The 144,179-nt window shown below is 40.1% G+C and overlaps 1 protein-coding gene across 1 annotated transcript; it reads right to left on the reverse strand.

Moving 5' to 3' along the window:
* Positions 1 to 24,137: 24,137 nt before the first annotated feature.
* On the reverse strand, positions 24,138 to 89,335 carry GRXCR1 (glutaredoxin and cysteine rich domain containing 1). Its single transcript, XM_034772289.1, has 4 exons — positions 88,817 to 89,335; positions 42,943 to 43,182; positions 28,922 to 28,987; positions 24,138 to 24,402 (listed from the first exon to the last, which is right to left on the reverse strand). The coding sequence occupies exons 1-4, from the start codon at positions 89,210 to 89,212 to the stop codon at positions 24,223 to 24,225; spliced, it is 882 nt and encodes a 293-aa protein (XP_034628180.1). The 5' UTR covers positions 89,213 to 89,335; the 3' UTR covers positions 24,138 to 24,222.
* Positions 89,336 to 144,179: the final 54,844 nt, after the last annotated feature.

Raw genomic sequence — 144,179 nt, forward strand, 5'->3', positions numbered from 1 at the left:
GAAATGCTGTGCCTAGTCAGTGCTGGGTCTAGGGAATGGAGGAGGAATGAGAGGGAAAGCAAAAGATGACTTAATCTAGAAAAAAAAGAAGAAAGGATTGAAGTACCTTTTTTCTGCATTTAACCCACATCTAGTTATTCTAAACTTTCTCGGTTGACTGATTGCAATTAAATCATTTATTCAACAAAGAATAACACCTTCATTGCCAAAAGGAAACTGAAAAAGCAGGGTAGGTATTGATGAACAAATATATTAAACACTATAAAATTTTGTTCTCTCAGCTTTTTAATTGGATATACTTGTGTTTTGTTTTGCTTATTCCTTTTGTTTTCAGTTCACCAAATCATCTCTCACAATCTCAAGGAAATACTTGGGCTTTTTTTTATTATTATTATTTTGCTTTCTCTGTATACCTAGAGTTAGTTGTTTGGGTATACTCCACTTCACTCTCTTCCTAGTTGTATTCATTGAAAGTTTTCTATCCCAGCACTGATATCAACCATCTCTTGTAGGATGAAAGAAAATGCCATGTAGGATGAGACCAGTGGGCCATATGCTCTTCCTTGTTAACTCAGGATCTCATGACCTTGAGCCTGTTGCAGGTGGTTACAGGCTCAGTGCATGAGGATGGCTACATTTTGGTTCTTGTTGTTTGGATGGGGGAAGAGATTTATTATAATTTTATCAAGTCTGATTATCTCCATCACCTTTGAAGTCAGACCTCCTTTCTGAGCAAAAACCCTGTCACTCATCTGCCTTGCTGAAGGAAACTGATAGACCCAAGTCAGTTTCAGATGTCTTCTAAAGATAATGCTGTCAAGAACCTGTAAAAAGGTTATAATCTTTTGTCATCCTCAGCCATTGATAAAATGGCTCCCAAATATCATCTTCTCCTATATCATGCCTAATACAAGCCTCTTCAATAAGTTAAATGCATCGTGGAGGGCAGATTAGAGTTGCAGCAGAAACAGTTTGAAATATTCTCTACTACATCTGTCAGGGCGGCAAAGGAGATTTAATTCTCCGCAAAGACAGAATCTCCTCAAAGATAGAACCCAAAAAAATCCCATTAAACCTTGTTTCTGGTCATGGACAGCATGGCAAATTCAGTCAATGACCATCCTGAAACAAAAAGAAACTGCTCATACAGAAGAAAGTTTCAATCTTCTTCACAGGTACAACTGCTCAGTTTCTGACTGGAGTGATGACAGAGTCCAGATATGGAGGATAAAAATGTCCTACCATCTCTTACTCAGGTCTGACCAATCTTGCTTACTCTGAGAAGTCCTGGGAGAACTTCAAATTACCATGAAGTTGTTAATAAGAAGAAATGTTATAATTATTCTTTAAATGGTCACAAGTGTGCAAGGTTCTGCACAGAAAACATACAACAGGTTTGTGTCCTAAAGAACTTACAATCTAAATAATGGATATGACAAACAATTGAGGTAGTAACATGAAAGAGCAAAGGTGAGGAAGGACATATTTCAAGTACAAAATTACATGGCTACTCAACTTAAGGGGGGGAGCCCCGCACACACACACCTATAGATCTAGAGAGAGATATTGATGGCTCAAAATTATTTGGCACAGATATATATGTAATATTAACATACTGATTTTAGGGTGTACAGAAGCATGTAATTATTTTTTTTAAAGTTCACCAGAATACATTCCAAAAAGGATTTGTGTTAACTCATATCTTTCCAAACCTGGTTCTTGAATCCATAGTAAGCACCTTGTAAAGGAGACACTTTCACTAGCCTATGTGAAATAAGTTGGCTCTTTTTCAGCACAGCTCCCTCTATCTCCCCGCCACTTCAACTGATTGCCAATAAGCAATCCTGTTGGCAGTTTCACCAGTGAGATCAAAGATTGAATAGCTATGGAGAACAAACCAACACCTCACTTTTACAGATGGTCCCCCTAGAGTATGGTTGGACATATGGGTGAAGCAGTGTAGCGTAGTTTGCACTGGCTCTGCTCATCCTGTAACCATCTTGTGAAAAAAACTTGGAGACAGAAGTCCTATCAATCTGGGCACTGGCACCTTTCCTCCAAAGAGATTCAATTAAGACCTTTTTAACAATTACTACCCCTCGCCAGACAGCTCTCTGTCTAGCATGAGCAAGGGTTGAGAAGCCTCTTTGCACCCTCTGGTGCATTCCTTGCTATCAATATCAATCCTTTTCTGAAGGAAACCTAAATATTCCTGAAATAATGCAATCTCATTGTCCCAAACTGGAAAGTCTTGAATAGGTTTGCCATTGATCTTTAGCCATACCTATTTTGAAGAATATTGGCTTTCATAGCCTATTATATCTATACTCTCCCCCTCTACCCACCCTCCAATAGAAATGGGTTCCCTACCATTGCTATGCCTTCTTGTAATAGTGTGGCTTGCCCTGTGGGCTGGAGAGCCTTGGCCTAAGCCAGCCTGATTATAGGATGAGCCACACCTGGGTTGAATCAGGTTCTCACTGTTTAAAAAGAGCAGGAACCTGAGTAGAGTAGGCAGAGACTGTAAAGGTGAGCTGGGATAAAGACTGTATGAGTTTTTGATGTTATTTTGGATTAATCAGGAGAGAGAGACTGGGCTTGAGGCCTAGAGGGCCAGTATGTACCAGAGAGCTAAATAAAAGGGACAACTTGTGAGGGGTGTTTGAACCACCCCTTGACCTGTGAGTTCTTAAATAGCCCTGATGGGAAGGGGGCAGAAGCAGGGTGCTGTTGAGTGACCTCTGGCCATGAGGGGGTGTTGGGGAAGCAGCCACACTGTTACATTCATACTTACACATTATTGATCAAGGTAAGCATGAGGGGGAGAATTGTGGATTTTACTATTGAGGTATGGACAGTCAAGCAAATAGCAAGAGAGCTTTCTATAATACAGGAACATAGTGGACTAGTTTCTGAGCCTGAAAGAAGGGGCTGCACTTATTTGTAAGTGGATTACAGCATCCACACTTCTGCTGTAATGACAAAGCAGAATCATAGTCAGCAGCTGCAATGCACAGTATGGCAGCCAACTGCTCCAAATTGGATACAGTATTTTCTTAAAATGTGCTCTGCTCAGAATACCCAAAAGCAGCTGGAATGTTTAGCCAATGTCTGGAATGTTTCACATGATCTCATGTGGCTTCTTTGTAGATAAAGGTAGCAATATGACAGAAACAGCCAGGGATTCTGGGATCACTTTCATTCACTTTCACCAATTGTCTTAATGTGACTGTACAGGGTTAGCTTGACATAAGAACAACATGACTGTTAAGATACTCTTCCACCACCTTGAGCGCTAACTGGTAACTTGGCAGACTCTGGACTAAATCAAGAACATTAAAACACTTTCAGTATAAAAGTTCATTGATAGAATTCCATCTGGTATTTACTATATATTATCTACTATATGATTGAATGTATTTTCAATTAGGAAAAATACCACTCATTCAGTCCCTCATGCATGATGTCATTAGGGAGAGCATTGTTCTCCATTTTGCCTAAGGCACGTATTTTCATCAGTGTTATGACATCACCATTTTCTAATATATCACTCTGCTTGGTTATATTTCCTCTATTTTCTACAGGCTCCAAAGAGCATGTAGTTCATTACCAACCCTAAGAACAATATAATTTGTACTCCTGGAAACAAAAGTCAGCTTGAAGTGAAAATTCTGTGCAGTGCTAATATATGGAACGCACCAAATGGAATTTCATCTACTGCAAGAACGAAGGAATTCCTGACTGAAAGTACCAGTCACTCATACACACTTGTCACTAAGGAGGGCTCCCTTGTTCTCCATCTTGTCCAAGACACACACCCTATTTATCAGGTGTTTAGTGCAGTGCTATAAAGCAAATAAATAAACCAACACCCAGCAACCTCACCTCTTTTTGGTGCGCTTAATTTCTCCATTGGGGTCTGAGTACATAAAGCCCCTCATTTCCCAACAGGTGTGTGGCACCTCATTGATTTGTCAAACAGAGCTAGAGCAGTTAGGAGGACACAGCAGCATCTTGGCTCTCCAAACACATCAGTGGTGTCTCATTTCAGAGCTATTATACAGACAGCTGCAATGCATTAGTTTAAACTTCAGAATGAAATGTGACCTATTGGCGCAGATGTCCTGCCACTAATGAAAATGTTTCCTCCCTGTGGCGCATCTCAGAATTCAGGAGGCAGGAATGTCCTGCTTTGGAATCATGCTACTGGTGCTACCAAGGAACATAGTCTCCAGTATGACACTAAAGTACAATATGCTTCTGATACTTAGTGACAGAATCAAAGTTCAGGGAGGGAGCTAAAGCCCCTGGCAACTCCAGTACAGTCCTGAACATTTCTTCTGTCCTTGAACTGATTTCCCAAAGTCCTTTAGGTGGGTTCTATCCCTAAAACCACCATCTAAAATTCAGAAGACGTTGTCCATTACATACTCAATATCCTTAACACTTACATTCAATCACACAAAGTGAATTTCTGGCACCTCTGGATTATACAGGATGTTTCCTATCAACTTTGAGAGGATCAGGATTTCATTCACAAATACTGACAAACTCCTGACAAGACAATGAAAAATTCCTTGTGTGAGGACTCCTACAGTAATTTTTAATGCATTTTATTGAGCTAAAAAAACTTCCAGCACTGATGATTTTATTGGGTATTCAAGATTCAGTTCAACTTACAGAAACACTGAAAGGTTCATTCAAACTTGCTGGCTTTCTTTTCTGTTCTCCAAACCCAGCTAGATACTTCTTCTGTTCCTTAACTCCCTGGGTCTCTCCCCTTCTACTCCCCACCCCCTCCCAACTCCTCTTCCTGTCTCCAAGGGATCCGGTTACACCCTTCGGGAAGACAAGCAGAAATGCCAATTGGCTGGCAAGGAAAGTTCAAAACAATGCTGAAAAAAGCAAGAAACATGTTATTCGGGTATTTCCTCAAGAAACTGAGCAGCAAGAAACTGCAAACAGGTCAGCACCTCCTGCATTTATCAGACAAGAGAACAAGAGAGATTCTGCATGTGCTGGTAACTTTCTCTGTCACTTGGTGATCATGGTGCTTTAATTATTGCTGCAGATTTCTGAAATGAAACTGATAACTCATTTTTATGGGATGTTTAACTAAAGTATTTCACAGATGGCATTATCCTTTCCCTTTCTGGAGTTAATATTATACTGCCATCATTTGAATAGAATAATATTGTAAATCTCCCTTCTGGCTTATGTCTTTGTTTGAGATAAATTCCGGAAAGGAATGACACCTGGGAGATCTTTAAAGATCTCATTCATAGTTTACTGGAATTAATGAAGCCACAACAGACACAGTCTGGTAACATACTGATACTAAGGATATTTTTATCTATAAATTGTACCTCTCAGGCTCAATATACAACTGCATCCACAAAATTATCCCAAATTACTTAAACTTTGAACAATTTGCTACTTTACAGTAATATAAATTGTATTGTTACAATGAAGGTGTCATTTTTTAATCAATTATTAATTTGATCTAATCCAGATAAATACACTTTGTCATAGTTCTATGCCATTTGGATTGCTGAATTATAAACATAAATCCTACTTGTAAAGCCTTTCCATTTTCCTATTAGAACACTACCATGAACAATTTCTAGGGAAACTTGGCGAGATTACCATAACATGTTTCATTTTCTTTCATGATTTTCTGCATATGTCTTGAAATTTAAAAATATATATATTTTAATGTAGGTTACAATTTCTTGTTAGGTCACTAAATGGAACGTAATAAAAGTTGTAAGGAAGTTAAGTGAGGGAAGCTCTAGCCAGAGTAAATACAGATGAGAAGCCTTTGGGTATGTCTACACTACAAGTAAAACCCCACAGCTGCCCTGTGCCTGTGACTAAGGCTGCGGGGCTGTTTAATTGCAGTGTAGACATCCGCACTCAGGCTGGACTCCAGGACTCTGTGAAGTAGGAGGGGCCCAGAGCACAGGCTGCAGTGCAAACCCAAAAGTCTACACTGCAATTAAACAGCAACCTGAGCCCCTTGAGTCAACTGGCACAGGCCAGCTGTATGTGTCCAATTGCAGTGTAGACGTACCCTCAAAGGCTGCATGGCAATGAAGAAGTGCTAGAGTTAATCTAGAGCAGAGAAATGGTGAATCAGGCATTATACTTCTGCTTTGTGTAAATTACCAGTAATCAATAGTTTTGACATCTGGACTTTCACTGTTTGGTTGGAACAGTGTTTCTCAAACTGTGGTCCTGGCTACCTGGAAAATCCTTCTGGGGTAGACTTTAAATGGGCAAACTTTACCTCAGCTAAATTAAGAGAAGAAGAATAATTTTCTTCTCAATGAAAATGATGTAGCAAAAGATGTAGTAGTTCTTCTCCAGCAAATAGAAGGGATTCTGATGTGGCGTAACTGGATAGGGTGGAAGGTGAAGAGTACCTCCTTCCTGATATTATCCTGTTCTCCAGGAGCCACACAGATGCTCTGCAGATGTAAGGCTGTGCGAGTTGCAAGATGGCTGCCTAAGAACAGTAATGAGTGGGCTTGCAGGTTGAACATTCTCCCTAGCACTGTATCTTCTCCTGCGTTTGGTATGCTGCATGGACATTATCTGCTTTTCCCATAGAGTGAAACATTCACTAGAGGTGAGGTGAGGAAGGTTCCACACCCAGTGTGGGAGCCTGGCTCTTGCAGACAATCCATTTCTAATTTTATAAATGGTATTGACGTCATGGGTGTTATGCTGCTGTATGCCAATTGAAAATCTGGCCCCTTGTTTCCAGCCCTAATGGGTCATGAGATATTGGACCTTAGGCATGCCACCCTTCCAGGGTTAAATATTGTCTGTCGTGCACCTGTGGGAGAGAACTTTGGAAGGAAAATTCCCGTCTGAAGCAAAAAAGTAAACGTTTTTTGATCTAGTGTGTTTGTTTTGAATGGTGTCTGTTTGTTGTTACCCAGAGGTTTGGAAGGTGAGAAGTATTTCACAGACAAAATGTGATAAACTTCAATTTGAAGGGACAGTGATGACGAGCACTGGGGTGTTGGTGCAGGGAAGGCCCACATTTATCACATGGTAGTGTCTGAGATTGAATAGGAAATAAATGTGGTTACACCGATATTACTGTGTGTACAGTAAATGGTGACTAACAGTGACCACCAGTCCATTAAGTTTAGCGAAATATACCTGAGTCCAGTTGCTACCAGCTGAGTATCTAAAGGGATTATCTTCTTATCCCCGTACGAGAGGGAATCTTCACATCTTTTCCTCTAAAAAGAATGTGACATCCTTTTCCCTTGCACTGAGGCCCTGTTTTGTGGTCGAGTCTCTACTCTTTACCCTGAAGCACATTGAGTTGAGCACCAAAGAGGAAATTTGAGCACCAAAGAGGGAAGGGAAAAGAGAAACTCTCAGCAGGGGACTCTTCATTCCCTCCCTTGGGGGAGGCGGGAAGAGAGATAAGCTGGTAGAATCTGCTGCATTGGCATTGCCACACTGCAGATGAGCAGAAGCTGAGCACACACATGTTCAGGAGGCAACACTCAGCTCTTGCTTAAACAAGCAGGGGAGGAGTTGGGGTTTCAGGGATTAGACTCTGGAGAAAACTCTAATCATTATCCGAACCCCTTTGCCAGACCCACCTGGATTGACGATGATTAAATGGCAGGGTCCAAGAGGGATTTTATATTTGTCATATATCATATATGGGTAAGGAAATGGGGATCTTGCTTCTGCCCAAGAGAAGTTTGAGTTTCTGCTTGCTAAAGAACTCTTTTTAAAACAAAGCACTGAGGCTCAGCAGAGAGACACGTAACTCATGATTTGCATATAACACTGGTCTACAATTTTTGAGAAGTCGTCTGTTTCAGAGATAAAATGTGCTATTTATTATGTATTTTGATGGGCTGAATTCAAATATGACAATTAAAACAACTGTTTGGCTACTGTTTCTAAGATATTTAAGTTTTTACATTTTATATCTATGTATATTGTGTAGATAGTAGTGTTTTAATCATGAATTGTAAACCTAGGTCTTTTCATGTGTTTATGGTTGCTTTACATGATAATATTTCACCTGTCCTGTTTATGTAACACTTTAAAAATCAGCAAAAGGGTTATATAAATAAAATGTATTATGAAACAAAAGGCAAAAAACTATTATGTACATAGTTTAGTCCTATTCAGTGTCTGCTCGTCGCTTCTTGGCTTGTCTCTTGTATTCATTAAATGGAGCATCTCTTGTCACTGTCCAGCAATAGTCTGCAAGCATTGATGGGCTCCATTTGCCCTGATAGCGTTTCTCCATTGTTGCAATGTCCTGGTTGAAATCACTCGCCGTGCTCGTCGCTCACTGCTCCGCAGTTCGGTGGAAAAATATCTAGATGAGAGTGCAAAAAATGTATCTTTAGTGACATGTTGCAACCAAGGCTTTTGTATGCCTTGAGGAGGTTTTCCACCAACAACCTGTAGTTGTCTGCCTTGTTGTTTCTGAGAAAATTTATTGCCACTAACTGGAAGGCTTTCCATGCCGTCTTTTCCTTGCCACGCAGTGCATGGTCAAATGCATCATCTCAAAGAAGTTCACGAATCTGAGAACCAAGAAAGACACCTTCCTTTATCTTAGCTTCACTTAACCTTGGAATTTTTCCACGGAGGTACTTGAAAGCTGCTTGTGTTTTGTCAATGGCCTTGACAAAGTTCTTCATCAGACCCAGCTTGATGTGTAAGGGTGGTAACAAAATCGTCCTTGATTCAACAAGTGGTGGATGCTGAACACTTTTCCTCCCAGGCTCCAATGACTGTTGGAGTGGCCAATCTTTCTTGATATAGTGGGAATCTCTTGCATGACTATCCCATTCGCAGAGAAAACAGCAGTACTTTGTGTATCCAGTCTACAGACCAAGCAAGAGAGCAACAACCTTCAAATCGCCACAAAGCTGCCACTCATGTTGGTCATAGTTTATGCACCTCAAAAGTTGATTCATGTTGTCATAGGTTTCCTTCATATGGACTGCATGACCCACTGGAATTGATGGCAAAACATTGCCATTATGCAGTAAAACAGCTTTAAGACTGTCTCCACTCATCTGGATCGTGAACGATGTTGAGGACTGCCATCACACCATCGATGTTGTTGCAGGCTACAAGATCACCTTCCATGAAGAAGAATTGGACAAGATCCTTTTGACGGTCACGGAACATGGAAACCCTAACGTCACCTGCCAGGAGATTCCACTGATGTAGTCTGGAGCCCAACAGCTCTGCCTTACTCTTGGGTAGTTCCAAATCCCTGACAAGGTCATTCAGTTCACCTTGTGTTATGAGGTGTGGTTCAGAGGAGGAGGATGGGAGAAAATGTGGGTCCTGTGACACTGATGGTTCAGGACCAGAAGTTTCATCCTCTTCCTCTTCCTCGTCTGACTCAAGTGAGAATGATTCTGGTGCATCAGGAACCGGCAGTCCTTCTCTGTGGAGTACTGGGCATATAGCTGATGGAATGTTTGGATAATACACAGTCCACTTTTTCTTCTTTGACACACCTTTCCCAACTGGAGGCACCATGCAGAAGTAACAATTGCTGGTATGATCTGTTGGCTCTCTCCAAATCATTGGCACTGCAAAAGGCATAGATTTCCTTTTCCTGTTCAACCACTGGCGAAGATTTGTTGCACAAGTGTTGCAGCATATGTGTGGGGCCCACCTCTTGTCCTGATCTCCAATTTTGCAGCCAAAAGAAAGGTGATAGCTTTCTTAACCATAGAGGTAATACTGCGTTTTTGTGATGCAAAAGTTACTTCACCACAAACATAGCAGACGTTATCTGCACTGTTCACACAAGTACGAGGCATCTCTGCTCACTTTGGCTAACCAGAAATGTGTCCCTTTGCAAAATCAAACACTGACAAATAAGAGAGCACGACACTGTATGATTTCTAGAGCTGATATAGGGCAATTTGTTCAGCAGAGTGATGTAAGCTTTGTTATGATTGCATCATCCATGACTTCTAGGAATAACATGATGCAATTCATATCATGTATGACGCAATACCAGTTTCAGATTGCATCATTCATTGTTTTGCCTAAAAAGCAAGTACTGTCCAAACCCAGTCATAGGATGTATTTTAGTCATTTCTGGTTTAAATTGAGATCCCTTCCCTTTATAACTCACTTATCCTCCGCCATTCCCAAGTCAAGGGTCGTATATACTGACCCAATAGCATATCTTGAAAACTAGAGCCAATCAACAATTTTAAGCATCATTTTCGTTCTCAGTGACCCAGAATTAGTAAAGTTTGACTACATTTATTTCAGAAGCATTTTGGCTGTAGAGCAGTGTAACCTTATTAACCATTTCTACACTGCCTCACTAGGCAGAAAGCACTGATTGCACTTATAAAATCCTATCCCCACACACCAAGCTCAGAGAAAAATTGGAGGCAATTCTTTTCTTCAGCTGCTCCAAAGTCCTTTCCAGGGATGTTGAAGGGCAATCCCCAGGACATCACAGAGGGAATGATCTTTTCTATTGCCTTGCTAATAAGGGCTTGGCTGTCTACTATTCTCCCTGAGGAATGGATGGGAAGGAGTGGACTTCTTCTTTTTTTTTCAAAAGGATATAGCAATAGAAGGATTAATTAACCGCATAGACTGATTGGTACCATATTGTCTCTGGAGACACTGAGCCAGCCCAATATCTGATACAGTCTGAAATGCTTCTTTATACTAGATGTGTGCCAACACTGACAAGACACCTTCCTGATAGCTTGTGAACAGTTCCAGTGCTCTAGCTTCTACTCCCTCCCCCATTTTTGTTTTCCCCTGCCAGTCAATACTTCATCCATTTCCCAGACAGAGCATCACTTTGAGCTGTAAGTTCCAGGGTGTCATATTGCATATTACTTGAGCTACTTATTTTTCATCTTGCACCATTCCCATATGTCACATTTCAAGCTCATATACTGTGTAACATAATAGGCGATTGCCAACTGTAAGTGCAGATACTATGATGTAATGTGGCATTAGGTGTTAAAAATGTAAATAGAAAGTGCTTTCTTCCAGGTCAGGTATCAATTACTAATTGGGGCCAATCCTGTTAACATATATGTGTCTAACTTTATTCATGTGAGTAGTTTCATTAGCATTGATGGGATTTCTCCACAGAGTTAAGTGATGTGCATGAGTAGTGGCAGAATTAGACACTTGGTTAACAATGGTCCATGAGATTTTTGGCAGGAAATTAAATATGTACAAATCCAGAAGAAACTGTTGTCTTGAAAGAAACAGCAATGATTCCACTGCCTGCTCATCTCTGTTAAGCATAGTTCCTGTTTACAACAATATTCATCTTACTTACATCATCTAAGCATGTGTATCATTTAGTAACTCTAGAGGGACGCAATGTGACTTCTTCCTGGCTGCTTTGTGTTTCTTAAAGGCGGTATGCTCTCTCTTTGATTAAATAACAAGTCTGCTGCCCTAGGTCCTTCACATAGGGATATTAGCTGCAATTTTTCTGACAGTTCCAAAAGCACTTTCCCACTTATTTCACTGATTTTAACTTGTTTATTTTCATCTCCAGTATATGTTCCCTTTGCATGTCACTTATTTCCACATATATAGGTATGGCAATCTGCCATTTTCCAGTAACATTTGTCAGGGTTCTATGACCTTTCCCAGGGCAGCAAAAATAGAACTGCAACTAACTACCTCCAGATCAAATAACTTTGGAGTCATCAAACTGTCCACTACTTGGTTTTAATCATCAGAAACTGCTCTATGTGCAGTGTCAATTCATTTCTCAAAGGAAGAGATCAGATCCAGCCTAAAGACTACATTAGAAGTACAACGACATGTTCCCTTCTTTACAGACACTGTGGTAAGGGACTCAGAAGTCCCAATCTTACAGCATTTATTCATGTAAGTAAAAGTTCGCTTGCAGGAGCAGAGACTATAAAAGCAAAGGATATGTGTGCTGCCATACTGCACCCCAACCCTGCTCCCTTTGAGGCCAATGGGAGTTTTTCCTTTCACTTCAATGATAGAATTGGATGCCTTTTTTATACTATTTTCTGGACTGAAAAGCTTACAGAAGTTGACAAAGCATTTTTGTTCTGCTCTGTCATGGATGGGATCTCTGCTCTCAACACAAAATAATAAACTTACAGGACTACATTTATATATCCTATAAAACGGAAGTGTTCACTTGGTTTATTCAATGGCTATAAGCTAGTGAGGAATAACATGATTTAGACTGGTTTTACTGTGCAATGTTATGTAGGGATTTAGAAAGGGAAAATAAAGAAGCATGAAATACTTGGTCAAGTTTCTAAGCAAGTTTCTTTGCAAAGGGAGCGTGGGTGTTTATCTGTCACTATGGATGAGATCATACCATCATTTTAATTTTTTTTAATGTGAAATAGCCATTGACTTCATTCAGATCTCCTTGCATGGAATGATGGCTGATATGGCTCCACTATTGTATGGGGAAAATATTCAAAGCCAGCGTGTGCCTCCCAGATTCATGAAATAAGGCACTACTCAACTTGAATAACCACATTCATTTCAATGGAACTTCTTGATGAATGTGGTACTACAGGCAGAGGAAGGATATCCGAATCTGTGAGTTCCTTGCCTGACCATACTGTATATACACTTTTTCACAGATACTATGTGCTGCTTACACTGAGACTCTGGAACTTGCTTCTGCACTTGATCTAAAATAACCCAAATTTGGTAACCAGGAAACCAACCTGCAAGGCTCTGAAATCTCCTATTGCTTGGCAGATGGACAATAACAATATACCTAGGTGAATTCCACTTTCCTGCTTTTCACCAGACCCTACCATTCTCTTTCCTTGCTAGATACAAAACACAAGCCTTAAATATTCTGTAAGAAAAAGGGCATAAGGGACATGATTTTTGGTGGTGTTAACTATGAATTTCCTTGCATTGGATGGAAATTGGTTCAAAACAGGATGTAATCTGGAAACTAGGAATGACCCCTTCCCAACAAAATTGAGGAAATTCACATCAATGCTAGAAATATTAGTTCACTGTTTATGGAGGGGGTTTTGGTTGTTTGTTTAAACAGCAATTTCAGGGCCAAAGTTAATGATGCAGCCCTGGAATGGCAGAGACCTGAGTCTCTAACCCTTCCCTCACGCTGCTCTTTAACCCCGGGCGCAAACAGCCGGATGCAGCCCTAACCCAGTGGCTGTGGGGTGAGGAGGGTTGGGTCGAGGCACGCTACGGAGGGCTGGGCACTCAGTGAATAGTATTGGTTCACTGTTCTGGCTCCATTAAACCACTGACCAAAGTATCAGCATAGGTTGGTCTGATTTGTGTGGCTGAAGTTACATGTCAGCACTCTTTAAATGCCACTTTTGTGGTTGTTATTACTTTCAATGAAAGTTTGATGTGATTATTGGCCTTGGGTTGAAATAGACATTTCCAGTAGTTTAAAGGCTCCAGTAGGTTCACCTGGGATAATTAATGTCTTATTATTGAAATTAAACATCTTAATTCAGACAGTCAGCACATTTATTTCCCTCATTTTCACTAGAAAACAGTGAATGATAGATGTCTTGTATCAAAGGCCTTTTTCACAATTCTGATCGTTTGAGAGCTTTGCTCTTCTATAAAATTTTGTTTGGGACACAGAACATATGTTTAACTATCTCAGATGGATTGCAACCACAGCAGAAATCAGAGGAATTACACAAGTATATAAAGAACAGGACAAAAATCAGTGGAATGAGATTTAAATTCAGATAATGCAGTTTGAAGGGAAGTAGCAAAGAGTAACAAAATGGGAGATCACTGGTTAGAAACCAGTAATTGAAGAGACTAATTTGTGGATTCATAGATCCCAAGGCCAGAAGGGACCACTGTAACCATCTGCTCTGACCTTCTGCATAACATAGGCCACAGAACTTCCCCAAAATAATTCCTAGAGCAGATCTTTATACATCCCAGGTTCACATTAGCTCTTTTGGCCACAGCATCATATGGGGAACTCATGTTCAGCTGACTAGCAACCATGACTCCCAATATTTTTCAGTCACTGCTTCCCAGGATACAGTGCCCTGTCCTGTAAGTATGGCCTATGTTCATTGTTCTTAGATAATAGTGGACATAATCAAATTACTGTGTTTATGGAAAAGTAAAGGGTTTATGTAAGGATATTCCTTCCTGGTTTGGAGTGCGGGGGGTATTTTATCAAACTTATATAAAAAGTAACACTTAGATCTGTGTGTACAGTTTGAGGCTCTTTGCCGTACAAGACAATGTTCAATTAAAGGAATCCAAAGAACTAGGGAGTCTGATTCATGAAGACAGGATAAGAAAACTTGTTTAGAGAACAGAGAGAGGGGCTAGACTGCTCCAGTCCTCATGGCTGAATAGGGGAATATGTAGGAATAAGGCTCCACCTCCTACTTGGCTGTGTAGAACTATAATCCAGGTGGGCTCTAAGCATACAGGGGAGGTGGGAAAACAGTTTCTGCATTCTGTAGATTCCTCCAAGTATGTGTGGAGGAGGTGAAGATGGGCAGAAGAGGAGGGAAGTTGGTAAAGCCATGGGTCTGCCCTCTATCCACTGACCAGAGACCTCGCTGGGTGTATAATAGTTGAAGCAGTATGTTCCCTCCCCCAGAAAAATAGGTGGTTCAGATAGAATTATACTTTAGAGAGGTGTCTTTGGGGCACAGTTCCTTCCAGGTGCTCTTCCGTTAGTGGCACAGCTACCCGCTGCTTCATACTCAGCGCTGTGTCTAAAGGCACTATCTAGTGCTAGCTGACATTGGTGCAAAGGTTGTTCCCTGAAAAGTACGTGTTCTCATATAATAGGACAACTTGGCTGTATTGAAAGATTTTTACTCAAGGAAGTCCCAAAACTCTCAAATAGCAGGAGGCTATATGTTAGGATCCAAGGGCAATAATGTATTATTGAGCAATAACGTATTATCATGTCTCAGTTTGTCCCAGCTCTAGCCTGGCATTAATATTAGACTAGCATAAATGGTAACATATAATTTATCAGTTGAGGGATTATTATTTTTAAAATATTTTAAAATAGTGGGGATCACAGTCATGCTTTTCTTCCATACCAGCCGAGTGCATAGGGGAAAGGATACAACATCCATGGACAGGTAGCATTATCAAGTAAAGATTGGGGTAAACAAAATACATGTCTAATTTGGTACTTACCTGGTGGAACTGGCATGAAAGTAGGGTTTCCAGTTCAGCTTCACCGTTGCACTAACTGGCTTTTCAAGATAAAAAGTTAATCCGTTTTCATTCAAGCTGTTACGACAACTGCATTCTTGTTCTCTTTCTAGATTTCAGACTTCTTCCTAAATAGGACTTAAAAGAAATGGAGTTAATAGGACTCATGTTAGTGTTCAGAGTTTAGTTGTTATGAGATGGGGGCACTCTCACTTGCCAGCTAATTTTGGTCCCACTCTCCGTAGCTCTCTTCCAGGTGTTTCAGCTTCAGGTAGCTATGTGTTAAATAGAACAGGGCCATTTTATAGAGTTTTTAATGAGCAGCATGGTGGTGGTTCTGAGCAAAGCTGATGTGAGCCAATGAGAATATGACCCCTGCTTCTAGCAAAGATTGAAATCTCTAGCCAGAATAAAAGTTGTGTCGCTTTTCATCATCAAATGAAAACTCAAGGCATCATCTTTGTGAATTCTTGCAACATTTTCTCTGGAAAATTACACCATATGTGAAAAATATTGTATGCCATATTAGCTTATGCAAAACATCTTGGGACATATATTGAACACTGCTGGTTTAGCTCTGGTCTGCAAGCTGCTTTCCATATGCCCCTCTTGCAGTGTATCCTTTGACCAAATTTGTACAACTCTATGTTCTTTCCACCAGCACACTTGCAAAAGTGTCCATTCTGCAGTTAGAACAGAATCTTTATGAAAAGCTTCTCCGTGTTCCTTTATTGTTCTATTCTTGTTTGTAGTTCATGGTTACATTCTGGGGTGTCAATCAGACCAGTGAGTGGTTGTCCCTATTTGCCCTGTAACCCCAAGTTCTTTAAATGCTCTGTGGATGCAGCTCTGTGCCTGGAATGTGCACAGTTAGCAACAAGCGTGCACTCTGCACAGCACATGGACATGACGCTGAGCCTATACTCTGACATCAGCAGTTTGTCTCTTGTAGCAACATAGTCACTCCCTGTTTTCCACCAGCTTTGGTTACACCTGGCAAGATGACCCCAACACCACACCCCACCATCTCCCTCACCATCCTGAATTTTCCCAAAACCATGTGCTCTGAAATGTCCAGCCCTTTCCTGGACCACTCAGAGGAATAATAAGGTTTGTTTGCTCCTCTAAAGAGACAAGTTGCATAGTGTATCACTATATCTTGAGTGAACTATCACTTCAGTTCAAACAGAGCACTGAGTTGGTTTAGATTTAAAGTAAAATAAGTTTATTAACAAAAGAATATAGGACTTTAAGTGAGATCAAGTATAAGGAATAAAGTTAGAAAGGCTTGTGAACAAAAGTAAAAATATGCTTTCTAGTGACTAAGACTTAACAAAACTAGTCTTGGTTCAAGGTAAGAGTTTCACCACACTACCTTACAGATCACCTTGGTAACAACACTACCTTAAACTCTAAGGGTCTTTCACAATAAGCTTTTGGTAGCTTTTTCACTTTCCATATAGTTTTTAGATTTTACCCTATAGCTCTGTCATTCAACTATAGCACTGTATTATTGTATTAAACATAACATGATGGTTGTGTGTCTATAAAGAACTTCTAGGCACAAAGCATATCATAAGGATAAAAGAGGACGTTACTTTACAGCTAGCAAGGTTTGATTGTTAGCTTACTTTACTAGCTGTTACAGTTACTTAAGTCTCGTCTGCGAAATACATAAGCAGCATCTTCTGTCTGATGTGTTTTTAAAGGCCTAGATCTGAATTAAGCCAAAATCCTTGGCCTACGTGTGGATGTGCATTTTATTATTAAGCGCCATATATTCTGTCATTGTAAGCTCCCCTTATGTGTTGGGGGGGTGGGGGGCTCAAGGGGGCACTATGGTATGTGAAGTATTATGCCTCCCAGTACTCCTGCTGAAATGAGCAACTCCACACGATCCCTAATGGAGGTCTGCATCTAAAAGCCATAACACAGGATATAAATTAAAGTGACTAGTAAAGCCTAGAGGAAGTCAAAGTATATGGGCAGTGGAACAGTTGCTGTGAATGCAACTTGAGCCTGATTCATGAGACTCTGGCTATTCCAGATGTGGGTTTTCCCTGTCAAGATGGTGTCAGCCATGATGAATTATAAGGAAACTGGGATGTGTGATCTTATTATTATTACCTTCATGAGGAGGGAGAGAGTGGAATTATTACTTTTTGTGTTTTTTTATTTGCAGACCATTATTAATTTCACTTCTAATATCTTTTTCATAGATGACACTCTCAACTGAATGGGGGGGAAAGCCCATAATATGCTCCCAAATGAATTTTTGAGGCTTACAGGGAAAATTATATTGGGCCAATAAATTAAATCAGTCAAATTAATAACAACAAAATGCATAAAACCATGAAGGGTGGTTATTTTCCCCCAGTCACATGAAAGATCCAAATAACTCATGTGTCGTCATTAAAATTTTTCTCCTGTAATTAAAGCAGAGAACAGTGGTCCTTCATGGATGAGGCGTTCTACAATAGTCAATAGAAATGGCTTTTAAAAAAAATCTCCTTAAATCATTGCATGTAAAGGCAAGTTATTTGCAATCAATCAATGGCTGCTTACAACACAGATGTATGTTTCTGAGCATGTGTGCTGAATGATAAGCAATAAAGTATTCCCATCAGCTTATTTTACTGCTGTTAGTATAGAACTTGAGCGCTTGCTTTCATGGACATGGCATGTTCTTTTGTGATGTTATGTACAGCAAATGTAATGATTACTGAAAATTATTAATAATGCACAATAAAACAGAATCAAACATTGCTAGTGTTAAATAAAATATCATCAGACTTGTTACCAGTCTCCTCCTGAGAATAGCATTTGCAGTCCATTTATATTTGGTGTATAGTTATGACATGATAAACATAAGTTTGGTAAATAACACCAAGTGACAAGAAAAGTTTTTGGTTTATTTTCAACTCATTGTTATAAAACATACATCCAGGACCAGATATTCAAAGGTGAAAAACTCTTACAAAAACATTTTGTATGGAGGCATGTACCAGTGCATCCTGATCCATCTGGGTAGACCCTGGCAGTCAACTGCAGCCCTGTTGATGATCAATGGGTATCTGTGCTGGCTAGCATGACATTATGTTCCATTTTGACCGGGACAGTCCCCTTTTTAAGCTCTGTCTAAGACGTCATGACTCTTTTGGCAAAACTGAGCATTTTTCCCATTTGTTCTTGCCCTATTGGGGTCCTGAGGAATGTTAGAGCAAGAGCAAATGGGACAAATGTCCAGTTTTGCCAAAAAAGTTGTGAGGTTCATTAGGGTTACCATATTTCAACAATCAAAAAAGAGGATGGGAGGAGCCCCACCCCTGTCCTGCCCTAGCCCTGCCCCTGCCCCTTCCACTCCCTCCCACTTCCTGCCCCCTCAGAACCTCCAACCCTCCCCCCACACACCTTGTCCCCTGACTGCCCCCTCCTGGGACCCCTGCCCCTAACTGCCCCCCAGGACTCCACCCCCTACCTAAGCCTCCCTGCTCCTTGTCCCCTGACTGCCCCCTCCTGAGTCCTTCCCCACATCCTAACTGGCCCCCTAGGACTCTACCCCTTACCTGTCCCCTGACTGCCCCAACCCTTATCCACACCCCCACCCCCAGACAGACCCCTGGGACTCCCACGCCCCATCCAACCACTCCCCACCCCCTGACAGCCCCCCCCAAAACTCCCGACCCATCTAAACCCCTCTGCTCCCTGTCCCCTGACTGCTCTGATCCCTCTCCCCACTCCTGCCCCCTGACAGCTCCCCCCAGAACTCCCAAACCCCCCCCCGCTCCTTGTCCCCTGACTGCCCCCTCCTGGGAACCCTGCTCCTAACTGTCCTCTAGAACCCCACCCCCTACCTAAGCCTCCCTGTGCCTTGTCCCCTAACTGCCCCCTCCTGAGACCCCCCCCACCTGTACTCTGCCCAAAACCTTACACCCCCAACCCCCAGACAGCCCCCCCCGAACTCCTGACCCATCCAACCCTCCCCATGCTCCCTGTCTCTTGACTACCCCCCCGAACCTCCCTGCCGCTTCTCTGACCCCCGACCCCCTTACTGTGCTGCAGAGCAGCGCGCTCGACAGCGGGGGAGGAGAGCAGGGTCGGCGCTCCAGACTGCCGGAGGCCGAGGCGACGGCCAGCGATCTGTGAATGCAGGGCGGGGGGAGGGAGGGAGAGGAGGGGAGTGGTGGAAAGGCTTTGGCTGCCGGAGCCCCATGCCAGTGGCACCATCCGGCCGGCTGCCCTGTAAGCCCTGCACGCTCTGTATGTGAGGGGGGAAGTCCGGACATTGACAAATTCCCCCCGGACGCTATTTTTAACTGAAAAAAGCCGGACATGGCCGGGGGAATCCGGACGAATGGTAACCCTAGGTTAATGATGTCAAGAGGCCAGCAGCAATGGCAGGCAGCTCATATTTTCTCAATGCAGCTAGGTGCGGAGGGGGCAGGGAAGGAGGGAAGGAGGGAAATCGGAGCAGAGTGGGTCAAGAAGAGGTACAGTGCGGAGGGGATAGGGAAAAATAGGAGAGAGAAGAACTGGGGCAGAGGGTTTATAGCCACTCTCAGTGTTCTGTTTTCACTTTAGGGAAATATGGTCACCCAAGTGCTGGCACAAGATTCAGCTGAGTAGATCAGAGCCTTTTTGTTACTGGTGGCCTAGTTAGCACTACAAAAGTAATTTTTCCTCTCTTGATATTCACCCCTTCTTGTCAACTGTTCAGAATAGGCCACTTCCACCTTAATTGAATGGGCCTCGTTAGCACTGACTCCCCCTCCCCCCAACTTGGTAAGGCAACTCCCATCTTTTCATGTGTTGTGTATATCTATATACTGCTTACTGTATTTTTCACTCCATGCATCTGATGAAGTGGGTTTTAGCCCACGAAAGCTTATGTCCAAATAAATGTGTTAGTCTCTAAGGTGCCACAAGGACTCCTCGTTGTTTTTGCTGATACAGACTAACACAGCTATCCCTCTGAAACTTGGTAAATGTTGGTTTTTAATGGTAAGGTGTTTTTTTTTTTTTTTTAATCACTCATCTGTGTTTTTTTTTTTTTAAGGAATTAATAGCAATGTACCATGTAGGAGCTTTGTTTCTGGGTTCAAAGTATATCCACTGACAATTTGCTGGAGCATTTCACCCTGAAGAATTTACACATATGCATTCAAACCTCAAGTCATTAGAGCTACATGCAGCAAAATGCATTTTTGTTGCTAATTGGCTTTTAAAGTTCTTCATTTTCAGGGAGATGGGTTGTCTTTTAGTCAAGACAAAATATGGTGTCTAGAATCGTGAAACAAAGCAAGCAGTGAAAGTCCTACTGAAACACTACAACATGGCTTTACTTTAGTGAGAACTTATTGTATTTCATCAATCTTTTAACTCATTTGAAAGCAATTTTGTAAAGTAGCACTGATAAACCCTAAGCACTAGTGTCTGAGTCTGTTCATAAAGCTTTTCTTCTAACAAAATTACTTCCTGATTCATCACCAAGGAGTAAAAGAATGCAGGAAGAAAGAAAAAAATAGAGTTAAACAAAAAATATTTCTTATAATTTTTACTGTTCAAATTGTGGCTGGATTACAATGTCCTTTACTATCATCTCTAAATAATTTAAAGTAAGCTGAGCAATCTAAATTCTTTCTGCCTAAATTATTTAGGGTATAAATGTTTCCCGTTGAATGCTTTTGTGGTCACATTATGTGTCGCGGTCTTAGTGAATAAAACTATCTTTAATGCAATAATACAAAGGCAGTGGATAGAAATAATACATGAAGTGCATACTGTTATTTTGCTTCTCATGAAAATGATAAAGCACATTTCTGAAACAAAATTAATTTCTTATTTTCTTTAATAAAACCCAGAGCCTCTGGAAAAACTTGTAGGCCTTTTTGTTTTTGTTTTTTTATTTTTGCACCATATGAAGTCAAAGGAAAAAATATTGTATTTGACACTACTTATGGCAAAACTAGCTTTTGCTCTCATGTTTCAAGATTTATCCAGACTTTTTTAATGTAAACAATAGCCACTGTACAGGTTGACAAATTACCTCCCTCAGGGAAAGCATACCGTTTGCAGCAAGAAATACAGCTTGATTTATATTGGTTTATTTATTCCTTCCGATTATTTATTTACATACTCCCATTTCTCTGAAACCCTATTACCCAAACCTCCATATTATCTGAATTCCCTTCCTCATCCCCCAGCATGGATATACATGCTCTCCATGGGGGACAAGGAAGGGATTTGGATAATGTGACATAATAGAGCAGAGACCTGCCCAAGACTGCATGAAAAGACCCCCCTGCAGCTGACTGGCTCCTGCCCTCTCAATTGTCCGAATTCCCAATTATCCAAACAAAATCCTTGTCTCCCATGCTATTCAGATAATGAGGAGTATACTGTAAACACATCTGGTAGTAAAACTTTCCTTTCCAGCTGCACAAAGAACCAGTCAGGAGGGTCTGACCTGTGATCTAGCCTGGTGTAAAAGAGGACTGTAACTCCTTTGAAGTCAGTGGTGTTATATTGGTGCAAAACTTGGGCAAGTCAGAATAGAATCATGTCCTTTGTCTAGTTGTAGAAAAATATTGCTTAAAACGTGGATTACAAGCTCCAGGGCTCAGGGACTGTCTTCTATGTCTGTAAAACACCATGCATATTTATGTTAGTACCACCAAATCTTTAGCTGGTATAAATTAGCATTGGTCCATTGGCTTCAGTGGTGTTACACTGCTTCACACTACCTGAGGATCTGGCCCAATACCTATAACAAGTAATACACAGTATATTTTTACTTATTATCAAAATTACTCCTTCCTTCACAAATTATTTCTCTTGGTATTTCTCAGGTGGGCTGACTACAAGGAAAATCTATTTGGATTGAACGGACTGGTAATTCATGGGAAGACTGGAAACGCAAACATTGGCTTGCACAGTAATGACATTTTATTGTAGGCATTTAAAACATTTAGAACTTTGTTTAATTTTTGTATCTCTATTTCTCATGTTTTTATTATGTTCTTTATCCTCTCAAACTATTTTACAAGTTTTAAAGCTTATTTTTCTACCAACACATCCCCTTTTGCTTTCCTCGTTCAGTCTTTGCAAACAAAATCTAGTGAAACTTGCCTTTCACAAACATGCAAGGGAGCTACAAAAATGGGATGCTTTGCACAGACAATCACTTATTAAAAGTGTAGCAGAACTATATTCAATAAGTTTGAGGAAACTTATGGAGAGTTTCTTAATACAGGAGATTATCAGGGAGCAGATCCTTACCTGGTGTAAATGGTCACCACCTCACTAAAGTCAATAAGATACGACAGTTTATAATAGCTGAAGATTGGCCTCTGTAATTTATTTTGGGCAAAGCAAGGCCCATTTTTTTTTAGTTCCTGAGTATCTTTTATAATAGCTACACCAGGGCTGGAGGGAAAACCGTTCTGGTTTACAAAATAATATGAGGCTTCCAAATTTGTTTTTCTTCCTATAAAGAACAAAGCCAAGATATTTTAAAGGCTTTCAAAAACCGAGGAAAGACTTCCTTTAGCATGATGGTTTGGATACTAACTTGCGTGTAAAAAAACCTAGGTTTAAGTCCCTTCTCCCTATCAGAAGAACATTTCAAGTCGAATAAAACAGCTTTCTGTGATGAGGTAATACCTTATCCAGCTCTACTTCACATGTGCTATTTCTGTGGAAGGATGGATCATCAATATAAAGTGCAGAGTAAGATCTTTTCATCTGTGAGAGACTTTAGGATTTTAGTGCTATAAACCAACTTGAAATATTTTTTGCTTTTTTTTAGTAGAAATTCCCTTTTGGAAGGAGTTTGATTATCCAATACACATCCTGATAATCACCGTCCAGAGTGTGCTCATAGTCTATATCCAGTGCTAATTAACAATTTGACAAAGGATGTAAAGAAGCAGGATTTCATTCATCAGAATTCGCAGGATAATGAGTATCAGCATATTCTTTAATATCATTCCATTTCCCATTAATCCAACCAGTTCTTGTGCATTAGCCACTAAGAGAGGCTGCCTCTTTGTGGCAGCATAACATACAGATAGGACATAGACTGTATAAGGGGAAATAATATGCAAAAAAGTTTGCGCATTTGCCGTTCACTCTCTAATAACTCCAGGCCACATTGCATTTTGACTACTCCTTGGAGCAAATCCATCTGTCCTGCCATACAGATGATCCATGAGAAGGAAGAGATTCTTTGTTACTAAGCCACAAAAGCAGAACTCTCATTCTAATTTCTTATACACCCTGTAGTTTGTAAGGCTTTCGTGTGACCCCAAGTTATCACTACAGTATGCAGCAGATCAATACTTCTTTGTGATGGTTTAGAGATGATTACAAGCAGAAGCTACAACACCAAATATTTATATAACTTTTTTAAATGAAACTAATTTGGCATTTATAGTAGCAGGCTAAGGGGAGTTAATGGTTCAAGAGAATGTTATGGGGTATTTTACATATATGTTAAATTTTAGCCCAAGTGAGTTGTGACCAAACATTGACAGTTCAGTGAAATGCTATGCGGAAAGAATTGTGGTCTAGGGCTAGTCCACATCACAAAATCACTATCATCATTGGCAGTCTGTGCAGAAACTATCAAACAGATATGAAGTCTAAACTTCCTTCTGATGGTTTCTCCAGGTCAGGAATGAGGTCCTTGGGTGGGGCAATGTGAGGAAACGTGTGCTCCTGCTGCTAAATCTCCTATGTGAATAAAGATTTCAGATCCAATGGCTGTCAATCTAGTACCTTTAGTGAGCGCTATGTTCCCTTAAGTAGCCTATACTCTCCCTTTATTTAAGACTCAGTGCAAATGACAGCCAGTGGCCTGAGCTAATGGCTTCAGCAACTGAATCAGAAAAAGTTTATTACAAATAAATTTTATTGATTGCATCAGAAACATGGTCGCTTTTAAAAAGTATATAACAAACTGCTGTGGGAACATCATAAAAGGAGGTTCTACATGGGAAGATGCCATTCTTAACTTGCACAGCTCTTGCAGCGCTGTAACCCGTTCTCGTTGCATGAGGTACACTTGAGGGCTTTGAAAGAGTCTGTAAAACAGTTCCGAAATACTGACATCTTGCTCCCGTGGCACGCTGAGCATGGAAGGAAGCCAAAACCACCACAGGAAGGGCATTCGTGGGGATGCTGCACTCTCTGCACAAAGAAAAAGAAAGCAAGAGAGGAAAAACGTTACTCTATTAATGACTGTAAGCTCTAGCATAATGAGGATTCCAAGTCGGAATTCACTTTGCAATATCTATTCTAGGAAACAGCAAAATCTGAACACTGAAATCTGGTTTTTGTTGTCCTACTGCCATAGAATCTTGCTTTATCTGTCTTTTCAGGTGGTAAGAGCAGCATTCAGTGATCAGCCAAGTTTATTACAAGTTGGTATATCTAACGTAATGCTTAATAGTTTGTGTTTTCATTTGCCAAAAGAGTTAGCCAGGTTCTAAATATTTTATTGTCTAGTTATGATCTATTAGGTAACTTAACTGGCCTGTTCTAAATTCTGGGGTAAGAAACAGGGGTTTTTGTGTTTATATTATGTATGGTGCATATCATTATAGCATGACTTGTATAATTTCTCATGTTTATGTTTGAATTGTGTGATTCAGCATTTGACAGTCGCTCATATCTTAAAATGATTCATACCATCTAAGCAAGGCAGAACTCTTTGGAAAACAGGTATATTCAAATCTAAGTATTGAGGAGATTATCGTAGGCTTTAATTGTAAAAGATATATACCAGCCATGGGTCTGATTCTTCTCACATTTGTACAAATCAGGAATAAATGCCTTTTAAATCAATCGTTACACTGGGAAAACTGGTCTGAGCAGGGAGAGAATAAGACTCAAATCTCTCAGTTGTTCCAGAATTGTTTTAATAATTCTGTCTTTATTTTCTTTTTCTTTATGATGCATTAAAGAGATTTAAGATGCAGACTTAAATCTCTTTTGATGAAAACATCACCAGTTAATTTAATGATCATCCTGGAGTTTTACATGAGAGTAATGAAATATAGCAAGTACTTACAGTAGCACAGGTGTATGGGCTTTTTAGAGCTGCTGTGTTGAGTGAAGGCTTTTAGGGCTCATTTATAAAAGAAAGCCAGTTATACAAACAATCCCTGTTATTATTTCCCAGAGGTATCATACATAAATAATTAGCAAATTATGCTAAAACGTACAATGAATATGCCACTTTTTTGTAATATTATCAAACAACGCAACAGAAGTGATGCAAAACTGTCCAGAAAAATAGTTGTCTACTAGTAATGCAGATCAATGTGCATATCCACATAAAAAGTGAAAGGATGAGGAAAGGCAGATCCCTAGCTCGTATAAATTAGTACAGTTCCCTTGAAGTCAATGTCAGTTCATTTCAGTTGAGGATCTGGCCCAAGAATCAGTAGCGTAGCTAGGGAGGCAGCGGGAGAGCGGCCGCTCCCCACTGAGCACATTCCCCCCAAATGGCGCCTTTTTAATTTTTACACTCACCCCAGCAGTTTGGGTCTTCGGCGGCGGGTCCTTCAGCCACTCCGGGTCTTCGACTGCAAGTCCTTCAGTCTTCGGCGGCAAGGCTTGGGTTTTTCTTTCTTTTTTCTTCTTCACTGCTTCGGCAAGAATCTCTTAAATTCTTGTATCCTAATGTGTCTGATATGCTGCATGAAGCAGCACGTGATGTGCCCCTGAAGCTGGGTGAGGGCAAGGGGGTGGCCCAGAACAATGACAGCGCAAGCTTCCCCCATGTTGCACTGATAACATGGCAAGGTTATAGAGCGGCATGATTAGTGTTATCTTGGGGCTCAACCTTCTAACGCTTGGAAAAGACTTGGGTAAAGCTTCTGTGCTTAAAATGTTTGCCATATGTTTGATAGAAGTGTTACATAAGTATACATAGAAAACTAGATAAAGAAATCAGTGGTATGTAAAATGCCTACCTGATCCTGGGATATATAATCTCTACACAAAGCTGCAGAAAAAGATCCCAGCCAAAATGCTGTGGGAAAACATAACTTCCTGACCCCAATTTGGCTATTAGATCATCCCTGTGTATGTGTGGAAGAATTATCATGCTGAAGAAGCTGATCCAATATATATCAATGTTAGCCAAAGGCAAAGCCAGCTTTTGAATTTCTTGTCGGAGTATAGAAAGTCAAACTTAGAGGTCACATGAATTCCCTCTCATTTTTCCCTACATCCCACAAAAATGGCTGTTACCACTGTCTCATTCAGCAGGCAATTCCTATTTTTGACTAACCTCTGTGGGGAACTGTTTATAGCAAAATTCATTTTTCATATCCAGCAATGCCCACATTTTCTGTGGCTGTTTATGATACTAACCTTTTTTACTTATATGGATATTTTTGCAACTAACTCCAAAATTATAAGAGAACCACAATCTTATAATTAAATTCCTTAAATTTCGATTGCTGGCATCATGTGAAAAAGCAATGGTGTGCTACCTAGCAACACTTAGTGAAGCGATGTAACTAGGGCTGTTGATTAATCACAATTAACTCATGTGATTAACTAAAAATAAGTAATCACAATAAAAAAAAATAATCATGATTAATCTCAGTATTAATCGCACTGTTAAACAATAGAATACCAATTGATATTTATTAAATATTTTGGATGTTCTTTTACATTTTCAAATATATTGATTTCAATTATAATACAGAATGCAAAGTGTACAGTGCTCACTTTATATTATTTTTATTACAAATATTTGCACTGTAAGAATGATAAACAAAAGAAATAGTATTTTTCAATTCACCTCATAAAAGTATTGTAGTGCAATATCATGAAAGTTGAACTTACAAATGTAGAATTATGTACAACAAATAACTGCATTCAAAAATAAAATAATGTAAAACTTTAGAACCTACTAGTCCACTCAATCCAACTTCTTGTGCAGCCAATCGCTAGGAAAAACAAGTTACATTTATCGGAGATAATGCTGCCCTCTTCTTATTTACAATGTCACCAGAAAGTGAGAACAGGCATTTGCATGGCACTTTTGTAGCCGACATTGCAAGGTATTTATGTGCCAGATATGCTAACATTTGTATATCTCTTCATGCTTCGGCCACCATTCCAGAGGTCATGCTTCCATACTGATGATGCTCGTTAAAAAAATAATGTGTTAATTAAATTTGTGACTGAACTCCTTGGGGAAGAATTGCATGTCCCCTGCTCTGTTTTATATATTTCATGTTACATTGTTTTATTTTTGAATGCAGTTATTTTTTGTACCTAATTCTACATTTGTAAGTTCAACTTTCATGATAAAGATGTTACACTACAGTCCTTGTATTAAGTGAATTGAAAAATACTATTTCTTTTGTTTTTACAGTGCAAATATTTATAATAAAAATAAATATAAAGTGAGCACTGAAAACTTTATATACTCTGTGTTGTAACTGAAATCAATATATTTGAAAATGTGGAAAACACCCCAAAATATTTATACAAATGGTATTCCTTTATTGTTTAAAAGCACGATTAATCACAAATTTTTTAATCACTTGACAGCCCTAAATGTAACCCTTTGAAAAAGTTGGATTTTGGGAGGGAAGGTCTAGTTTTGCCTTAAAAGAACTGAACTGAACTTGTTGAAAGACTTGACTGCATACAGTGAATTCCTGGGTTCTGGATCTTTGGTGAAAATGAGTCACAACTGAACCTTATAGCTAATTTCAGGCAAAGCCATCTCTGTAAATCAGTGGATGTACTCTGTGTACCGTTATGATCATAGTCTGCTCTAGCCTGCTATTTATACTTTAGTGGCACTTAATGGCCCCTGCAAAGATCAGGACACCCATTGTGCTAAATGCTGTACATACACATAGTAAGAGACTGAGGTAACGTTCTAAGCAGATAGGACAAGCAAAGAGCGGGAGAAAAGAAGTGTGTCTGTTTTACTGATGGGGAAAGGAGACCCCACCAAGCTTGACTTGCAAGAAATCACACATGAACTCTGTGATAGAGCTGGGAATTGAACCCTCATCTTGTTAGTCCCAGACCAGGGCTTTAACCACCCATCCTTCTGGAGAAGGATGCTAGAGGCCCTGTCAACAAACACAGCTTATGTACATGTAAAGCTGTCTCACTGGCCAGTCCTTTTGAGCCCAGAGGTGGCCAGTGGATGGAGGAGTGAGGGGTATTCTGCTACCCTCACTGCTACTACTGCTAAATTCCCTCAGGAACACCCATTTGTTGAGTGGAGATGGTTTGGTCTCGTTCAGTTGTACTATGCTGGATATTGCTTTTTGTTGTATTCACCATTGTGTTTCTCTTCTATCAGGATCAAACAATTTGCTGTCTGATTAAATATCAGACTCTTTATGCTGGATTTGTTCCAGCTCAAATTGTGGAGATTGCATAAATAGTTCTTACAGAGGATAAATGTCTTGGGTCTTCTCCCTATCAAATTCAGGAACAGTGGATGTGGACTGTTGAGTTTGGCATAGTGGCAACCCCAACCTTCTGATGGGGCTGGAATCTTTGCTGGTTTGTAACACTAAGTAGTTGTTCGTTTTAAAAAACAGGATTTGTTATCATCAGTTTAAAACAGAAAGAAAGGAAATACCCAGCAAATAATTTAATTTTAACAGCACAACTTCTATTTGTAGTTTCTCCACAGAGTTTGTAAAAATACAATTACCTCAATTTTGGTTAAGAGATCCTGCAGCTCCCCTGATTCATTCATTGACAGAATTTTCTCAGCTCCCTATTAGCAAAAAGAAAAAACACAGCAGATTTAGCACTGGGGGAACTGGAATTACCTGAGGGTTTACTCTTGGAAACTTAACTAGGTTGAAGAAATGATTGAACATTGTTCACGTGAAGTATTTTTGTTATGAGATGAACCTTAGGCTCTTGGCTAAAGGTGAAAATAACCTAACCCAAGTTCCTGAAAAGCTGTCCAAGATTGGTTATTGAACTCTATATTGCATTTTTCTTGTGAATTCACCACAACTTAATTATAGAGACTGTTTTTGCCTTATTTTACATTATGCACTTCCTGGCAGAATAGAAAATGTCTTATATGTCAAAAATACAATTATATAAATATACAATGCATCAGAGAATGTAGCTAAATGATATAGGGGAAACGGTATTTCAACTATTCCGGCAGGTGAGTATTGAATTCAGACATAACATTCCTAATAAGTGTGAGTAAGGGCAATGAAAATTCTGTAACAACATTGAAGTCAAAACTCTGTAGTGAATAATAATAATGTAGGCCTAGTACATTAGGCCTTTGGGGATTTCTGTGATCTGAACCAGAGCAGTAATGAAATGGAGTCTCATTTTTCTTTCTGAAAGTAAATGTTCAGAGATTACTACAAACAAAATGAACATGCCAAAGAAGATGTAAAACTTTTTTTTTTTCTGTTTTTTTCTTTTTGCAAATAATTAAGGGTCCAATTTGAATGTTTTGCATTTAACTTATGTAGCTATGAGTGTCTTGAATAATAATACCTGGCTCTTACATAGCACTTAATCTGTAGTGCTCAAGGTGCTTTACGAAGTAGCTAAACTTAACTATACCCATTTCACAGATGGGGAAACTGAAGCACAAGGCAGTCAAGCGACTTTCCGAGGGTCACCCAGAAGACAACTGGTGGCAGAGCCAGGAATAGAATCCAGCACTTCTGAGTCCCAGTCCAATTCTCTAGCTATTAGGCAACTCTGTCTCTCCTGTAGCTCAGTAGTTACTGTCACTGCACCAAATACAGTACTCTGGATAAGAGGCTTCTGAACACACACTTAGTTCAACTGACAATATGTTGGAGTGTCACATACTGGTATCCTGTTCTCCATGGTCAAATGCTGCTTCTCCCCTATCTGCACCCCTCCCCTCCCCGTTACCCTTGGGGGCTTGGAAGGCCCTGAATGCAGACAAATTTATGTTGTTCTACTGAGCAGGGAGGCAGGCCATGTAGAGGCCAAACAGAGGGACTCAGTGCACACACCATGGGGCTCTACTCCATGATACTGTTTCTATGGCAGCTGGGATGGGAGTGTGGTGAAAAATCAGCCCAGAGGAGGAGTCAGTGACTGGCTGGTGGTTATGCCACTAGGTGGAAACACAGAACTGAAACCCTTGTGCATGGGAGTATACAGGTCCCCAATTACTTCTACAACTTATTAGTTGACTGGGGCAGCAGCGTGGAGGCACAGGTGTTCTACAGATCCTCAGATGGTATAAACTGTCATAGTTCCATTAAAGTCAATGGCGCTATGACAATTCTTACACGAGTGGAGGATCTGCTTGTATCTAGCATTGGGGAAGATTCCTCATGCCTGCCCACCCAACTTAGATCCCCAGCACAAAGCTGTTTTGCTTTAACTTTTGCCGAGGAATGGCATTATTTTTCTCTCTGAGGCAGTCACAACAGATGCTGTGGATAATTTCTCTGCTATAGCTATTGGCTGCTATTCAGAGACACAGTTTATAATTATAGTATTTCATCTCTTCAAATGACAACATATGAATATTTTAGCCAACACTTATTTAACAACTGATTGCTATTCCATTATTTCACATTTACAGGAATTGAAAAGGAGAGGCAATATATATCTGGCTATGATTAGTTACAGAAGCAAAGCTGACTGCGCACTCAGCTCTGCCACCTTTGTTCATGTTCAGTAGTGCCTTCCTCCATGAGTTGTCCTATTGAAATCTACTATAGATTATGGGCTGATGGGACAGCTGCTTCAAAGACTGTTCCATGGCCCTCTGTGACACCTACACAGGGGCTTCTGAAGCTCTACCAGCCTCTAGCTTGAACACACCACACCTTCAGTTCAGTGAGATGACTAGCGGGAGGGTGCTACTTAGGGCTTGTCTTCACTATGCGCCTGGATCGGCGGGTAGAAATCGATCTCTCAGGGATCGAATTATCGCGTCTCGTCGGGACGCAACAACTGATCCCCGAATCGACGTGCATACTCCACCAGCCCAGGTAGGAGTAAGCACCGTCAACGGGGGAGCCGCGGCGGTCGATTTGCCTCCGTCCTCACAGCGGGGTAAGTCGGATCAGATATGTCGAATTCAGTTACGCTATTGGCATAGCTGAATTTGCGTATCTTAAATTGATTCCCCTCCCCCCCCAGTGTAGACCTAGCCTTAGTGTGAGTAAGACTGGCAGAATCTGGCACATGAATATCCCAGTCACACAACGTGACTGTTGCTACAAAGCAGTCATTTGCCAACAAACAATAGTGTTTGCTGAGGCCTATCTATGTGAGGTGGGAGGAGCTAAGCTCGAGCTACACCAGTGCAAACCTCTGGTATAGATGCACTGCACTGGTATAAGACACAGGTTGCACTGCTGTGATTTATCATGTGATGTAGCAACATTTAGGGATTTACAATTCCACTGATATAGATACATCAGTGCAAATTTCCCTAAATCTAGACAAGCCCTGAGATTATTACAGTTTATTTCTATTTAGAATAGAAATATCTATTGTAACTATGTAGTAACAGTTGGTAAAAACCATTTCTGTGGTTCCTGCTTTATGCTATTTTGATATTGGATTGTAGTGTAAAGCTACTGTCACAACAGTATAATTCAAAATTTGACATGCTTTCCATTATGAACTCAGATTTTAAAGGGTTTATATTTCAGTTTCAGCCAAAACTTTATCATCCCAGCTGCAAACCAGAAATTCACATTGCTGCACCTTTTTTTAATGGTACAGTAGTTAGCAACAATTTTAAAGTATTTAATATAACTCAAAATAAATCAATCACCATTAAAAAAATTATCACTCTTAATCACAGTTTTAATCGCACTGTTAAACAATAGAATAACAAGTGAAAATTATTAAATATTTTGGATGTTTTTCTACATTTTCAAATACATTCATTTCAATTGCAACACAGAATACAGTGTACAGTGCTCACTTTATATCATTTTGATTACAAATATTTGCACTGTAAAAATGACAAATAAAAGAAATAGTATTTTTCAATTCACCTCATAAAAGTACCATAGTGCAATCTCTTTATCATGAAAGTGCAATTTACAAATGTAGAATTTTTTTGTTACATAACTGCACTCAAAAACAAAACAATGTCCATAAGTCCACACAGTCCTACTTCTTGTTCAGTCAATCGCTAAGAGAAACAAGTTTGTTTACATTTACGGGAGATAATGCTGTCCGCTTCTTATTTATAATGTCACCTGAAAGTGAGAAAAGGCGTTCGCATGGCACTTTTGTAGCCGACATTGCAAGTTATTAACGTGCCAGATATGATAGACATTTGTATGCCCCTTCATGCTTTGGCCACCATTCCAGAGGACATGCTTCTATGCTGATGATGCTCGTTAAAAAAAATGCATTAATTAAATTTGTGACTGAACTCCTTGAGGGAGAATTGTATGTCTCCTGCTCTGTGTTTTACCCGCATTCTGCCATATATTTCATGTTATAGCAGTTTCAGATAATGACCCAGCATGTTGTTCGTTTTAAGAACAGTTTCACTGCAGATTTGACAAAACACACATAAGGTACCAATGTGAGATTTCTAAAGATAGCTACAGCACTCGACTGAAGATTTAAGAATATGAAGTGACATCCGCAATCTGAGAGGGATGCTTTCAGAAGTCTTAAAAGAACAACACTCCTATGCGGAAGCTACAGAACCCGAACCACCAAAAAAGAAAATCAACCTTCAGCAAGTGGCATCTGACTCCAATGATGAAAATGAACATGTGTTGGGCTGCATTCCTTTGATGATTATCAAGCAGAACCCATCATCAGCATGGACACATATCCTCTAGAATGGTGGTTGAAGCACGAAGGGACATATGAATCATTAGCCCATCTAGCATGTAAATATCTTCCAATGCCGGCTACAACAGTGCCATGCAAACACCTGTTCTCACCTTCAGGTGACATTGTAAACAAGAAGTGGGCAGCATTATCTCCTGCAAATGTAAACAAACTTGTTTGTCTGAGCGATTGGATGAACAAGAAGTAGGACTGAGTGGAATAGTAGGCTCTAAAGTTTTACGTTGTTTTATTTTTGAATGCAGTTATTTATTATACATAATTCTACATTGTAAGTTCAACTTTCACGATAAAGAGATTGCACTACAGTACTTGTATTAAGTGAACTGAAAAATACTATCTCTTTTGTTTTTACAGTACAAATATTTATAATAAAAATAAATATAAAGTGAGTCCTGTACACTTTGTAGTCTGTGTTGTAATTGAAATCAATATATTTTAAAATGTGGAAAACACCCCAAAATATTTATATAAATGGTATTCTATTATTGTTTAACAGCACAATTAATCATGATTAATTTTTTTAATCGCTCGACAGCCCTAGTCTGAACTAGAAATGAAATGTAAGAATATTTTACAGGGAACTAATCTATATTGTGGACCTGTGATGCTAAAAATAATAATTAAGGCTCCATTGTTTAGGTCAGAAAGAAGCTATTGTGTTAGCATGATAGCTGCTTTTCATAACATCTGTATCGATGACACAGGCTATGGGCTAGATAATGCCCTGCACTTATGCAGCTGCACTGGGGTGGTAAGAAGTAAGTATTCTGCCCCTTCTGAGGCCAACATAAGGGCCATCCATAATTACAGCCCAGTCCTCTGGGGGTAGTACATCCCTAACACCCCCTTAGCATGAGCTCCATGCTAAAAGCATGATCTAGCCCAGCAGTTCTCAAACTGTGGGACGGGACCCCATTTTAATGGGGTTGCCAAGGCAGGTTTAGACTTACTGGGGCCCAGGGCCAAAGCCCAAGCCCCACAGCTCAGGGCAGCAGGGCTCAGATTATAGGCCCTGCCTGGAGCTGAAGCCCTCGGGCTTCAGCATTGACCCCCTGCCTGACGCAGTGGGGGTCGGGCTTTCACTTTGGCCCCACCACCTGCAACAGTGGGGCTTGAGTGGGTTCAAGGTTCGGTCCCCTATCCTGGAGTCATGTAGTAATTTTTGTTATCAGAAGGGGGTCGCAGTGAAATGAAATTTGAGAACCCTGATCTAACCCTATGTAGGTAGCATGCTAAAATAGATTTAATTGTACCTAATCCATAAACACCATTTTTATGTTAATGGGAGCTCTTTCACTGAGTGTGCAATTGCTCTTTCCAGGGGTGTTGGGGCAATTTGTATAGTTGGGGCGCTGAGAGCCATTGAACCAAACTGTAAACCCTGTATATAATGGAAACCACTTCAAGCCACTGCACCCCCAACACCTCTAGTTCCAGCACCTGTGGCTCTGTCTTCACACTATTACAATACGGGGTCTCTGAGACTACCTCACTCTGAAGAACTGAAATAAACTAACTTCAAGTGCTGGGTTTACTAGTAGGTTTGACGGGTTGGATCACAGAAACTCCCTTGGGAACTGCCACTTGATGTGCCAAGACTACTTTTGCTCCTGCTTTCCCTGCCAGCCTGGCAATCCAGCACCCTGTCTTGTTAGGCCAGACACGCCAGTCTGCTCCAACACAGACCCAGGTCTGAACCACGTGCCCCAAAGCTGCAGACTTAACCTGAAAGCAACTTACAGAAATGTTCCTGTCTTTAACACTCAGATGCCCAACTCCCAGTGGGGTCTAAACCCCAAATAAATCCGTTTTAATTGTTCGCCCTCTGTAACACTGATAGAGAGATATGCACAGCTGTTCCCTCCCCCGCCCCCAAGTATTAATGCATACTCTGGGTTAATTAATAAGTAAAAAGTGATTTTATTAAATACAATCACTCACACCCCCTGTAGTTATTGTCCTTTGTTCCAGTTTCTTTCAGGTATCCATGGGGGTGGAGAGGCTATCTCTTTAGCCAGCTGAAGAAAAAATGGAGGGGTCTCCCACAGGCTTAAATAGACTTTCTCTTGTTGGGGGAGACCCTCTCCTCTCTCATTATGCAAAGTCCAGCTCCAAGATGGAGTTTTGGAATCACATGGGCAAGTCACATGTCCATGCATGACTGAGTTTCTTATCAGCCAAGCCACATTCCTGGGAAAGCTCGGATGTGGACTGGCATCTTCGAATTCATTGTTGGCTTAAGTGGTTCTTGATTGGGCATTTAATTTGCACATTCCTTTCTCAATAGAAATCAAGCAAGTATACAGCCAATATTCCTAACTTCAAATACAAAAATGATACATGCATACAAATAGGAGGAATGTATTTAATAAATCATAATCTTTACATAGCTATGTTACATGGCATATGTAGAATAAAACATATTCCAGTTATATGATATAACTTATATCATATATATATTCATAAGTATATTCCCATGAAGACTTATGGGGTACACAATTACTGTAGGATCTAGAATTATGATCCAAATAATCAAGGTTATTCATCTTAGACCCTTAAGTCCACTAAAGTAAAAAGCCTGGCCTTCTACCTGTTTTTTGGTTGAGTAAATCCTTCTCTATCCCACAAGAACTCTCTGAGGGCAGGTCTTCACTACAGGGGGGGGTCGATTTAAGATACGCAAATTCAGCTACGCGAATAGCATAGCTGAATGAGACCTATCGGAGCCGACTTACCCCGCTGTGAGGACGGTGGCAAAATTGACCTCCGCGGCTCCCCGTTGACGGTGCTTACTCCCACCTCCGCTGGAGGAGTAAGAGTATCGATTCGGGGATCGATTGTCACGTCCCGACGAAACGCGATAATTCGATCCCCAAGAGATCGATTTCTACCCACCGATTCAGGCGGGTAGTGTAGACCTAGCCTCATAGTGTGAGGAATTTCTAGTCAGAGGAAAGCCTATCTTGTTGGATGAATAGATTCTATCATCCATTAGTAATCTAACATTAACCTAATATTAGTGTGGATTTAAATGTAAGCCACAGCACTTAATGCCTGTATTAACTGTTTTGCAGAGAAATGGCAAACAAAAGGCAGACACGAAAAGCGCTCCTAAGGTGCATTGTCTTAAATAATTATTTTCTTTTAAGGTTCCTTCAGTAAGACTGAGTTTTAATGCACAGGAACTTAAGGAATAAGTCACTCACTTTGCAGTCCTTGTTTAGCAATGGTTCAATGAGAGTTTTGCCTAAGTTAAAGGCCACAGGATTTGGTCCTAAGAGAATTAGCAAGAGGCATAGTTCAGGGACATGAGGTGAAAGCTTTCCTACGCTATCCTGCCAATGCACCATATGCCTTACTTGCACGAGCAGAATTGCAAAGGTGATGTCTCTCTCTGAGCAAGGACTATCTAACAGTGTCTGTATGGGAATTTAGTGACATGCATGTCTTTCTATATACAAAAAGAACAGGAGTACTTGTGGCACCGTAGAGACTAACAAATATATCCTGTTCTTTTTGTGGATACAGACTAACACGGCTGCTACTCTGAAACCTTTTTATATACATTAAGTTAGAGTGTGGTGTGAATGAGGTACGTTGAATGTAGATACATGAAGATCATGTTATGATCTGGGACCCTGATGCAGGATCTGGGCCTAAAACTGTCTCTGAATTTCCTTTCCCCTTTATCCCCATCTCTTTAATATGTAAATTCATTTATTTTTCCAGACTGTCTCTCATTTAAAGAGAGTTATCATTCATACAAAACTATTTTTATCAACCATCAATAAAGAAAAATAATATTATGTTTTAATGGAGTCTTAGTGAAATAAATCTGCTGCTGTATAGTTGGGATTTATTAAAAGTTTGAAAAGATGAAGTGAGAACAAATGTCACTAAAACAGAGTCATCACTCTCTAACCTCCACCACACTGCAGTGAAAGTGCATTTGAGTTTAGATTAAATCCATCGCTCTTTTTGGGAGGAAAGTGTATAGTTGTGAATAGAGCTGGGCAAATAACTGATTTTTCAGTTCAGTGGCAGTTCCAAAAAGTAATAAAATTAAAAAAGAATGTTTTGTTCGACCCAAAACAAAACGGGTTGATTTCTAGTTCTAAGGTGTTTTTTTAAATAAAGAAAAATTCAAAATAAAAGTATTTTCAGTTGAAAAAATACAATATTTTATTTTGAAAATGTCAATGTTTCTATTTTTTTCAGAATTTTGTTTTGGGTTTTTACCAGTCAAAACAATTCAGTGAATTTGCCATACATTTACAAAATGTTTTGGTTGACTTGAGTCTTCATTTTTCTCAGAAAAAAATTGGTTTGAAAAATTTCTCCTAGGTCTAGTTATGAATACTCCCATAATAGTAGAAGAAACACCTTTAACATGACATCTCTTGGTGTGGTAGTTAGTTGCCCTGGTAAAACAACCCCTGCATTCTAAGCAATCTTGCTCTTCAGTCTATAAATCTGCTTTTACATTAGTAGAGTAAGGACTCACTCCTCTGCCCAAAAGCATATTCTTTCTTATTTTGGTCCATCTTTCTGGATTGCCAGCTTGACTGTTGGGCTCAGATTCTAGAACACCTTAAAATGACACTCTTTTTTCATATACATTCTTATTATTTGCTTGGCTTTTGGCAGGTTTATCCCCATCCAGCAAATAAGAGAGAACATTTGTACTGATGTCAAATCTGTCATTGAGAAGAGAAATATACGGGGAGCTTGAGTGCAGCAAGTCATGATATTCACTGAAGATGTTTATTTTATTAAGGTCATTGTGCCAAATTCTGGTCTCTTATGCGGTCATTAATCCAGGGTAACTTCTTTGATTTTTGACCAAGTATCTGAATTCCACAGGTGAGTGCATGTTTACTCCTTTTGGAGGGCTGAATGGGATGTGTGTCGCAAAGCAAGCGATGCTTAGTATTACCCACAGTTCACAAACTGTAGTTTATGAAACACTGGTAATCTCATGAAAGAGTAAAGTATCTGTAAGAGGTAGCCCAGCAAGCTCCCTTGTATAGAATATCTGCTTCTCAGATTACCATTAAACAATTCCAGGAGACCAAGATTCAGCAGTTACTGCTGGTCTTTTCAGTTTATGAAGGCAACACTCATCGTTTCATGGATCTATAGATTATAAGGCCCAAGGGTACCTTTATGATCATAGAGTCTGACCTCCGGCGTAACAAAGATCCTAATTTCTCACTGAACTAAAGCATGTCTTTTATAAAAGATGGCTGATATTAAGATGAATAATCCACCATATTCCTGGATAAATTGTTCCAATGATTAATTCCCATTGCTGTACCTTATTTTCAGTTTGAATTTATCTAGCTTCAACTTCCTGCCATTGAATCTTGTTATGCCTTTGTCTGCTAAGCTTTCTACTATCAGAAATATTCTCAATGGAGGCACTCATAGGCCATGATCAAGTCACCTATTAACCTGGTCTTTGATAACATAATTGGGTTGAGCTTCTTAAATCTCTCACTGTAAGGCAGGCTTTCTAGACCTTGAATAATTCTTGTTGCTCTTTTTTTGAACCCTTTCCAATTTTTCAAAGTATGGACACCAGCCATGACATGGTATTCCAGAAATGATCTCGCCAAGTATAGACATAATACCACCTTCCCACTATGACTCTATATCCCCTGTATACACCCTCATAGCCATACCAGCTCATGTTCAGTTCATTATTCACTATGACCTATAGGTCCTTTCCTGAGTCACTGTTTTGCATGATAAAATCCCTCATCCTGGAAATATGATTTATAGTCTTGGTTCTTGGATGCATGACCTTGCATTTGTCCATATTAAAATGCATGTTGCTTGTTTCAGGGAGTAGACACTGGCTTATATCACTTTGTATAAAGACAAATAACCTTATTACAACCTTAAGTGAGGCAGGGGGTTGGGTGGCAATAGTAACTACTGACTGAAAAGAGTGGGTTTATAAGAAATAAGAGGCCCAAACTAAAATGGCAAACTCAAGGACATCTTGACCCTGCTTAGCCTACAGAATGAGTCCCTTTCCTTGCTCCTAAAATTATCCCTCATAAAGTTAATAACCCAACTCCCATCTCCTCCGCCATCTTTGAGGAGGGTTTTCCCAGCACAGAGGAATTAATTCAACTACAAGATGCAGTTTTTTCATAAGGGGCTGGGGGTGGGTAGGGACACAATACATGGGAGCTAGGGACAGAGTCAAGTATTCATCTTTACACATTCACAGGATCCTACTGTTGGACAGTTGATCTCACCCATTGTAACAGGCAGTAGTCAGAGATGTTCAAATGGCTGGGAAGCTTGCAACAAAAGGAGAAAACTGTGAATGTAATATTATTACATAGTCTAGGGAAGGAGAACCTAAATTTAGTCTTCAAAAAGCTAAATTGCTGGCTTATTGGTCTTTAAAAAGATATTATTAAAGCCTACCCTTTAGGAGTGCTGACCTCTGCAAAATGGGGAAAGTAGGTGGGGAAAAAACACTAGAGGCTTGTTCTGGTAACAGATGTATTATAGTTACACCACACTCATGTTAGTGGGACAATGGCTGTAAGGGCATTCACCATTCATACCACCAAAGGAAAGCCATAGAATAGTTTCGCTGTTGCAAAATACAAAAGCATTTGAGTAGGGTAATCATATAAATTTGCTGCAATGATAGTAACAGTGCAACCATCACTACTTAGTTTATAATAAAACTACATTTTACAATTGGTATTTTCTTAAAGAACTACATAAATTTAAATGTTGTCATCATCATCATCATCAGTAAATCTTCATAGAGCATGAAGCAAATAAAAAAAATCTAATTCTTAAACCTGCCACCCCATTAGAACTGGCCAAAGGAAGGGGAGAAATATAATATTATTTTTAAAAAGTGAAATTGATTAAATGGATATATAACTCAATTTCTTCAATCAGATCTCTAAGATGAATGAATAATGGAAAAAATTAATCAAATATTTCATATGAAAAATTATTCAATAAGTTCTACTTTAATTTGCAAAATATCACTCAACCAGCCACTTTGCATATTCTACATACAACTTTTTCTCCCCGCTCCTTCCACAAAAAACCCCTAGGACTTTACATACAACAGGTCTCAGATAGTTCTGAATGCCCTTGGAAAAGGATAAACAAATGCTACAATTCCTTTTTTGTATCACCTTCTTGCTGAAAATGCTGAGCTATTGAAGCAGAGTGAAAAATCAGAGGGCATACTTCAGTTTCATAGAGAGGTAGGCCGGCCTTGGGTAAATGTTAGAGGAGATATCTCAGATTTAATCAGATTATTCCATGTCACTGTGACAGACCCAGACCAGTGGGGTACAGGAGTCTGGTAGAAGACAAATATACTGGTCACTGGATGAGTAGTTTTCTGTTCCCTGAGTGACCAGAGCAGGGGCTGCACTAGAGTAATCAGGAACCTGCTAGAACCAGTTAGGGCAGGCAGGCTAATTAGGACACCTGAAGCCAATTAAGAAGAAGCTGCTAGAATCAATGAAGGCAGGCTAATCAGGGCACCTGGGTTTTAAAAGGAACTCACTTCAGTTTGTGGTGTGAGTGTGAGGAGCTGAGAGGTGCAAGGAGGGGTGGGAGTGGGTGTGGGTGTGGGTGGAGGAGGAGGACTGAGGAGCACAAGCATTATCAGACACCAGGAGGAAGGTCCTGTGGTGAGAATAAGGAAGGTATTTGGAGGAGGCCATGGGGAAGTAGCCCAGGGAGTTGTAGCCATCATGCAGCTGTTACAGGAGGCACTATAGACAGCTGCAGTCCACAGGGCCCTGGGCTGGAACCTGGAGTAGAGGGCAGGCCTGGGTTCCTCCCAAACCTCCCAATTGACCTGGACTGTGGGTTCTTCCAGAGGGGAAGGTCTCTGGGCTGTTCCCCAACCCACATGGTGAATCTCTGAGGCAAGAAAATCCACCAATAAGCGCAGGACCTACCAAGATAGAGGAGGAACTTTGTCACAACACCTAGACCATTAGAACATAATTGAAAAAATGTTACAAGACTTGTATCTGTTTCTCTTGTATCTGAAACACTCTCTCACAGAAGTCCTTTTCCTAGACCTCATGATCCACCTTATTTGTCTGATAGCAAGAAAGCAATCTTTTGGCCTCTCTGCTGTGTTGATGTAGTCAATTCAATCTACAGCCTAGACAGAAGAGGGTGGCTGCAGGAGAAGCACAATAAAGACCTCATTTTATTTACTACCCACCTATGTCAACAGTACTATTACCACTGCTGTTCAGATTGAAATGTGTGGACCATTCAAACTTGCCACAAATAGGCTCACTTGTCCCAGGGGTATCTCTTCCTTAAACTAGCAATTTGAAGGAAAATGAACAGAGCACTATTTTGACTACTGGATTTAAGTGGGAGCCACTGAAATAAAGCCGTCTGCCAATACAACACAATCTTAGTTTGTGGAGAATAAGATACCTTAGCTTGTCAATTATTTTTTTTCAGTCTCCAAATACATTCTCCTGGTGCTTAACTGAAAGTCTCTACTGATATTTAGGGTTACTCAAGAAAACTTGGCAAAGTGTCTTTTTAAAGAAAAAGTTGAATACATATTTTGATTCAACATATGGCTGTTTTGGTGAACATGCCTGGCAGCAATCTCATCTGCTAGACTATTCTGAGAAAGCCAACACCAATAGACCATAAACACAGTCTGAGCAAATTCAAATGCATATTTGTGGATTTTTTTATTTTTATTTTTTTCCAGTATTAGCTCAGCTCCAATATCAAGGATCTCCTGTTTGTCTATTCCATTTATTTTCATCAAATACATCTTTAGTTGTTATTGGTTTTTTTTTAAGTGTTTAGCAACACAAACAACTTAGTTTGTCTGTCAAGTCACTATCTCACCTCTAGTGATGGTTACTGGTTCCTTAACACCTTATTCATATATCATAAAGAGTAAGTTTTTTGACATCCCAAACTTCTGTTTTTTGCTTCTCCTATTTGCATTCCTTTGGAAAACATCAACCTTTGCAACCCTTCAGTGATGTGGAAGAACTGAAAGTTCTTCTTGAGGTCTCTCCATAACTACAAAGTAAATACTTTAAAAATCTTTCTAAGTAAGAAATGTGTTTTGAACAGTGGAGATGAACCCAAACCAAAACCTGGTTTCAAACATTTGTGAACTTTTAGCCCCATGGCTTGAGAATCTGAGTCTGGATTAAAAAAAAATCCATTTGGCCTTTAGGTCTCAACAGAATAGTACATTGCTCTTTTTTCACCTCCCTCCATTCTGATTCAGGATTATGCAGCTGTCATCCTCCATATAGAAAATGAAGAAGTAGCAACTTGTATGCAAATAAAGGGAATTTAACTAATTATGTGCATGATGTAAAAGAATGCAAAACTGCACCTAAATTGAAGGAACTGAGCCCCAAACTCATAGAACAACTTTATATTTAAATACAGAGATTGCTATTTAATAATCTAATGCTGACTATTCTCAGAACTGATTATTGAGTATATTAGCTTTCATAAATGTGATATGAAGCCCATTTCTTTATATCCTTATGGTTTGAACTGTAAAGATGAATTATTTCTTCAGAGGCTGAGCATAACTTTGTTCATTTCTTTGTTACTTAATCATGCTCCCCAACTTTTTCCTGTTTGTTTTATCCACCTGTTGCATCTTGTAGTATCCTAGACTGTGGGCTCTTTGGGACAGGGACCATGTTTTGCTGTATATCTGTACAGAGCCTAGCACAATAGGGCCCCAATCCTTGATTGCTCCTATAATACAAATAATAAAATAAAATAATTTCCCATTCTTATTGGTTAGGATCTACACACACGACTACAGAGTGAAATTTAAACTTGTGCAGAACTTACCCCAAGATATTGGCCATCAATAAAGACAACAGGTAGCGATGGAATTTCACACACCCTCCTGCATCTTTCTTCTAGTTCTTTTCCATAGTCGCTGTTCAGAGCAATGTTTTTTTCTTCAAATTTCACTCTGTGATTTTGGAAGATCTTTCTTACTAGCTCGCATCTTTCAAACGTGGTTCTCACCACACGAAGGCTGGTAGTGTAAATTACAATGCGACCAAATTCTAGAACTGTAGACACCTGAAAAACAGAATGTTTTTATTGTCCACTCCAGTAAATAAAATGTTAGTAGTTGCATTTATTTCATGGCTGGACCAGTATCTTTCAGATTATTCTGTTCTTTTGAAATGTTATTTAAGCAGTAAGCACATCTTAACCTCTTTTCCAAAATTGTTGTTTTGGGTTTTTTTCCCCATAAGTATGGAAGAGGATGAGGTGTGATTGCCATGCAGGGGCCCAATTAAGAGGATTTATGGTGGCTTTGCACAGTGGTGCAAGCAACTTTGAACACTGATGAATCAGTCCCACTAGTTCCAGTCTCTAAAAGCACAAATCCCCAGTTATGCAGCTATGACCTTCATCTAGGTATGAGATTAATCCACGTTTTGGGGATTTGCCAGATCCTATACCAAATACTGTTTTGTTCTTCCCCAACCGGTTGGGACCAGGGATCCATATAGCCAATGATGCCTTGATCTCACATTAATGCACCTTTAGTAGAGGGGCAGTCAATAGATGGATTGCGGGCCAAATCTGGACTGCCAGACACTTTTGAACAGACCCCCAAAATCTTTTTATTTGCTTCTTATTATTTTCTCTGGAGTCTGGACTTTGACTATACCTTGACCAAGAAATTTGGACCTTGACAAAAAATAATTGACTACCCCTGCTATAGTCCTTGCTATCATGATTCCTCATGAAAAGCCAATGCTATTGCCAGGAAAAAAAAGGATGCAAAAGAGAGGCAGACAATTTTGTCTAACTGAAAAGGACTGGCATCTCTTGGCGGCAACTCAGTACTTCCTGGTTTTTGCTGAGGATTCAACCAACAGTTTTACCTTTTAAAATGGTAAATTTAGAATAAGGGTCAGATCCAAACCCCATTGTAGTCAATAGAAGTTGAAAGAGAGAGTATGTGAGAGGGTCTCCCCTCTTTAAAAAAATGGCTTGCCTTTATAATAATGTCTAAGAACCACTATTGTATATCAAAGAGATATTAAGTTCAGACAAACACTGGATAAATAGTAAAACTCCTAGGTTATTAATTAAAGCAAAATGAACTCCCAAGCCTTTTTAGTTACCCATTGCAAGAGCCAACACAAGAAGGTTTCATTATTTTAGCAATGTTACAGCAGTAAAGCCGCAAGATAGGAAACACTACAAAACAGAAACTTAAATCATCCTGTAGCAATTTGTAGAAAATTATTCTTGATGGGTGATTATTCATTTTTGAATTGTGTAACCTAACTGCAAAGGTAAAATTGCAGTCAGTCTGGGACAAACAACATTGGAAGTGTTGGTAGATAATGAAGTCATGATTTATCTTACTAGTCAAATGCACAAAAATGTCACTGGCAGCAAATTTATTTTACTTAGATTTTTAAAGGGTTTAATTTGTAGTTAAGGAGAGTCCTCAAGAAGAACTTTCAGGTCTTCCAGATCACCAAAGAGATGCTTCAAGAATATGGAATTTACCAATTTCCTACCCACCATCCCAGGGCACCATCCCATAAAGGAGCCAAAGGTTCTTTCTCTCTGATTATACTTCTTGGCTCTTCTGTTTGTAGGAAAAGTTAGTGTAAAAATTGATCTATTACTCACTGGCCTGTATTCTGTCACTAGAATCTACTATACCTCTTCTGAAGGAATTAACTCTTCCTTAGCTTTTTTCACATCTCCTGAATGAGAGGAATAGCTTGTCCCTTATTAAACCATTCAATATTCTACAGTAATGGTCCAAAATATTTCAGTAAGCCTCATCTGTCACCTGTGTCTTTTAAATTATATTCTCCTCCTTTATGGGTATTATACTATTACTAGCAGCTATTTTGCACATTCCCTACGGAGCAGAAGAGCTGATGCCAAAGTCCAAAAGATTTGCAAAATTAATAAAAAATGGAGAATTACTTCAAAGCAGATGTATAGCACATTGCACAGTTTGGGAGGGGGGCGGAAACAGCTACTTATGCACAGGAAAAAAGAGAGGGGGGAGTTGAGCAGTGAGCTATTTTTGAACGAATAGAAATGCTAATTCCAAAGATTTCTTTAACAGTGCTAATTCACAATCCCAGAGGCAAAAATAACCTTCACATATACCTCACTGGAAAGACTGGAAGTGAAAGAACTTTGGTTCTCACAAATGATGTTTTCCAACATGAAAAGAATAAAGTCATATTAGATCTTGGTGGCATTGTCATAATGAACAGGAGCCAGAATCATCATCTCAAATAAACCTGGTCAAGGCTTTCCAGTGGAATTGCTTTCCCATTGGAAAATGCTGATTTGGCAGAATCAAACCATTCCCATGAACATGTTGCTTCTATTGAAACTTTAGGTGGAAACTAAGCAAGCCAACCCGCCTGCTGCCAGCTTGCCCACCCACTTCTCTTGCTCTTTGGTAGCCTGCCTTTTGAGGGAGATTGGGAGCCACGGATCCCAGAGCTTCCTGGCTCCTGGGTAGACTGGTGCCACAGAGCTGGGGCTTCCCAGGTATTATGCACCTCAGCACCCTGTGAGGTGGGTTGCTGCAGAGTCTGGGAGTACATTGAGCTTGGACTGGAAATATTTTTTTAAAAACATTTTGGAAGAAAAGATTTTTTGAAAGTCTCTCCCATGGAAAATCTTGCATATCCTGTGTTATGTTCTGATTTGGAATGATTTTTGGGGGGGTGGGCGCGGGGGGGAAGGAATGCAACATTTGCTGGAAATTCCAGTGACCACAAAGCTCTAATTTCTAGTGCTAGTGGTTCCCAGTCACAGCAGATGGGATTGAAACAAAGGGTCATTATCTGGATTAGCATCAGCACTAGAGGTGTTTTAGCAGCATACAAGTCAACAGAGACATGGGGAAAGTGGAGAGCTGAAAGACTATTTGGAGCGATCAGAGATTAGGCAGGTTTATGTGTCTGCATCTGCTTTTATGTTTCTTTATTTTGCCTAATGGGGTAATGAAGAAGCACACTTATTTGTGCTGCAAAGATGTATCAAGGGCACAAGATAAATAGGAATTTAGGACATTTTAGTAAGATTTCTTCAAATGGCTTTCTGAGATAGAGACTGACTGTACTTGGCACTGGGACATTAAGCTTTTTCCTCTTCGCACTATACTTTTGCCTTCTGTAGCTGCACTTGATAATTCAAAATCCTACATGTAAATATACAGAAAATGTGGAAGTTCAATTCTCTTTTCTCTTATTAGTACTAATTCCTATTTTGTTACCCAGTTTGAAGGATAGTAACCCATGATATGTACTATAGAAATAAACCTTTGCAGGAAGTCAGCAGAATTCTATTCTGAATCAATATCCCTGTATCTTTGCTTTGCTGAGTTGTAAAAGTAGGTTCTTATCTGTTAGTCTCACATGGCAATAGAACTGTAATAAACTAATGGAAGCAAAAAAATAAATTAATGGAAAAGCAGTTCAGAAAATGACCTTTCACAATTTAGCCCTAACAGACCTTACAGGGACGCTGTGAAACTGACTATACACAAAGTATCATCAATACATAAAATAAACTGAAAAAAAAGTAAAGGAGATTCTTTCCCTGTCCCCGCCCCACACACACCCACACCCTAATCTCTCTTGGTTTTCGTAATCTTACTTGTTAGCTTGTTACTATAGTAGATACAAAGTTTTCAGACGGAAATGTGATTTTCAAATAGACATTGTGCCTTTAGCCGTGATCCTACATTTCTGCCCACCTGGAGAGGAATGCAGGACTCCTAGACCCATAGGGAATTCCAGACTGACTGTCACAGGCCTGGTGTAAAGCAGGGCTTGGATGGTGGCCATCTTAATAAAAAAGGTAAGCACTTTTGCAACCCTGCTTTCAGGAAATATTATTGTACAGCCAACCTTAGATTTTTCATATATAGTGGAAATTTAGCAAATCATTATTGATCAAGCAGTTTGTGCTCCAGCAAGACCCCAGGAGAAAGTATTTTTTCCAGAATTGCTGTAAGTGGTCTGGTCCATTCACAAGCAGGAGACACAAAAGTAATTTATTCCTCTCTCTCCCTATTTGGGAAATTGTGTTCTCCCTCAGATATAGAAACACCTAAAAAGAGCATCTAGTATAAAAATGTCTGCAGAGATACTCCCTGCTGTTAGCAGTAGTAGGAATTTGTATTGTTTATTTTTAAGCTGGAACAATTACCACATATGTGTACCCCTATAACAGATGCTTTGACAAGAGCAAAATAAAACTGACAGGCATTTATGGACCACCACCCAGGACTGGAAAATTATTCTTTAGTGCTCCTAAGATCAAACAAGACACTGGATGGTTCTATTGAGCTTAGGCCTGAAGGAACTCTCATGTTCAGTCTGTTAATTGGAAAGGATATCTAAATGCACAAGAGAACTCGAGTGCACAGAACTGTTCTGTGTAGCATAAGGAAGCTCAATGGCTCTGTCATACACAGAACACAAGAGTGCATCAAATCATAGTTAAACATTAAGGCTGGGGCAGGCAAACTTTTTGGCCTGAAGGGCACATCGGGTTTCGTTAATTGTATGGAGGGCTGGTTAGCGGAGGGGGTTGTGGCCTGGCCCCCACCTCCTATCTGCTCCATCCACCCCTAGCCCCCCATTCCCTGTCCCCTGACCACCCCCGGACTCCCACCACCCCCATCTAACCCCTCTTCTCATTCCTGATGGCCCCCCTGGGACCACGGCCCCCATTCAACCCCCTGTGCCCCCCCCGACCACCCTGACCCCTATCCACACCCCCACCCCCTGACCACCATCCCGAACTCCCCTGCCCTCTAGCCATCCCTCCCTGCTCTCTGCCCCCTTACCACGCTGCTTGGAGCACTGGTGGCTGGTGGCACTACAGCTGCGCTGCCCCAGGAGCTCACAGCCCCACTGCCCAGAGCATTGTGTCAGTGGTGGAGCAAGCAAGCTGAGGCTGCGGGGGAGGGAGGACATCAGGGGAGGGGCCGGGGGCTGGCCTCCTGGGCCAGGAGCTCAGGGGCCGGGCAGGACAGTCTCATGGGCCGTAGTTTGCCCACCTCTGTTATAGGCCTATATTTCTTCACATTAGTGGGGCGAGTCTATATGAGGTTGAGGACCCATACCTTAAAAGGCTCAAAGTGAACAACACACTTGAACTATATAGAAAGATGTAGCCTGCTGTTAACTGTGAATATCCCATTAACTCCTGAGTTTTTGACTTGTAATAAAAGGAATATTTCATTTACAGAAAAAGTAAAAATAAACTGAATGATGAGGCAGCTGGTAACATACAATTAAATGCAGCACTGTTCTGCACTATTAGAAATCCACAAAATAAATGCATATTTACCCACCTTTTCTGACCCTGCCTCCAGCATTCAGTAATATAAACAGTGCAATTCAGGATTTATTGTGAAGATGGCAGTTTAACAAGATGAACAACAGATGCTGCTTAGTTTACTAAAATTTTAATTTTTTTATTTTGTTTTTTGTTTTGCTTTATTTTTAATATGTAAGTTGGTTAGAGAATTCATATTGCATAGGGTTAATTTAATGGCTATTTTACATACATATAACTGAACACCCTAAATTTTAAATCTAGATGGACTCCAGAAATCTGTCATACTTGTTTCTAATAACAGGAACACAGAAATACAGGAATTCCCAAATTCCCAGACTGGATCAGACCAGCGGTCAACTTAGTCCAGTATTCTGTCATCAACAGTGACCAGTACCAGATGCTTCAGAACAGGATACAAAAAACCCTGCAGTAGGTAGTTATCGTGTAAGGTGCCTCAGGGAAAGTTTACTCCTATTCCCCAATAGTAGAGATTATTTTATGCCCTACAGCATGTTAAGGGTTTATATCCCTTCCAAAATTCCTTGGGGTATTTCTTGTAACGTATAATTACTATTATAATTTGGATATTCTTATTATCCACAAATGTCTAATCCTTTTTGGACTCCTTTTCAGCTTCTGGCCTCAATGAGATTGCAGTGAGTTCCACAAGCTAGTTTTGCATTGTGTGAAAATATAATTCCCTTTGCAAGATTTGAATTTGCCTTTTGATTTGATTTAATATCCCCTTGTTCTCACAGTATGAGGCAGGGTGAACAGAAGTTCCCAATCTACCTACTCTGAACCATTCATTGTTTTCTACACGTTATCAGGTCCTCTCTCATTCATCTCAGCTAGGATTTTCAAAGGAGCCTAGGGAAGTTAGACACTGAAATCTCATTGAAGTTCAATGGGAGTTGGGCGCCTAACTCCTGGGGCTCTTCTGAAAATCCTAGCACAGCTCTCTGGTAAACATGCCAGTCTTTTCAATATCTTCAAATATGAGAGCTTATCTATGCCTTAGATTAATCTCTCAGGAGAAATCTTGCTATATCGCAATTAAAGAGGAAGACAGCAGAGTCTTCTTCATGGCTTCTGCTAAAGATTTTACTCCTCCATTAAGTGCAGAATTGGGTCCTTGGACTGAAACCATATTGTAGAAACACTGCAAATAGTGCTCACACAAGTAATCGACGTACCAACATTAGCTGCATTCCACATCAATACTCTAATTGATTTCAATAAGATTACTTGTGTAAATAACCTTGCACATGTGTGGAAATGTTTGAAGGATTGGGCCCTAATCTACTAATTTAGGGAGTGCCACATTATCAGTCACATAACTCTGGAACTGCTAATTTGGAGCTTGTTTACATTGGCAATTTACAGCGCTGCAACTTTCTAGGTCAAGGGTGTGAAAAAACACCCCCCCGAGCGCAGCAAGTTTCAGCACTGTAAAGCGCCAATATAGACAGCGCACCAGCACAGTGGTATCTATGCCCCTCGTGGAGGTGGCTTCTTAAGAGTGCTGGGAAAGCTCTCTACCAGTGCTCTGCTGCGACCACACAAGCCACGTTACAGCACTGCCGCGGCAGTGCTTTAGCATTGACAGTGTAGACTAGCACTCATTCTTGAAGCATTTCCCATAGTCTGACTTGATTCTGCCTTGCAAAACTCCAAACACGCATGGTAAATAAATTTTTTTGAGGGTAACAAGCAAGTAAAATATTGCTTTCATTAAAATATTGTAAGTTCAAGTTAGTAGAATTTATGCCTCCGCTGGTAAATTTTCATAACAATTTTGCAAGCATGACTCAAATGCAAATTGCATTCATAATCAAGGAGAATGAGTAACTTGCACCAAGTTACCCTGATATTGCTCACATGTCAGTTACTCAGTTCCATACCCTTGCATGACAATTGCTCTTAAATGTTCTACAAGTGTTGGCTGCAGATTTTTCTTAAATGCCCAAAGAGCAATAATAGTTGCCTCCAGGAAGGCAATAACCTCCAGACACAGACCAAGACTTTTTTTCTCCTTTAAATATGTGCCCCAGTTAGGCTCTGAATTACGTGACCCAGTTTTTCAAAATGGAATTCATGGGGGCTTTGAAAAACTGGGCCACTTACTCCGGAACCTCAATAAGGATTTAGGGCTCTGATCCTGTTCCCATTGAGATCAACGGCAATGGTATCCTTGAGTTCAGTGATGCAAGGTAATGCCCTATGTGCCTAACTTTAGCACCCATTCTTTAAAGTCTCATCTCTAATATTTTAATACTTTGTCCTTCTATAGCACATTCTTCCAAAGTTTCACAGACAAGTTCATCATCACATGCCCTTCTTAGCTAAGAAGTATCCCCATTTTAGGGAAACTGAGGCAGAGAGAAATTAAGTGTCTTGCATAAAGAAAGTCTGTGGCAAAATAATAGTAATATTTAGGTCTTATAAAGAGAAGCCAGTGTTTTAACCACAAGTCCATCCTGCTCCTCCTTTGAATTTCATATCAACACACAACAAACATTTGGAGGATGCACTGGAGTTTTAAGTGCTCACTAGCTACTAGTAGGCTGGCCCAGATCATAGAAGTTTGGTTTCCTTTCATGAAATATGAGTCTGATTCTGCACTCATGCAACATTTGGAACTCAGGCAGGGCCTTATTTAAAGTAAAATAAATACCTGTTTCCTACCCTTATGGCTTTAAGGGAATCTTGTGCATTGCTAAAAGAACATCAGGGATTTCCATCTAGCTTATTGTGTGGCTGGAGGAACTCAGGCCAAGAAACCTCTCTCTCCCAAAGAAATTCCCCATCCCCCATGGATTTTGCCTCCCCCGAATACCCCCTCACCCCTATCGCTAGCCCCTGGCCCTGCCGCTCCCCCATCTAGGGAGGATTCAGGCCATCCACATGGCTCCTTCATTGCCCCTCCCTTCCACCAGACTCCCAGCCCCGGCCTATGCTGCCTCCCCGTCCCCTCCCATGATCATCCCCAGTGTCCCTGGTGGCCCCTACTTCCTCCCTGCTCCCCTTCCTCCCTTGAGTCCTCCTATTTTGCCCCATCACTGCAAAAAATAAGCTCCCCTTCTTACTCACTGGCAGCCACAGGCACAGTGACTCCAATGAGCTCAAGCAGACAGGCATGTACCTGAGCATAGCTGGTGGGTGGGACAGGCCAGGGACAGCTTCCCACTTGCCCCCTCTGGAATGTGCCACCCCCAGCATCTTGGGAGGGGCATGTGACCATTCATGCCCCTCCCTAGCATCACCCCTGATAAATGGGTGTTAATTTCATTCATGGGTCAATAAACATGAAAAAGCTGTTATTCAGCCAAGGGTGGTCTGGTAATGTAATACATTAGAAAGATTCAGCTGCAATGGTTTGTACTGTCCATTGAACATCCTTTTGGAAAACTTTTATGGTGAAACTTGAAGCAAAGTGAAGTTGATTTGGGTTTGAGATATCATTACCAACTCAAACGTTGGATCCAGTTCACCAAAGCTCATAATCTTGGGTCAAGTTTCAAGTGAACCTGCACTGAGTTCCAGAGATGGCACCCACGTGGAACCAGTGTCAGGGAGGGATTTATGGAGTCAGAAAAAAATAAGCTTATATACTATTTACAGAAGTTAAATTAACAGTGCAGTGCTTCCATTTGCTAAGGAAGGGTCCATACGCGGTAGCTACTCCAGTGCCTCAAACTCTACAGCTTGTATTTCATTTGGGGACTTCAAGGCAGCAGCAACATAACTTCAGGCAGCAAGCCCCAGTAGCCTATCACAGTGGATGAGCACAAAGAAGCAGGGATTAGTAAGATCTGCCATTTTCTCTGTCAGGAGAGAAAAATGAATGGAGGAGCACTCACAATTTGGGGTTCCTGCACATGCACCATCTTCCCCTGATCTGCCATTGTTGGAAGTAGATGCAATCATCAGCAGACAAGGGGGGACTAGGAGTAGCATGAGAAATACTGTGATATAGGGTTAGAGGATGGTGCAGGTGAGTTTGGGACAGGGGAGACAGCAATGGAGACAAGGAAACAAGGGAAAGACTTAAAAGGGAGAGGAATAGAATGAGGGGGGAAAGTTGAGTTGCAGAGCATTGAAGGAAGGCTGGTGAGAAGAGATAACAGAAAACAGAAAAATGTGAATCAAGCTAGTGAAGAGAGAGATGGTAAAGAGAAGAAAGAAAATAGCAACATCATGAAACTTTTGTTTTAAAAAAAGTTCGATAGCCAAAGTAATTGTGTGATAAAAAGTCTGTTATGAAATCCAGGAATCCTCATGTTTTAATATTTTGGAGAAAATTTTTCAAAGCAGTGAAGTGCAATGGTTTAGCTGCACACCTATCACTAAAGTAGGAATCATGCTGTTTAAATACCACAAAGCATTAGAGAATATGCCTTTTTTTAATAACATGTAAACATCACATACAAATACCAGTAATCTGTTATAAACTACATGAATATCTTTGAGAATAATGTATTATGCTCTGAGATACACCAAAATACAGCATTTTCTGTGTTTAATATGTTAAGCATTTATGATGAGTAGGTCATTAAATTCCCTGAGTAGTGTGAGAGTTCAGATCCTCCACATAATATTGCAATCTCTGTCTACTGGGCCTGGCATAGACTCAGACTAGTTACTTAGAAGTTCAAGGGTCCATGTCCCCTTACCAATCACAGAAGCTGTTCTGTCCTCATTCAGTTTTCGCTTTCTCTAGATTGAAATCTGATATAGGAATTTTTAAAATGAGTTACTAAGCAGTAATAGGTAACTCACCCCTTACAGGTGTTAACAGGATAATCTTTATTCAGCACTGTTTGCCCAAACCTACAGACTTCTTTCTTACCTATTTTATGATGGTTTTTACTAGGTGCCCGTAGAACCTATTTTTCCACCCTTACTAACATCAGATCATTTCTTACTTCTTGAATGGTCCCATTTAAATAAATGGTAACATTAGCAGAGTAAGGAATTGTTCAGTGTGAACAAGGACATCAGAATCTGCCCTTGAATGATTTTCTTATGAGCTATCTAGCCTTGTAACACAGATATTTCTTTACTGCTGCTCTGTGTGGGCCAAATTCAGAGGAGATACAAATGCTGGTCTACGTTACTTGTCAATACAACCTCCTGATGGTTGCTATTCCTGTGATACAGCTCTGTCTTTTTGCCCCCTCAGTGTGAAAGTGACATCAGCTTACATTCACACCTCAGTATAATTATACCACCAATTGGTTCACTTCTGAATTTAGTCCTGTGTCTTTCAATGTACTTATCTTTTTCCCAGTACTGAGTGTTTCAAATAATATATGCAATGAAACTTGGCTTTATATTTTGTACTTGAGCTAAGGCACAATATCTTATCTGCTGCATTTGATGGTCTGGAACAATATTTTGAATCATTAATGCTGAAATGTTAACACCAATCTTTAGTAAATATGAGATTTCTTAAGGTTCTTAGTAGGTTGGTATATATCATTTAAATAATTCCATTCAAGCAATGGCAAAATGTTTCACTGATGCATATAAATGACTGACACTTCCTTCTCAATCTAAGAATATGATCTTGCCACATCTCAAAATGTTCTACTGAAATATGTACCCTCTGGCCTTGTAATTAGATGGTATCAGGTTGGCACAGGTATCTACTATCCACTGATTCTTCTGAAGAAGAAAGTCACAGTACACCACAAGATCTGTGCCAGAGGGGTTTTATTAGGTGAATAAGCACTTGCAGCTGATAGTGAATGTTACACTGAAAAAAATATTTGGCCAACATTTTCATTCATGAGCCTAACTTAGGCTTTCGTCCACATGTTGGCATATATTGCGGCCTCAGCTGGTAAAATTCTCTGGAGCAGAAGGCTGTGGGCTTAAGACTACCCAGACTTGGGAATCTACCCATTACTGACAAAACAGTGCAACACTGGTTGTGCTGTACCATTAAAGGTGCCATCCCTGTGATGAGATGCTAAACCCAGGTCCCTTCTGTCTGTCATTGGTGGCTGTCCATTTGAAAGTTAAAGATATAATGGCATCTTTAAGAGAGAATAAAATAACTGGCTTCCTGATCACCATTCCTTTTCTCTCAATAAATAGTTCCTAACCTCCACTGCTCTCTGAGAGAGAAGAAATTGCAAACAGAGAGAAAGAGAAAGAGATACTGAGACTTCCTATGAGTTCAACAAGATCATACTTAGTCATCACAGTATATCTCTTATTATTTGTGATGTGCTTCAGTATAAAATCACTTTCCATTTCATTTAGCTATTTTCAAAACCATGTAAAGAACAGTATTAATTCCAATTCCATGATATGTTAATAGGATTTGTGTCTTCCTCCCATGTACAGTATTTCAAAAACATAAACCTTTTTCTTATACTATACCTATATATCTATTTTGGGTACTATGATAGATATGGTGAGGTTCTCTAGCATCTGAGCACCTCACAATCTTCAGTGTATTTACCTTTGTGACACAGCTGTGATGTAGGGAAGTACTCCCTGTCTCCATTCTATAGGTGAGGAACTGAGTCATAGAGATGCTAAGTGAATTGCAGGAAATCTGTGGCCAATCAGGGACTTGAACGTTGATCTTCCCAGTCCTAGGCTAGTGCCCTAGCCACTAGAGCCTCCTCCTACAGCTCTTGGGAACATAGCCCATTTTCTTGCATCTTCCTATTTTATCTGTGTGACCTGGTACCTGCAATACCAGGTCAATATGAATCTCAGATCTTACCCAATAATCATGCAGATGGTCCTTTAGTAACTAAAAGACTAAAGGTTTAATAATAAAAAGAAAAAGAGTTGCTGTGGTTAAAAGAACAATATACAAACAGATATGCATAAAGGTCTTTGGTCAGTTTCATAGCAGAGATAGTGAGGCTGCTGATTTGTAAAAGTCTTTCTTATAAGTTGAGTCCAGTTTATAGTCCAATGAGCAGTCCAGGTGTAGAGTCTGTTCAAATTTTCCATGAGAATTCCAGGGTAAACCTGGAGACCTCAGACTTTTAAGTTTAGACCTTCCCTGTTAAAGTTTAAGCAGATCTGAGATAAAAAGGATCAGGCCTGGGACTTTTCTTTATAGTCCTCCAGAAAGCTGATAAGCCTGTTGACAGCAATTGTCACAGTAGGACCCTCCTAGGCAGTGCAGATTGTTGCTTTGAAGCTAATCTATTTCCTATGCATACACAGGTAAGCTAGTTGTATTCATTAACATAAGGCAATTAGCCATTCAAACAATCAAGACAGTTCATTATAGCATAGATAATTAAACTGAAGATGATGCAGATAATATTATGAGTTCCTACAGAATCTTATTACAGTATTATGCAAGACACTGAATTTAGCCGAATAGAGTGGAAATCCATCTACAGTATCTTGCATCTTTGATCTTAAGGTTAACTGAACCATCCACATGCATACTATAAGGCCATAAAGACATGAAAGGGAATTAGCATCCACAAGTAATCTAGTTACATTGTTAAACTTCTGACAAGATATAGGTAAACACAGACAAATACATTTAGCATCTATTCTTGATTCTCTGACAATACAGGCAAACATGTTATAGATTCAAGTCTACTTAACATGGCTTTGATAACTATCTACAAGAAATAGCCCTGTTTACCTTTCAGTACCCTTTGGATATGCCCTTAAGGGTTGCTTCCTCAGTGTTACAATCTTTATAAGGTTTGTCCCCTCACAATTACTCACAGACAGTAATATAATTCAAAAAAATAGTTGCTATACTACTTCAGTACAGATTGGCATACAATACATCCTTGCTGGGCAGTAGAGTATCAATAATAAAACATGTTTATAAAACATATGATATGGAAGGTTGTACTCCATTTTTACATTTAAGACAACTTATGTCTTTTAGAGATATCATAAAGGAAATGACTGTAATAATAGTGTTAATATATTATATGTATATTGCACCTTTATCTCAAAGAATCCCAAACCATTTTAGGAATTTAATGTAGTTTTCTGATGGAATTATGATTAAGAATGCTGAAGTTGTGTGACTAAGCAATCAAAAGACAAGAGATTAAGATAAAGCTGGAGGGGCTGCCTCTCCACAAACTGCATCTGTGTCTGCAGTATGATTTAAAGTGGGTGACATTTTTTTGACAAAACATTCTTTGGTGAATTTTTCATTTTGGAAAAAGAAACAAAGACAATTCTGAAAAAACTACATGTTTCATTTTGACATTTTTGAAACAAAACATTTTGTTCTTCGATTCGAAACAACTGTAACTTTATTTTTTTAAATAATCAAAAACATTAAATGCTCCATATCATAATGAAACATTTTGTTTGACCAAAAACATTTTTTTTCTTTTCAGTTTGCAAAACTGTAACCATTTTTTTTACTTTTTTTTAAATTGCCGACAAACTGAAAAACCAATTATTTCCCCAGCTCGTATTATGATCCCATGTTATTTCTCAAATAGTACAATGTAATATCATACTGTTTTTGGCAAGCTTAAATTCACCAACATGTCTTGTAGGTCAGAGTGCATGCTAACAAAAAAGATGTGCTTTCAAGTAAGAAAAAATACTTGAAACACCAATGCAAGGGACTAGAGCATGGCCCTTCACTTTCCCGTCATCCATAAGATGGAGTTGTCACAGTTTCATGGCAACAGTACATGTATTACCCCTCCGTGCTCCACCAAGGGCATCCACTTTAGGCTTCTAACTCCCAGGGATCAGCTCTCCTAGGCAGACACCTGCAGCCACTCCCTCCTGACCAGGGATTTAAAAGCTGCCCAGCTCCTTGCCTTACATTGTGATATCCTCAGCAAACCAGAGTGACTGAAAAGGGCAATGCCTGTGCTTTGCTTTCTCTCCAAGAGCTATGAACATTGTATTGCCTGCAGTTACAAGTTACCACACAGCTCATTCTAAGCATGCACGTTTATTTAAAGTAAAAGCATTATAAAGGAAACATATTAAAAGAACCTACACGCATGCTAAAATACTTACCTGAGGTCACCCCCAACTCCAGCCTAGGGCTTTGGCTGATTTTAGTACTTCAAAAACTACAACTGGGTTTTCCCCAAGCTTACAAGTTCATCTGTCTTAGATCCAGGATCAAGGCTGGGCAGATCAGTTGCTCCTTTATACAGCTCAAGTCTTTGATCTTGGCCTTCTGTAACAGGTAACCAGCAGACAATGACCCTCTCCTCAGGGAGTAGCTTCAAAATGCTGGGGTTTTGCGTAACTGGAGTTGAGGAATTTGCATGAACTTCTCCCTAGGAATTCCCCAGGAAATCCACTTTACACTTATTATCCTTTCTTTGAAAGGATAACGAGTCTTGTGGATAAGGGAGAAGCGGTAGATGTGGTATACCTAGACTTTAGTAAGGTATTTGATATGGTCTCGCAGGATATTCTTATCAATAAACTAGGCAAATACAATTTAGATGGGGCTACTATAAGGTGGGTGCATAACTGGCTGGATAACTGTACTCAGAGAGTAGTTAGTAATGATTCCCAATCCTGCTGGAAAAGTATAACAAGTGGGGTTCCGCAGGGGTCTGTTTTGGGACCAGCTGTGTTCAATATCTTCATCAATGATTTAGATATTGGCATAGAAAGTGTGCTTATTAAGTTTGCAGATGATACCAAACTGGGAGGGATTGCAACTGCTTTGGAGGATAGGGTCATAATTCAAAATGATCTGGACAAATTGGAGAAATGGTCTGAGGTAAACAGGATGAAGTTTAACAAAGACAAATGCAAAGTGCTCCACTTAGGAAGGAACAATCAGTTTCACACATACAAAATGGGAAGAGACTGTCTAGAAAGGAGTATGGCAGAAAGGGATCTACGGGTGATAGTGGACCCCAAGCTAAATATGAGTCAACAGTGTGATGCTGTTGCAAAAAAAGCAAACATGATTCTGGGATGCATTAACAGGTGTATTGTGAACAAGACACGAGAAGTCATTCTTCCACTGTACTCTGTGCTGGTTAGGCCTCAGCTGGAGTATTGTGTCCAGTTCTGGGCACCACATTTCAAGAAAGATGTGAAGAAATTGGAGAGGGCCCAGAGAAGAGCAACAAGAATGCTTAAAGATCTAGAGAACATGACCTATGAAGGAAGGCTGAAAGAATTGGGTTTGTTTAGTTTGGAAAAGAGAAGACTGAGAGGGGACATGATAGCAGTTTTCAGGTATCTAAAAGGGTGTCATAAGGAGGAGGGAGAAAACTTGTTCACCTTAGCCTCTAAGGATAGAACAAAAAGCAATTGGCTTAAACTGCAGCAAGGGAGGTTTAGGAAATTAGGAAAAAGTTCCTAACTGTCAGGGTGGTTAAACACTGGAATAAACTGCCTAGGGAGGTTGTGGAATCTCCATCTCTGGAGCTATTTAAGAGTAGGTTAGATAAATGTCTATCAGGGATGGTCTAGACAGTATTTGGTCCTGCTATGAGGGCAGGGGACAGGACTCGAGGTCCCTTCCAGTCCTAGAATCTATGAATCCCAAAAGTCCATATTTGTCTGGCACATTTTCAATATAGTCTTTTGAACTTCTAGGTCTGACATTTGTCACATCTCCCCCATACAGAGGTTACATACAATCCTAACCCACAATAATCCAAAAACTTAATGCAATAAAGTCTTTCAAAGATATTGCAGGAAATTGTCATATCTATCACAGGAATAGCACTTCACATATCACTAGGCTGGAGCACTTCCAGTTCAAAAGCTGCAATTGGCTCTTCATGGTCTCATTCCTCCTCACCATGCACATCTCCACAGGAACAGGCCACCCATTGTCCCTCAGTGATTTACCAATGGCCACAAAATGAGCTAATATCAGAGCATTGATTAGCACTCTGGAATTCATAGCTTCCTGCTCCTGAGTCATTAGATTCTGCTGCCCCTGACTTCATAAACTCATACACAAATTTACCACTACTGGTATGCAGTTTGTATTTAACAATACACAACAATGTTTAAGGACATTAGATATGTTTAATTTGCTTTGTTTAATTAAAACTACAAGGAGGATGTAAGGCAGGCAGAATGCATTTACCCAACTTGGAATTTGTCCAGGACATCATTTGTAATGATGATCAAATTACAAACAATTACTAACAGTATTTTCCCACACCTGGCTGGACTTTATTTATGAAGAGTCCATTCCCTAAAAGCACCATCAGTATTTTCTTTTTAGTGTAACGCATTACTGTGTGCTTCATGATTTATTCCTTTCTACATATTCTGATAACAGAGGGATATCACTTCTGGCTCTTTACAGCTTCTGGGTCCTCTGCAAACCAAGAACCATAGGTACACCAGAGTGGGTATCTGTAATCTATTCCTTAACCTTCCAGTAACAAGGCCATGGCTTTTGACATACTTCTCTCTATCTCTAGGAACACTCTCCTGGAAATGAAAATCTGGTATATAAGAAAGGAATACCACTCTCCGGTCCTCCCCTGCATCAGCCTGGAAACGAATATTTGTAAAGCCAATTTATAAGTATTGCTCTCCATTAAAACACAATAAAAAGAGAGAAAACATGTAGTAAGGACAGAATGAGGAGAAACAAGAATTATTGAAAATAAATTAAAATAATTCTGTTCTCAGCAGCTCACATGATGCACTTGAAGAGGTTATTCCATTACAGCATCTAGCAATCTAATCTATCATGCCATGCTCTGATCTGCCGTATACCACATGCTCTTCTTATTCAGCAGGATAGGCCTCTAGCTAAACAAGTTGCAGCTAGATTGTTTTGTAAAACTGCTGAAGTCTCCATTAGCTAGCCTGACATTTAGGGCTCAGATTAAGACATATATTTGTAACTCAGCTGTTTGCTAGCTGAGTGCTTTTCTCCTCCACATTTACAGTCTTAATCATAATAAGGAATCTCACCCTTCACTTCATCTCCAAAAAAAAACATACTGACTTAACACAAGCCGTGGTATTTCTAAACCAAAAGCAGTCTAGCCTGTTTTCTGAAGCACAATAGTATATTTGATGGATGGTAAAATATAAGCATTTAGAGTCTTTGTAAAGACTTCAGAGGCCCAGTTCAGGCTTCAGTGGATTACTGCCTCTCTACACCAGCTCCTAGTATGGCCCATTGTATTTATTTCTGGAAGGAAATGACTGCAGTAAGGTGTAACAATGAACAAATTATTGTCATGAAAACAACAGACTTGAGTGAAATTGCCAAAACGCAGCTAATTCAGCAATTCAATCTTATTTTCAATACAGAGCTCTCATATACAATCCTCTTAATGAGCTATGAAAAATCTTCAGATATTAAATTCCTTTTCATGTCCTGTTTACATTCACAAATAGCTGGAAATGTACTCACTATCTCTGTATTAAAGTAGTTTCCTAAAATGCTACTTATATTAGTGAGTGAAATCTAATTATAATGCCAATTGACATAAATGCCTTCAGCTAAAACAGGGGTGGGCAAACTATGGTCTGCGGGCCGGATCCGGCCCATCAGGGTTTTGGATCCGGCCTGCAGGATTGCCACCCTCATGGCGCTGCAGGGCTAAGACAGGCACCCTGCCTGTCCTGGTTCCCGGCCCTGTGCCGCTCCCAGAAGTGGCCAGCACCACATCCCTGTGGCCCCTGGGGGAGGGAGGGCAGAGTGCTCCGTGCGCTGCCCTTGCCTGCAGGCACTGCCCCCTGCAGCTCCCATTGGCTCGGAATGGTGAACTGCAGCCATTAGGAGCTTCGAAAGAGATACCCGCAGGCAAGGGCAGGGAACAGAGCCCTCTACCCCTAAGAGTGCCTGTCTTAGCCCCACAGCGCCATGGGGGTGGCAATCCCACAGGCCGGATCCAAAACCCTGACAGGCCAGATCTGGTCTGCAGGCCGTAGTTTGCCCACCTCTGTTTTAGTTGTAAAGGCATTTATGTCAATTGGCATTATAATTAGTTTTCACTCACTAATATAAGTAGCATTTTAGGAAACTACTTTAATACAGAGATGGTGAGTATGCTTCCGGGAGCGGCACGGCGCCAGGGCAGGCAGGCAGCCTGCCTTAGCCCCTCTGCGTGCTGCTACCACCCTGGAGCCGTGCAAGGTAAGCATCGCCGAGCCAGATCTCGCACCCCGCACCCTCCCTGCACCCCAACTCCCTGCCCGGAGCCCCCTGCCACATCCCTCCTGCACCCCAATCCCCTGCCCTGAGCCCCCTCCCGCAATCTGCACTTCCTCCTGCACCCCAAACTTCTGCCCTGAGCCCCTTCCTGCACACCGCACCCCCTCCCATACCCCAACCCTCTGCCCCAGCCCTACATTCATGGCCCTGCATGCAATTTCCCCAACCAGATGTGGCCCTCGGGCCAAAAAGTTTGCCCATCCCTAAACTAAAATGTAGTCAAAAGGCTGTCTCAAGTAAATCCAAAAATAGATATTAGAATCATCTGCTTAACATTCTGCTTCTTAGTTAATTGATTATACTAGCACATGCTTTCTCATTATTTAAAACACTTCACTATTGCACAGATCTCTGAAATGAAATTTGTTAGTCTCCCCACCCTTGTCATAAAGCTTTTAAAGACACAGAGAGAAACAGAATAAGGCAGCACAAGGAAAATAGCATTAAAATGTTAAAGCCAGGCTAATGATCACACTAACAGCTTTTTCGCAGTTGGCCTCTATACCCTTGGAGAAATAGATAGATTTAAATCTCCCACTCCCAATACAAAGAAAATCTGTATAACTACAACTACATTGCCAAAATTCAGACACATAATTCACCATCAGTGCAATTCCACCAGTGGTAATGGCAGCGGAACCTGTGTCCATTGGAATTTCATCACCCACCAGTGAAATGTTGCCAAGACTGAAATATATTGTGGTTACTGTTGAAAAGCTCACAGCGACACTGTACAACAGTTTAGGGCAGGAGGTGAAGAATAATGCAACTACAGGGCATATTTTAAGTAACAGACTGGAATTACTCAAACCGAATTTTAAACATAGCATATGACAACACTTCTTTTGCAGAATGTACATTGGGAACGTACACAACCACAAGCAGTTAGGACCTACTTTTTTAATATTACTACAGGTACATATTATCCATCTCATCTTAATCGGATTCCTTAGTGATGCAAAGTGTGGATCCAGATCCAAACTTCTTCCAGGCTTATTAGTGCTTGGATTCAGGATTTCAGTTTGGTACCACTACTTGCTAAAGTTACTTTCATTTCCTTAACATAAGAATGGCCATATTGGGTCAGACCAAAGGTCCATCTAGCCCAGTATCCTGTCTTCCAACAGTGGGCAATGCCAGGTGCCCCAGAGGGAATTAACAGAACAGGTGATCCAAGTGATCCACCCCCTGTCGCCCATTCCCAGCTTGCTTGTGGCAAACAGAGGCTAGGGACACCATTCCTGCCCATCCTGGCTAATAGCCATTGATGGACCTATCCTCCATGAACTTATCTCATTCTTTTTTTAACCCTGTTATAGTCTTGGCCTTCACAACATCCTCTGGCAAGGAGTTCCATAAGTTGATTGTTCATTGTGTGGAAAAAATATTTCCTTTTGTTGGTCTTAAACTGGCTGCCTATTGATTTCATTTGGTGACCCCTAGTTCTTGTGTTATGAGAAGGAGTAAATAACACCTATTTACTTTTTGCACACCTGTCATGATTTTATAGACCTCAATCATATCCCCCCTTAGTTGTCTCATTTCCCAGTTGAAAAGACCCAGTCTTATTAATCTCTCCTCATATGGAAGCTGTTCCATACCTCTAATCATTTTTGTTCCAGTTTTCTGAACCTTTTCCAATTCCAATACATCTTTTTTGAGATAGGGCAACCACATCTGAAGCGGTACTCAAGATGTGGGTGCACCAAGGATTTATATAGAGGCTATATGATATTTTCTGTCTTATTATCTATCCCTTTTGTTAATGATTCCCAATGTTCTGTTCGCTTTTTTGACTGCCACTGCACATTGAGTGGATGTTTTCACAGAACTATTCACAATGACTCCAAGGTCTTTTTCTTGAGCGGTAACAGCGGTAATTTAGACCGCATCATTTTATATGCATAGCCAGGATTATGTTTTCCAATGTGCATTACTTTGCATTTATCAACATTGAATTTCATCTGCCATTTTGTTGCCCAGTCACCCAGTTCTGTGAGATCCTTTTGTAGCTTTTTGCAGTCTGCTTGGGACTTAAATATCTCGAATAGTCTTGTGTCATCTGCAAATTTTGCCACCTCACTGTTTACCCCTTTTTCCAGATCATTTATGAATATGTTGAATAGGACTGCTCCCAGTACAGATCCCTAGGGGACACCACTATTTACCTCTCTCCATTCTGAAAACTAACCATTTATTCCTACTCTTTGTTTCCTATCTTTTAACCAGTTACCAATCCATGAGAGAACCTTTCCTCTTATCCCATGACAGCTTACTTTGCTTAAGAGCCTTTGGTGAGGAACCTTGTCAAAGGCTTTCTGAAAATATAAGTACACTATATCCACTGGATCCCCCTTGTCCACATGCGCATTGACCCTCTCAAAGAATTCTAGTAGATTGGTGAAGCATGATTTCCCTTTACAAAAACCATGTTGACTTTTCCCCAACAAATTATGTTCATCTACATGTCTAATCATTTTGTTCTTTACTATAGTTTCAGCCAGTTTGCCAGGTACTGAAGTCAGGCTTACCAGCCTGTAATTGCTGGGATCTCCTCTGGAGCCCTTTTTAAAAATTGGCATCACATTAACTAATCCTCTAGTCATTTGGTACAGAAGCTGATTTAAATGATAGGTTACAAACTACAGTTAGTAGTTCTGCAATTTCACATTTGAGTTCCTTCAGAACTCTTGGGTGAATACCATCTGGTCCTGGTAACTTATTACTGTTTAGTTTATCAATTGTTCCAAAACCTCCTCTCAGGACACCTCAATCTGGGACAGTTCCTCAGATTTGTCACCTAAAAAGAATATCTCAGGTTTGGGATTATCCCTCACATCCTCAGCCATGAAGACCGATGCAAAGAATTCATTTAGTTTCTCCACAAAGGCCTTGTCATCCTTGAATGGTCCTTTAGCATCTTGGGTTATTTAAGATTTTTACATCATTTGATTCTATGCTTTCTTTCACATATAGTGCCACTCCCCCACCAGCATGACCTGTTCTGTCCTCCTGATATTTTTGCACCCTGGTATTACTGTGTCCCATTGATTATCCTCATTCCATCAAGTTTCTGTGATGCCTATTATATCAATATCCTCATTTAATACAAGGCACACTAGTTCACCCATCTTATTATTTAGGCTTCTAGCATTTGTACATAAACACTTTAAAAACTTGTCACTTTTTAGCTGTCTGCCATTACATGATATAATTGAATGGGCCTCTTTTTCATTTAACTGATTCTCATCAGATCCTACCCATATTTTATCATCTTCCATCCTCTCCTCCTTACTAGGACATAGAGAATCTTCTTTAATAGTTCCTCCCCTAAGAGATTACTCTCTCCAAACCACATGCCCCTTCACACCTGTCCACTTTCCCCCAGCCCTTAGTTTAAAAACTGCTCTACAATCTTTTTAGTTTTAAGTTTCCTTAACTATATTAACCATACTGTGAAGAGCATTGGTCAGTTTACATTGACTAGTGTGAGTAATGATGTAGATCAGTCGGTTCTGCTTTTAGCAGAACCAAGATGATATTGTATATGAATCAACTTGAGGGAGATAACCTTTTCTCATTCTATTATGAAGATATATGATATATATGTAACATATTCCAGAATGTGGCCAAATACCATGTGAGAGAGACAGATTGTATTTCTGGCATTGGTCTCCTGTTCCACAGATTGAGAACCTCTCATTACTCAATGGCGGGCACTCTAGTTCAGTGAGAAGTAGCAATGACAGGATCAGACATAGTCCAGTCTAGTCCTCTTTGGTTAACAGTTGTTAGCTAAAATGCCAGATTTTACAAGAAAGAGAAGGGAGGGCAAAACCAGAGATGAATGGGTATTTATGTAAGCAAAATTAGGGATATAAGGACCCTGCCGTGAATCTATATACAAAGAACAATCTTTGGCTTGTTTTCTTTCCATGGTGTAATAACATCATGTGACGTTCATAAATACAGTTCTTTAGAAATGGCTCTTTTGAGTCAGTTTACAAGAAAAAGTCTAAACAGTAGAAGCCTTTTTTCCTGCATAATGAAGCTGTTCATGGAAAAATGCTTCTGTATCTAATTCAAAAGCTAGATCCATATGCCGCATTTAACGTTAACAGTATAAACATCTATCTTGTACTTTGTATATCAGATCTGAGTACCTGTCCTAAAAATTAGCTTTGTATGGCATTTGAGTTTTCCAGCTTTCCCCAGTAGGCCTACTCTGTTATGCTCTTGCTTTATGCATCAGTGTGGTATCCACTGCTTTTCCTCTCTTTTCCAGGCCAACTTCAGTTCTTAGGTCTCTATTGCCTTGTTTTGCCCAGGAGTCCAAAAGACATCCTTCCACTGCCAGGGCAGCCAGTTCACAGAAGGCTGCATCCTGTCTCTTATCTCCTTTTTCCCCTCCTGATTGTTCTCTCTAGCTGGAAGGCTTTCCCTTCCATCTTGACATTTCCAACAGCTGTTGATTTTCAGCCCATCTATAGCTCAGATGATTAAATTCTTTCTTCTTGTGCCAGCCCAGTCATATAGTAAACATCTCAATATCCAAGTCCACATATATTATTATTATTAAGCACTGGAATAAATTGCCTAGGGAAGTTGTGGAATCTCCATCATTGGAGATTTTTAAGAGCAGGTTAGACAAACACCTGTCAGGAATTGTCTAGATGATAATTAGCCCTGCCATGAGTGCAGGGGACTGGACTAGATGACCTCTCAAGGTCCCTTCCAGTCCTATGATTCATCAGTTATTACACAGCAGCTCCAGATCCATCACACCAGCTGTCCCTCAGCCACTTAGCTGCCCTCTTGAAAACCCTCCCAAACCCAAATGTCCCCAGCTTCTCTCCCAAGCTTTTCTTTCTACCTCCACGAAGCTAGCTCCCCCCTCCAACTTTCCCCAGTCACCCCATGAACACCATTACAAACCCAGCTCTTCTCCCAAGTTATCCAGCTACCTCCTGGAAACCCCCATAATCCCAACTGTTCACAGCTACTCCCTCCCCACCCCAACCTCTACTCCCAGCTTTCTCCAACCACTGAGCTTGCACCCATCTTTCTCTCCTGGACACCTGCACAAACCCCAGCTTCTCTTAGCTACGTCACAGCTTCCCTCAGCTCCCAGTTAATTCCCTCTTCTCCCAGATACCTCCACAAAACAACTTCCCTTAGCTGCCACCCAGCTTCCCCAGCTACCTCCACCCTCACAACCACTACTACGGCTCTCCACCATCTTTATCTTCCACCCAGACACCCCACAAACCCAGCTGCCCTGACTTTGAATGCACCCACATACTCTCCAGACACCCTTCAGTACACACCCATTTGCCACTGCTGTCAGATTTGGTGCAGCTCTCTGCCCCCACCACTGCTTGGTGCAAGGTATATTGCTGTTAAGCTATAGTTTATGGTCGTATGTAAATTATTTGCAAACATACAAATTATTTAAAGAACCAATATGTATTTTTATAAATAATTTGTATAAATCTTGGCAGCTATGAAACCTCCTGAACTGGCAATGGCTCTAATGGACCTCCCCCTGCTTCCCTAACCCCTGCATGCAGAATATTACTTCTGGCAGGAATAACTTCTGTTGTGCGCAGACTACACAGAACTGCTTATGGCCAAGATGTGTGTGCGTATGAACACTGTTTTGGCTGCATAACTGTGCGCCCATTTTGGAATCCTTTGAGTTTAGTTCCTGATTGTGGCCTAAGTTCTCAGGGTATTTTAAATGTGCCTTGACTCCCGCTGAATGTTTACCATATCATAGAACAAACAATGTTCTATAGTACTGTAAATGATCCTTGCAGGTTTTGATGTTCACATTTCATACATGAGAAGGGAGGGGAGAAGAGGTTGAGTTCCTACCTTTGCAGCTGTCATTGTTTAACTGGAGACAGTTTTCTGAAGCTGATGTTAGCAGAACAGCAGCATAACAGCTTAGATAGTGAAAGATGCAATACACATTTTTGCAATAGAAAAATAGAGACATTTTAGAATGTATGGAAAGTTATGGAGTAAAGCAAAAGGTGTAGAGACACCATTGCAGAACTTACAATTTTTCATTCCCCTGTCTCTGATCACTAACACACAACATGAAGATAGCGAGCTAGCAGAGTGTTAAGTACTTGGAGATGTAAAGATGATGTTAACAAACATTAACATTAGTTAGTCTAAGAGCAGAGGAAAAAAAACTCCACTGCATGTCAACTTAAGAATGGTTGCTCTCAGGACATTAAAAATGCATGCCAGGGTGTGCATAGCATATGCCTGTCTAAACTTGTCTACAAACAGTGAAAGATGAAGGGTTTAAACAATGGATCACATATGTGGCAATTAATTAGGATGTTAATATTAATTATAACTAGAGCTAGCTAAAATTTGAGACAACTCTTTTTGCCAAAATATAATATAGATTCAGGTTGACTGAAACATTTCACAAATTCATGTAGAATTCATCAAATTGGTTGATGTCAGGAAAAAAATGCAAAATCAAAGCATTTCATTTCAATATTTTCTAAACTAGACATTTCCATTTTTCAATTTAAAACCACTTTTTGTTTAGAATTTTAGTTCAGTTTTATTTTTAAAAACACTAAAGGTAATAAAAAGCTCAAAAATGAAATGAAACATTTTGTTTTAGGTCAAATGAAGAATTTTGTTCAACCAAAAATGATTTTTTTCCCCCAACTTTTTCAGTTCTCTGAGAAATTTTCATTTCAGGTCAGCCAGAATAGAATTTTTTTTTGTTCAGCTACTGAACCGAAAAATTGTTTTTTGCACAGCTCTAATTATAACATTCTAAACAATATCTAAATGTTGGGAATACTAAGAATCAAAAGTTACCTTCATAGCAGAAAATGTAATTTAAATTCCTACTACTTAATGTGTTACCAACTGATGACAAAGTTCGTGTGTAGGGGTGTGGGAAAAAATGTTGGCTAACTATTTTATTACCATTTATCAGATTTTCCTTATTCCTCTGCATTTTCTGATTCTGGTCAGGATGAGAAGCAGAAGTGCTGGAAATCACAAAAGACAGCAGGCACTTAAAAGATTTTCCAACACAGTTTGGAAACTAAAGGTGTATGTAGAATTTAGATAAGTATCCAGACTTTTGATTGCTTATCCAAATATTCAGAGAATTGCCTGTCACTATTTAATCCTGAGTGATTAAACATTATAACAACAGGTTATCTTCCTTTTTTTAAATTATACACAGGGTAAAATTTCTCAAACTTGCTTAGTTGTCCAGCATGAAAACATTTCAACCTGCTATTCACTCAGGTTATAATTATAATACTTGGCACTAACATCATACCACTTTCCATCAGAGAACTTTAAAGCACTTTATAAACATTAATGAATTAAGCCTTAACAGCCCTCCCCCCATAGTACAGAACCCAAGTCTCCTGATTCCTTGTCCTCTGCTTTAGCAATAAGACTATATTTCTGCTCATTCATTTATTTGTCCCACTTTACAGCACAGATTAAGCTTGCATATCATAGAGCACAAGGGAACCTTGTGCTGCTTGTGTCTTCCTCCAGCACATGCTGTATCACATAGTGGAACATTTCACACTGCAAGGAAGCATAGTTGTACTACTGGGGAGCACAGGTAGTGAATGGCAGTCATGAAAAATACTATACCTACTTTTCCCCATTTCTTTTCAGCTTGTCAGTGTTTTTGGGAAAAAAAAAAAAAAAAAAAAAAAAAACACCTGTTTGTCCTCAGGCAACCAGCTGAAGTTAGAGAAGGGCACTGTTTCTTCTTCCTATTTTATGGCATGTTTCTCTGCCTTGTAAAAGAAACCACTCTCTCCCTTCTGTCGTCTTCCAGCCTCCTATTCTTTCCCCTTCTAAGATATATCCCTTATACCCTAAACCTCAGCAGAGATTTAGAGAGACTAATATCATAATAATACATACATGAAACTGTGGCTTAGCCACATCACATTTCAACATAACCAGGTGCAGTTTACTCATTCAATGATCACTATACAGATCTTAAAGAGCTGACTGCATTTAATTTAGTTAAAGGGCATTACTGCTCTGTGAAAATGAAATACAGAGTGCTGAGCTCCCTATTATTGTGACTCATCATAATGCTGGCCAGAGGAAAGTATGCTGAGGTGGTAAGAACTGTGTAATGTCGAGCAGTTGTTAGGTTTCTTTTCTCTCTCCAAGACGTGCTTAGTGTGCTTTATCTGAGCCTGGCTTTTAACATCCCAGAGAAACATACAAAATGCCTGTATGTGCAGTGTTCCCTGACTTCATATTTATTTGCCAACCATTTGAGATACCTTATTTTAATTAAAACAAGTGTCTTTGCTTCTGTTAGAAACCCTCTAGTGTCATAGATAGTAATCAGCAAGTAAACAAGCAGTTGCCAGTAAAGATCTTATCAGTTGAACTTAGCTCTGTTGAAAATTTAGTGTTTTCTTTGGCAGCTGATCCAGCCTTTCACCATGGATTAATTACACTCCAGGATCAGTCTGTCTGGCATAGCAAGACAACTTTTGCTCATCCAGTGCAAGTGAAAGACTAAAGAAAGCAATGAGGTTACTGAAATAAGGTGTTACTTCAGACTGCTACATGTGCAATCAATAATAGAGAAAATGTAAAATTTTAACCCATTCTTCACACTTTACTCTTCCAAGCAATAAATTCAATCACTGAAATCAGTTAGAGTTTGGGATTGGTCTGGGATATACCCCTGAGTTTGTAAATTTGATAGATATTAAACTTTCTTTTAAAAGTCAGCTCACATTTTACAAATATTCCCATGAGTGGAACCTGCAACAGGACGAACAGAGACCATGAAAGTAATTCACTATAAAATAAAATGGCAAAACTAGGTCCATAGTAGGTTGTACCTAGTATATTTAATTTCCATTTCTAAATTTCTGCCATTTACATGTAAAAGGATCAGCTACATTTTTCCCCTCAGTAGTTGTAATATACAATGTGCCTATTATTTAAATGATACCTTATTGGTGAAAATGTTAATCAACTGAGCTAAAATGTAATAATAAACAGAAAACAGGCACCTTTGGAAAAGCTGAAATTTTCATGTTTACTGCACAGTTATTGTAAATAAAAATAATAATACTTTACCCACACACAACACATTTCCTCTCAAAGGATCCCAAAACCCTAAGCAAACATTAATGACTTTCACATTGAGATTTCAATGAGACAAAGGATACAACTGGACTAGGCTTAGACTGACAAGGTGCTAATAAAGTGTTGACTCAGTCCTGAGTCTGCAGTGGTGGTGCTGCACCTTATTGAACTAAAAGCCCAGTAGTGAAGAAAAAGGACCTCTTCAAGTTATCATGTTAGAGGATTTCAGTCCCCTTGCCACTTACTTAACATAATTGGAACTATACCTCTCAGCTGTTCCTCATGACTTAATAATACCCAGAACTTGGATACCCCCTTCATCTTCAGATTAACTAATTCATTAACTAATTACATAGTCAATCCTCCCTATTTTTAAACCTAAATTTACCTCTGTATCACACATGCTGGTGTTTCCTCCTTTTTCTTGTAAATTACATCTCAACAACACAACCACAAATCTGAGGTTATAGGACCAAGGCTTGAGGGTATTTTATGCAGACATAAGACCCATATATAACAACATGAACTGTCTCTACATTGGACCCAACTTCTCCTGAGGCTGGATGGCTCATTATGCAAGCTGGGGCAGACTGTGCACACACTCATTTTGTGAGAGCAAGACATGGAGCATCTGGCTAGGCCACAGGCCTTGTGCCTGGGAGAATGTCTAGACTAGGATAAAAGGTGGGGGGGGTTAAACATATTAGCTAGCATGCTTTAACTAAAATTTTAAAACCCTACTGTAGACCGCTCAAGTTGTATTTTAACATATGTTGGCTGATTGACATGGACCCCAGTAGTGAGCCAATGGGGACCAGCTAATACATATTAGAATTCAATGTACAGTGTCTACATGAGGGTATAAAACATGCTAGTTAAAACATGTTAGCTAACACATTTTAAAAAACAACTACACCTTTTATCCTAGTCTAGACATACCATGGGTGGAGGGAGCAATTGGGCAGCCACCTGGGCCCTATGCAGATACCCTCAGGACACTGTATCTCACAACCGGAGTAGGTTTCTGTCTGCAGAGCCTGGGTAGTCCAGATCCACTGGATTCCATAGATGTGCCTGGTGCAAGATTTGGCCCTTAAAAAATCTTACATGTTTTTTAAATTAAATATTTTTTTAATTTGTTCTTCCTACACTAATTTTTTAATTTGGTTTTCCTCTGTGTCATGGGGATACCAGGCCAATGGTTTGGAACTACTCCATATGAAGCCAGGCATGACTCTGGTGTAGCATGCCTCCTCTTTCTGAGCATACTGTCTCCAGAGCAAGAAGTTTACACAGTTTCGACCTTCCTGTATCTGACCTTGGAGCATTCAGCATCTCCTTCCACACCATGCACTTCCCGCAGCAAGTCTGCCCAGGTGGGGCTCCCAGGGAAGCCAGAGGGTCCTGCACCCCAATTCTCGGCCAGCATGTAGAACAGAAGGGTTTATTAGTTGACAGGAACACAGCATAGAACAGAGCTTGCTATCACAGAAATCAGTGACTTTCAGCCAAGTCCATCTTGGGGAGTCGTGGGCCAGGCGGCCTGGACTCCCCCTTTTCCAATCTCCCCAAACAGACTGCCAGTTTCCAGCAACCAGATCTCAGACACCTCTGTTGTTCCTCCTCCTTGTCTTTGTGTCACTTCCCAGGCAAAGAATCACCTGGTTGTCACCAGGTTGCATCCCCTCCTATGTCTCAGGTTACGAAGGGCACCAAAGTCATAGCATATGTGCAGGCAGCTGGAGCAGCCTCACCTGCCCCAGAGGTCTCAGTCAAAGTCAACACCACTGAGGTATTGGTGCCGCACACAGGGAATCTGAGGCACACACAGTATTCATGCAAACAGTAAAACTCACATAGGCTCAACAGTAAGACTCACATACAACATAACAAGGGAAAATCCCCACTTTGTCTCACACTGTGCCTCATTTTAGGGCAATGTCCTACACTGTGTCACATATTTGAGTCTTGAGAGATTTGATTGCAAGTGGAGCTACTTAGGTTATTCAAGCCACCTAAATATGTGCTGTTCTCCTTGGAGCACTAAGGCTTCCTTGGGATATGAGTCATCCTTGAATCCACCCCATACAAAGAATTTCCCTAGCAGTGCTTTTGCAACCCCATGCAGTTCTCTCTGAAGCAACTGTTCAGCAGTTCTTGAGCTGAACTTAACCACATCTGCAACAGTTTCCCAGTACTATTTCAATTTCACAGACTGGAACTGGAAAAGACCTATTAGCTCATCTACTACATCTCCTTGCTGTGCAAGATTGTTCCCTACAGTGCCTTCTTGAGCATTTTGTCCAAACTAGCTTTAAATGACTACATTGGCTAATTAAAGAGAGCTATAAAACACCTAGATAACTGTGAAATTAGTGCAACAAATATTCACAGCCTCTGTAAAGGAAAATTATTTCTCTTGAATCTACTAGAATTCTTTAAGCATTTCAACAAAATAGTAGAAAAAGGAGAACAGGGAGGTATAATTTACTTGGACTTTCAAAAAGCCTATGTCTATGCTACAAAGTTCTTCAGAGTCAAATCCACACCCCAAGTGACATAAGTTATACCAACTTAAGTGCCGGTGTAGAGCATCTCCTGCCAACATAGCAACCGCTTCTCATGGAGGCTGGAGTTTTTATGCTGATGGGAGAGCTCTCTCCCATCGACTTAGAACAGTGGTGGTCAGGGTAATATTCTGGTGGGCTGTGAGACAGTTTGTTTACATTGACCATCTGCATGCATAGCCACCTGCAGCTCCCTGGGGCCGCGGTTCACCGTTCCCAGCTAACGGGAGCTGCGGGAAGCCACGGGCCGCAGGGACATGCTGGCCACCGCTTCCCGCAGTTCCCATTGGCCGGGAATGGTGAACCACAGCCACTAGGAGCTGCGGGGAGCCGTGCCTGCAGATGGTCAATATAAACATAATGTCTCGTGGCCTGGCAGCAGATTACCCTGATGGGCCCGTGCTGAAGGTTGCCGACCCCTGGTATAGTCACTCTGGACCCATCACAGAATCTCAGCTTTCATTCAAAATAAAAAATAACTTTCTTGCCCTTATGGTTACAAAGAAAAACTTTAAAAGGTGATGTGACTGGAGTCCCAGGAATGCCACACTGAGGTTGCTCAATCAGGGCAAACTGCAAAGAATGGGGCAGACAATCCCCCAAACTGGTGGCTATTCTGATACTTAGATCCACCAAGCTAGCAACAAAACAGCTTCTATAATACCATACTGGTTACACAGAAGTCCAAAACACAGTTTCCTTTAAAGCAACCCAGCCTTGGGCTTTCTCCCAGACAGCCAAGTCAAATATAATGAGGATTATTGAAAATCTTGTTCATCACATAAAAAGTTCTACCAATTCTAAAGGATCGGACACATTACCAAGCAAGTTAATGAATATTTCAGATCTTGCCCAAATACATGCTCACAGCCAATTCTTATTGACTAAACTAAAATTTATTAAAAAAGAAAAGAGAGGGAGTATTGGTTAAAAAATCATTATAAATATAGACATTAATATAGTTCTCAGGTCAGTTTCATAGTAGAGATGGTGAGCTCTAGAGTTGCAAAGAGTTCTTTCTGAATTAGTCGATAGGTTTAGTTCAATGTTCAATATCAGGGCAATCCAAAATGAAATTGGAGACCTCAATCTTGTGGCTCAAGCATCACCCTGATAAAGTATAAGCAGATTTGAGATGAAAAGGATCAGTACCAAGAACCCTTTATACAGTTTCTAGGTGCCCTCTTGACAGCATCCAGTTCTAGGGTGAACAATAGTGTCTTTGAAGTAACCTCCTATTTCCTAAACATCACCGGTAATTAGCTACATGGATTAACATAAGGCAATTGCTGGTCTCCCACCATTTGCAGATGATTTGCTTTATACTTCAAAGAGAAATCCAGACAGTGATATCACTACATTCGTAGTTCATTTAAATGTTAATATCTCCTTTTGATCTCTGAATTAACAGAATAGAGTGATAGATAGGAACTATTTGGTTATACTGTCAACCTCTAGCTGTGTGTGTGTGTGTGTGCGTATATATATATAATACATACAAAACTCGATCATTATCTACTAATATGTCTCATGTCTCTAAAGTTTGAATCTGGGTTAATTAGCCTGCTAATTATGTAACCCTTTCTGGCCCTTTGTCACATGTGACTTAAGTGTAACCAATACTGTGATGACTCCCTGAGTTTGCAGAGAGCCTGAAACAATAGCTGCAAGAAATGTGAACTTCCCCATTCAGCTCAATGGTGTGTTAAATGTAATGCCATTGGCAGGTAGGCTAAAACCTGAAATCTCTGGTGCTAAATGCATGAGCCTCTATTGCATGCACTAAAAAACACATGCTCTTAGTTAAGGCTGTAGCAGGCTCATTAATCTCTAGATGGTTTAGGTACTACTAGAGGGGGGGATGTACCACATCAAGCAAGCATGGGTTATATTAACTCCTAGATACATTGCTCTGCAGATCCCACCCATATCACCACAACCAAGAACTCAAGGTGTGGCAGAAAGAGAGGAATGCAGTGGGCCTGGCCACCCACCCATGCAGATACAACCCCAATGCTGGGGTAAATAGTGGGGCCACTGCCTCTCCAGGGAAAGAGAGGGAACTCCTGCTGCGACCCCTGCAGCTCTCAAAGGGAAAGAGAAGCCCTGCTACTGTTCCAGTGGGGGATATAAGGGCCCCTTTGCTGCTGCTCTTGCCTATCTCGGAAGGGAGAAGACTTCCTCCCTGCAACCTCCACTCCAGGTGGGTGGAGAGTCATGATGCAGGGATGAGGCTGTGGTAGCCATGTCATGATGTGCCTATGGTCCTGGATTGCTTTCATCCATCCCCGTTACTAAAGAATCGCCAATCAGGGTTACAATTAAAACAACAGAAATACATGAGAGAACAATATCAAAATGAAAAAAAAACTGGATTTACTGTTTTCATAGATCCTTGGGGAGAGGGACAAATATCCTCTAGGGAAAAGACTGTCTGGCAAAGTGTTTGTGAGAGTTCAAGGAAGTGTTCTGATACTTCAGTGATAGGTGCTATAGAAAAAAACTAAAGAAAGCGGATAGATCACCAAGCTTCTCAGTGGCACCTAAATGAGTAGCCTGATTTTTTTCAAAAGTGTGAGGACCTAGATCCTCCCACTGAAGTCAGACTACAGACAGAATAAAATCTTGAGCTGAAAATTTTTTCAATGTGGGACACCGTCCCTATTTTTATATCTCTTGCCTTCATGTATCATGCATGCATGAGAGAATTTTTGAACAGCTGAGGATGTGATGTTTCCACACTGTACAAGGTTAATTACAGGAACACAAGGTGCTGTAAGTGCAGATGAAGTAATTTGCACTTAGTTGCGAATATTAACTGTAAAAATGCCCTTCTAGCCACCAAACAGTCGCACGAAGAATGTGTGACAATAATGCTATCTATCATGTCTAATCTCAAAAATGGGTGCTCAGCGATAGACTTCTACATCCAGATCTAAACCTCTACATCAGTAGGCTGGGTTTCAAAAGTACTAATCACTCAGCAGCTCCCACAGAACATGGGAGATGCACAGGAATCCATCTTCTGAATGAATCACCTAGGAAGTATTTGCTTTTGTAAATTACTTTTTCCTTTGGTGCTTGTTTTTTGGATGGTTTATTTGGGAGGGATTTTTTGTTGTTGTTGAGACTGGTGGCTGGTCTTTGGGTTGGGGGGGTTAAAATGGGTTGTGTTTCTGTTTTGTTGTTTCTTTGGATGGCATTGGGGGTTGTTGTTTATGGACGCTTCAGTTGTGCATCAGCCTGATTGAAAGAACCTAAACTGTAACTTTCAAGAAGCATTAAGACCTATGATTGGTGGAGGGAGGTGTGGCAGTGTTTAAAGTTGTCATTTTTCACCAGTTCTGCTATTCTGTACTCTGGGACATTCTGCATCTGAATTGAAACACAAAGGCAACTGTTTCACAGATGGCTCTGCAGCAGGCATACTTCTCTTGCAATAAAAGATGCAGTACATGGACAGCAGAAGCACATCATCATTCAGTTACACACACAACACTGCATTTTCTTTTTAAAGATTATGGCCTCAGTCACAGGATTAGAACCTTTGTGGGAGTTCTGACTGCATTCTATACCACATGAACTGTGTGAACAAGAAAGATTTTGTAAAAATAATTTACATATAACCAGCTGCTGCACTTCTTTTTAAGCCTTAGTTTTTCTGTGGGCTTCTTTTGAAAGTATTATCACCCATTCAGTAGCCACTGATATTCCATACCAGGGGACAAACTGATACAGAAGGATTTTATGGATAGGACTTTTGCATTGGTATTTATTGATTGGTTCAGGGGTTCATAAGTATGAGACATGATATTGTTTGTTGCTGTAGACCTGTGTACATATCAGCTGAGGACAAAATTTGCATGTTTCTGCGGGAGGAAGGAGGGCAAAGGAAAGGTTGTGTGGTGTTTTTGTGGTACAGCAGACATTCTCCTCTGATAGTATTGATAGACGGTGTCTCTGGAGATCGCTAAAAGCAGAGTTGTAGTATGGTTGTTTAAATGCTTCCCACAACTTACATTAGATATGCAGATGGCTTTTCTGTCATCTTTCTTGTCGTGTGTGAAATGAGTCTGTACCTCACTGACTCCAGCAGCATTTCTGTGACCAGTTTTGCTGAGTTGGATAGTGGAAGGAGGCTGTCAAGAATTATGCTGCTGCTGCAGCAGCCTGTGTTTCTTGTGCCTAGCAAAACACTGCATAGATTGGCTGTTTGGTTTGGGATGAATCTTTCTCCTGAACCTTATTCAGCACCAGCAGAAAAGAGAGAGTACACTAATTATTACTTATAAATAGGGACTGGCTTAAATTGTGAAATTTGGTAAATATTTATACTTCAATACTTTTCATATTTGGTACCAGATGCTATGAGGATGTGGGGAAATGGGGCAAAGGAAAATTAAAGGTTACATACCTTTATTTCTGGCTGCAAATTTCCCTCATTTTAAAGCATGTTTTACTGCAGTTAAACTAGGGATTTACTCATCATCCTGCGGGCTGCTGCAGTAACTGGTAGAAACTTTGTTCCTAGCCAACTGATAGATCACCTATGGGATACTTTTAACTGTTACTTTCTTTAAGCTGTTAATTATGTATCTTGTGTGGGTGCAGTGTGCAATAAACCACCAGCCGCAGCACCCAAATGTCTGCAGCCTGTTCTGACAATCCTGAGTAGTCTAGCTGCTTCCCATTCTGATTCTCATCTGCAATTACATCATCGCTTTCTCTTTTTTGGCTGAAGGAAAAAATTGCTCCTTAACCACTTCCATATGCCAGTCATGCTGGTTAGCATATGATTGACTGACTTGTCACTGGTTTATGATCAGGTGCTAAAATTGTACATCAGATTTCCTTTGTTGCACAACATCAGTATTTCATGAATACTGTGTGATATTTTTATTCAGTTAGTCAGTACTTGCAAACCCCAGTGCAGGCTCACTGCAAATATACTTCTGAGGTGCTGTTAAAAGAGTGTGACAAAACTTCAGAACTAAATGGTATTATTCTGTAATTAGCTGGCTGTGTATTTGTACCATTGCCTTCTTCAAGACAGACTCAGCACTATTTGTTATGGGCCCCATACAGCTAGCCACTAAAGGAGTTTCCCTTGTAGTTCAAATGGTAGGAGCATGTGCTTTTGGAATAGGAGGAGGTGTCCCCATTTTCACAACACCAATAGTTGCACAGTTTGGTAACAGATGTGAAGACTGAAGAGGCCAGAGGTTTGTTATAATATTTTCATGATTTAGATGAAACTATAAATGTCCTCGCATGCAAATATTAAAAAAATCAGCTGCAAGACATTCAGTTTCCAAATATGCACTAGTCCTGAACCTGTGTGGTTGACTTTAGCTGCTAAGTACCTAGGACAGTTTATAAGTGTAAATAATTTAACATTTACATTTCACCTTTCAACCTAACGTACTTCACAAACTATATACATACAGCATCACAGGAATTCATCCAGCACAGAGGTGAAAGGTAGCAGGTAGGCAACCAGTGAACAGCTTGTTATTCAATAACGAGGGCAGGGGCAGGAATTTGGTCAGGATAGCAAGGCAACCCCCTACTCCTGCAAACATGACAAGCATTTTTAAAATGTCTATACACAGGACCAAGTTTTAAGATAGGTTCAGAAAGACCCTGCAACAGGAACACATCATTGTTCTGCTGAATCACCCTACTAAGCACAGGTGGTAGACCAGGGGTAGGCAACCTATGGCACGCGTGCCGAAGGCGGCACATGAGCTGATTTTCAGTGGCACTCACACTGCTGAGGTCCTGGCCACCGGTCTGGGGGGCTCTGCATTTTAATTTAATTTTAAATGAAGCTTCTTAAACATTTTAAAAACCTTATTTATTTTACATACAACAATAGTTTAGTTATATATTATAAACGTATAGAAAGAGGCCTTCTAAAAACGTTAAAATGTATTACTGGCACGCAAAACCTTAAATTAGAGTGAATAAATGAAGACTCAGCACATCACTTCTGAAAGGTTGCCAACCCCTGTGGTAGACTCTGCAAAAAGGTGCAGGGTTGTTACTGTTGATTAATGATTAATGCTGGCAGATGGATCTTTTTAGTGCCAAGCTGGATATAAGAGAAGCTGGGGACTCTCTAAAAGATGGAAGTGGGTAGAAGAAGGATAGAGCAGATCCTGCAGTGAAACCCTAAGAACAGCTAGTTTTGGGGAGACTATGTTCTTGATAATGCCCCATTGAAGGGAATGCATTTTGGATACTAATTCAGAACCTGAATGCCTTGTTGAAGATAGGCTAGAGACTAAAGCTAAGAGCCTGGTTCAGTGTTGTACTATTTCCCATGTGTGTGGGCTCTGCTGCTAAGAGGCTGTAAAGCCAATGGATGTGCCTATTAGGTAATTCCCTCCTCTTTAGGGAAAGCATCCACATGGCATAGAAATGGCTGCAGTGCTCTAGCCCACTCTTGCAGCTGTGACAGCAGTTTGCTATTCTGAACTCCGCAGTAGCCCCTTGTGACGATAGGCAGTTGGGTACAGGTTAGGGTAGGCCTGAGGCTGCTCTAATCTGTGCCAGAAATCAAAACAGCTCCTAGCCAGAGTAGGGTAAGTGTGAAGTTACAATTGCCTCCTACCTTTGGATCCTGCATTTAGCACAGCTTGGTGGCATTTGGGACTCAGACCCATTTGTGGAAAGCTGCATGAGGTTCAGTTTTTCTACCATGGAAGGATAGAGTGCAGAGGTAATCCTGTTAAGATTTGATCCTGTGGTTCTAGGTTGTCTAGAGATTTTAAACTAACATCCTCTTTAATAATGTACTGCAAATGCATAAGGCAATTCTCAATTGCCTTGTGCCTATTGTAGGCATTTACACCAATGCAAAGGGGATATAAATGCTGCTGCCAGTGTGAATAGAAAATTCAGTTTGGTAACAATATATACCTACCATGAAAAGGTGAAAATGACTACAGAGGATCCAAGGAGCAGTGGATGAACATATACATTTTTCTGATTCAGGAAATATTCTGGATAATTAGATAGATATGTATGCAAACATGGAAAAGAAATGCCAAGGAATCATAACTTATATCCAGAACACCACTGATTTCACCAGCATTTCACATGAGAATTGGGTCCCTTAGCAGGATAGAGCAAGAATCATTTAGTGGCACCTGTGGAGCTCTGATTACATGTAGGTCATGGTCTGAGAGCCTGTACTATACAGAGCTGGATGAAGTTTTCAAAATAAAAATATGTATATTAATTCTTTCTCCAAAATAACCAAAAACAACTAATCCACTTTGTTTGATTTCATCAGTGATTGTTCCATAATCAAATATCATGGTTTGCTTTTGTTGCTGGTTTCTTTATATTCAATAAATCAAGCAGTCAAAAGATTTTTCCTCTATAACTTAGGGGATAAAAGGGGAAGGGAGGGTATCTGAAAATCTTGTATATCAGAAACTTGTATTTTTTCCAGTCTATTTATAAACCCTTAATAGTAAAGTGTTTCAATGCAACACCAGCAAACCCTTAACTGTAACATCATGAACAGTGCCACTATAATAATGCCCTTGTCTAAACCTGCTGATGTATAGCTGTTTTTGCAGTCTGGGAACAACAGATACTAATACACTAATTAATGATCAACCATAGACTCTAATTGAAAGACCATTAACCCAGAGTTTAAAATCCTCCTTTTGGAATCAATGTAATTATTCAGCATGTGGTTCTATAAAACTAACTATAGGTAAACTACAGTATTACTCACAGTCCCAAGCAGTTGAGGTAACTTGACAAAATTTAAGAAGCCATGAAAATTGTTTTGCAACAAGTTTTCTCCCCCTTTCCCTGCCCGCTAAGATTTTGGACACTCCAATTATGCCTTTTCTATTGTCTAATGGACAGAAATCTAATTTTGCTAATTTCTCCTGGCTATTACTCCACTGGCATTTGTCAGCCTTGTTACCATTTTTCATGCACTCTCTAATTCTTCAATAGACTTCTATAATATAGTGCTCAGAATGGTCACAAGATTCCAAGTGAAAGCTGGCACAGGGAGGTATAAATTAAAATTACCTACATGAGCTAATAAATCTGCATCTCATCAGAATTTATCCCAAAAGAGGGTCACTCTGCTTCAAGATTCATACCAGATGATGTAGCTTTAGCTTACAGCTGGGGTTCCATAGCAGCCTGGCTGGCCAGTACTGATGACCTGGCAATTCCCTTTTCTGTGAAATCTGCTATTTTGGAACCTGTGTTTTTGCTGCATCTTGTGCAGACATCCCACAAGGAGGCTCTGGCACAAGAAGCTTCTCTTCCTCTTGCTCCCCATAAGTATGATCCAGTCCAGCGGGAGCCTTTATGCTAAGGGAGTCAAAGGACTATGCAGGGCTAGAGTGGCCCCGCCAGTGTTGAAAATTTGACCAGGGAGTGGGAGGGCAAGATCAATGACTCTCTCCAAATAGGGGTACAATATTCATTCTTCTCCTGTGCTCCCTAGAGTTCTGGGGATTATGACCTCCACTCTGCCCCCAATGAGGGGCTATAGCTACATGCTACATTCTATCCAGCCTATAATTTTAGGTTTCTGTTTACCTGTCACTCCAAAATCCTGTCCCAAACAGCATTTTGCAGCTCGTACTATTTAGAGCACAATTCTTTTCTAACTCCCGTTGGCTCTATTCTGTGTGCTATTTGGTATTGGTCAGCCCTCCTATTTTTGCAGCATCTGCGAAGTTGAAAACCATGCCACATATTCACTCCACCAGGTCACTGATGAACAGAGAAAATGACAAGAGGTTGGAAAACAATCCCTGCAGCACTCCATTTGTTACTGCATTTTTATCTGATTTTACCATTCACCACTCCTCTCTTCAGCCTTAACAAGCTAACTCTTTATCTAGCTGAGTATTTCGTTGTCAATACTATACTTTGCAAACTTACACATTAGTCTTGTCTAGACATATTGGAAAAGAGCTTGAAAAGCACTTCTCGTTGCTACATCCACAAATACATTAATCAGATTTGTTAACCGCGCCTTCCCTTTTATAATGGATGCTTGCTTTGATTTAGTTCTGTAGTTAATCAAACAGCAAGTGACCTTTCAGAACCTACTAGATGCCCAGCAGAGCATTATAAGCCTGGAATTAAATAAAAAGATCACTGCTGGAACTGTGATAAGGAGCGAAAGGATTTGTACAAATCTTTTGGCTGGGCTCCATTGTACCACACCTTGTGGTAGGAAATCTGGCATGAATTGAACATCATGCTAGTTAGTGATGTACCAAATAATTCACTCAGTTTTGTTCTATATTACCTAGATGCTATATAAGGCATGAGCAAGTCACCAAAGATTGGTTCTGAGGAGTATTAGCATTTATTTTAAGAAAACAGACATCATGCCATTCTTTTATAGAAAAATCTTAGGCATATTCAAGCCTGTAGAGGTGCTAAAAACCATAGTGATTAAGTATATTTAATTAACGAGTGTGCAGAGTATTAGTATAAACCTCAAACCAATATTAATATACTAATCTAAAGACAACAGTTAACCACAGCCGCATCCAATGAGTATATGCTCCTAAAATAAGATCCATGAAAGAATTTAGGCACCTAAACCCCAGACTTAGGTAACTAAGTTCCTGTTTTAAGTGCCTACATCCCAGTTTTGGTTCCCCTGCCATCCACAACACTCCCACTGACCCAGTAGGTGCCTAAACTCATTCAGTGCCTCAGATTTTCAGATTAAAATGTCCTTATGTTTCTGTCCCTGAGCATGTACAGTGCTACTCTGGGCATCCAGACTCCTCTCTGACCTAAGCCCCAGGTGATTCACAAACCAGGGAAAGACAACAAGGAGTCTGGTGGCACCTTAAAGACTAACAGATTTATTTGGGCATAAGCTTTCGTGAGTAAAAACCTCACTTCTTCGGATGCATAGAGTGAAAGTTACAGATGCAGGCATTATATACTGACACATGGAGAGCAGGGAGTTACTTCACAAGTGGAGAACCAGTGTTGACAGAGCCAATTCAATCAGGGTGGATGTAGTCCACTCCCAATAATAGATGAGGAGGTGTCAATTCCAGGAGAGGAAAAGCTGCTGCTGTAGTGAGCCAGCCACTCCCAGTCCCTATTCAAGCCCAGATTAATGGTGTTGAATTTGCAAATGAATTTTAGTTCTGCTGTTTCTCTTTGAAGTCTGTTTCTGAAGTTTTTTTGTTCAATGATAGTGACTTTTAAATCTGTAATAGAATGACCGGGGAGATTGAAGTGTTCACTTACTGGCTTATGTATGTTACCATTCCTGATGTCCGATTTGTGTCCATTTATTCTTTTGCGGAGGGACTGTCCGGTTTGGCCAATGTACATGGCAGAGGGGCATTGCTGGCACATGATGGCATATATGACATTAGTGGATGTGCAGGTGAATGAGCCCCTGATGGTGTGGCTGATGTGGTTGGGTCCTGTGATGCTGTTTCCAGAGTAGATATGGGGACAGAGTAGGCAACGAGGTTTGCTACAGGGATAGGTTCCTGGGTTGATGTTTCTGTGGTGTGGTGTGTAGTTGCTGGTGAGTATTTGCTTCAGGTTGGGGGGTTGTCTGTAAGCGAGGACTGGCCTGCCTCCCAAGGTCTGTGAGAGTGAGGGATCATTTTCTAGGATAGGTTGTAGATCGTGGATAATGCGCTGGAGAGGTTTTAGCTGGGAGCTGTATGTGATGGCCAGTGGTGTTCTGTTATTGTCCTTGTTGGGCCTGTCCTGTAGTAGGTGATTTCTGGGTACCCGTCTTGCTCTGTCAATCTGTTTCCTCACTACCCCAGGTGGGTATTGTAGTTTTACGAATGCTTGATAAAGATCTTGTAGGTGTTTGTCTCTGTCTGAGGGGTTGGAGCAAATTCGGTTGTATCTTAGGGCTTGGCTGTAGACAATGGATCGTGTGATGTGTCTTGGATGGAAGCTGGAGGCATGTAGGTACGTATAGCGGTCAGTAGGTTTCCGGTATAGGGTGGTGTTTATGTGACCATCAATTATTTGTATTGTAGTGTCCAGGAAGTGGATCTCTTGTGTGGACTGGTCCAGGCTGAGGTTGAGGCATTCGTCCACCTAACTCTCATGGGAGGACCCAGTATGGTAGGCATGTTCAGACTGCACCTATGCATAGGGCACCATTCAAAATCCAGCTGGATGAGATGATGTTGCCCACCTTATAACTTTTAGCCCAGTGCTTAGAGCACTCACCTGTGATGTGGGAGACTCAGATTCATGTCCCCACTCTCTGCCAGAAGGTGAGAGAGGATTTGAACGGGGGTCTCCAACCTGTCAGGACAGAGCTCTAATCCCTGAGTTATTCTGATGTGGGGCTCACTCAGTCGTTCCTGTTGAAGTTGTTTCACTGTGGATAAATAATGAAAGAGTGGTTGGAGCAGGGCTAAGGGACTCAGGATCTCTGACATCCCAGGTGGTTGCCCCAATCGCTGGGCTACAGAGTCATTCTCTCTCCTCCCATTCATTATATAGGGAGCCTAGGTGCCTTACTCAGCTGAGTGGATTGCAATCTTGTTCCTGTGATTTTTTTTAGGCACCTAAAAGTTGGGTGCTGTGACAGTTAGTGTTGCAACACTAAGTCCCTTCATGGATCCCACCCCGAGTATAAATAGCAGGTCACTCCCATAGTTCTATACCAGCAGGTGGTATCTTCCTTCCCATTGAGGGCATGCAACAGTAGGGCATTAAATGCTGATAGTTGAGGATCTCCAGTTGATTGTCTGCTGTAGCTTCAGCCATAAATATCCGCTCAACTTAGCTATACTGAACTCCCAGTGACAAATGCCTTGTTACCAACACACTGAGTCCTGAGTGCACATCAACATGTATTAGGCCTGGTGCTGAGCATTCACAAAGGTTATCAATATGTCCCATTCCTAATCTTGAATACCCATAGGAGTCATCCATGAGGTTCAGACCTTGTTCTGAGTGATAACATGACCCTCAGTAGGCTCCAGGCCTAGTCTTGAGCATCCAACAAGGTCATTGACATTGTTTAAGCCTGGTTCCAAGTGCCCAATGGAGTCACTGATAGGGTCTCAGGCCTAGTACTGAATAGCCATTGAGGGTCATTAACTTAGAACCCCGCTCTGGACTCCAAGGAAAGTGTTTTATATCAACTGGGTTGAGGCTTCCCATGCTCCAGGCTGGACACAAAGTGAGCCCTCCACCACAGGCTTCAGAGCATGCTGCAGGGAGACTGGGGAATTGCTATGTCACCTTCCTTGCTGGAGGCATCAACTTACATTAAAAGGGAGTGGGAAGATGTTGCCATGGCAACCTTGTTCCCATCTTCACTGAAGCACAAGGAGCGGCTGAGGGGGTTGCTATGGCAACATTCTCTATTTCAGGCACCAGCAGCTTAGAGGGAAAGTCGGAAGGGGTTGCTATAGAAACCATGCTCCCATTGGGCTGGTTTCTTGGCAGCCTTCCTACCCCAATTTCAAAATATCCACAACCTAAAATGGAACTAAACCCTCCCCTGACCCCCAGCATAATTCCTTTCACACCATGCATCCCCATCCTGCAAGCCGAGAAAGTAACTTTCTTGGTGCTGTCTTTACCATCTTTCAGCACCTTCAGTACCGGCCTCAAACTTAGAGTGTAAATGATTATACTTGGTCGAATTGCTGTGGCCCCTCTTATTTACAGAGCATTTCCATATACAGTTGGACCCAAAAGTATGCACAGGGACCAGTTATTAGATAAACTGAGGTGTCAATCCCAGTTACTCTTTCACAAATGGCTGAAATCATTAGCCATCCATCTGGCTTGTGGCAAAGATGCTCCAAGTGTTCTTGTAGAAGTGAGCAAGGGATCTATGTGTATAGTTTCTATCAGACTGGGCTTCTATAACAGGCAAATTCTTGTTTTAATCTAGAAATACTTCCCACCTAGTAGATCTACTCTGCTCATATTCATTAAAGGTATGGTGGTCATGAGCCATGTCTGATTAGGTAGCCTTTTTGAAGGAACTATCTGCACCACTTCCATGGGGGTGTACTCAGTAGCATGAATGAAAAATTATTCAAAATCCAAAAATATCTCTGGAACATTTAAAATTCACAGAAGACTTGCTGGACTCAGGTATTCTTAGTCCTTCTGAGTATAAAAGATGAAAACAGCTTGCCTGCTTCACCAAACTCCATTTATCGAAATCCCCACTTGTCTCTGTACATATATGGAGTCTCTCAAATTCCTGCTAGAAACGACTTGTTTTGAAGTCTGCCATTGCTCTAGACTAGAGAATATTTGCCACAGATAGCAGTTGTTAGCAAAGGCTTTGATGTGGAAGTTGAGGACCAAAATCATATGGCCACAACTAGCAGTATACCTCAAAGAGAAGCCACTGTTAGTGATTAACGGACACACACATATTCTATATTTGAGATCCCAAATAACATTTTTCATTATAAATAATTTCTTAGTTACTCTGATCCAAATAATAATATTCAAGACTCCATCCACAACTTAGACTCAGGATTCACCCAGGAATTTCTGTGCATACTTTGGGATTTCAAATGACTATTTCAGGTAAAGATCCTGACAAACATATAATCAGGCCACCTAGTTCTGAATCAATATGCAAGCAAGGTAAGAATCTCACCTCAGATATTGTAAGCTCCATAAAAGTTTGACTGAACTGTTATTCAGCTAGTTGCCTAGTAGAGAAAAGAATACAACTGCAGACAGTCACATCTGTTCAACATTGGACCCTCTAGACGGTCCATAGACCAGAGGGTGCTGAAGCAAATCCTTTTGAGAGAGAAACATAATTATCTTGTCATACCTTTAACCACAAAATTTCTACTTTCTACACTCTTTTGTTGGTGAAGGGAAGGTCCTGATCAAGCTCATGGAATAACAATAGAAATCATGTGGTGATAATCTTTTTCAAGAGGCGGGTAGATACCATTCCATTTTTAATAAGGAGGGATATCTGAAGATATCTCAGACAGGACTCCAGCAGTCTCAAAGGAAACCTTTGCACTCTGGTATACCACATTTATACTGATCAGTGTTACAGACTACAGACCATAGAAATCATTTGCAATAGATAATTCCTCTCCACTAGACTCTGAACCTTGAATTTGTGGTGACTGTTGTGCAGAGACCTTTCCTTATGCCTCCTTCAAACTGTTTAAAATATCTGTGTGTTCCAGTTTTTCAGAGTAGTTTCTTTCTGTTGGCAATGATATCATCCAGTGGAGTAACACATGAAAACCAAGAGTCTGATCTACCTTCTCTGTGTATCGTTTTTTTTTCTATGAAGCCTTTCCTGAATGCCGTCCTCCTAGACATTTCACAGAAATAAGTAAAGTTGCTGGACCAGATTCTTATTGCACTTAACAGGAGTGACTCCACTGAAGTCAATGGAATTACACTGGTATAAAATTGGTGAGAGCAGAATTAGGCCCCTGGTTCCTGCCCTGAAGAGCTTATGGTCTAAACCTGGGGATAGGAAGGCAAGAGTGACTGTAATAAGATTACATGGTTGTTAAATAAGAACATGGCATAAAACTGAGAGAGATTTCTCATAAATAGAGCATTTCATTTCAATAAATAAGTACTTATATAAAACCCCTACCCCTCTTAGGTATTGCCCAAATGCTTCTAAACAATACATGCTCTAAAACTAGCATGTATTAATTTTGAATATCATGATAAACACGTTAGACATTGAATCCTCCTAGAAAACAGTAAATAACACGTATGCTAGCACAATTTAAACATTAATAATTCAAAAATAGTATAGTAGAACTAGGGAATAGTATATTTTGTAGTTTTATTGTATGAAATCTAAGCTATTTTAAAAAAACAACAATTTTATTTTATTTTTCCGAGAAATCTACTTTTCAGCCTAGGGGTTCAAAGTGGCAGAAACCATTTTAAGTAGATCTTCAATTCCTTCCAGCAAATTAGTGAAAAATAGACCTTAATAAGAAAGTCATCTGACTAGATATCATTCATCTAAAACTTTAAATGGGAGATGTGTCATTGGTGGTATTCTGCATCTAATTTGACTTACTTATCGTGTTAAACACAACAGAATTTACAAGTATAAATATTTATAGAGAAAGGATAGCAGATGTCATGGTAAACCAGTTAAAACAGATACCATAGGGCTGGAAATGGCATATAACCCCATATATACTCTTAATGCTCGTAATGAAGCTGAAAATTAATTCTACAGTCATATCTTCACTCCAGGTCTTTACATGCTAAGCAGAGAGTATCCATTTTTAGCTAGCAAACCCTAGGGGAGGTAAATACTGAGAGAAGTTTCAAAACCAATTTTTGCGGTGGAGTTGGTATAGGAACAATCATTCTCTCCTGTACAGGGGAGCCTTCAGTGGCATCAGTTATGAATACTGAAGTATGAGAACTCATAAATAAGAGAGGCTTGGAAGAACTAGGAGAAAAAGATGAGAATAGTTTTCACAATTAGCAAAGCTGCTTCACTTACCTGAAATATTTTTGACAAATTGTTAAAGAGGGCTTGACCAGCACTGACTTTGTGTTTGACTCCTCTGACTGTACCATTTTTGCTTAGAATGTTGACTCGTTTTGTACCAAAGCCCCTCTCTTTAGTAGCTCTCACTAAAATGAGCAAGTCATCTTGCTCATTCTCATTTTCATCACACTCAGATCCTAAATGTCCATTCTGCTGTCCATCCGCTTCACTCAGTCTGCTGGTTTGGTCAGTCTCTGAACTACTGGTGTATTCAGAATCCAAAGAGTCTGCCGTTTCTCCATCTGCATACACTTCCTTTAGTACTCTCCCACTGTGAGAGGAAGCAATTCGAAATCGGACTTTCCTCAGCTGCCTTTCACCTTCAGTCTTCATCTCGCTTTTAAGCATTGTCCCATCTATTGATATCAGCCGTTTACATTGTTCTGGTTTAGACTGTGACTGTAACTGCCAGCTTGTCACACTTAAAACAATATCAGAACTGTTTTCCAGGGACAGCAGCACTCATATTAAACTGAAGTGTAAAGGAAAGAGGATTCCCGAGAACCTACACTGCAGTTCTACAGTTAATAATGAATGGGTTTGTGCTATGGTTACCTTTAAACTAAAACCTGCAAAATGATATCATCAATTAAATATTAAAGAGCCATTGTGTTGGGTTTTTTAGCAGTTAGAGAGAGAGAGAGAGAGAAAGAATATTAATTGATTGAAACCAAAATTCAGATCAGCATCTAAGAAACATAATAAGTTACATGAATTTATGTGAATTAAACTTTGTTGAAAAGTGCAAAAAGGAAGGAAGAATTTTCTTCAGGGTTCATCTGAGTAGAATTATTAGGGCTCTTCATTTTCAGTTTTTATTTTATTTAATTGTTCACAGGAATTTATCAGTGTTTATTATCACAACAACAAAAGCAGGTGAAAATCAGTGCAAAAATCTATTAATAATTTTTCTGGATAAATATTGGTGTTTATTTTGGTGGATGGAAAAACAGGGGGGGAAAGGTATTCAGTAGATTAATGCTTTGAATTCCGTTCATTAATGTGGTTTGCTGCAGAACTAAATCAGAACTCAAAATACAATGCCACCTTTGAGCTTAAGAAACAATACATCTCTAACCCCCAAATAAAACTTTTCATTTGAATAAACAGTTCACTGTCATAGGCTTAAAACTATTAGCCTACAAATATTTACATTTCATAATAGAGCCATACCATTTGCAGCGCATACACTCAACTTCCTCCTTTTCTCCTTTTTTTGTTTTTTTTAAACTTTCAAATACTTCCTTGTGTTCTGAAATGTATTCTGATACAGATTTTCATTTTCTTCCCATGTTGGTGTGTCAAATCTTTAAACCGTTATCTGCTAATAGCTTGAAAGGTGTATGTGATGGGCGTGAGATTCATCAGTATGTACATGCACTTTAGAGCTTGCATGCATGCCCGTTTGTTTACTGTGTATATCGTCTAGACTAATACATAGCCTTACTTCAACAGGCAGTTTTGCATATACACACAAAATAATGTATTATTGCAATACATATATCTCATGCAATGTATTGTATTTTCCTAATAAAATACGTTATTTTTATATATTTGAATGATACAAAAATAGGGTGAAAATCAGATACAACTGAATAATATTTTTTGTAAACCCAGGAATTTTACAGTAAAAATCAATTTAAACTGAAAATGAAGGTGATTAAGAATTATATATACACTGCACTTCAGGTGAAAATCCTGAGCTCCAATTTTGGAGAGGGGTGGATGCTGGGAACATTGCTTTACAAACAGAGACGTTGACCTCCACTCTGCCCCAGGCCCTGCCCACACTCCACCCCTTTCCCCAAGCCCCCACCCCGTCCCGCTTCTTCCCACCCCCACTCTGACCCCGCCCCCCTGCTCCTCCCCCTTCTCCCCAGCACCTCCTGCACGCTGCTGAACAGCTGATCACAGTGGGCGGGAGGAACTGGAAGGAAGGGAGAGGAGCTGATCAGTGGGGCTGCTGGCAAGCGGGAAGAGTTGGTGGAGGAGAGGGAGGTGCTGATCTGTAGTGCTGCCAGTGGGTGCTGAGCACCCACTATTTTTTTCCAGCCCCGGAGCACCGACAGTTGGTGCCTATGTTTACAAATACCATTTTCCTGATCCACTGATCAACTCTCAGTCATAGGTTCATCCAAAATTTGCTTTTTGTGTAACTCCATGCAGTATCAACAGTATTATGTGAATAGAAACACAATTATGGCTGTGTGTGTGTTGATGGTGGCCTTTTAATTGAGGTGGGGTACAAGAACAAAGTGGAAGAGAAGAATAAGGCCAATCACATTCTGATATGTAAAGTAACAAATTAATGTAAAAATAACACTGGTCTGTATTCTGTTACATAAATTGCACAATGTGCTTGGTCAAGGGCGTCTGGAGAAAAAGATAGAAGAGAAAAGTAATAAACTGGGACAAACAGTGATCAAACAAAGAAAAGTGGGGCAAGATCAACTTAATGACAGAGCAAGCTAGATCCCTTTACAACAAACCATGAATACCTAGGGCTTCCTCTCATGTTGAGTAGTACCTTACTCCACAAATAGTCCTACTGAAACCAATAAAACTACTTGTGGAGTAAGGTCCTATTTAATGTAAGAATGGCAGAACTGAGCTTTTACTGATGTAAAAGGTTGATGGGGTATTGGTGCAACTCCCCACCACCCAGGACTCCAGTAGGATGTCTCAGATATTTTCAGTTCCACCTATGCTAAGGGCAATATGTATATAATGATAGACTTAGCCAATGATCCTCTATTAAAAGCAGCTGATGTCCTTCCTGCAACTACTAATATACTGGGGGGGAGGTGTTTCTCCTGAGGTTTGTTTTGAAAATCCCTGTTCGGTTCTCCCTCAGCACACTAAAAGAGATAATATTTCCCATTCCCTGTGAATGAGAACAGTCAATTTTACATTGTGTATAAGATCACATACAAAACACTTAGCAGTATTTCTTCATTAATTCATTGATCTCAGATGGTCTTTAGGTGTATTGAAAAGCAGCTCCTAATATTTAAATCAGTTATATTATATCAGGGTTGGCATGGTAGAAATTATACATCCTACAGTATGTGGTGGATTTTGCAGATTGAGTCCCACTATTCTGTGTTTTTCGTATTGGACTATCAGTTTGAAATACATCAAATTCCATAGCTCCAAAAGTAAAGCAGACTGTCCCAATAAGAGGACACTACATTACTTCACCAAATCCCTATTATCTTGAAAATAAGAAGAGGAAAAGCATTTTTAAAATTACTGTTGTAACTTCTCAACCTTATGTTTGTCCCATTTTATGCCATTATAAACTCATTGAAAATCAATGGAATTTCATTGACCCAAAACTAGTACAAAATAGTGGTGAATAAGGGTGGTTTTTGCAAGTTCAGTCTAAAATCTAAACATTCAAATCAAATCCAACACTTCAGAGATAATCAAAAAAGTGCTGTTTGTGAAACAACACTTACAGGAAAAAAGAAACCAGTGCATATAGGTGACAAGCCACATTAAAATGTTTGAAACATATTACCCAATAATTCCCAAGCTATTAGTATCTCAGCATATTGCCAGTACATGTACTTTACATATTCCTGCCATAAATTAATTAAATGTTTAGAATTAATATTACATACTGAATTTACTCTTCCTCTCTGCATTCTTCAATATTTGAGAATCCCATTAAAATTGAACCTGTTATTGCCAGGCCTAAGGCATCTAATTTAATTAAAACTCTATTTCTGACTCTTATCTCTCTATCAGAAATACATTAAAAGTATGTTTGTATATTTATGTGTTTATCTTAGTATGAAGATGCTGTGACTTTTTTTAAATGATCAAAAGAAAAATAGGCACGAGGCGGTTGATCTTAACCTGAATGGCTCAGATGATGATGATTTATTATTTGTATTACCATAGTGCGTAGGACTGCTATTCATGGACCAGAACCCCATTGTGCTAGGTGCTGTTCAGACACAGAGGAAACAGTCCTTGCCTGAAAAAGCTTACAATCTAAGTATAAGACAAGAGAACAGATGGCTACAGACAGACTGACAGGGAGTACCAGGAAACAATGAGACAATATTAGTCAGCATAAGAGGTGTTGGTCTCAGCACATCAGCAGCCGACTTGTTGTCAAGTTTTTTTTAGAGGCATCACCAAAAACGAGAATTTTAAGAAGGGTTTTGAAAATGGATAATGAGGTAACTTCACAGTTGTCTACAGAAAATTCCTTCCCAAGCTTGTGGAGAAAGCACAAAGGTTCTTGTGTGAAAATTTAACAAAAGGGCAATGGAGTCCATAATCGTGTACCAGTTAGAGGCAGGGGTCAATAGCAAAGGAAGGATGAGGCGTAGGGTGAAAATAGGCCTTGAAGGATATTGAAAGTGAAGACAAGTGGCTTATGAGAGTTTGGCTTTGGAAGGATAGTGACAAAGGGCTTGCCATACTGGATCAGACCCATGATCTCTCTGGTTCAATATTCTGTCTTGAGCAGTGGCCAATGCCAGATTCTTCATCAGAAGGTACAAGAAAAACAGCAGCAGGTCAATATGGGATAATTTACTCCTCCACAAAGATCTCGTTCTAATCCCTAAAAGTTAGGGAAAGATTGTTAAAAGATAGTTTTAAAACCTGAAGGATAGTAGCTTGGAAGTTTATGTTATTACTTATATTGTATCTTTTAAAACTATATGTGTAGTTTAGTTATGTTTAACTTTCAAGAAGAAATATTGGTGTTTAGTGCTAGTATCGCTCTTTCTTACCAGTCAAACATATGTTAGCAAAGCACGGATTACTTCCCTAGATGTTGCTATTTAACATTGCATCCTTCAAGTGAAATGTTTTGGGAACTTCTGGGTGAAATCCTGGTGCCAGGGAAGCCTGCAGCTGGGAGCGAGTCTCCCAGCCCGGGTGGACAGACTCATGCTAGCGCAGCTCAAACTAGCATGATAAAAATAACAGTGTGGACATTGCAGCCATAGCTGAGACTTGAGTTAGTCACACTAGCTCAGACCCAGAGGGCCAGGTCAGCTTGAGACCCAGAGGGCCATGTCAGCTCCCCATAGCCACAACATTCACACTATTTTTAGCATGCTTGCTCGAGCCCCATTAGCATGAGTCTGTCTGCTCAGGCTGGGAGGCTTACTCCCAGAGTCCCAGCTGTACTGGAGAAATACCCTCATTGCCCGCTAACCCCATAAAAATGGGCCCATGATGCTTGATTGGAGCATCTAGACTCTACTGTAGTACAAATAGCAATGATTAATTATTGATTTCATATTTTCTAAAATCTAAATAAAATATTACAAAATAAAAAAATATGTATAATGAGCCAAATTTTCAAAAGTGTGCATAAGTATCTGAAAAAAATGTGTCCATTCTGAAAGCCTAGCACCTGGCATATTTTTGGTGCAATGTAAATAAAACGAGGCCTTCAGGTCTGGAATTGGATCCCCTCTGTAAGACAGTTTAGATATGCTGATCTTCAGGGCAGAGCTTTAAGCAAGCCTGTTTTCTAAAGCTTCCCTTAGGGAGCATCAATTGGTATAATTAGGCATAAAGGTTGTGAGAGGGAGGAGTTGGTGGGGGAATTGGAAATGGATTATGGAGATGCTTTGTGAGCATTGGCCCCCTTAGCAATTTTTTTTAATGTTTTCCAAGCTCTGGATAGGCACTTAAAAGTTAAATAAATTCTAGTTTGCAGTGTTGTTGTAGCTGTGTTGGTCCCAGGATGTTAGAGTGAAAAGGCAGGTGAGGTAATATCTTTCATTGGACCAATTTCTGTTGGTTAAAGAGACAAGCGTTTGAGTTTCTTCTTCAGCTCTGGGAAAGGCTCTCTGAGTGTCACAGCCAAGTACAAGGTGGAACAAGTTCTTTAGCATAAGCAGCTAACATGTTTGGAAAAAGGCAAATATAGTACCCATCTTTACAAAAGATAAGAAGGAGAATCCAGGGAACTACAGACCGATCAGCCTCACCTCAGTGCCCGGAAAAATCATGGAGCAGGTCATCATGGAATCCCTTTTGAAGCACTTGGAGGAGAGGAAAGTGATCAGGAAAAGTCAATATGGATTCACCAAGGGCAAGTCATGCCTGACCAACCTGATTGCCTTCTGTGATGAAATAACTGGTTCTGGGGATATGGAGAAAGTGGTGGACATGATATTTCTTGAATTTAGCAAAGTTTTTGATACGGTCTCCCACAGTATTCTTGCCAGCAAGTTAAAGAAGTATAGATTGGATGGATGGACAGTAAGGTGGATAGAAAGCTGGCTAGATGAGGATCGTCTGGCTCAACGGATAGTGATCAATGGCTCAACGTCTAGTTGGTGGCTGGTATCAAATGGAGTAACCCAGGGTTCAGTCCTGGGACCGGTTTTGTTCAACATCTTCATTAATGATCTGGATGATGGGATGGATTTGCACCCTCACCAAGTTCATGGATGACACTAAGATGGGGTGAGAGGTACATACGCTGGCAGGTAGGGATAGGGTCCAGAGTGACCTAGACAAATTGGAGGATTGGGCCAAAAGAAATCTGATGAGGTACAACAAGGACAAGTGAAGAGTCCTGCACTTAGGACGGAAGAATCTCATGCAACGCTACAGGCTGGTGACCGACTGGCTAAGTGGCAGTTCTGCAGAAAAGGACCTGGACAGTACGGTGGACGAGAAGCTGGATATGAGTCAGCAGTGTGCCCTTGTTGCCAAGAAGGCTAACGGCATATTGAGCTGCATTAGTAGGAGCATTATCAGCAGATCGAGGGAAGTGATTATTCCCCTCTATTCAGCACTGGTGAGGCCACATCTTCATTAATGATCTGGATGATGAGATGTATTGCACCCAGTTTTGGGCCCCCCACTATAGAAAGGATGTGAACAAATTGGAGAGAGCCCAGCGGAGGACACTGAAAATTTATTAGGGGGCTGAGGTACATGACTTAGGAGGAGAGGCTGAAGGAACTGGGCTTATTCAGTCTGCAGAAGAGAAGAGTGAGGGGGGATTTGATAGCAGCCTTCAACTACCTGAAGGGGGGTTCCAAAGAGGATGGAGCTAGGCTGTTCTCAGTGGTGGCAGATGACAGAACAAGAAGCAATGGTCTCAACTTGGAGTGGGGGAGGTCTAGGTTGGATATTAGGAAAACTATTTCACTAGGAGGATGGTGAAGCACTGGAATGGGATAGGTAGGGAGGTGGTGGAATCTCCATCCTTAGAGGTTTTTAAGGCCTGGCTTGACAAAGCCCTGCCTGCAATGATTTAGTTGTGGTTGGTCCTGCTTTGAGCAGGGTATGGACTAGATGACCTCCTGAGGTCTCTTCCAACCCTAATCTTCTATGATTCTATGTTGTAAGAGACCATACAAGGTGAAGTGGGCAATCAACACTTCCGCAGTCATAGGACAGAGGAGGGTTAGTGGGCTATAGATTGCGGTAATGAGCTATGAATCCAGTGTCTCTATTGCATCCATGATTTTTAATGTCTAACAGAGTTATGAATTTAAACTCCCAGGCCCATTTTATGAAGGTGTTGTGCAAGTTTCCTTTGATGATGAGGACTAAGAGGTCGGATATGGAGTGATCATTTTGTGAGAAATTTTTGCCCACACGTGATAAGGGTTTTTTTGTATTTTCTAATTTTTCTTTGTGAGTTTATTAAAGAGCACGAGTGTCTCATTTCTTGTTTAAATAAATTATAATCCTCCTGCATTTGCACACATAAGTAAGCATTTGTGTGTATGTGTGTAATAAGTATTTGTCTGTATGCACACATGTCTGTTTACACAAACATATACAGGTTCTGTGGGTGTACAGGTCAGTTTCTTGCTGGTCTAACTTGGGCGCTGTCTTTTGAAAATTCAGCCCTGACTGTATTTGATTGAAGGTGGCCAGAAGGAGAATATATACTGGAATATTGAGAGATTTGCTGTGATCAAGTAATTCTCTTACTTTCTATATTCTGGTTAAGATTCTGGCAGCTAAAGGAAGCAGTTCCAGGTCTAATGCAGAATGTTTAAAGGAAATTAAGGGGAGGAGGGTAAGAATTTGTGTGCTAGAAAAGGCTTTCAGCCTTTTACTCTCATCAGACTACACTTAACTAGGTAAGAGTGAAGCAACAGAAATGTAAAGTAACATCTTTTAAAAAAAAATTTTTATCCTGAGTTTATTAGATTGGGTAGAATAATCTGTCCATGTCCCTGAATGAGTATTAGATACCCAAGTACAAATATATGGACCCATTTCTGCTTTGCACCTGGGGATTCGGTGCAACTGGGGAGGAATTAAACTTCTGCATTTTAAGTGCACAAGGCTTGATTCTTATCTCACTTAAATTAGTGAAAATTAGGAGTAACTCTTTAAAGCTAAAGAAATGTATAACTCACGTAAATCCTATCTAACAGAGATCAGAATCAGGCCCCCTGCCTCTAGGATTACTTCTTATCTTCAGTCTATGAACTAGAAATACTAATGATTAATGATATTTCATAACATTAGTGTCTGGTTGTCAGACATCTTTTCCTACTGAAAAGAGGTGATTTATTGTATTATCAACTATTATTTACACAGAAGAAATGAACTAAAAATAATAAATGACAAGACTCAAAATGTATTATCATCCATTCGAGAAGAAAAACAGCTTATATCAAACTCTGTATTTGTCTCAAATACGTGTATCTGACACTGTATAAAATTCATTCTCTCCAGGAGCTGAATCACAGTGATTGCAAAATTGCTGCTTACTCACGTGAACTGTGACAGCCAACATAATTCATTTTCAAACACTGATTTAAAATTAAGAACATTCTTGAAGCAGAATAATTGCTTCTGGTGGTATGCTTTTGTACTAATATTTTTCCTTAAACTTCTACAGTAAAGCTCAACTGGTTTGCAAAGAATTTGGGCTGCATTAGGAGATGTGAATGTCTGTGTAAGCCTCGCTTTACATGAGACATTTAATTTTTTTTTCTCTCTAGCAGATCCTACATGAATTTTACCATGGGCTTCATCTCTTGCCCATTTGAGTCAGTGGCAAAGCTCCCATTGACTTCAGTGTGCAGGATTAGGCCCTATCTGAGTAGTTAAATGATGTCCTGATGCATTTAATGAAAATGGTGATAATGTAGCAGCAAGTAAATGCAGAATTAATCAGGCTTTCATTTTAAAATACATTCTAGCTGTGTTAACCGAGTACTATTGTTGTGTTATTATGAGCATCATTCAGTCACATGGTAATTCAGTTTTTTATTAGAAAATATTTTATGTGACTGTGTGTGTGGTCATGACAATGAGATGCTGAATGCATTGGTTGCTCTGGAGCAGGGGTAGGCAACCTATGGCACGCGTGCTGAAGGGGGCACGTGAGCTGATTTTCAGTGGCACTCACACTGCCCGGGTCCTGTTCACTGGTCTGGGGGGCTCTGCATTGTCATTTAATTTTAAATTAAACTTCTTAAACATTTTGAAACCTTATTTACTTTACATACAATAATAGTTTAGTTATACATTATAGACTTATAGAAAGAGACCTTCTAAAAAGGTTAAAATATATTACCGGCACGCGAAACCTTAAATTAAAGTGAATAAATGAAGACTCGGCACACCACTTCTGAAAGGTTGCCGACCCCTGCTCTGGAGCAAGATAAGTGAACACTGTGCAAGCTGCCCAATAGCACTCTCCCGTCGTGCACTTCAATCCTCACCTGCAATCACCCTCAGTATTCCAGTTGGGGACCTCTCCTGAGTAAACATGTGCCTCTTGTAAAGTAGTTTAGGGATATGTACAAACATCCACCAGGAAACAGATCCAAAGCAGCAAGCTAGTTTCATTTGAATGTAGGACCAAATAGCTAAAAGGCTGTGTTTGTATTGTCTCACACAAACGCTATGGTGTCCATGAAGTTCAGTATTCTCAGTGGAAGCTCTTTGAGGACAGGAAGGGTAGATTTTTGCCTACCCTGGTTTTGTCCCATTTACAGATTCAGATTTATTTACCTACTGTTGTAAACTGACATATCTTTACTTGTCAATATTGCCTCTGCACTTTCAGATGTCATCAGCTTCAACTGCATATTCTTCCTCTTCTTCTTTTTCTAGTTTCTGTGGCCAAAATACGTTTTATTCAGCAAGATGTTTCATTTAGTGGACAATATCCATCCAAACCTAATGCAGGGGAACTTTGCAGTAATGACACATTTCTTGCCTGACAAAGTCATTCCTTCTGAAGCACTTATTTTTTTAGTTCTTTGTCGCTGGATTTTATTTTCAAGAACTAACTTACTTGCTTTCTCTGCTGGTGTTCAGAACTGAGTGACTGTTTGCCCTTCTCCCATTTCTCTCTCCTTTTTTAAAATGTTGCAATTCAGTTTTCTTTGCCTCCTGGGTTTTTTATGTCCTGTCTCCTGGCAAGAATATGTGTAAATTACATTTTTAGTGTGATCTCAAGAAGTACATTTTGGATTTTTCTACTGTACATAAACATACAGTACATGAATGAAACAATCATTTTGCAATCTTAAACTCCTTGTCTAGAAGACTCTGGTTCATTTTGATTTCTATTTGTTTGTTCATTTTTATCCCTTATGAAAATGAGGGATGCATAGCACTGAAGAGAGCCAGGCAAGGTGCAGATAGGTGGTGAGAAAGCTTTACCACTCTCCTAAATACTTGTTTATATCACTGCCACTGCTCCAATCCTGGGCCTTCATAGAGCAAAGACTACCACCAAGCACAGCCAAAATGTATGTTTCCTGTGGGATTGGAGCTGGGTGGAGTTAGGTAGATTTGCAATATGAACAAATGCAGGGCCAGGGTAAATGTGACACTTTCAATAGGGTGACCAGATGTCCTGATTTTATGACATTAAGATGAAAGCTTGAATCCTGCAGAAGTTAATGGAGGAATACAATTGGGGATGAAACCCTCGTAGCCAGACCAATGCATGTACCCAAGAGAACAGAAGGAGAATGCCAAATACACACCTTCGAAACCAGATTTTGAATGTATGGAACCAGATCACAGATAATTTAAATCTGCTTAGCTCCATTTACTTCAACTGACCTGTCAATTTACAGCTGCTGAGAATCTCGCCCATGATCTCCATATTTGAACTTTGAGTGTATAATCCCCTCTATAATTTAGTTCTGTGAGTTCATTTTTTATTCTTGACTTTACATGGCTCATATTGGCTGTCCTTCACTTCGGTAGAGGACCATAAATTACAGAGATTGGATTGTAGCAATATAAAATCCACACAAATGTAGCAGAGTTTAACTAAGGACTACATCTTGACAAAGAACATTTGCCATATTCATTGACTAGCTCTGCTGAAGAGATGTAAGTTGTACTTTTTAAAACCACTATAAAATGTACTTTACAAGACTCTAGCTGATGGTAAATGTGGGACATAAAAAGCAAAGGTGACAAAGAACTGTTGGAACGAGTAATGTAAAAATAGCAGTAAATAGGAAATTGAAGCATAGAAAAGAGACTGTATTGGAGATAACATGTCAAAATCATGAAAAGGTAAAGAGCAAATACCTAGATTAAAATAAATTAATGTCGTCTTCGTTTGCACTCATGTGATAAACTTTATAGGGCAGTTTACCATATGACAAACTGTTACAATGTCTCTCTTGTTGTACATTGTAACTGAGACCATTTTATCATATTTACACATGTTGTGGACGTTTGAAATTGTTTTCAGATTATTAAGTACCTGCAGCAAATGTGAAGGTAATAGCTATGGCACAACAGTACCATTCATTAGTAGTCAGATGGTATGAATTATTACTGACATCTCTTGTAATATTAACTTTTGAGTACATTATGGTATCTATTTGCAGCTGGCTGTAGACTTTGGTATGGTAAGAGCAACCCATGATCATATCACTGTTATCTGTAATTTTTAATAAATGAACAACAGAAAAGAGAACCAGGCCCTAGATCAGGTATCAGCAACCTTTGGCACATGGCCCATCAGGGAAATCCGCTGGAGGGCCAGGACAGTTTGTTTACCCACAGCGTCCGCAGGTTCGGCTGATCGCAGCTCCCACTGGCCATGGTTCGCCGTTCCAGGCCAATGGGGGCTGTGGGAGGCAGCGTGGGACGTGCTGCCCACCGCTTTCTGCAGCACACATGCACTTGGGAAGTGCATACTCTGGTCAATGCATGAACCTTTGAAAATCTGGCTCTGATTGTTCTGTGCGGATTAAGTAAGGTTATTCAATATCATGAGCAATAACAACAACAAAAAGGTCTGGAATGAATTGCCCAAGAGGAGTTAGAGAGGTAGATCATTTGGACTGCGTAGAATAAACATGCCTCAAACTGAGACAAATGTAATGCATTTCCCATTGGCTCAGCCAAAGAAATATTACCTTTGGCTCACCTGGTAAAACAGCTGTCTACATTCTAAGGTGCAGAATAATGTATCAGTTGTAATAATGTCCAGGAGGACACAGAGGGCAAATCCATCCACCCATTGGGGAATTCTGCTAACTGCTTAAGTTTATTCTAGCATCTGGCAACATTAGGTAGGCATGGTAGCTTCTATACTGGAAAACAGCTAATTTGAAAAAAATCTGGCATAGTTTTGCTATTTTAAAGAACAAATGTTAATAGGAACCATTGTTTTATATTTGCCACATTGTTATATTTGGCTATGATTTTCAAAAAAAAATTTAAGAGCTGGGTGCTCAGTCCTTTTGAAAATCAGAACAGTTATTTAGGTTTGCAGGTGTGAATTTAGGAGTCTTACTTCAGGCACCAATTTAAAAAAAAAATCTTGGCCTATGTTTCTTTATATGATGCTAATACAGTGGGTGCCCTCAAAAAGTTCTGGTGGTTTGAGAGATTCCATTTTCAGCCAACTTTCCCATTTGAAAAATAGGGAATATTCTTGGAACCAATAAACTCATACAAATTAATGGAATTTTTAAGTATGCCCACCTGCACTCTGTCTACCAGATTTGGTGGTTGTGAGCTTCGACCCACGTCATATGACTAAGGCCAGGAAATATGATTTAATACCCATTGCACAACAGAAGTCAGTGCCCACTGATTATAGTAATGGAGGTGGTGATAATGTGATATGTGTTAATACCTAACTGGCTTGCCAAGATTTTTAGATTAAAACTAAAATCCATAACACAGTACTTGGTAACCACAAATCTTACCAATCATTAGTGCGGCACTGAATGTGTATGTTCTTCATGCAGCTATAGGTTATGCTTCCTCCACTGTTCAAGCTGGCACTGAAAAGGTAAAATAATTGAGAATTGTAAGTGAGATTTCAGAAAAAACGTAGTGGTTTTATAACTATGGAGGAAATAGACACGCTTACTGAATCTTGTTTCACTACCATGGAACGTTTTATAGCACACATTTGTAGAGGGAAAGAATTGATCTTCTGATCAACAGTTTGCTGCAGCAGAAAAGAAAATGAATAGCTGCTACCAACTAGCTAAACACAGATTGCACTAGCATGTCATAAAAGCTAACTAGTGTGCCAGGCCACTCTCTGGTACAGTGCATTGATAGCCCAGCTAGCTGTATTATCGCGAAATGGACAAAGTGGATAAAGGGATGATCCTCCAGAACATATCCACTGCTACTGAAAAAACTGCTAATCCAGATGTTTTGCTGAAATTATTTCTTGTGGGGACTGCAAGCCTTAGGGCAAGTGTTACTGTCACTATGTCTAAGGCAATATGTTGAGCAGTGGACTAATCTATATGATTGAAGGGACATGCATGAACCAGCCATGTCTTTAAACTGTTGTAGCTTATATTGACTCTAATTCAGAAAACCATCATGATGATGGCTAATCATTGCTGTTGTGTGACAATTTACCTTGTCACCAGCATATTGTACAATGACATCTGTTTGTGTACCTTCAATTGTTTTTACTGCTAATATATAAAGTACACTACCATAGTAAAAAGGTCATTGAGGTATGCAATAATGTAACCCATGGGACAATTAATGATAATGTGATACATGGTAATGTTCGTAATGTGTAGCATGCATCATAAATATGTAGAATTGCTGTGATGTAATATCTTGTATCCCATTAAGAGGCTAATATTGGACTTCCAATCTACATCATTGTGAAACCTATATGACTGATAGTATATTTCTTGCACACACAAATTTCTTCTTGAACTGATGTGAACTATAATTTTTTTAAGAAAAACCATAGGCTTGCACTTTGTGTGTTCTGCCACCTATTTAAGTGTAATTTTATGGACTGGAGAGAGAAGCTGCAGGTTCCGTTCAGAGTTTTCTTTGAATTCTTCCAGTGGGGAGGTTGAGGTGAGGATGGGTTTTCACAAGCATTGTAGACTGGGGTCCATGGAAATCTTGGGGACAGTACGGTGGACGAGGAATAGGCCTGTGACTTCGAAAGAGCTCCAAGCTCACTGCAACTTTCCACCAGCCTTTAATGGCGAGTAAGTACATTTTGTGAACAAGACATCTGGGAGAGGAAAGTGAGTCCCAACCACACCCAAAGCAGCCACTGAGGTGGTGAGACTTCACAAGGCACAAACCCTCTCCTTAGGGCTGTGCCTACATGTCACAAACTAGCACAGAACAGAACACAGTCACAACATTGAATCCAAAAGATTGTTCCACAATGGATCAACCCAGACCATAATTTTTTAAAAAAGTTGTTTTCTGTGTCAGACATGCCAAAGATCATGTAATTTTTCTGTTTTAGCCTTTGTCAAATTGTGTTTATTGTGGCAAATGGTGGAACTAGAAGTACATGAATACTGGGGGAAATATTTGCAAATATTTCTGTGAATTCTGAATTAAATTTTTGGTTTGGGTTGTTCTGTTCAGCTTCATATGTCACACCCATCACCACTGTAACTCAGGGGCTTCCCGAGTGTGAAACAAGCCTTTTGTAATACAGTTTACAAGCACTTGGACTGAAAGCTGGCATACAGCTATACCATTTTCTGATGTGATCCCCATCAGATCTCACAATTCATATAGCACCAAGTTAGGTCAGATTTGGATGAAATACCTCCAAGGATTACCTACATGCTACAGGAAATGGTGGTGATTCACTAGATCAAACATTCTCTTTGGTATTAGTACTGAATTTATTATTGTTCCATTTCCAAATGGTTAAAGGAACATTTGGCTCTTTGTTGGAAAAGAAAGTGATGCATATATTCATCAGTATATTCTTTTCCTGTCTATTGTTTTCAGGGTATGTACACAGTTCCTGGATAAAGATGACAAAGACAACACTGACATTTCACACAGACACTTTCATTCTCATAGCTCCACATGAAATAGTAAATCCATCTAAGCACCTTTTTGAGCAGAAGTGTCTCTGTTTCCCAAGTACACACTGTTCCAAGTTCTCATGTGTGTGTGTGTCTTAACCTCCACCACAAACAAATTAATCTTTTTTATGTTTGGATTGTGAGTCAAAAGCTACAGCTTTAATATGAAAATAGTACCATGATCTGGAGTTGGGACAAATTGGGTAGCAATTACACTGGAATAAAAAAGTGTAACAACGTAGACTCTCAGGCACCATTCATTTAAATGATGCATTTGCTCATACTATTCATTATTTGCAAAACATAAACAGGCCATGAGGGTTCCTATATAGCAGGGGTCAGCAACCTTTGAGAAGTGGTGTGCCAAGTCTTCATTTATTTACTATAATTTAAGGTTTCACGTTCCAGTAATACATTTTACATTTACAGGGGCCAGCAGACGGAACCCCAGACTGGCAGCACGGGTGGCAGACGGAACCCCAGACCAGCAGCGGCCTGAGCCGCTCAGCCCGCTGCCGGCCTGGGGTTCCATCCATCCAGGCAGGTAGCGGGCTGAGTGGGGCTGGCGGACGGGACCCTGGCTGGCAGCAGAGTGCCACTAAAGATCAGCTCGCATGCTGCCTTTGGCACATGTGCCGCAGGTTGCCAATCCCTGCTATATAGCATTAGGGGGTATTATGTTGCTCCAGATAAAAGCACTTGACTCAGAGGTGAAACAGAAATCCTAACCTACTTGTAGTTATTGTGTAGCTCCAAAAATATATATTAAAGAAGGTTCCAAGGGCATGTTTTGCTAGAATAGAAATTGTAGTCCTCGTATTCTCACCAAATTCCAACTTAGATAATAACATTCTGCATTGTTAAAGTTCTCCTGCAGTTATCATTGGATATGATATTCTTCACTTCATGTCCAAAAGCATCACGTGCTCCTAAATAGCTGCTGAAATCTACCATAGAGTTAGCTGTATTTTATTACTGAGTGAAGTTACTTCAACTTATCTTTCTTGTCTCACGGGGATATTGTAAGACTTAATTAAATGATTGTATTAATACACTGAAAATCTTGGATAAATGATCCAAGTGCAAATTATTATTACATTTTCCACTAGCTGTCAAATCAATTTCATGTAGAAAGTGTCCTTCAGGGAGTGTCCATAACCAGCCTGATATTCTAGATCGGTAATATTTGTTTGTGACCTTACCAGTAGGGCATCTGTATATAAACATGCCCATCCATCATCAGTGGTGCAAGGGTGTAAATAACCCTTTTTTTTGGCCAGACCATGTTCAATTTTGTGGATCCACTAAAATAGTGGTGCCCAACCTTATTACACAGCAGGGCCACATAAACCTAAGCACAATCTTGTGTGGGCCAAACAGCTTCTACATATTTTAATAAGATTTAAAATCACCTTGTACTGATTTATATTTTAAGTTCAGCTTGTTTTGTATGTATTTAGATAGGCTGTTTCTATATATAGTATTGTCTATGTAAAAAACAAAAAAAGAAATCCGGTGCCTAAAACGTGTATCAGAATAATAGAAAACAGGAAAAAGAACAATAGAGAACACATAACCCTCTCCCTAATAACAAGTAAGGAGTGCACTTTCTGAATTAGCGAAAAGGCTCAGGTTGTTTCTCAGCAAGCAGTTTGGCTCAAAGTGAGAGATTCTCATCCGAAGTACAGCATGCAGATGGTCAGCTGTTAGGTGGTATCACAGATTAGACTTATTCAGCTTCATAACAGAAAGTTTGTTCACAGATGTGTATGCTGCCGAAAATTGTGTACGTTCGTCTAGCAAATCTGTGCAGATTTTGGAACTGATCATTGGGCAGATGTGAGTAAAACTCCACAAGTTTCTTTTCATGAAACATATCCTTTAAATACGAGTTAAATTGCAGTTCAATCAGTTCCATTTGCAGAGAGGCAGGGACATTATCCACGTTACCAACAAAGAGATTTTCAAACAGATGCTTGCGTGTGACTTGAAGTCAGAAATCTGTCCTCAAAATTCTCATCTAAGAGGTCCAGTTATTTGCCCATTTGGGCACATGGGACTGGAACACTGACCTTTTCATCACTGACCTTTTCATTCATTTTCGCAGGAAGGAAAATGAGATAGTGCTCCCCTCTTTGAGTGTTGTTGCAAGAGTCTCAGTTTTGCTTGAAAGGCTTTATAACTGGGAAACAAGCCTTTCTTTACCTTGCAACTTTAAATTGAGATCATTCAAATGGCTTGTTAGCATAGGCACCGCCTCCGTGGGTGCTCTAGGGCTGGAGCACCGATGGAAAAAATTAGCGGATGCTTAGCAGGCCTTAGGAAATACTCTGGTGGGCCATTGTATAGCTCATGAGCCGTAGGTTGGGCACCTCTGTACCAAAGTTAATGCAGATGTGGTGTGTGGTGATTCTTCAACAAAGGATATAAGAAACTTCATAAGTCACATTTCTACCTTGAAAGAGAGACTGGCACTGCTTTTCTCAGATTGTCCCTGTGACTCTGATGTGAGAATTTCACCTTTAATGTTTTTCCCCATAATTTTTACTTCTCGGTAATTTACAGTTATTGTGATCTTGTCTTCATTTTAGACACCTAGATATTATAGTGATAAATAATAATAAAATTTAAATCTCATCCTTAATGTGGGTGATAGAGAGTGAGGCTTTTACATAGGCATTGCCACCAACCAAATATGCATTCTCCGGTTCCTCATCTGGCTTCTGACTGTGGGAAATCCAGCCCAGTGACTGATTGGATATTTATTTTACTGTTTAGCTAAGAATATGATCCTGAGTCTATATCAGTATTAAATTTAGGAACTATATATCAGGTATATCAAATCACAGTTGGAAAGAAGAGATAGCACTAACTATATATGCTTTGTTTTTAAATCAAAAATTTGTCCTCCATCTTCACCTTGCATTCCTCTCCGTAGATTTTAAACATAAACAATTATCTTTGGAAATGTGTTTAATACCAAAGTACCTTAAGAAAGAAAAACTGCCCATGGACATGGCATAGATGGGACTGGATTGATTTTTCACTGTGACAGAGATAGTCACCAACAGCTTGAGTCTTGCCATGAACTGCAAAAGCTGAAAGAAACCTCGAGCAAGTGATTAGGGCATGTCATAAATATAAAGGGAAGGGTAACAACCTTTATGTATGTAGTAGCATAAAATCCCTCCTGGCCAGATGTACTGAGAGGGTTAAGAAGCTCACATAACCTGGTTGGCACCTGACCAAAAGGACCAATAAGGAAAGAAGATACTTTCACATCTGGGAGATGGGGGGAGGTTTTGTTTGTGCTCTCTGTTTGTTCCCTCTCTGGACGGAAAGAAAGACCAGGCAGGTAAAACATCTCCTGAAAACATACGTGAAATGATACATCTAAAATTACAGAAATTGTAAGTAAGGGCAAGGAAATGCGTTAGGTTATCTTTTGTTTTAGCTTGTGAATTTTCCCTATGCTAAGAAGTAGTTTTATTCCTGTTTTTTTGTAACTTTGAAGATGAGCCTAGGGAGGAATCCTCTGTTTAAATCTTTTTATTACCCTGTAAAGTTACCTTCTATCCTGATTTTGCAGGTGTGATTCTTTTACTTTTTCTTTAAATAAAGTTCTTCCTTTAAGAATCTGTTTGATTTTCAGGGTCCTAGAGACAAAGCATCTGGTCAGTACTCATATTATTCTCAAGCCTCCCCAGGAAAGAGGATGAAGGAGCTTGGGGGAATATTTCGGGGGAACAGGGACTCGAAGTGACCCTTTTCCTGAATTTTTGTGTAAATCACTTGGTGATGCCAGCAATACCGTCCAAGGGCAAGGAAAGGAATTGTACCTTGGGGAAGTTTTAACCTAAGATGGTAGAATATAAGCTTAGAGGGTCTTTCATGCGGCTCCCCATCTCTGTACCTCAGTGTGGGGAGGAAACCCTGACAGGGCAGCATTCTGTTTAATGGCTGAGCTAATTGTTAAAGAGATCATTCACTAAGCCATTTAGGCTCTGTTGATGCTAGTCCAGGAATGGTGATCACTGAAGTGCTTCTAAACATGTTTTTCAACTGGTTCAGTTTGACGCTGTTTTAAAACTGGCTCAGGTTAACTCTGATCATCTAGTGCAAGCAAGGCCACGCTGTCTGGAAACACTTATCCACACTGATAGATCAAATCACATTTATACTGAGTGAACTAAAACAAATTTTAGAAGGGTTTTTAAAACTGCCTCAACAAACGTGGTTCCTGGCCCCATCTAGAGAGGCCCTCAGAAAACCAGAGGTTAGGTATGTATGGGTCAAAGGTGGATGGACTAATGATCTGAAGGTTAGGAATACTTAGGATTCAGTCAGCACTATCTTTCTGGTGAGGCCTGGCACACCACAGGACACACCATGATCAGGTGCCTCACAGGCTGGAAGAGTATCATCATAAATTACAAGGAGAGAAAAAACATTAACCAGAAAAATAACTGTCTGCATTTTAATCTAAGGTAGGGAGGGAAAAAAAAGTAAAAAACAGTTTCACTTTCTCATGTTGATTGCCTAGAATCATTCACTAGGAAATGATAAACTACTGACGAACCTTCTACACAGCTCAGTGCACAGAGGTTATAATGACTGTAGGTTATTCATTACTCTAATTTGAAAATCTCTTCCTCTAGCCATTCTTTTGCCATAAAAACAAACATGTCAGCTGAAGACATGTCTTCCAGGCAGAAGATGCAGGCAGTTTTGCATCAGGGGAAGAGGGGGAGGGTAGTGATCCCTCTTATTTTGGTATTTACATTGTTAGCTACTATTGCTATTTCAAAATTATTATCTTAGTCTTACTTTAGTGCCTGAGACACTGAGCACAAAACCAAGCACAACTTCCATCCACAATAGTTTTGTCCTACTGTGATCTCATTTTTTTTTAATTCAACATGGATTTTGAGCACTTAGACTGAGCTAATTCAATTTACAGGCTCATTAACCAGACAGCAAATCAAATGGGAATACAATGTGTCTCCACAGGAGTTCTCAATATCAGTTCCAGTACCTATAACTTTTTAATCTCTTAGGATATTGCTGCAGCATAAATCTGCCTTCCCTATAGCTGAAATCCAAGAGGGGATCTACCTGCTAGCCAAGAGTTTGATGGGAGAGCAATTTAATGCCCCCTACTCCAGCAAAATATATATACTTGAGCATTCTGAGGAAGTATATAAAAGTGATTGACTTGACAAAAAGGGGAAATTTATATCTATATTTTATTCTAAATGCCAGTTATTTCTGGTTTAATTTTAAGAATGCTTTGCCTGACCGCCAAATAAAACCCCACCTGTTGTTTGTCCTATGGAATCCATTTTCTTACACTGTAACTCTGCAAGCTGCACTAACAGCATTTCTCAAAGCAGCTGACTCAAGAGCAGATCAGTCTGGTTTGACTAGTGAGACTTGGATGATGCCTCAGGACTACTTCTTAGGAATTGTTTGAAAATTAAGGGAAATACTTTTCCTTCCTTTTTAACTGATTGAGTGGTGCTGATTAAACCTTGTATTTGGGACAAATGCCCCATATGTCATGCTACAAAGAGCGTTTGCCTGAGTGAAGGCTATCGCAGTAGACCCTATGTTCTCCCAGATGTATTTTAGCATGTGCATGTTCCCCCATAATACCCTAATATGTTGAGTCTCCCTGTCAAGGCAATGTGGCCCACCCAACTCCTTGGTCTAACTATCAGTCATGTAGCATCTTCACCTAGGAGAAAGGTCTAGGACAATGAATCCTGTTTCTAACATGCTCACCACTGTTGCTAAATGTATTTAATATGTAATAGAGATAGGAAACTACTTTCCTGGTCAGTGTATTATGTTTGTATAACTGTTTGCTAATGCGCTCTCTCTCTTTTAGTCTCTCTTTTCTCTGGAGCTAAATATACATCAGTTTTCATTTGAATCATAATTAAAATAGAAGTGTCTCCTACTTATTATGCATTTTATTTTCCTCAGAAACTAATTCCAAAGCTTGCTCTCACTTCATTAGATTCTCAAGTTGTTGAGGAGGGGACAGGGTGAGTATAGTCACAAATGTTAGGTGTCAAGGCCTCCTGCAGTGTGAGAAGAACTCTCAGATCTCAATAATTCAGTAGGAGTTGTGGATTCTCAACACCTCACAGGATTAGTGTTGATCAAAAGATATTGCCTGTGCCACTATGTAGCCATGTTAGCCATTAAGCCCTGGTCTCCTGTTACACCACACACAAAAATCCCTTTCAGTTCAGATAATTAACACCTAGTGTCAGCTCTCAAAGAAGAAAACTATTTGATGGACAGAACTATGCTTAGTACATTCAGTAACACAATTATCACTGGTACAATAGGCACCTGGAATGTCTGACACTACAGTGACACGTCACAGACTTGCACTGACATGAGAAGTTCATTTTAATGCCCAGGGACTTACATATATAAGATTTAAAATCTTCCTTCTGCCATTTTGCTTCCCTTCTGTTTTGAGACCGAATGGCATGTGAAGCCTTCCTCGGTACTCTGTATCCTACAGGTTCTGGCCAGAGCCTTAACTGCCCTGCAGTAGTTTCATGCCATTCCAACAGCAGAAACCAACCTGAAAGCTGATTTGGGTCACTCAATGAGAATTCCCCTTAGGTAGGGGAACCTATTCGGTGGTGCAGATCTACCACAGTGGTTTCTACTGCACGTTCTTCCCAACTTCCCCAGCAGAGGGATCATGAAACAGGAACAAGGACATCTACACCTACACACTGATATCCATTGCCATAATGGCTCTTGGGGCAGTTTAGAACAGCCATCAGGCTATTTAAACATGTGCCAAGAAATGGCCTGGCTCTGAGTCACCTGCAATATTGCTAACCCCAAATGTTCAAAAATCATGAGATTAAATAAGCCCTCATGATTTTTAAACCAAATAATTTTGGGGGAGGGGTCTTTGCTTTCTGGGTTGTGAGGCTTTAATTTGCACTTGCTTCATATTTTTGTAAAAAGGAACAGAGGGTCCTGTGGCACCTTTAAGACTAACAGAAGTATTGGAGCATCAGCTTTCGTGGGTGAATGCCCACTTCATCAGACGCAAGGCACTTCTGTCTGATGAAGTGGGCATTCACCCACGAAAGCTTATGCTCCAATACTTCTGTTAGTCTTAAAGGTGCCACAGGACCCTCTGTTGCTTTTTACAGATTCAGACTAACATGGCTACCCCTCTGATACTTCATATTTTTGAACATTTCTCTGTAAGTATGAGAGTTAAACATGTGCTTTAAAAATACTGAAATCCTCATGCAAGATCTGGGTTCCAGCTACTGGGGTTTAAAAAAAATTGTGAGACTTGTGATAAAAATAGTGAGAGTTGGCACCATTGCATGTGAGGATCAGGAGGTTGAGGGTAGAAACAGCAGCACCTTTGCTCTGCTCCCCTGAGCTACACTGAGTACTCAGCTGCAGCAAGTCTAATGAATTGGGCATACGGGATGGTTATAAAGCAATACATCACAAGCTATTAAAATCTCCATCAAAGCTAAGTATATAAAGTGAGCTTTGTGTTATCTGTCAAATGACCAGCAGGAAGATTAGTTTTTTAACAGTCTGTTGTGTGTACATGAGATTGTTTGACAGTGTGTTTCATAATATGCTGGAGACCATGTTGGTGCCACTTAAACTAGAAAGTTCTGAATCAATAACTTAGAGAATTCTAAGAGGTGCTGCAAATGAAGAATTAAAACAATCCAGCTGAGATGACATAAATAAATCCCATATGATCAGAGAAAAATGGTTGAACTTCAGCTTTAACTATTTAAAACAGGTAACATCAAATTTTAAGTATGAGTGAATTTATTTGTAAATGAATTTAGGATAAAAAATATGTACTATGGAAGTAATTCTAATGTCACCTGTGCCGCTGTAAATCCAAATAAATCCCATTGAAGTAATTGAAGTTACTCTGTATTTTTAGTGGTGTAACTGAACAGAATTTGGCCCGAGGACATCAAAGGAATTACAATTTGCTCCCATGAGTAATTGCAGGAATTTACAGCTGAAAACCAGAAATGAGCATTAAATTAGAAATAGAAGGCTTTGGGGAACACTAAGAATCAATCAGTATGAACTCTCTTTTCCCACAGTTATTTAATTTAGGTATGGAAGATGCTACAAATTCGATATTTTATATCTGCTAGTCAGGAGGAAATAGTTGACGAGTCCTAATTAAATTTTCAAACTATTTATTTTCAACATTAATGTGATCCCAAAAGCTCAAAAATAGAACCCTTTTCTAAAAAAAAAAAACCTCTCCAGAGACACATGACTTAGAATGAATTCATGACTATTTAGCCTAACCTGATTTAGTGAACTTCGACAAAGTCCAAATCTGGGGGTGTTCTCTTCACTTATTCAGAGATACAAAAAATTATCCATGCACTATTTAACCAGAGAGATATCAAGCAAGGAATTTTATTTAAGTTACTTACCTGATCTGTATGTCTCCATTAATATAGTATCTCAGTACCCCCTAGTCTATAACATCCCTAAACTGCTTCAACCTCCATTCCAGAGGAAATGCGTCCATGCTGATGATGGATTCTGTTCGATAATGATCCAACACAGTACGGACCAACACATGATTATTTTCATCTGAGTCAAGATGCCACCAACAGAAGGTTGATTTTCTTTTTTGTAGTTTCTGCATCAGAGTGTTGCTCTTTTAAGAGTTCTGAAAGCATTCTCCACACTTCGCTCCTCTCAGATTTTGGAAGGCACTTCAGATTCTTAAACCTTGAGTCGAGTGCTGTAGGTATCTTTAGAAATCTGATATTGGAATCTTCTTTGTGTTTTGCCAGATCTGCAGTGAAAGTATTCTTAAATCAAACAACATATGCTGGGTTGTCATCCGAGACAACCATAACACAAAATATATGGCAAAATATGGCTAAAACCATGGAGCAGGAGACATACAATTCTCCTCCAAGGACTTCAGTCACAAATTTAATTAACACTTTTTTTTTAACAAGCATCATCAGCATAGAAGCATGTTCCCTGGAATGGTGATCGATGCATGAAGAGGCATATGAATGTTTAGCATATCTGGCATGTAAATACCTTGCAATGCTGGCTACAAAAGTGCCATGTCAATGCGTTCTCACTTTCAGGTGACATTGTAAATAAGAAGCGGGCAGCATTATCTCCCGTAAATGTAAACAAACAAAGTGATTGGCTGAACAAGAAGTAGGACTGAGTCGACTTGCAGGCTCTAAAGTTTTACATTGTTTTGTTATGGAGTGCTGTTATCTAACAAAAAAAATCTACATTTGTAAGTTGCACTTTCACAATAAAGAGATTACACTAAAGTACTTATATGATGTGAATTGAAATCAAAAGTAATATAAAGTGAGCACTGTACACTTTGGATTCTGTGTTGTAATTGAAATCAATATATTTGAAAATGTAGAAAAACATCCAAAAATATTTAATTAATCTCAATTGGTATTCAATTGTTTAACAGTGCGTTTAAAACTGCAATTAATCATGATTAATTTTTTTAATCGCAATTAATTTTGAGTTAATTGTGTGAGCTAATTGTAATTAATCGACAGCTCTAGTTATAATCATTTTAAAGTATTTAAGTTTTGACCCTAGGAGCCCTACTCACATTCAGTTAATGCAATGCTATTAAGATACTGTGGGATAGCATGAACTATTTAAGAAATTTTTAAATGTACTAGAACCTCAAAAAATTACTCAGAATGTTTCAACCCTCATGAAACAATTCATACAATATATATCTAACCAATAGATTTGTACTTTGATTTTTGTGTCCTATGAAGTCCTGTTTTGCTAATCCTATGCAAATTTACATATTCCCTCAGAATAGAACAAACTCCATTAGAGTAAAGTCATATCACAAACTGCTGGACACATCAAATCTGCTGTTTCATGTTCAATAGATCATGTAATATAAAGAAGTGATTTCATAGCTCTTTGGAACCTGTACTGAAAGAGTTTTAGTATAACAGAACCATGTGAATTATCCTCAAACTAATAACATAGTTAAATGTGTTGTCTAGGAACATATTTCTATCATCAGCGAACAACTGATACTCTACTAGCACTTTATTTTGTAATGCAGTTTGTCGACACCAGAGAGTTATCTATCTTAGGTATTTCTAAGGCACCTAGCATTTTGATATGTAAGGACAGAAATGAAATGCGTGGATGGTTTGGGGTGTTTTCATTATTATTTCCTATGCTTGGTTCAGTCAAATAAACCAAAATATATGCAGGAATAAGAAATACAAAACACCTTTTCAATAGGGCTTGAACACAGTAGGGAATCCAGTTCCTCTAGTTTAATATTTAAATAAATTAATTTATAAATCTGGGGACACAGAAAGGACTTTTCTTAACTAAAGCTAGTTAAACATTACAAAAACAAGAGTTCATGTTTATTTGGTTGCTGTTTTGAGCAAATTTGTTTAGCGTGTGTTCACATCCCTTTTGTATTTGTTTGGTCTGTGTAGGTTTTTATCAGGTCAAACATCTGAGCACCTAACATGAATATTTTAGCAAATGAGTTTACTGGCAGCAATGCTAATATAAAAAGCAAACTTAAGTGAACACTGGGGAACATTTGCAGAAAGTGAATTTTGAATTAGGGTGACCAGATGTCCCGATTTTATAGGGACAGTCCCGATATTTGAGGCTTTTTCTTATATAGAAGTCTATTACCCTCCACCTCCTGTCCCGATTTTTCACACTTGCTGTCTGGTCACCCTAATTTTGAATTAACAAATATGAGTATTTGCATGAGGATACTTGGTATGCTCATCCAATCATGAAACAAAGTTATACCATGTGACCTATGATTCCAGTCAAAACTTACTACCCCAGCTTGAATTTTGAATACTAATACTCACAGGGAATAACTGCAAACAATGAGACCAATAAGTATTTGCCAAAATACTCAGCTAACAATTTTTAATATTGAATAAATTTGAGAAAGTCATAATCTGTGCATGGGAAATCCCCAAACAGACAGAAGTGAAAATTGTCAAGTAAATAATTTGATATTAGTTATTCACCCAGTTCTCATTTTTACTCAGTGAGTCCTGATTTTTAGCTGATATTAATGATGGAGGGAGAAAGAACAAACAAACAAAGCACTCTAAACATTTGCTGTGAATTGTCTAGACTATGATGAACCTCTCAGTTTCATTTGAAAAGGTAAACATTAGATTCTACAACCAATTCTTAAAATTAATTTGATTTAAAATCCTCGTCCAGACCTCTAGCTGGTATAATCAGAAGATTTCTATTTCAATAGAGATACATTCATTTACACCCACTAGGGATCTGGCCCTTTACTTGTGTCACCAATTATTTAAAAAGTACTAGATTTTGCACGTTGCTTAGCTCAGATGATGAAATACTCTAGTAGATTTCACTTTAGCACTTGGGCAATATGCAAAACTGCAGTAATCTGGTGGAATGTTTAAACAAAACAAATCTAATATTAATAGAAGTCTTAAAGAAGTTTTGTGACTAAGCCCTATTGGGCCTAGTCCAATTCTGTGATCAGAGGGGAGGCAAAATTGAAAGGAATCTTGACTAAGTGGCATGGAAGTGGGGAGATGCCAGGTCATAACATGTTCCTTCCTCCCTGCAGAAATTCTTGTAAAAGGACAAAGCAAGGGAATAGCTGCTCTGTGTGGGACAGACCCACGCTAACTTCATGGATGTCCAATTGGGAGTTTATGCTGCTTCAAATATCTGCCTGAAGGAGTCATGCTGTCCCAAGGAAAGGGGGAAGCAAGGTTGTTGTGTAGGGGCCCTGAAACTACCCTGAATCTCTTAGGGTCTACTTGTTTATGACATGGAACTTTTTGATTCCCTTGTGAGGAAAGGGGGAAAAGAAATCCCTCCATAACATGCAAACAGTGGATAGGAAACTCCATGTTTTAAAACCAGAATACGGAAGAATATGGTTCAACACTAAAGGCACTTTATATTTGACAAATTCCCCTGTATATTTGCATTTGTAGTTCATTTAAGATCTTGTACAAATGGAAGAAGAATGTAAAGTCCGGAAAATGTAAATATGCTAAGGACAATTGGGAACTAGTGGAAACCTATAAAGGGAAATCATTGTGTTCTCAGTCTGCCTATTATCAGTATTTTGTTTGCTATACAAATATAGGAGCGGCAGAGGTGATGGAATTATACAATACCACAGGGTATTTTGAGGTAATTAGTCTACACAGTACCTTCTTTGGAAACCATAGCAACTACACAGTAAGTCAACTGTGTTATCTAGTGATAGCCTAATAAATAACTTGTGCCACCACTGTAATATACTATTCAAGCGCTATTGCATCAATATGCATTAGACAGTCAGCAGTTGTATACAAATGGGGCTTTTGTTGTGGGTTTCTTAGCAAAGAAGGGATAATTTCACATATCTGTGTAACAACAAAAAGCACTGTGTCTAGGCATCAACCTAGTGCTGCTTCCACTCTGAATTATCAGCCATTTACTCTGCACTGCTTCTGCCACTTTGTGGAGTGACATTAAGCTAATCACCAAGTACACCAGAATCTGGAAAGGCACAAAAAATATAAATATTGTGTTCAGACTAAACTGTATTTAATATTCTTACATCATGCTGCACAGATCTTAGACTTCTGTAAGGTGTTTGAGTTGGTACTGTATGACATTTTGATTAAAAACTTGAACGATATAAAATTAACCTGGCACACATTAAAATGTGTCCAACACATAGGTTTCAAAAAATAATTGTAAACAGGGAATCAGAAACAGGTATGTTTCTAGCAAGGTCCTGCAGGGACTGGTTCTTGGCCCTGCACTATTTAACATTTTTATCAAAGACCTAGAGGAAAACAAAATCACTGATAACGTTTCCAGGTGACAAAAATTGTGGAAGGTGTAAATAATGAAGAGGACAGGTCACTGTACAGAGGGATCTGGATTCCTTGGTAAGCTGGGGGCAAGAAAACAATAAGTATTTTAATACAGCTAAACATAAATGCATACATTTAGGAACAAAGAATATGGCTTACAGCATAGGGGACTCTAACCTGGGAAACAGTGACTCTGAATAAGATTTGGGGGTGCATAATAAGATGGTGGATAATCAGCTGAACCTGAGCTCCCAGTGCAACGCTGTGGCCAAAAGGACTAACATAATCCTTGGGTAAAAAAACGGAAATCTCGTGTAGGAGTAGAAAGTTATTTTACCTTTGTATTTGGCACTGGTGTGACTGCTGCTGAAAAACTATGAACAGTTGTGGTGTCCATAATTCAAGACAGATGTTGATAAATTGAAGAGGGTTCAGAGAAGAGCCATGAGAATAATTAAAATGATTAGAAAACATGCCTTACAGTGAGACTCAAGGAGCTTAATCTATTTAGCTTAACTAAGAGAAGGTTTGAGATTGTAACCGTGATCCCTTTAGTAGCTAAATAGGGAACAAATATTTAATAATGGGTTCTTCAGTCCAACAGAGACAGTTATAACTCAAAGTTGAAGTTAGATAATATCAGACTGGAATAACATGTACATTTAATAGTGAGGGTAATTAACCATCTGAGCAATTTAGTAAGGGTCATTTTGGATTGTCCTCTAGTGGCAATTTTTCTCTAAAATAGGATGTTTTTCTAAAAGATAAGCTCTAGGAATTATTTGGGGGAGATTCTTTGGCCTGTGACATACAAGAGGTAACACTAGATGATCACACTGATCCTTTCTGGTCTTGGCATCTATGAATCATCAAAAAGTAAACATTTCTAGTACGACAACTCAGTCAAAAATGGGAAGTTTTAATACTGCCAAACATAAATCTGAAATGTATTAGGAAGAAAGTATGGGTAAAATTCACCCCTGAGCAGAGATCCAATAAAATAAGGTGTCAAGGGTGCTTCCCCACTCTGAACTTTAGGGTACAAATGTGAGGGCCTGCATGAAAACTCCTAAGCTTAACTACCAGCTTAGATCTGGTCTGCTGCCACCATTCCCAAGTGGATTCCCTTCCCTGGGAAGCCTTGAGAAACTCTTCACCAATTCCCTGGTGAATACAGATCCAAACCCCTTGGATCTTAAAGCAGGGAGAAATGAACCATTCCCCCTCCTTCCTTCCACCAACTCCTGGTGAATACAGTTCCAACCCCCTTGGGATCTTAAAACAAGGAGAAACTAACCATCCCCCCTCCTTCCTTCCACCAACTCCTGGTGAATACAGTTCCAACCCCCTTGGGATCTTAAAACAAGGAGAAACTAACCATTCCCCCTCCTTCCTTTCACCAACTCCTGGTGAATACAGATCCAACCCCCTTGGATCTAAAAACAAGGAAAAATCAATCAGGTTCTTAAAAAGAAGGCTTTAAATTAAAGAAAAAGGTAAAAATCATCTCTGTAAAATCAGTATGGAAAATAACTTTACAGGGTAATCAAACTTAAAGAGCTCAAAGGACCTCCCTCTAGCCTCAGGTTCAAAGTATAGCAAACAAAAATAAACACTCTAGTAAAAGGTACATTTACAAGTTGAGAAAACAAAGGAAAACTAACACGCCTTGCCTGGCTATTTACTTACAAGTTTGAAATAGGAGAGACTTGTTTAGAAAGATGTGAAGAACCTGGATTGATGTCTGGTCCCTCTCAGTCCCAAGAGCAAACAACAACCAAAACAAAGAGCACAAACAAAAGCCTTCCCCACCCCAGATTTGAAAGTATCTTGTCCCCTTATTGGTCCTTTAGGTCAGATGCCAGCCAGGTTACCCGAGCTTCTTAACCCTTTACAGGGAAAAGGATTTTGGAGTCTCTGGCCAGGAGGGATTTTATGGCACTGTACACAGGACAGCTGTTACCCTTCCCTTTATAGTTATGACATAAGGCATAAGTAGTGCATAGGTTTTCTGCTGGCCCTCTGCATAGGGATGCCCAGAAGAAATAATATGCTCTGTCAGCCACCTGCCTTGCAGCAAGACAGTAGCATAGAGTATTGAGTTGATCCCCTCACCCTTACCTTCCGAGCTCTGCTAAACAGGGCAGTGGAACTAGAAGGGCTGCGGTGAATTACTGGTGGGGGTTGCTGTTTCCACCCCCACAATATTTCTTCTGTACCCAGGGAATGAATGAAATGGGCAGCCTGGCTCCCACTTCTTCTCCAGCACTGCACAGAGGGATTGCCTGAGGGCAGGGGTGGAACAGGGCTGGGCAGGGGAGAGGCAGCCTGGTGGAGCTGAGTCATTTTGCGGTTGGAGGGGGGGTATGTTTCACCTCCAGGGCAGGAGCTGCTGCCAGTGGCGAGAAAGCAGCAGCCATGGCAGGGAGCAGGAAGCCAGGCAGGCAGCTGCTCTGGATGCCCCAGGTAGGCGAGTGGGGACACTTTGCCCCCACAGCTGCACTGACCACGCCTCTTCCTCAGCCTGTCATGTGTCTCCAAGGCCAATGCGAGTGGTTGCCTTGACAGCCTTCCCCACCCCACTGCTGCCAGAGTCCTAGAAGCTGCCCAAGCTACTTCTGCACCCTGGGCTCCTCAGCACACACCCTAACCCCAAACCTCAGCCCCTCCATTCACCTGTACTGCTAATGGTGTCAGCCTTAATAATCCTTCAACTCCTAACACAAACATCACTTTGCTTGCTTTCCTGCTGTCCTTTATTCCTGGCAGGCTCTTCCAAACCCAATTTACCATCTTAATAAGAACTGTCTTCTGCCACAAAATCCATGGAAATTGGGCAAATTAACATTCAAACGTAATTTTTCAAAATGTTGAAAGAGACGTGCCTATGAAGCGAGTGACTACATAATCTTACTCTGGTAACCTTGTTCAGACCCACATGTGAGTGTTGGCTAAAATTCCAGGTTGTCAACTCCTCGGGCTGGGCATCTATCACTCCTTTGAACCAGGTACAAATACTGAGTTGAAGAACAGTTTTTATAGATGAGGACAGAAGAGACCACTGTGATTACCTACTCAGTGGTTCCAAAATATGGTGATAAACTACAGTGTACTCGGATACTAAAAAATAGTTATTTAGCCAAACATACACAAATGACTTTTAGCAGGAGTATAAAACAATCACATATCAAGTTATTCTTCCATCCATATTGATTCATATTTGATTCACGTGATAAGTGAAATTATTTGGGTCACATTGTTAGCTTTCACAAGAAACAGAATTCATGCAGTTGAGTTGTATTGGCTGGTCCTGGTGATGGTAGTACATCGTCATTCCCAAATATCTTGGATAAGTTTAAACTTACCAGGCCTAAACTTGTGCTGAATGAGACCCCATTCAAACTTTCTGAAGTAAACAGCACAGCACAAGATATCAATCAGTTCAGAACTGTGACCACTGTAGTTGCAGTACACTCCATTGCAAATAGGTGGGAATCTCTTTTAGTTATTGTTGGGTGTTGCCACAAAAATGTAACATAATGTCATGATGAAAAATATTTTTCAACATTTTCAACGGTTCATTTTTCTGTGTAGATGTAATACTTATGTTCTGCCACATGAGGGTATGTATCCCAGTAAATAAACATACTGAAGATGCTACTTCATCAAACAGAGATTCTAGTTACACTTCCTCGGTTAAAAAACAAAATCAGTATGAGTAACACCTTGTACAAAGGCCGCTAATATTGTACTGGAATAGTTAACAACAACATTACTGCAATTGCAATTCTTGAGAAAAATACTTTCAAAACATCATTTACTGCAGCCTTGAAAAAAATCACTACAATCATTTAACAGAACAGGTATAAAAATCTTCTTTCCCATCCATACTTCGATGCAGAATCTAATGCTATTTTTTTAATTTCAGGCAATCAGATGAGTAGAAATTTGCTAAATCAATGTACAAATAAGGAAAGTAAAGATAAAGGTCCATCTAGAGTTTCTATCTAGAGTAACTGCATTGATTTTAGTGTATGGGGAGAACTATGGCTTTACACAAATGTAGCTGATAGCAGTGTCTTTATTCTGCTTCTCTTATATTAATATTCTTTATGACTCATTTCAGATAAATTGAGAGTTGAGTACAAAAATAAAAGAGGTGTCTATGTAGTACCTAAAGAGATCTGGAAAATTTCAGAATAAAGGATGAGTTCTGGTGAGCACTGTTATTTTATAGCAATTGTACAGAGTTCAGTACTGTGATCACTTGTGGGTGAAGCTATAGTGAGACTAATAAAAATAATTTGATACACTACATGTGACTTCTAATGCAAGTGTCCACCTGTCTTTTGCTGAAATTGGCTGGTGCCGATGGGAATAGCCTGAATCACTATCTGTTCTCTGTAAATGAAGGGAAGTATGGGGGGCGGGGGGTATTTTTCTCCTGCATTGCTGTGACTTGAATTTCAATGCGAGAAGCAACTTTTACCTTTAGAATCTCAATATCACTGAGTTAACAACAAGCCCTCTCAGTACCACAGCAGTCAGCTGTGACCATGTCCTTACTTGACATTTCTGGGAATGTGCCAAAACATTAAAAGTTTGTTCCAGATGAAACCCAGTCTGAACAGTGAAAAAGCTCTCACCCTTACTAATAAGCCTATGTGAGATACTTCAACTGCCAGAATTCACAGCCTCATCAGCCACAATTAGCCAACTAATTCAGACTTTTTACAGCTTGGACAGGATGAGTTCTTCCCCTCTGGCTCCAATTAATCTACAGTGTCGTATAGTTAAGCCCCTTCTGATCCACAAGAACAAGACAGATGTTGGATATCCCTAGTCTGATATTGCCCAGACTTGCTTCTGGATTCTCTGAAAATGGATACTAGTGTCCAAAATATGCGGTCCAATCTTGACATTCTTACAAGAGAAGACTCCAGCTGAAGACAGTGTCCCCCAAAGTCAAAAAGGAATAATTAAGGAGTTAGTCTTTCCACCCCCTTGAAGAAACTCACTCACTTGCATCGTAAGATGCCTCATTCTCAGCTTTTCTTTATTTCTCTCCTTCACTCTAGCTAAAATATTGACCACGTCCTCTAAGCCTTTTTATTTCTTTACTTTATTTCTTATACAGTGCCTGGGCTGAGTGTGGCCACCTCTGGAAGAAGAGTTCTTGGGGGCAGTGGTGAGTTGCTATGTAGAAATAAATAAAAGAAAAGGAGAATTCTGAGTCTCTCTTGCTGACTGCTAGGTACAGTATTGCCTAGTTCTGTTCATATATAAAGCACTGCAGCTTTTATATATGAGTCAAAAAAATTCTCATAATGCAAGTTTTCCTTTTAATTGTAAAAGTATTTTTCCCATTTGTGTTTGTAGAAGGTACCAGAGTGGCAGCCCCATAGGCCAAGGTTTACAGAACCAGTGCTAATTTACTGTATTCCCTATTCCCATAGAATAAGAGTTTAATGTGAAAAATATTTTAATTAATTATCTAATTAAATCAGTGAGCCTAATCATTTCTGTGGCATATACCGCAAAGTAATTCCTATGGCTTTTCCCCCCTTGTGCTGCTGCTTAATTTTTTAAGGTGTTTGCCTGTCTTTAGGAGAAGCTGCCATTCTGTGATGCAAAATTGATGCAGCATGTTAGAGAAAACACTAGCTCTCCCATGTTTTTTGCTGATTCCCCTACATCTAAACTAGAAATAATTCAGATTTAAAGTATGTGGTTGCTCTTAAAAGCTAACTGTAAAAGTTGAGCTATACTTCAGAAATGGATAATGGACAGGTTTTCAATCTCATACTGTGACTGGAAACTGCAGTGCTAGGCTCTGCAACGAAACTGGGTGTGATTTCCAGAGTTTTTGACCAGAAAGTTAATCCCACTCTAGTGCTGTGAGACTACCCTGACATCCCAGCACCCTCAGAGGTCATGCTGCTGCTATTGCTCTTACCCACACCTCCACAAAGCAGACATAAAATGAGAAATGGGGAGGTAATGCTTCCTTAATTAGCATTAATACCCAGTAGGTTTATGTTTGGAAATCTAGCAGGTTAGGAGGCAAGCATGCCACAGAGCAGCTGCTCACCTAAGCACCACCTTCTATTTCCAGCATGCTCTGCTCTTAACCCATAGATTCCCCAAACCACACTATCCCTGTTTTGGGGATTGTACAGCCTCAGTGGGCACATATTGCTTCCCCCACTCCCTAGTTCAGTCAGGTAGGTCTCCTGTCCACCTGTACAAGTGGAGCAGAGCATCTCCCATGTACAAGTGTTTCTTTTCTGATACCTGCTTCATTGTCTGATGTACAGTGATGACAAAATTCTGTCAAAACATGTTTCAACAAGACTAAAATTACACACATTTTCAAATAACCCCATTAGGCTAGATGTTTTAGAAAACATTGGAGACTTAGATTATCGTGGTCATGCTGTGTGAAGTGACTCATGACCATTAGTGCCAATGTAATACTGACAGACCCCTAGGCGGGATCAAACCTGGGACCTCTGGAACTTAGTGCATGAGCCTCTACCTCATGTGCTAAAAGCCAGCTGCTCATTAGCACGCGCTCTCTCTCTCTCTCTCTCTCTCCCCCCCCCACACACACATGGGACAGAACACCACACCCAGGAGGTGTGGGTTACACCAACATCAGGGCAGACTGTTAAAAAGCAGGACAGAAATCCCCAAACTGGTTGTGCATTCTATAATTAGATTTCACCAACCCAATAACAAGTGTGAACTCCTAAAGCACTAAAGCACTATAATAGTCTTACCATTCAGTCACAGACAGTTACTTTGGGTATTCCAGGCTATCTTGTCACCCAGGCAAGCAGGACTATGTGATAATGGTCACTTTACACCAAAAATCACACTATTCAGGCGACTCCCAGTCCCAAAGGACCAGTAAATCACATACCCCAGGTCAATTGTACTCAAATCTCAAACTAAAGACAATTCCTGTTAGGGTGACCAGATGTCCCGATTTTATAGGGACAGTCCCAATTTTTGGGTCTTTTTCTTACATAGGCTCCTATTACCCCCCACCCACTGTCCCAATTTTTCACATTTGCTGTCTGGTCACCCTAATTCCTGTAGCCAATCCTGTAATAAACTAACTAAAAATGTATTTGCAAATAACTCATTTCCTTAGCTAAGTTAAAACAGGAAACACGAGCTTCTAACAGAAGCAGCTCTATATGTCCTTTAGGGCTGACTCATGCCAAGGAGCATGGAGATCTCTTGCTTATGTTCAGGAATCTTTGCCATTTAGAGTCCAGACAGCATAAAGATTCCAGTTTCTCCTTGTGAGGGATTTTTATTCCCTTCACCCCAGAATCCAAGCTGATGGGATGAGCTCATACATCGAGTGAGGAATGCAACCAACAATATCTCTGTCCTTTGATACTACACAATGCCTCATTTGCCTTGAATGCACCATCTTGAGTGCAGGATGAGCAGTTGACTTTAATTAATGCTTCTTTTCCTGCTTGGTGAGTTACACAATTAGAGATTTACAATACAAACACTCTGTATCCCCTGGTATAAAGTTGTTATAAGTGGGATTAATACATGCAGCATCCTACAAGCATTCCATAGAGACTAAACACATTCTCATAAGAACGGGCATGCTGTGTCAGCCCAAAGGTCCAACTAGCCCAGTATCCGGTCTGCCGACAGTGACCAGTGCCAGGTGCTTCAGAGGAAATGAACAGAACAGGTAATCATCAAGTGATCCATCCCCTGTCGCCCTTTCCCAGCTTCTGGCAAAACAGAGGCTAGAGACACCATCCCTGCCCATCCTGGCTAATAGCCATTGATGGACCTATCCTCCATGAATTTATCTAATTATTTTTTGAAGCCTGTTATAGTCTTGGCCTTCACAACATCTTCTGGCAAAGAATTCCACAGGTTTACTGTGCATTATGTGAAAAAATACCTGCTTTTGTTTGTTTTAAACCTACTGCCTATTAATTTCATTTGGTGACCCCTAGTTCTTATGTTATGAGAAGGAGTAAATAACACTTCTTTATTTACTTTCTCCACACCAGTCATGATTTTATAGACCTCTACCATATCCCCCCTTAGTCATCTCTTTTCCAAGCTGAAAAGTCCCAGTCTTATTAATGTCTCCTCATGTGGATGCTGTTCCATACTTCTAATCATTTTTGTTGCCCTTTTATGAACCTTTTCAATTCCAATATATCTTTTTTGAGATGGGGTGATCACATCTGCATGCAGTATTCAAGATGTGGGCTACCATGGATTTATATAGAGGCAATGTATTTTCTATCTTATTTTCTATCCCTTTCTTAATGATTCCCAGCATTCTGTTAGCTTTTTTGATTTCTGCTGCACATTGAGTAGATGTTTTCAGAGAACTATCCACAGTGACCCAAAGATCTCTTTCTTGAAGTCAGGTTTACTGGCCCGTAATTTTCCAGGATCACCTCTGGAGCCCTTTTAAAAATTGGCGTCACATTAGCTATCCTCCAGTCATTTGGTACAGAAGCTGATTTAAATGATAACCACAGTTAGTAGTTCTGCAATTTCACATGAGTTCCTTCAGAACTCTTGGGTGAATATCATCTGGGTCTGGTGACTTATTACTGTTTAGTTTATCAATTTGTTCCAAAACCTCCTCTAATGACACCTCAATCTGAGACAGTGCCTTAGATTTGTCACTTAAAAGAATGACTCAGGTTTGGGAATCTTCCTCACATCCTCAGCTGTGAAAACTGATGCAAAGGATCATTTAGTTTCTCCACAATGGCCTTAGCATCTTCAAGTACTCCTTTACCATCTCGATCGTCCAGTGGCCCCACTAGTTGTTTAGCAGGTTTCCTGCTTCTGATGTACTTAAAAAAATTCTTGCTAATACTTTCTGTCTTTAGCTAGCTGTTCTTCAAATTCTTTTGGGCCTTCCTAATTATATTTTTACATTTATTTACCAGAGTTTATGCTCCTTTCTATTTCCCTCACTAGGATTTAACTTGCACTTTTTAAAGGATGCCTTTTTGCCTTTCACTGCTTCTTTTACTTTGTTGTTTAGCCATGGTGGCACTTTTTTGGTTCTCTTACTATGTTTTATTTAATTTGGGATGTACATTTAAGTTGAGCCTCTATTATGATGTCTTTAAAAAGTTTCCATGCAGCTTACAGGGATTTCACTTTAGTCACTGTACCTTTTAATTTCTGTTTAACTAACCTCCTCATTTTTGTGTAGTCCCCCTTTCTGAAATTAAATGCTACCATGGTGGGCTGCTATGTGTTTTCCCTGCACAGGGATGTTAAATTTAATTATATTAAGGTCACTATTACCAAGTAATTCAGCTATATTCACCTCTTGGATAAGATCCCATGCTCCACTTAGGACAAAAATCAAGAATTGCCTCTCCTATTGTGGATTACAGGACTAGCTGCTCCAAAAAGCAGTCATTAAAGGTGTCAAGAAACTTTATCTCTGCATCCCATCCTGAGGTGACATGTACCCAGTCAATATGGGGATAGTTGAAATCCTCCATTCTTATTAATATCTATTTTAACTCTACTAAGCCAAAGGTAAACCAGGCTGGTTTCCAGCTATACATTCGTCAGTGTTCAGTGAGGCCCTGGGCCTTGGCATAAACTGGTACCTGGTCTGCCAGCATCACAATCGTAATTATCATAATAACTTGGTCTTTCATCAGGAAAGTCTATAAATAATTCCATTAAAATTAAGTATCAGGGGTAGCCGTGTTAGTCTGTATCTACAAAAACAACAAGGAGTCTGGTGGCACCTTAAAGACTAACAGATTTATTTGGGCATAAGCTTTCGTGAGTAAAAACCTCACTCATAGACTCTATGCATCCGAAGAAGTGAGGTTTTTACTCACGAAAGCTTATGCCCAAATAAATCTGTTAGTCTGTAAGGTGCCACCAGACTCTTTGTTGTTTTCATTAAAATTAAGTAATTGATAGAAATAGTAAATCAGTCATCAATACTAGATCCCCATATGTCATAGACTGTAGTAAATTTGTATGAGTCTAAGTGCTGAGCAGGAAGATGTAATCAATGGAAACATTATGAAAGATTTGTGCCACTTCTAGGAAACAAACTGAAAAGCTGTTCTCCATTCTTTTCTTTATTTGCTTTTGCAGTGTTAGGCAATGGTTGTCCTTGGCAAGTGCCTTATTCTGCTGCAGCATTATTTGAAAAATAGAAGAATGGAGCAGTAAATACAACAGTGAGAAAAGAGGATGGCTGTTTTCATATTTCACCCGGCTGTCTTTTTAAAGCTTAAAAATGGGGCCTTTTTCCACTAGCAACATCTGAGCCAAGGTTACTAGTCACTGAAATGTTTCATTAGAGTAAAATACATCCCACGGACTCTCAGCCTACCAACCATAGATTGCTTATACTCTTCTTTGGGATAACAATGTGGATTTCTGTGATATGCTGGACTTAAATTCTGCATCTGGGGCCCCTAAATTCTTCAGGCACTAGTGGTAATTTCTTCAGAAAACAAAGTCATTCATTACTGATAACGGATTGCAAAGTCATTGTACAATGTAAGATTTTTCTAAGTGTAAAAATGCACCACACAATCTGTATAAACATCAGCATAATTTAACACTCTCAGGCCCTTTTGCTCTGTGAATACAGTCATTACAGTAACATGTTCAAAGATTTTCTGCACAAGAATCCTGCCAGAATATATGGCCTAGGAATAGCTCCCTTTGGATTCAATTCTAAAATGACCTCTGTTGGAATTAATAATAGTATTTGAAATTATTGATATGGGAAACCACCAAACACCAATTTAACCATAAATTCCTTTATTAAGTCCAAAGGCCAAATGGTATTTTACATAGTTGCTCTAAACATCTCTAACAGCCTAAAAATAAGCAGTCACTACACCCAAACAGTAACAAAACATTGATAAGCATTGATCAAATTACTTAAAAAGAGGCTAAACCCGGGTTGCTTGTGTAGGAGCAGGATTTTATAATTGTACTATGAGAATTAATGTATGATTTGATTTTATCCTGCCAGCAACCCTTTTTGAATAGCAGAAAGGAATGACAGACCAGAACAATCCTTATGACTGATTATGGTCACCCTTTTGTTTTAGGATAAGTTATAATGTCTACTATGGTTTCCTATATGTATTACAAATTAGGCACTCTAGTTAAATATACATTTTAGTTTTAAGGTTTAGAAAGTAAGAGACAGGATCTTGTATTGTGTCTATGTTAAAGAGATTAGAGGAAACTTGAGGGCCTGAAGCCCCAATGTGAATTGTTTTAGTTATAAGATTTAGCAAGGCTTGGTTTACAATGTATTCTGCTGAATATAAAATACTGCTGTCTGTATACCTTTGAAGGTTTCTTCCCTCTTTCTTCCTCCTCCCTCCTTACCCTCAGACCAGTGAGAAGATTTGTGCTTGTTTCTTTTAAGATAGTTACTACAGATGTTTATTTTATTAGTTACCTTTTGAACCATACATCCTTCCCACACTACAAGCAATACTACTTATTCTCATGGCTTTCTTTTACTTGCTGATTGGGGCCTTTTCCTTACTAGCCACAAGCCACAAAGCAAATATATTGTTTTCTTACCCAAACTTGAACTAATTTTAGTTCTCTTAATTTCATAATTATCCTACACTCTCCCCAAGGGTAGATCCCCACCCTGAACCTGTGTGCTACCTCTAGTAGCATTAAAATCAATGGGACTTCATATGGATGCAGAGATGCCCATCTGCTTCAGAGCTCAGTGTGAGATCAAAGTTTCAGCTCCTTCCTGGAATATGGGGTAATAAAGGCAGCCTTTTGCTGCACATACACCAAGTGTGAACAAAAGTGGGAAAAGCACCAAAAGGTCAGTCTATCCCCAGAGAAAATATATGGATTACAAGAGGCAATCACAAGAAAACATTAAATACAATTTTAAAAAAAGTAAAACCCTTGAGGAAAAATATAAAAGAACAGAAGTCAAATATATACAAAAGGAAAACATGAAACATCATTGTACTACAAAAAGAAAAATATATACTTATTGAGGCACCCACATGGAGATGTAATTTCTGCAAGAACTTTCCTAGTGTTTAAGAACATTCAATGTCAAACAGTAAAAAGTTAAAAATCGGTAAAATATTGTGTAGCCAGAAGTTAAAGGGCAGGGGGAAATACCTATATAAAATTAAAAATACCAACAGCAAAGCTTAAAAGGCTCCAGGTTTAGGATGGTGGCTCCAACAAGATTGATGGTCTCCTACTTATTTTACTGTGGCAGGACCCAGAGAGTCATAATAGGGACATCGAACCCTCTATATTTGCACCATCCTCTTTAGTCTAATATTTTTTACTATATGAGGAGGAAGGCAGCATTTTGACTTGGAGGAGAAACACAGAGCATAAGATGGCATCTAAGAGCCTGATCCTGCAAAGTCATATACAGGCTTAACAATGCACACAGAGTAGTCCCATTGACTTCAAGGAAGTTTGTGAAGTTAGGTACTTGCATTGGTCTTGGTGGGATCAAGGCCTAAAGTTGCAGTGAATGCAAAAATAATTATGTGACAGCTGGAAGAAATGGTAAATTCTGCAGCAAACATTGGCATGAAATTGCAATAAATATGAGATCCAGATGAGAGTATAATACTCAATGGAAGCTGTCTTGCTTCTTTCCCAGCCTGCTAAAGTAGTTCTGCCTTCTTTACTTCCCCTTTCCCAAGTATGTGACCTGGCAACCTCTCAAATTATATACTCAAAACAAACCTGCAGATGGATTTCTAGTTTGTCAAATTTACATATACAGTATATTTAGGCTATTAGTTATCTGAAGTACCTATGCATAGCTCAAGATGGAACCCTTTATTTTCCTTCCTCTTGAAAAAAATACCAATAGCACTATATTTTTAAATATTTCAATAATCAAAAAATTAAGGTCAAAACATTCTTCTAAAACAGTGTTTTCAATTGTGACTTGGTCTCTCTGAAAACTCTCCAATATCTTCCACAGAAGGCACAAAGCATGTCCAGTGGAAATGGATAAAACATTTTTCTTGCTTTTTCTTAGGATAAATGGGTTCGCTTCTGTTGACACCCAAGTTGAATGACCCTGCAAGATAGATATCAAGGCTTTGATTCCGAGGCCACTGAAGTCAATGGAAAGAGTCCCAGTGGTTTCAGTGGGTGTTGGATTCCACCCAGTGCTTAATTTGTAATGAAAGAGGTGCCAAGGCTCAAGCAATGATTTAATTTTAAATTTTAAACTTGTTATGACTTTAATGTGTGGCGGTATCATTGTATTACCAATGACAATAATATCACCACACATTCAGTCATAACAAATTTATTTGAAAGAGTAACCTACTTTATGTACTAGTGCTAGATGTTTACAACCACGTATTCTACATCATATACAAAATAGTAGCTTGTGCAGAAAAATTAATTAAAAGCAACTGCAGCAAAAAATAAAAATATGTATGTATATATTCTCTAGCTACAGACCTATCCACTTTTGCTCTGGCTTTCTCCCAAGTGTTGTTACAGGATATTATTCTCCCACCTCCCTCGTTCTCTGCCCTCCTGTAACACTCCCCCGCAACACATACACATTCTCCACTACTGTTCTTTGTTCAGTTGAAATAACAATAACTGCAGTATTATACTGTACTAATACTTAACAACCAGCTATGGTACATCACAGTAATACTTTTAAATAAATCAATAAAAGTAGTTAATTATGTTTGCTTTGTTTTTACATTAAGAAACATTGTTAATAGAAATCAACAAATTATATTTCAGTATGGAATGAATAAATGTAACCAAACTTTAAAAAAAGATTTAAGATTTTTCCTTACCCTAATCTTGCAGTATTTGGGAGCAGTGGTACTGGATACAGCCTTGTACTTCAATTCTCAATAAAATAGCCATATTTGATTGGCTATCCTCCTGTTTTCTCTCCTTGCTTCCTGAATCACTGGCTCCTCTGCATCCTCTGCGTTCTCCAGGTGACCAATTCTGAAGGCAGCGCCACCACCCGCAGCAGCATTGAAATAAGGTATGGTGTTGCCACTCTAGGTGGCAGCACTGCCTTCAGACCTGGGTGTCTGGCCAGCAGCCGCTGCTTTCCTGTTGCCCATCTCTGAAGGCAGTGCTGCCACCAGCATGCTTCAGAGCTGGGCAGCCAGAGAGGAGAAGCTGCTGCCCGGGCACCCAGCTCTGAAGACAGTGCCACCCCTAGCAGCAGCACAGAAATAAGGGTAACAGAACCTATGGGATACCAGTCCCACTGCAGGACTTTACCCCCTACCATTTTTTTCATTCTCCTCATTTTCCACACACATATCCTGGCTTTGCACCCTGTGTAGCTGCCCCATTTGCCCCACCCTGGGTTTCGTCCCTGATGGATACAACTGTGTTGTGAATTTTAAGAAAAACACATTTCAGAGCAAAATAATAGAGATTTTTTTACTTTCATAACTGACATGGCAATCTCAGAGGTGCTGGGGCTACAAACTGCCAAGCCTGAGCCCCAGCAAGCCCCAGCACAAACTAATCACTGATTCTACCATATCCACACACAGGGCAAGATTCATTCTTGATATAACTCCACAAGCTTCAGCTTATCAACAAAATACCTGATTTAGTTCACATTTTTCCCCTGATAGATTCCCTTACAATATTTTAAAATATAAACATTACAAGAAGTCTGAATAATTTCCATGTGACAGAGTTAGAGAAACTCTGCCCTATTTCATTATAACCAGATCAGCTCCATGTAATCTGTACGTGGAGAGAAACCTCCCATACAGAGTAGGGTGACCAAGGCTCCAGTCTCTGAAGCACCCACTAGATTCTCTTTTTCTATGCCGGAGAGGCTTTGCAGCAATGGAAGGAGGAGCATGGCTGAGGAAAGACCAGAGGATCAGCCATACTCCCCAGTACCATTCCGGGCTAACCCCATGTGCATCTCACCTGTAATAGGTCAGTCTGAAAGCAAGCTGGCCTACTGGTCAGCCCATGACTCCACAGTCTTTCTCAGTCTCACTGTTTATTGGGGAGGGGGAGGCTTGCCAGGTCATATAATGCAAGCCTCAGCCCCTCCTTTGTGTTTCCTCTTCTCCCGTCGGGGCTCTGTCACAATAGAGAGGAAGGGGAGACATGGACTCCCCCGCTCCACTGGCTCCCAACCCAATCCCTAAAGGGATTTTGTAGTGTCCAGACCACCCAATGGTCCACCCCAAGTTACACTTCCCCCTTTGTCTCTTCTTACTGGGCTGGAGCTTCTTACTTTGGGGCACAGACACAGTCTTAGTAGTAGCAGTTTACTCTGCCCATGGGATTAACATCCTGCTCTTCAGGATCTCTCGTGGTTTCCCACCTCCAAAAATGGGGATAGAAATCCAGATCACTGCTTCTGGAGTGGATTTATCAGTGTTTTAGTCACTCTGCCCCCAGTTCCAAGTGTTATCCTCATTTCCTCCTGCAATCTGTAGTCCCTTCCTCAGGTCCCTTCCGCAGGGCCCCCCAGCCCGCTATTGCTTCATGCCTTGCTCTGATTAGTGTGGGGTTTGATATCTGAAGGAGAGTTAATGCTCCTCAAAGTACATTACATTTCTCTGGGGTCCCCTCAGCAGCTGCTACTAATCATATGAAAAATGGACCCACCCAACCGCAGCCTGGCTTCTACTCCTGGGAAGATGAGAGGAGATGTTTGGGCAGGGCAGTTTGTCTCTTGTGCACAGATCTCCAGGATTCATAGGGCAAAGATGGATTTCCCCTGTAAATTTTACAGCGTATAAAACACCTAACCCTTGATCAGATATTTGCAGGAAACTCTGTGAAAGAAACATATTGTATTCTCTTGCTTTGCTGATCCTTCCTGGGACAAGGTGAGCTGGTCCTTGTCCTTGGAATTTTGCTCTAGTATGATCCCATTAATGTAATATTAGTCTGAATGGCTAAGCATAGAATTATGGAGAGATGCTATTATAGGTCTGCTTTTGATGCCACCCAATTTGCCAAAACTAAACCAATCCACTTTTATTTCACACATTATTTTATGACAGGACAGACATTTTCTGTAAAGTCTGAGGCAAACATAGCTGACACATTAGGAAAATGAGGTGATCTCCCCTTTTAAAGATTTTCCTAATAATTTTGTGTGGTTATAATTCCAAAACAGTTTGCCTACAGTCTCCACATTTGTTTTTTTCACTTGGTCATAGAGAGGGCTGGTTCTTCTGACTAGTTCTAGGAGATTTCTTTGTGGAATTATTTATGGAAATCACTGGCAAAATTCCTTATTTCAAAATTATTTATTTCATTAGAACCAAGACAGGGCAGTAACGAGCAATTTCCATCTTGTTTCCACATCACAGAGCTTCTAAAGCCAGCCGGGCTGCAATGTAAATGGTCACAAGGGTAGAAGTAGCAAATAAGAAATTGTATACAGGTGGGTAAAGAGTCTGGCAGGAGAACAGGAGACAGAACCACATGGGAGCAGTAGAGACTGATCTGTGGGTGAGCAGAAGGAATAGAGTCACATGGGGAGTAGTGGGGACTGTGCAGTAGGAAAGGGCAGCCATCTACCACTTCAGAGATTATTCCTCAATTCCATTAAATTCAGCTGATATGTCCCCAAACTTCTATGATGGAGCGAGCAAGAAGCAGGCAAACCCTACAGCGGGACAGAATGGTCCAGCCTGGAGACTGTGAGAAGAAGCCATATGTGGAGACAGAGGGTAATCTGGGGAGGAACATGGCTCATCTCTTTGCAGCATGTAGGCTTTTTATGGACACGGGTTGAAGGCATGGGAAGGCAGTATTCACATGGGTGGAGGCATTAATCACACAGGAAGCTCTAGTAATAAAAGGCTTGGAAGTCTGACTTAAGAAGAAAAGACCCTCATAAGAACTTTATACTTATCTGAAAAACAAACAATTTTAAAAATTCAAACATATAGAAACACACAAGATAATCTAAACATCAACCTGTCCTTGTATCACCAACCACAGAGCAACCAAAAAATAAGAGACAATCCTACCCTTAAACAATGCACATTGCAACACAGACTCTAAAACTTGAGGATTGAACTGGTCCTCAGTACTTGACTCTTGTTGATGTATTGGCATATAATGCAAAGTGCCCTTCTTTACAAGAGTGCAGTGAACTACTTCTGCCTTCTTTAAATCTACATGTAGTCATCAGAAAAAGACCGGATTTTACATCTCTTCACTAGAAGTGCCCACATCTAGGACAATCTTTCAGAACAATTTCTCAAAAAGAGAGACTTATTGTCACATTTATATGTGTTACCATACTGTGAGACTTTGATACACAATCTACATCTGTAAACTTCTTAAGGGGTGGACCAAAATTGGGTAAAGACATGCCAGGGATGCAGAACGAGGTGAAAATTGCATCTAGATATCAGATGCTTATGTACAAAACCATAGGTAAGTGCTACAGAGTTCATGACTATGCATGCAAAGTACAAAAATAGATTCAATTTATTGGATTTTAAATGTCTGCAGCCAAAGGCTTCCCCCCGCCCCCCGCCCTGCCCCCGGCAATCTTAATTCCAGATTAATGAAGTTCTTTTGCTTGAGATTATTGTTAGTGATGACACTATGTGCTGAATAACTGAAAATATTTCAAGTGTGCGCAAACAAGGTGATGCATGACTCAGAGGGTGGGTGGTGTTGCTTTACTATGGAAAGTTACTTGGGAGTATACAAGTTTAATGAATCACTGGAGAGCAGTTCCACTTCTGTTACCAGAAAAAAATGGCAAAGTCAATTGTGACAATTCATTAATCAGAGAACATACTGTGAGTACAACCATTCCTTGGGTTGGCAGTTTAGAGCACTGTCAAATCAATGTGACAAGTCTATTATGGGACAATGGATCAGCTTTTGCCTCTCTTGCATGACCCTTCCCATACTCTTCTGGTTGATCTGAGCAGTACTGATAAGTTTAGGAGAGAATTGTATAGAGTTCTCTCTACATGCCCCTCTCCTGCTAGATGGTGTTAATTTTGCTTTTGAAAACATTAGCCAGATCCTGAGTAAAGATTGATTTCAGATGGAGGCCCCAGTCTAGCAATCAGATCTGCAGGGATGAATCTGATTCCAAGACTGGGGTTTATGAAGGAAGATGAAAAGCGTGTTCAAGGAAAAAAAGAAAGCTGAAGGTAGAGACAAACTAGTAGGACTTGGAGTATCCTTTGATGGGGTTTACAAACCCTCACTAAAGCCAAGTCAAGGGAAAGGCTAGAGAAGTACTGGGCTAGGAAAGCTCCACCCCTCAGGCACTGCTGAGCATGCTCCTGGGGAAATGAGAAGTATAAAAAGAGCTCCAGCAGCCCAGGCATGAGAGGAGAGAAGCTATTTCTAGGATGAGCATTGCCCTGAGACAGGAGGAGAGGAGGCTCTTGATGAGAGAGTCTGGCTGTGAGTCTTCCCCTCCCTCCTTTGAGACATCACTCCAGGCACAGAGAGACTCATATGTGGGGGCACCAGAGGGTTGTCTGCATCAAACCTGACACTGGTGGTTTGGAGCAAAGGATTATTATGAAAGAGCAGCCATGCTCCAAACTGAGACATTGGGTAGGATAGGAAGTGGCCCAGGACAAGGTGAACAGGTGGTGGGCCAAGTGTAGGCCAGCCAGGGCTGCCATTCTTTCAGGACTCCGGGCTAGGACCTGGTGGAGTGGGAAGGCCTGGGTCCCCTCTTCCCACCACAGATTCCCCTATGCCTAGCCCTGGCATGGGCAAGACCAGGATTTACCAGCAATGAAGCTGACCCAGCTGAACACGATTTAGGGGTCCTGAACACATTAGATGGAAAGAGTGACTACTAGTCCTGCTGAGTGAACCAACAGCCCTGCTACATATCTCTTAAGAAATACTGCTGTGTAAGGTGATTGAGACAGGATCCTCTTTTTGTAATTTCACATTCCTCAGCTGGTGCAAATCTGCATATTCCCCCGAAGGCAATGGAGCTACACCAATTTATATCCTCTGAGGATCTGCTGTACTTTTTTTTGGTGAGGTGGGATATCTAATATGGGGGGAGGCTTAAAACCTAAATAATGCATGCCTATGGCACATATTTAAAATATATTGATAGGGTAGGTGCCAGTACATCAAAAGGACTAGCAGACTGTGGCATTTAATTTAGCCTGCAAAGGCCCTCTAAAATACTTACTGGGGGTGAAATATTGATTCTGTGGCTTCTTCCTAGAAAGCAATCACTTTTTAAAACATATGATTGTAAAACCTTTAAATAATTTAATACATTTCTGTTCAATAATTACTTAACTGAGCAAGTATACTGTTTCTTTCTGGTTCTGTTGGGCTATTTTAATAAGTATAGCCTAACTCATAGACTCATAGACTTTAAGGTCAGAAGGGACCATTATGATCATCTGGTCTGACCCCCTGCACGCTGCAGGCCACAAAGCCGTCCCTACCCCTTCCCTTGACTCTGCTGTTGAAGTCCCCAAATCCTGTGGCTTAGTGACTTCAATTGGCAGAGAACCCTCCTGCTAGCGATCCCTGCCCCATGCTGTGGAGGAAGGCGAAAAACCTCCAGGGCCTCTGCCAATCTACCCTGGAGGAAAATTCCTTCCCGACCCCAAATATGGCGATCAGTAAAACCCCGAGCATGTAGGCAAGAGTCTCCAGCCTGACACTTGTTAGCCATTATACTATTTACCTGCCATGGCACAGTATTCCTTTGGCTAAAATCATGTTTTTCCATTAAACCATTCCCTCCATAAACTTATCTAACTTAATCTTAAAACCAGACAGGTCCTTCGCCCCCACCGTTTCCCTCGGAAGGCTGTTCCAATATTTCACCCCTCTGACGGTCAGAAACCTTCGTCTAATTTCAAGCCTAAACTTCCCCACGGCCAGTTTATATCCATTCGTTCTCGTGTCCACATTAGTACTGAGCTGGAATAATTCCTAACATAAATGTTATATTCCAGTGAGCACTATGAAGGGAGGTTTTTCCACACCACTTCTTCAAAGGAAAAAATTATACAATTCCACAGCTGTCTGACTGGCTTAGTTACTGAGTTAAGTGATAACTGTCTAAAGTTGGTACAGAAATAACTTTTAGGAAACATACAAGCTATTACCAATTCAAAACCTTAGAGACTGACACTAAGTGAACATAGGCAGTGGTGCAGAAAGGGTTGATTCCTTATGGTGGAATTAACTTCAGAAAATAAATCCTGTGGATGTCTTATTGTGTATCCCATAAAAAATTGTAAATCTCTTTGTACTGTTACCATTTGCATTGTCTTTTTATTTATTACTACTGTTGCAGTTGGACAGTACATCCATTCTCCTACTGGCAAATAAAGGATTGTGCCATAACACAGCTCGAGTCATTCAGGGATATTATTTTCTTACTTTTTTGGACAATATGTTTCTGAACAATAACTAAATAAACAATCACAAAGAAGCAATTTGTGAAATGCTGCCTTGAACCCACAGTTCCTGTTGTGCTCAATGCATCCTTTCAGCGCTCATCCCTTCTTTTCTGGTCTCCATCAAATAAAGTATCATTAATCTAATGGTCTCTATGAAGTAAAGGATCCCTTTCCTAGACTTCTTTTCAACTCCAGTTGTCACCCTGCAGGACACCTTATGTTACTACCATTGTTAGCTACTTCATATTAACTGGATTTCCCATCTCACTTAAAGCTGCTGCTATTACCCCTCTTCTGCAAAAACTTCTTTGCTAATTCCATCTTGCCTCAAACATCTATTTCTAGAGCAAACAGTCTTCTCTCAAACCATCTCTCCCATTGAATCTTCTTGTTTGCTTTCAGCCGGACTTTCCATGCCTCAACCCTCTAACAGCAATGTACCCACCCCCTTTCCCCAGCTGCCTTATGACCTACTTTTTGCCGGTGAGCATGGATCCATCTCACACCTCATTCTATTTGATCTCAGGGTGGCGTTTGATATGATCACCCACCCTCCTGGATTGCCTGAAAAAGGCTGTGGGGGAGGGATCTGCAAGTGCAAAGCCGTGATGGAAAAGGAGACTTGAGCTGTGCAAGAGCCGCAGGGGAGACGATTATTAGTTTAAAAAATGGAAATTCTACAAGAATGTGTTTTGTGTCTTTAAGTGGAAAACAGAGCAGGTTCTCCTCTCACGTTTTTAAGCTGTTCATCTTGATATCATTACCTATGAGGAGATTGCCTTACAGTGTGAGGGTAATACATCCATTTTCCAGATGACTTCCTCTCCTGTTACAACATTGTTTTGGCTGCTTCAGAAGCACTGGATCATCTCTGTTTTAGCACATTTGCAGATGCTAGCTCTTCTTTGTTCTCACAATGATTCTTTCCCCTCAGTTTTAATGATGCTTTTTAATGAAGATGATGTCATTTTAATAGACTTCCACGCACTTGATCAAAGACTACAGTAAAAAAGTCAGCACCTCAGACTGATGGGAGGAGAGGGTTAATAGGACTACATAAATTGGGGAGGAGGGGGGACAGGTGAGAAAAGAGGTGCTGAGAGAGAAAGACAGGACCTGAGCTTATACAAATTGAGAGGAGAGGGAGACAGGAAAAGTGGAGGGGGGGAAACTGGAGGGGGGAAGAGATGATGTGGGAGGAGGTAGAAATAAAGGAGAGAGGTAAAGAGATAAGATGAGGAGGGAGAAGAAAAAAATTCTTAAGTTAAAAACAGCCTGTGGGAGTCGGGTTGAGTCAGAAGAAGCTCAATTTCATCTGTGAAAAATGTCACTCAAAGAGCTGCATAGACCTTGGCAACTATGGATGTGAACACAACATGACAGGATATAAAGAGATAGGTATGACAACAGGATCAGCACTGAGATCATTGATGCTAGCCATGTGTTTACATAGTTTAACCTAAAAAGGTGAGTTTCCACAGTTCCTAAAAAATTGTTTTTTGAGAAAAAATTGGGGACAGTAAATGAAAATCAAGCCAACCCACTCATGCTGATTTGGAGAAGCAGTGCTTATGATTCATTGCATGAAGTGTTAAGAAATAAGCCAGGGTTCAAAATTAAATTGCATAACAGGCAGTACTATACAAAATTCAGGCCAGAAAGTAGACTTGGGAAGAGAAGTGTGATGACAAATAACACATTAACATCTCTGCAACGTTGGTGGCATCTTAAAGAAAGAAGGCACAAAGATGTGGAGTTTTAAAGAGATGGGTGAAGCACTAGATGGCAGACATTCCTGTCTTTGGAATATTTTGGAGGTGTTTTACTAGTGAGATTGTATCTAGGCCTTCCATATGTGTGGGAGGCAGGGTGCAAGGAGTTCCCTCTACACAGTCTGAGACCCGTGTAACAACCAGGCATAACCAAAATCCCGGCATACTCACACCGGGATGCACGGTATCACTAAAGGGGCATGGAGGAAATGGTGTCAGCCACGGCCCCAGCCCTCACCGGCCAATAGAGCATATCCAACATGGAGGTATGATGAAAGGGGAAGTATGCCAAGGAACTGTGGCTGGTATTCTCCCAGGGCTTCACCCTCACCCCCTAGGGTAGTGTGTGTCTAACTCCCACTGTACTGAATTGTGCCTTAGCAGTACAAGGGTCCTATGTAAAAGGAAGGATATTGCTGACCAAAATGTCCAGGTCTTGATGAATATGAAATCAAAAGAAAGCTTATCCATGTGTAACCTGTAGTATAGGGATGGAAAAATAAGATTCATGTGTGTTTGTATGTGTTCATCTGTGAAAGGAATATGGTATTTCAAACATTTAGTTTAAAGTTAGAGGTCTAATGGCCTAGTTCCATTTCACCTTGTAAAACCACCAGGTTTATATTCACTGTTCAGGAAACACCACACAGAGCCTGCCTATGTATGAATGATGATACCTTAAAGCCAGCCCAAGTTGAGAGGCCTGTCAATGGATTTCAGGTAAACACAGCAGTATAGTAAAAGCACATGTAATTGAGAAAGGTTTGTTAGGAAGACCTCACAGACGTGTTCTCCAAATCACCTTCATAAAAAGTTCACCAGGAAGGTAAATATGTGGATTTTGTCCCATCCCTTTATTAACAGGTGCCAAAAGTATCTGAATCTTCACAGAGTTTGACAGGGGTGTATAATTAAGGAAGGGGTTAATACTTTTCCTCTAGCAAGAGGAAGAACCACAGCTGCATGATCCAAGTGCAAGTATTATTAAGGTAATGTGGTTAGGTCAGCTTTAGAAAATTAATTTCCCTGGCACATGACACAGTGAGAAATGTATTGAGTGGAGTTTGGGAGTGAGTCTAGTAGCAAAGACTCAGGATCCCTTGAAGGATGGGTGGAGCTAAGTGGGAAGTAAGGGCATGTTTTCCTTTTGGTCTCTGAAACTTGAATGAACTGAGCCTAATTTAAGTCAAACTGTCCAAAGAACAGAAATTCCATTTCACAGCAGATTTTTCACATTTTGAAATTTGTTTTTGTTCCAATTAGGAATGAAACTCAAAAATCTCTGCAAAAGACAATCTAGGAAAAAAAATAATTTTGTACTGACCAAAACATCTCATTTTGACAAAATCAAAATCTTTCATTGTTGCTTTTGACTTCTTTTAGTTTATATGTTCTAATACAAAATTTAAAAATACCAAATGAAAAGTCATTTCAAAAGGGAAAAATCAAATCTTTTCAACCTTTTTATATCTTCACCTTTTTTTAAGAAATGAAATTTCACCTAAATTGATATGATTTTACAAAGCGTTTCAATTTTGAATGGAAAACTATTCCACTGAAGTTTGACTGAACTGCTCTATATTTCAGCTCGTTAGTTTATGCTTTATCTGAGGAAAGCCATAATAAACAGCTGGGGACATTTCTTACAAGTGCTTTTCTATTTTACTATAATACACACAAATGATTCTCATATATGCAGAATTCTTTGCTGCTTTGACCACAGGATCTGCTATCCAAAGTATCCCAAGTTAAAATCCTATAATGAAGCATTACCATATATTAGGCTTACTATTTTTGCATCAGCTTTAGAAAGAGGTTATATAAAACTCCTCATTATGACAAGACGATACGTTTCATAATGAAGTTCAAATACATTAATATGTATTGCTGTGTGAAAGAGCATTTAGTTTCCATAGCAGCTGAAAAATTTGGATAGTTGTCAGGATCTTTTCTTTCCTTTTTTTTTTTTTTTTTTTTGTTATGGTTGCAAAGAATCTGAAGGAGGTCAGGAGGAAGAACATTTCCCTATCAGTAAGAGGGCAGCATATACCTCAGAGGTGAAGGTGGCTCTAGACTGGAATGAGCCCCAAGGACCTCTTCATTATTATCTACAAATCACCAGTGTGTCCTGATAGCACTTTTAATAGGTCAGAGTTTTTTAAATATTCTATTTACATCTGATTCATGTGTGGGAGGGTAATTATATGGAAGGAACAGACAGCCCAGGTGTTGAACTTCCTCAGGCCACTGGGACAGAAACAAACAGCTGTAAACTTGCATTTCCAGCTAAATCTATTCTGGATATTGAAATGGACATTGTGCTATTTTATTATACACATCAACTTCACAGGTCCTTCTGGACTCCAGGCCAAAGAACCTCTAGCCAAAAGACTACAAAAGATTCTTTTAGCTAAATCTACTTCTCTGTTAGTCAATAAAAATTTTAAATAATGACATTCCAGAAACAGTTATGCCTCTTGTTCAACATCTTGCTCAGTTATGCCTTTTTGTTCAACATTTTCATTAATGATCTGGATGATGGGATGGATTGCAGCAAGTTCATGGATGACATTAAGCTGGGGGGAGAGGTAGATACGTTGGAGGATAGGGATAGGGTCCAGAGTGACCTAGACAAATTGGAGGATTGGGCCAAAAGAAATCTGATGAGGTTCAACAAGGACAAGTGCAGAGTCCTGCACTTAGGACGGAAGAATCCCATGCACTGCTACAGGCTGGGGACCGACTGGCTAAGCGGCAGTTCTGCAGAAAAGGACCTAGGGATTACAGTGGACAAGAAGCTGGATATGAGTCAACAGAGTGACTTTATTGCCAAGAAGGCTAACAGCATATTGGACTGCATTAGTAGGAGCATTGCCAGCAGATTGAGGGAAGTGATTATTCCCCTCTATTCGATACTGGTGAGGCCACATCTGAAGTACTGCACCCAGTTTTGGGGGTCCCACTACAGAAAGGATGTGGACAAATTGGAAAGAGTCCAGCGGAGGGCAATGAAAATGATTAGGGGGCTGGAGCACTTGACTTATATGGAGAGGCTGAGGGAACTGGGCTTATTTAGTCTGCAGAGGAGAAGAGTGAGGGGGGATTTAATAGCAACCTTCAACTACCTTGACAGGGTAACAAGCCTTGTGGATATGGGGGAAGTGGTAGACATGGTATATATTGACTTTAGTAAACCTTTTGATACTGTCTTGCATGACCTTCTCATAAACAAACTAGGGAACTGCAACCTAGATGGTGCTACTATAAGGTGGGTGTAAAACTGGTTAGAAAACTATTCCCAGAGAATATTTATCAGTGGTTCAGAGTCATGCTGGAAGGACATAATAAGTCGGGTCCAGCAGGGATCAGTTCTGGTCCAGTTCTGTTCAATATCTTCATCAATGATTTAGATAATGGCATAGAGAGTACACTTATAAAGTTTGCGGACGATACCAAGCTGGGAGGGGTCGTAAGTGTTTTGTAGCATAGGATTAAAAATCAAAATGATCTGGATAAACTGGAGAAATGGTCTGAAGTAAATAGGATGAAATTCAATAAGGACAAATGCAAAGTACTCCATTTAGGAAGAAACTATCAGCTGCACAAATACAAAATGGGAAATGACTGTCTAGGAAGGAGTATTGTGGAAAGGGATCTGGGGGTCATAGTGAATCACAAGCTAAATATGAGTCAGCAATGTAACACTGTTGCAAAAAAAGCAAATATCATTCTGGGATGTATTAGCGGGAGTGTTGTAAAGAAGACACGAGAATTCTTCTGCTCTACTCTGTGCTGATTAGGCCTCAACTGGAGTATTGTGTCCAGTTCTGGGTGCCACATTTCAGGAAGGATGTGGACAAATTGGAGAGAGTCCAGAGAAGAGCAATAAAAATTATTAAAAGTCTAGAAAACATGACCTATGAGGGAGGATTGAAAAAATTTGGTTTGGTTAGTCTGGAAAAGAGAAGACTAAGGGGGGACATGATAATACTTTTCAAGTACATAAGATTATTACAAGGAGATTGGAGAAACATTGTTTTTCTTAACCTCTGAGGATAGGAGAAGTAGCAATGAGCTTAAATTGCAGCAAGGGAAGTTTAGGTTTGAGATTAGGAAAAACTTCCTGTCAGGGTGCCCAGGTTAAGCACTAGAATAAATTGCCTAGAGAGGTTTTGGAATCTCCATCATTGGAGATTTTTAAGAGCAGGTTAGACAAACACCTGTCAGGAATGCTCTAGATAATACTTAGTTCTGCCATTAGTGCAGGGGCCTGGACTAGATGACCTCTCAAGGTCCCTTCCAGTCCTATGATGCTATGATTCTACCTGAAGGGGGGTTCTAAAGATGATGGAGCTAGGCTCTTCTCAGTTGTGGCAGATGACAGAACAAGGACCAGTGATCTCAAGTTGCAGTTGGGGAGGTTTAGGTAGTATATTAGGAAAAACTATTTCACTAGGAGGGTGGTGAATCACTGGAATAGGTTACCTAGGGAGTTGTTGTTAAATGTTTTTAAGGCCCTGCTTCACAAACCCTGGCTAGGATGATTTAATTGAGATAGGTCCTGCTTTGAGCAGGGGGTTGGACTAGATGATCTCCTGAGGTCTTTTCCAACCCTAATATTCTATGATTCTGTGATTCTTGTATAGCTGTAACAGTCTGGGGAGGTAGGAGGAGAAACATTACCCCAGCTGACTTGGCTGGAAGCAGTATCTGTTAGATCATGTTGATACTGCAATGGGTGTTGTGAATGCGGCATGTATAGATATACCTGAGCTACCTTTAATTGAAGTAGCTTGGGTACCAATAGCATTGAAGTTGCAGCAACATGAGCTAGCCTCCTGAGTTCAAGCCCACCAGGGAACTTGGGTATGTACTCTTGAGCTATCTAG

This window comes from Trachemys scripta, chromosome 5 (genome assembly GCF_013100865.1).
Source record: "Trachemys scripta elegans isolate TJP31775 chromosome 5, CAS_Tse_1.0, whole genome shotgun sequence".
Classification (NCBI taxonomy): Eukaryota; Metazoa; Chordata; order Testudines; family Emydidae; genus Trachemys; species Trachemys scripta.

Bases quoted from the DNA above. Each gene is read 5' to 3' on its own strand.
- GRXCR1 (XM_034772289.1), bottom strand. From the start codon at position 89,212: ATGCTTAAAAGCGAGATGAAGACTGAAGGTGAAAGGCAGCTGAGGAAA. The intron at 43,183-88,816 runs GTAAGTGAAGCA...TCTGTTTTTCAG, and splicing joins ATTTGTCAAAAATATTTCAG to GTGTCTACAGTTCTAGAATT. The intron at 28,988-42,942 runs GTAAGTTCTGCA...TTTTGCTAATAG, and splicing joins TTGATGGCCAATATCTTGGG to GGAGCTGAGAAAATTCTGTC.